General features: G+C 37.5%; 1 protein-coding gene and 1 long non-coding RNA gene across 4 annotated transcripts; one reads left to right on the forward strand and one right to left on the reverse strand.

Moving 5' to 3' along the window:
- Positions 1 to 16,143: 16,143 nt before the first annotated feature.
- KITLG (KIT ligand) lies at positions 16,144 to 71,742 on the reverse strand. Of its 3 annotated transcripts, none has more exons than XM_069858475.1 (10): positions 71,560 to 71,742; positions 46,407 to 46,520; positions 38,003 to 38,065; positions 32,975 to 33,154; positions 31,143 to 31,305; positions 30,146 to 30,241; positions 23,315 to 23,424; positions 22,753 to 22,829; positions 21,208 to 21,291; positions 16,144 to 20,218 (listed from the first exon to the last, which is right to left on the reverse strand). In XM_069858475.1, the coding sequence occupies exons 1-9, from the start codon at positions 71,572 to 71,574 to the stop codon at positions 21,252 to 21,254; spliced, it is 858 nt and encodes a 285-aa protein (XP_069714576.1). In that variant the 5' UTR covers positions 71,575 to 71,742; the 3' UTR covers positions 16,144 to 20,218; positions 21,208 to 21,251. The 3 variants fall into 3 exon arrangements, with proteins under 3 accessions (XP_069714576.1, XP_069714593.1, XP_069714585.1); XM_069858492.1 differs by lacking the exon at positions 71,560 to 71,742 and adding an exon at positions 69,264 to 70,248; XM_069858484.1 differs by lacking the exon at positions 30,146 to 30,241.
- A 1,724-nt stretch (positions 71,743 to 73,466) lies between these two features.
- On the forward strand, positions 73,467 to 81,221 carry LOC138721438 (uncharacterized). Its single transcript, XR_011337549.1, has 3 exons — positions 73,467 to 74,775; positions 77,280 to 77,412; positions 80,513 to 81,221. It is a non-coding gene; the product is annotated as an uncharacterized lncRNA (long non-coding RNA).
- Positions 81,222 to 144,179: the final 62,958 nt, after the last annotated feature.

A 144,179-nucleotide genomic window follows, 5' to 3' on the forward strand; every position in this document is an offset into this window, starting at 1 on the left:
AAGACTAAACAGAGTTGAAAACCCCCTGACCTTTTTCACTATCCAAGTCTGCCCAATAATTATTCATTAAAACCTGTTTTCCTACATAGAAGGAAAACTGGTTTTCGTATTCTCTTTGGGTAATCTCAGAAGACTACTCCTTATGAGAAGTTCTCTCAAGAAAAGCAAAACACTAGGTAGCAGAAGCCTTTCTGCAAAATCTGTTTTTTTATATAAACTTACTATGTTAATAGTAGAAACATAAACAGGAATTGTGACAGATGATGCAGACTGTGTTACACAATGTCAGATTTTGGCAAGGTGAGAGACAGGTATGCAAATCCTCTTTGGAATTCGGAACTGTTACCTCCAGGTCGGAACAAGCAGACAGTCATCATGTAAGATGAGCTGACAGTAACTTTGCCCTGGCTTCTCCTCATGTCTCATCTTTTTCAGCATATAATAAATATGTTAGCTCTTTCTTAAATTCTTGCTTGGCAAAAACTAGTCATCTCTCTCTGTGATGTAGCTCAGGAAGTACTTTTCAGCAGTAATGATTTCTCAAATTTGCTCTGGGCCGGATCGTTAACACTGCCTCAGCAGATTCAGAGTCCTCCACCAACCTTCCTCACCCTTCAGCCCTTACCTCAATGTATGCAATGCCTGCCATCAACATTCTACTATCCCAACGGGTTCTGCAGAATTCTCTGTATTATTTTAGGTAATTTCAACAGAATAATCACAACAAAACGATGCACCTTTCACAGTTCAAGCAGGTAACACATGAGATTCAGAGGGCATTCAGAGGACGGCTTTAGGCCAAGTGTTATTCAATGTGCACGCATCTTTTGTTCTTCAAAGAGCATCTCCATCTGCAGTGAGAACGTGACCCATGCTGCACAACTTGGCCTGGGCTTCAGGGAATGCTCCCATGGGAACACGTCACTGGCAGTGTAGATGTAGTTACAATCTAGTAGAGTAATGAGTGCTTTCAGAGTAAACCACTCAGTAAAAATTTGGGTGCTGTTTCACAGGCAGCTTCAGAGTTTCGGTTGATATGGATTGGGGCTACATTCATGCTATAGTACAGCTCAAAATGCTGAAGTCATAGGTTACAGAAGTCAGTTGCTGCAATTGAGAACAACCACTATGCCTCAAACACAAACATAGATCTTTGAAGGCTGAATGTGGGATAACTAATTTTTATGCCTGCCTAAACTCTAGTAAGCACATATCCTGTATTAAGTGTGGCTAGATTAATTGAGCCAAAGTAGAAAATTCTCCAAAAAGGTCATGTTTTTTTTCTACAAATTTATTAATCTCTTGATCTCACACAAAAAAAAGAGACAGACAGAAAGAGGAGGAAATGTTAGTTCTGACTGAACTAAATAAAGACATGTGAGAGACAATTTTGTTCAGCGAAACACATCCTGTAGGCTTAGGTGAATAATTGCATTTAATACTCCCTTCCTCAGGCATTAATGAAATGGATTTGGGCCAGCCTGTTCTATCTCTCTTTCTCTCTCATTTTCAGTACCACTGATGTGAAATTTAATCTTATAAAACTTCTATGGATGTCTATTTCTTAGATTTAACTCAATGTCTATATGAATACCTAATGAGAGTTCAAGGTTTTCCTAAGATTATGAGGGAATTATTTCCATCTGGCATCCTCAAAATAATTAGCCAATATACTTTATCAGGGAGTACATGTCACATTTCAAATGCAGAATTGCTCAAGTGATGAGTGAAACTCTGCAAACTTCATAGGCTGAGTTCATATCGAATGGTACTCCTGTATGTTTCAATGTTAAGTTTCATTTAGTGAAAGAGGGTGTAATTTTTGATCAGTATGACTTGGAGATTTTTTTAATCAGATAAGACTGAAAGTTAAGATCTTCAACCCAACCCTTATAATCTTTCTGATGAAAATGATCCAATCTAACTTGTTAGCAAGTAGTGCTTGAATAAAAAATAGTTGCTTCTATTTGGGATCAAGTTATTTTTAGTCTGCCTGCACTCCAGTCTAAGTTCACACATCTTCATTCACTCGAGAGAAGTTTTTATAGGTGTTTCTAAGGGGAATGGGAATGAGAGGGTGGGAACATTGTAGTAGTAACTCCTCACTCATTTGTGGGCTTCCTTTTCAACTAAGATATTTATACAGTCTATCTGTAGTTGTTGGTTTAACACATTGAGGATTCACGGCACAATTTTGTTAATTTAAAAAGGATGGGATTATGAAAAATACCAGAATGTTAGTTTTATAAATAAATATACTTCTATTGTATTGACATGCCTAATCTTTGAGTTGAGCAGGGGAAAATAAAGAGTTAACAAGCTAAATATATCTGAAGTGGCTACTGTTGGCTGTTCCTCACAGTATTTCAGAAATGTTCCATATGGAAGGAAGCAGATCTGAAACATTTTTTTCTGGAGGGAACTGAAAAATAAGAAGATGAAAATAGACAGAGAATTTTCTGTCATAGTTAGAAGCATTTGGTCCCTCAGGTCTGAGAACAAAAGTTTGCCAAGAGAAAAAGAATAAGTTTCCTGGAGGGGGACAGGACAGTAGGGACGAAATAGAGATGACTATAATGCTATCAATCTCAGATATGAGAAAAGGCCATCAGTCAGAATAATAAAAAAAATAAACTAAAAATATTAAATCAGTCTTTGGCATTAAGTTTTTTTATGATTAAATACTACTGTGAGATTTTTTTGCCTTCATGGTGTTTTTTTAAAAATTATTTTGTGGTATTTCTTCACTGACAGGATATAGACTTAACACATATATTGAGTTTATAAATAATTGAGTAACTGCATGCATGAACAGTCTCCTACAAACAGTTGTATTCATTTCCATTAACAACATATATTAGTCTAATTTAAATTCCATTGTAAAAAAGTTTAATTTGATTTTGAACAGAGAGCTATGTGTCATGGTCTCAGTAAATGGACCTGGGTATTCCTCTTCCACCTAATATTTTTCTTCCAGGCTCATTTTTCCCCCTGTTGACCCGTTGATGTCACATACTTCTTGAATGTGCCTTGCCAGGAAGCCTTGCAAAAAACCACACACACATCTTATATTTCATTCCCCCCAGGCTGAAGCTGTGTGCCGGCAAGCAGCTGAGTGGACCTAGTGGCCTGAAGAACAGAGGAAGGTCAGTTCCTGCTTCACCCAGCCCACCTACTCATTCCCAGCTCTTCACACCCAGTCCTGACTGGGAAGAGGCAGAGTAAAGAAGAGGAGGGCAAGGGGGAAGAGGAGATGTGCAGGACCATGTGGTTAGGGGTAGTAGGAGATAAAGGTGAGGGGTGAAGGCTGGGCACACCCCACTGAGGACAGGACAGAGGATGGTCACTGAAAGCCTGCCAGAAACTTTGTAAGACTCTATCACTACAGCTTCTGGAGGCTCTTTCTGTATTACTTGTGGAAGGAGCAATGCTGGGAGCCTGAGACATGCTGTGATGCTGCCTGGTGTCACCACCAGCCAAAAGCTGTCCTGGCTCTTCTCCGTTTGCTCCTATGACCTGACTGCCAGGGAAAGGTTTCATTTTCTCCCAGCTTTTACTGAGATCAATGAGAGTCTAAACATCGACTGAATGGATATTTATCTCTTTCTGTTTGAAGTCTGCTAACTGTTAAACTGCCCTGAAATGTACTTTTGATCTTGTAAGCTTAATGAAGGCAGAAGACAGGGCAGGATTACAGAATGGCCTTGATTTTTCTCCTGATAGTTGGGTGTTACCACTCAAGAAGTAGACTGCCAATTTGTAGATTCCCTGGTCTACAACCTATGTCACGTATAAATGTACTGCCATTTCAGAGTTTGTCTTTCTTTGGTGCTTGTTGTGGCTGTTATCAATAGGTGATTTGTACGTATTTTTTATTTCAGTCAAAATACACTTGCCTGAAAAGCTTAAAACTTTAAGTAATAGATGACTTACATGCTTATACATACTATGAAATGGGAATAGAAGGAGTTAAGGTACACAGCTCAAAACCTCTAACCTCTACTTTGTATCAGGGTCTGCTTTTCAGAAGGTATGGAAAAGAATGTTATCTATGGTCTTCAACAGATGTTTTTTATGCTCAGTAACTAAGTGAAGTTTTAAGTGTCTAAAGGATAGGTCTTGTGATCAAGTTATGCAGTTAGTATGTGGCAAGTTTAATCATCTTTTAATCCAGATATTGTGACTTCCTGTGTCTTTATCTATAGATAATGTCTATCTATACACGTGCTTCTAGTTCACTTCAGTACAAAATAAAATAGATTAATTAAATATTTTGTGAAACAGCATTACACCTGAAAATTTTGTTGAAACTTTGATACTAACAGCAAGTTAATATTTTTTAAATATATTTACATTTTAAAGCCCCAAATATGGCCCAGTTATTTCTTTTTCAATTAGGCTGAAATGTTTATTACAAGAAACAGCTATGTTTTTGTATATTTTTTATTCATTATATAAACATAATGTCTTGCTTTCCTAACCAGAGAAATAAAAAAACAACAAGCAAATATTTTTCTTACTCAGCAATATGCAGGTGTGCCTCCTGGGTGTGCTTCTGGCTGAAAAATCTTTGGTTCCTTTCTTTCTTCCTAGCATCATTTTTTTACTCAATTTGCCACTTTACCCTTTTAGAAAACCACAGCTGGTGCTGACACTGTCACCCCATATGCTGGCTCGTAGATCACAATTGGAAAAAGCTCATGGTTAGATACTTGAACAGTAGCCCTTCTTATCTGTGGCTTATTTTATTCTGGTCTTGTTGTTTAGTCATGATGGAATACCAGACTAAATGGAAACTTATGAAAATCCTCATCCCAGTGTTAGTGTCTAACATCTCAGTACTCTGGCATTTCCTTCCAAATTAGTTGTTGTTTTAATATCCAGAAGAGCTTAGTTGATTTTTGTTGAGTCTGATGGCACGTGACTGGGAAACTCACTGGCAGTGTATGAGTTGTTCCTTTTGGTTTAAGACTCATATCATATTACAAACATTTGCTCCCTTCTGCAAAACAAAGTATTGTAAATACACTTAGAAATATTACTGAGAATCTTGTATATCATAGTGAAATTGATCAGAAATTATTTTATGCCTTGGTGCTTATGCAAAAGTGAAAACCCAAGCCCCAGAGAAAACTGACTTCAGATTAAAGCAGATTGTGCATTGGCTTTGAGACTCCCAGCCATTCTTCTGAGGGCAAAACAAAAGTATTTATTTAATGCATCATGTTCCAACAAATTTCTTACTGAACCAGAGGAATGTAACTTCTGAGTGTATTTCATTACCCTGCATTTAACGAAGGGCAAAGGGGCCACACAGTATGAGGCAGAGAGCAACAGTTCCTAGAGGAAAGATATAGTGTGGGTATGGTCCCTTCAGAAAATGGGAGTATTCTCTATTTTTCCTATATCCCATTCCATTTCCAACATCCTTTCTCCACTGTATTTTTCATTTCTTGTTTTTCATATCATTTAGGCGTGCCTTCCCCTTGTGTTTATCCTGTCTAAATAACTCAGGTGCTACACTTAAAACTCCAACTTCCCACATCAAAAAGTACTCTGTCCTTCTCCTAAAGGTTAGAATACCTTCTATCACTTTCATGATAGAGTTGCTAAAATTTGGCAAGTGTTGAACCAGACAATCTCCAGATTTCCCTTCCAACATACTTTCTTATCCTGTGGTTTTGATTTGATACTGTGGCTTTAAGAATGGGCAAAGGAATACATACCAGCAAATTCTCCCACTTTGGAGACTGCATCTCTTACGGATTAACTACTGGCTCTGTGTTTTCATGTGTGTTAACACATACCTGAGAACATAGATGTTACTTCTCTACTTATCTCTCAGCTTTCCTAACATCCTGTAGGAACAATTCAAAAGCAAACTAATCCACATCCCCCAAGCACTCTGTAGTCCCTGCCAACAATGGAGATCTTGTTCTTTCATCCTCTCCTAAGACCCTTTACATGAGACATTTATCTCTGCTTTTTCAGCCTTCAGATGAGACAGTCTGTTTTGTCCAGCTATTGGAAACAGGCATCTGCACAAGAGTGTTTCATAGGGCTGTGCATGGTCAGATGAAATGGGCTCCAGTGTGCTCTGCTGTGCTTGTGGGTCTGGGTGAGCATGTGCTGGGGCAGGAGAAGAGGAGCAGATCACTCACAAAGAGCAAGTTGGCACTTACTTAATGCTGTCTGAATTTTGAACACTGGGAGCTGTATGCATGTGACTGTGGTTATAGGTTTAAGTTTGAGTTTGACTTTGCATAGGCTGGCAACCTACAGTGAACACCTCCTTCTTTCCTGTGTTGACATTCAATTCTGCACTTGCTTGCTCCTTATCGCCTTTCTGCACTGGAGCTACCAACGGCTTCCCAGATATTCTCTGCCGCAATATGAGAAAGGTCTATGGCTTGGGGAATTGTATACCTGGAAAAAAATGGTGAAAAATAATGAAGCCAGAAGGGCATGTTCTGAATCAGACTACAATTCTAAGAGACAGTCTCATTAACGGTTCTTGCTGCCAAAGGCTGTTTCACTTGTCTTCAGAACTGTCTTCATTAATGACTACCTCCACTCGCAGTTATTTACATAAAGTATTGTTCTCGTGTCACTGCTACAGATAGCAGCTCCTCTCTAGGTGAGATAAAAAGAAACAGATAGAGCAGGTTGCAAATGAATTCAGAGAAAGCTGAGTTTAACATAGTGGTGGGAAGGATGAATTATTCCTTTCACAACATCCCCATCAGTGTAGAACTTCATTCAACTAGAGGGGTCACTAGCCTGTCTAACAAGTCTTCTGTTGCCACACCACTCTGACCTGTGTCTTGAATCAGCTTCAGGTGACTTGTGGCAGATAAGTAAATACTAAAAGTACTAAATAGTCCAAAAAAATTCCACCCTCCCCTTGGATTTAAATGATTCCCCAGAGAAAAGGAGACCATTCAAATATGTAACAACACTTAGATGTTATTTAAATTCTGCTCAAAATGGAGTTTCCGTTGTGTTTTTTGTCCTGTGGCACAGAATTGGCCAGAGAGAGTTCAGCTGAAAAGCAAAACTTATCATATACACATCCCTTGGTAATACAAGACCAGCTTTTACAGGCAGTGCTAATACACTTCAGATAGGCTAGTTCTCCAAAGGGTGCTATACTCTGATGCTGTCATTTGATAGTGAGTGACTTTTCATCTAAGCAAGACAGAAACTGAGAGTAGAGCCGATTTCTGAAAACCCAGGTTTCACTGAAGTTGTCTGCTCCTGAAAAGCCAACGCCCACAGAGCTCATTCCAATATGACTCAGAAAGCTCTTTATTGTTTTGATTTTTGCCCAAAAATATAAAACTTGATGACTTGGAATGACCTTAATGACTGGAAACCAAAAGCTGATAGCATTTTTACTTAGATGAACAGATATTTAGAAATATATTTTCTATATCTTATATAATGTGTATTTGTTGAAGGTGGTGGAGTAGTATTTAATAATATTTTGAGAAAGTCTTGTAGTAATCAAATATATTAAAAAGCTGGGTGAATAATCATTTCTTAGATAATGTATGTTTTCCAACATTGTATAACCCATTTGTCAAATGAGTTTTAATGCTTTTCTATTGCTGGCAATTATATTGCACTTGAAATGTGGTTGGGTTCATGATTTGTTCATCAGAAAAACTAATCTCTAGCAAGTTTTAAATTAATTCAAAACCCCCTTTTCCTCTTTATCTCCATTATGCAGTACAATTGTATGTGGTGTTGGATGTCCTGACTGAAAATAAGACTGCTTTTACCAAATGAACTTAATCCTTTTCAAAATGAGTTAACATGTTTGTAAGCAGACAGTGTTAGCTTAGATTTAGAAGGCCCAGCCCTATATTTAATCAGAAGTAGCTACTTTGGAACGACCCCAGTGCAGGCAAATTTTTATCTTCCTTCAGAGACAGTTCTGGAATTTCCTTCTTTAAAAAACCACTGTACTATCTGTAAAATGCTTATTCTTTTAAGTCACGTACAATTACCTTTTTTTCAGAAAGTTTAAGGAAAACATTTCTGTTCAATATGTGTGGTGTGTTCCTAACAGAAAACTTCAGTAGAACATCAACTACACAATATTTAGAGAAGCTGCAGTATGGCTCTGGAAGCTTAAAGTGACTTCTTAGCTGACAATCAAACCTGACATGCTATGTCTAATTTCATGGTAGCACACTCAAAAAAGAGAATCTTTCAATATACAACATCATTTTTTTGATCAAAGCCACCATATGGCTGAACTCACTTGTTGGCTGTTGATTAGAGTACACAGATAGTACTCTGACCCAGAACATATATAAGCAACAGGAGATAACTCATATTTATGTTGTACTAGAGAAAAGTAAAATCATTGAGGGATACTGATTCAGCACCTACTGATCAAGTCCAGAGAAGTAATAAATATTTTAATTTATTTCAAATACGTACTTCTAATTTATAGAAAACCACTTTTTGGATACGCTTAGATAAGTTGAAGAGTCCAGAGTGGACTTTGCAAGAAACATGGCCTGTGAAGACAGACTGAGGCAAGCAGGACTATTTAATCTGGAAAAGACTGAAAAGATGTAAGTTACTAGACTTCAAATGTATAGAGGGCTTCTGAAGAAAGAAGGCAACAGTTAATTCTCTGTTCTGTAGAGAATTAATACAGTGCAGCAAGGTAGCTACAAATGAGACATGAAAGTTTGTATTTTAAGATTAAAGATTGATGTTCAGTTGAGTAGACCCAGGGAGATGATGGGCTCTCCATTACTGTCTTGTGAAAATTACTTTCTTCAGGACTGACAAGGTACCACTGCCTCTGTATCTGTACTGGATAGGAGGATGGGCTCTTCTCCTTGCCTGCTTTCCTAAAATACCAAAATAAGAAACTGATGAATCTTAAAGCTTGACAACATAGTGGGAGCTTCTGATAAAACATTTCAGTTCATATTTCTAGACACATGGGAGGAGAGAGCTTACAGATAGTTGTAAGTAGAGGGAAGAAAAAAGGTGATCTCTAACAAGATTAAATGCCTGTCTTTTATTACTATGAGCCTTATTCATCTTTTGTATCTTTGTTATGCTACCTATTTAATAAAATGAAGTTTATCTTGACCCATCTTAACATGCTAAATCTGAATTATATCCACGTAAGATTAAATACTACCACTTTAAAAAAATAGATTTTTTTTTCTGAAAACACTCCTGCATTTCTTTAAAACTTTCATTTGACAAAATGTTCTAGTCTGTTATTCCTAGAGGTAGGTAGAAAAGGTCAAATAAGAGCTCGAGAGAGAAGCAACCAGAAGTGGCTTAAATTTAAGAAAAAAGATTACAAAATATTGCAAAGAAAAAAACAAAAGAAGAAAAAGTACAATAGTCCTTGGAATAAACAATGCAGATACTATGCTTGGCTGACCTCTAAATGGAATTTTTTTGTAGACGCTAATCAGTTTTGTACATGGTAAAGTAAATATTCCCAATAGATGGATAAAATGTAACTGGTTTTATTTTTCTAGGGCAAAAACTTGAATCTTTGTCCTCAAGGTTATAGTGGGAAGTAGATTCTGCACATCAGTACTTGCAGCAAGCAAACTGAGTAACTGGAATGTTTCAGAAAAATCACTTTAAAACTCCTTTCTCTTCTACATCTGTTCCCAGCTGCAACAGCTAGTGGATTTGGTTATTTTTGCCCCATTGGTGCTCTGAGATCCTGGCTGTCGTTGAGAAACACTGCCTGGAATGAACCCACTGTGCCTTATATAACTGGAAATTAGGCAAGAAGGGAGGTTTTCATCTTCCTGATTATCGTAAGTCTAGTTCCTAGGGAATAACTTAAAAAACGGACCTTATGTTTTGATGTTTCTGAAGATCACATGGTATGACCAAGTATCAGCTTTTGTGTGGCTATACTCAGTCAACATGCTTGTTCTCTGGGAAAGTGATTTGTCAGCTCAGTCTGTTGACATGTTTGTTTCTTTATTTTTAATAGCGGACTGCAGTCAGATAATAGCTACTGGTTATGATGTGATTTTTCACATTTTCAGGTGTCCAGTAGCTGGGCACCGTCTCTCCCTCCAGAGCTGGCAGAACGTGTGAGAGAAGCCCTCAAGCCTTGCAGTGCTGTATTGCTTACCGCATCTGCATGTATTAGACAAGAGCGTGTTTTTAAAGTGTTTCAAGTTGATTTTATATCAAAATGGGCAAGGCAAGAAATGTTTACCTGAGCTGTTCTGACAGATTTTTTTCTGACAGCAGTAAACTCAGGCAGAGAAGCTGTGATCAATGGTGGGAAACTGTAACACACACAATCTCTAGAGAGTTTTCTGCAGATAATGTTTTACTACAGCTGTAGCTTATGTTGATTTCCAGAAGTACTAAGATCCAAAACATGTGTTGAAACAGAAAGAAACTTGTAATGAGTCTGGAAACAATACATGGACAATCAGTCACAAATGAAGTTCAGTTCAGAAACATATTCAGTGGCTTTGAAAGCAAGTTACATACCTCACTGACCAAGCAGAGAAGTATTTAAGGCTATAAAAATGGTTGTGAACAGAAAGGCTATCTTACAGTCTTCAAAGAAAAAAATCTTATGTATTTTTTTGTTTTGCTACTTACTCCTTAAACAGATTTTTACACTTCCAAGTAGAGTAATGTCTTATCAAGTAAAAAACATGCTCTGATAGTTCAAATGCTTTATTTAATTGTCAAAATTATATGATGGCTCTCCCTCTCTCCTGCAGTAGGAATTTACCTTTGTTAGAGCCACACAAAAAATCTGCAGTTGAAATGAGATTAATTTTTTAAATGATGGCAGTTGTTTTTCTGCATAGTAAATTTGCTTTCATATCTCTTTCAGCTCAGCTTAAATGGGTATTTTCAATGTGCAATGTCCATTATAAACTGGCAGATTAAATCAGGAATTCCTGTGTGAAATGTTATGGTTTATCTGGAAGAGTTTCATGTGAATTAATAATTTGCTAAATGTTCCTCTTCTTTTATACTTATCCTGGCCTTCCAAAGAAGAAATCAGAAATCCAGGACCTGGAAATAAGTTTTTCTAAAAAATAAATGGCCTGCTAACTTACAGAACATGATGTCTTAAATGCAGAACTGCTGTACAAGAGAAAAACATTACTTGTTTCTTTAATACTGCTTGGTTATTTTTTTGGTTGTTCACTGTCACTATATACAGAGCTAGGCAGATTTAATATAACTTAACACATCATGACTTCTGTGAAGGCTATTTAACTTTTTGCTACTCTACAGTTTCTCAGAGCTATTTCATTCTTCTAATCTTAAATATATAGAAAAGTAAAATCTTGCAGTTTGTGTTTAAGGTGCTTTCATGATATTTAGACATTATATTTACAAAACCATCAGGAAATTTGACAACAATCTCAGTCTGTGTGCAGTCATACTGACTTCCTGTATTGTTGCTTACCTTTATATTTTCTTAGAAACGTTGCTTTTTTTGGCTTCTTTTTGTTTTAAATACAGGGGATCAGGCATGTGCCTCCTTATCACTGCATGCAAGGAGAGTGATAGATATTCCTCCTGTCACTTAATAGCTTAAGCGTTAAAGCATTCACTTGGGAAGGAGGGAAAACAAAATAAAGGGCTTCTCATCTCCCAGCTCACCAGGCTGGGAGCAAGACCAAGCTCCTCATTCCCTTTGAATCTGGGTTGCTGTGCAAAACATAGTGCAACGTTCCTAGGACCAGGGCAGAGGGAAATTAAAGAGAAGCACTGCGTGCCTTCCCACAGCCTATGGAGAAGCGCTGCTGGTGTGAGGTGAAGAGAAAGTGGACACTTCTTGCCTCTCAAGTCTGTATGCTTCCCTCTTGGAATCTGAGTGGGCAGGGCATGCAAACCTGGTTACTGGATGGCCATAAGAAGGTTCAGGTGGTGCTGGTCTGGGTGTGCTGTGTGTCTCGGGTCAGGAAACACACATTGTTCCTCAGCTTTGGTCAATAGATTAAGGTTTGGTAACAAACATGGAGTAAGGGGTGGGAAGAGCACATGGCTTGAGTCAACGTGTAGTTGGAAAGGTGAGGGTCGCAGGAGGTGGTGGGGATGCAGCAAGATGAAATCCAGCAAAACGAGCTCAGGCTATAATTTGTCTAAGCAAGAAGAGGTTAGTCTTCAGGCAGTTTTATCAGCAGGATCCTATGAGAACTGATTGCACAAGCAAGCATCTGATTAACCTGACCAGCTGTTGCTATCTTAAATCTGACAGGCAGATATTTTTAGAGGAAAACAGGGTTAATGTAGTTACATAGCATAACATTCTTTTATTTTTCCCTCTGAGGAAAAACTCTCAGGGGGCTTCTGCTATCACTTCCAGTGTATGTACAGCTGTGCAGTACACTTTGCAGTTAGACTAGCAATGCCTCAGTTACAGCTCATGTCCACATCTGGTGGTCCCTGTGACCTCACTGTTCATCTGAATTAAAACTACAGCAATTTTTGAGATTAAGCCGTCTGGGACAACTTCAGAAGTCCAATCTTTTGCTAAACAACTTGAAGTATTTTCTTCCTAAATACTAACTCAAATGTTTACCACCTACGTAAATACTCCTAATGGTAGGGCTGCTAAGTACAACTGGAGGCTTTGCTTTCAGAGTGTAACTCAACAAGAGAGCATGGGGAGTCAGCGTGGAGGCTGAAGGAAGGACTGGACAGGAAGAAGACACAAAGATGTATATATGCAAGAAAGGAAACTTGGGGCTTTGGGGAGTTTCCAGGTTGAAATGCAGAAGACCTGTTTGAGTCATGCAACGTGTAGCAAAATTTTGACTCTCAGTGAAATAGCCTTTGTGGCCTATATGGAAATATAAGTGGATTCATTATAGGTGCCCCCAAGGACGCAGTAGGTGCATATGGTTCTGGCATATGCTGCCATAGAGCAGGAAAGCTGATGCTGCTGATACGTGAATGACTGGGGAGTGCACTGAGGTGTCCAACAAGCCTGTTGATCAGCATATGGGACTAGGCAATCCTGAGGCTCACTCTCACCAGGGGGTGGATTTGTGAAAAGATTCTACAATGTGCAGCTATTCCTTCAGGGTGTATGACTGTAGTTCACAGTAGTTACCTGTAAAGTTTGCTAAATCCAAACACTACCTTCTTCTTCCTTCCCTCCCAGCACCTCCTGTCCCCCACTCATGCACAAACTAGATTCAGTGATCCTATTTCAAATGTAGTGAGCACCCAATTATATATGTAAGAGCATTGTTCATTTGCACAACTCCATTTGATCCAAAGGTTAAAGCATTTAAAACAAAATCAAGAAAACACAGTGCTTACTGACTGAGGCAACTGGATTCCTCTGGAACAGTATGAAACACGGCTTAACAAAAAAACGGTGAGCAGTACAGCAGTGTCAATGAGATACTTTCTTCTCAACTTCTGGCAAAGAAGTAATTGCCCCAAAGAACTCATTGCATTATTCTCAGAGATGTGATTCAAAGGGTTTAGATGCTACGTCTCTGTCTTCACTGTTGCTATTAATTGGTTTTGAGACACATCCCCATTTTGTCGTTTCTAAAGGTGAAGGCTGTTCTGTGTTTTGTTAATGATGACAGCATTGCTGTGAAAAAGGATGGTCTAAAATATTTAACTTGAAGAACATGACAGATTAAATAACCTGTGGGGTCCTAATAATCATCAATCACAATGTAGGAGATGACAAGGTGAAATTTCTAAGATGACATTTTGTCACTTGGGGTAGTCACTTAAACTGACAAAAGCTATACATTCTGCTCTGCAGCTTCTTTCTCTAATTGGGCCAATTTTACTATCATGCTATTATCCAGCAGAGCAGAACTGGTGACAAACAAAGAGGCTTTTGTGATCTCAGTTGAATATTTTTCCATGAGCTCAAAAAAATATCTTTTTTTGCCAAAAAAGAATGAAAATTGTCCCTGTATTTTGTGACTGGCCAGAAGCCCAATGCTTATGTCTGTCTGTAAAAAGTCTAATCTATATTATTAGTTCCTGCTTGCTTATCATGGGATCTTGCAGAAAGGGCCACAAGTCAGGGGAACTATAATCACATTTGAGATTTTTCCTGTTGCATGTAGAAATAACTTTCCTCGGGATATGATGGAAAAAAAAAGTGCCATACTTCCATTCCCTCATTGTTCACAATTTTGGCAGTCTACTTTAGACTTATTTTCTACTACGTGCACACAATAACTCCCTTCAAGCATTTAACAACATGAAACTAAATTCTGTTAGTGCATGCTTCAGTGTAGTAATTGGGAAACTTAATTCCTTCTAGAAAAGTTTGAACTTTGGAAGAATGTTTATCATCAATGGGTACATGAAGAGTAGTGAGGAAGTGGTTCTAGAAATTGTTAATGTAGTGTGAAATCCTGAAACAACACAGCTCGTTAAATCTAAAAACATCTTATGTCTTAATATTCAGAATCTTTGGGCAAAAATATGTTTAATAACATACATTTGTTAACATGGAACAAAATTACATTGGAGTGCTTTGTGGAGTATATGTGGAGTGGACATATACCCACTTGACCTAAAATACTGCTGCTTCAGGGAAGTGTTAAGCTGTTCAAAGTATTGCTATTAAGAAACAGCAGTTTATTACAATAAGCATTGGTTTTATGCTCGATAGAAGTAGGAAAATGCCATTATTAATGCTTTCCATGTCTTGGACAAAGATTGCCTTTGTTTTCAGCCTCTGAATTAGATTGTTTATATTCACTGTTTTGGAGACACAGAAATTGGAAAACTGAAGGTAAATATTTCTCTCGATCCTTTAGCACATTTAAATCTCCAGGGTTCTGATGAAATGGTTGTGAGGAGTAGACAGTCACTATTACGTAAGGCACCAAAAACTGAAAGTCACACTACCAAAAATATTATGGTGATGTCTTTTTGGCTGGAGAGTTACACCTCTTTTCCCAGAATTTCACTCTACTCCATCTATACAAGTTACAGTTACCAGCTCCCGACTTCAGCAACAGCTGTTCTGTTAGCTAAGAGCTTTCACATCTCATTTCTAGGTACAATTCTGCCTTCCTAATTTCCAGGTCAAGTCTGCCTTTTTGTTATATTAATGCTTCTTTCCACACAAAGCATGCTCATCTCCAGCCTCTGCAGCTCACCCAGCCCCAGCTGAACTGAGTGTCCATGGAACCTCTGACCCACCTGAGCCACCAGTGCTGCTCCTCAGGACATGACTTCTGCTATACCATCAGTACAGAGTCCCATTGCTCCACGACCTTGAAGCCCATCAGCTCTGCATTTCTTGCTGTGTCCAGAACAACAGCTATAGCTCTCCTCCTTGTCAATGCCTTAAATCCTGCCATCCCCAAAACTTGTTCCTATCTCCTAGCCCATTTATCCTGCTCCTTCTCATATGTCCAGTCTGTATGTCACTCCTATTTATAAACCCCTATACCGGCCTATTGTAGCTTCATCTCACTTTCTTCAAAGTCTTCTTACCGTTCTTAAAGGTAGATTGAAAGTCTCAGAAGGATTATCTCTTCCTCTAAGGCTGGTGTTCTTTCATTCACTCTCAGGAGTGGAGAGATACCAGAATGCCCTGAGCAGGTCAGTTTTTCCTCCTAAACTCCTCCCCTTTCCTTGGGCTTCTTAGTGAAAAACTACAATAAACTATTGAAACCTGAAAGGAAGCATGCCCTACTTACAGCGTAAGATCTTATCTCATTAGAAAAACTCTGTTATTTGTAATAAAGCTTTGAGTTGGTAAATGCCACTTATTGCAAAAGAAGTGCACCAACATTCAAACTTATTAGTAGTAAATTAAATCAAAATCCTAATATGTGGCTAACAGCAAGAATGGGATGTAAAAAACTGCCTAAAGCAGGGCACAGATTTAAGTTCACCAAGGAGCTACTTGAAACCAAAGTTGGAATACTTTTCATAATCACAGATACACCATGGATCAGCACTGAAGGCCAGTAACAAGGATATGTACTTTGATGGTACAAGGCTTCAAAATGCATGATTAAGAATAGAAATATATTATGTAGAAGTCTGCACCTAGTAGCATACATTCCAGCAGAAAATTCTTCCAGGTGATGACAGGACTTAAAAAAGGTCTGAAATGGGAGTGGCACAAAGCAATATACTAATTATTTGGCAGTGCATAATATCTTTATTTAGAACAATAAAGTATATGTATATAATGTAAATTCCGAATTTGAACTGGTATAAAAAAGGATCAGGAAAAACATCTATCTTTAAGAGGACACTTATATACAGACACATCACATTTTATAAACTGTGTTGATTACTTTCAGTCAGAATGTAACTATGCAAGACTGTGTTGACATTTACATCAAAATAAATGAATTTGCCCACGATACAACCAGCAAAGTCTGTCTCTATCACTAGAGAGTCTGAAGTTTCCGCGTTCCATCAATTTGAGAACTTAATAGCAACATGCCACCATTACTGAAGATCTGCATTTAATAGTTGAATCAGATTTCTGAATTAAAGAATGTTGGATAATTCTTAAATGTAAATCTAACACAAAATATCTGTATTTTATCCATACAGTTAATTTTTCAATTTAATAGCTGTATTGTGTGCACTGAACAGTTCCAGCGTATTACAGAGAGCAACAGAGAAAACAGCTGGTAGAGATCAGAATCTAAAAGATGTGCAAATTGTACACATATTCCATTGTATAGCACATTTTATAAGCTTATTTATAAAATGACCTTGTGATGAAATAAGTACCATTAATTTATTCAAGTAAACACACATCTGAAGTAGCACATTGAGTTACTCAGTATAACACTATCTGCTTTTTATTCTCACAAGGCCACTATTAATTGCATGCAAAATTCAACTACGCCAAAGGAAACCTAAAAATGTTAGTTTCTCACAAAACCAGAGATATCTGAAAACAAAATTTGGTTAACTTTCATATAAAAAAAATGCAACACTCACTTTCCCTCAATTTCATTCTAAGAGAAAGGGCAATTTTTTTTGTGTGTGTGTTAATGCATATGTTGTTGTTTACCCAAAGCCAAGGACTGAAAAACTGATCACTTCAGAAGTGAAATAGCTTACGACTACAATAAGAGACTATTTCTGCCACCACTACTCCCACTGAGTAGTAACTTATTCTTCTATTTTCATTGCTTTATAATATGTAGCACAAGTCAGTTGTCTTTCAAAATTTCATTATAACTGAAGTAAGGGACTCCTCAGTGGGTGTACAAATTGGGCACGGAAATTTTCAGGTAATACCTCAATCACATTTCCAAATGCCATGCCACCCACTGTATCCACAGTGTCCTTCTGTCTTGCAAAACGATTGAGAGCACCCAATGTTTTGTTCAGATCTCCCGAAATAGGATGCAAACAAAACCAAGAAATCCATGAACTCCAATTACATTTCTGCCACTTCATGTGTTGTACGACTTTAGTTCATATTCGAAGAATAATGTTTGTGATGTGAAGTTGGAAGGTTTACACATGAATTTTCTCTCTTTTCTCATGCAGCCTTACATTTGCCTTGCTCCATGAAAGAGATTAAAGTATCTGACATTATTTGAAAGTGACCTAGCTACTACTTGAAGATGTTACTCTTGGAAGGTGTGAACATTTGGCAGAAGTCTATATGGGTTTAACGTATGTTTCAATTTACTACCGAGAATTTCTTTATCATAGAATCGTAGAATAACCAGGTTAGAAGAGACCCACTGGATCATCGAGTCCAACCATTCCTATCAAACATCAATCAGTAGACTTAAAAGCCTAAAATACAGTGAATTTTGAATATTAAAGTATAATTCGGGGCACATCAACATGCAATATAATTGTGTATTTGATTTTCTGGAAAAAAAAACGTTTAGAAACTAACACTCTCATGGACAAAGAACATTAATAAATAGAGGATTTGTTTTTAACTGACTTTGAGAAAAAAAACTATAAAACATCAAATCCATAAGCTTGGTTTGAGAACATATTGTATAGCAACATTAAGTATTTAAGGTTTCTGTAAAATGTGTATGGACAAAATTGCTTCAATTTATTATGGATACTCTTCTGCTCTAACAAAAACAATACATACTTATTCCCTGCACGACCAATAAGGTGCGGATTTCCCATCAGTTAGGTCGTTCTGATATTTATTTCAAGCTAAATCTTAAATAAGTTTGAAACACTAAGTCCAGGGGACTTTTGAGGAAGAACTACACAATTGCAAATGAGACTGAGCTGCAGATGGGGAATTCTGTTGTTGCAGAGCTAAAATTTGCAATGCACTTGTTTTTTAGAAGTGATGAGTAACCTTGTTTTTTTTCTTGTTAAGTGGTGAGTGCTCCACTCACAAAGGCCTAATTCTCACATTGAGCTTCTTTTGATCTACTCTAAGAGAAGTTCCCCAAAACTCTGCTAACTTTAATGGAACTATGGTAATTTACACCAGCTAAGAAGGCCTTGAGGACCCTCTTCTGACACCCAGAAAGTGCAAAAAGTATAAATAAAAATAATTCCACATGATCAAGTGCTTGTATTAGTGTATTCACAAAAAGTTTTGACATTGATCTCAGTAGGGTCAAAATTCCACGCAGAATGGCTACATGCACACATAAGCTCTGCCTTCAAACAGTAGGATTTTGAGGGTTTTTATTTTCAGTAAGTATGAAAGATGAGTTTTACCCATAATACACGCACACACACACGCACACACACACGTACGCGCATATATATATATTATATGTATGTCATACGTCATATTCTTTTTATGCATGTTTCTCATAAAATTCAGCAGATGATTAAAAATTAAGTAACAATATACTTTAAAGAGAACAACTTTATGCAAAACATTAAAAGGGTAGTGTTTGGTTTTTTTAAAAAAATTCCAAGTTACTTAAACTAAAACGCTTCCTGACCTGGGGAGTTTGATGACAGACAACAATTTGTCATCTGAAGTGAGCTACCTTTACCTTCTGAAGTACAAATCCCTAATACAGATAAATAATCCATACCCATTACCTGGAAAGAGCCAGGAATAAAAGATGCACAACTACATTTCCAATTTTTACCATGGTATTTTTAGGATTTACTTGAAAATGCATGTCTATATGTGAGTCCTGCACAAGTCCTGTAGATCACAGAACAGCAATAGATGCAAAGACACGTGGGAAATACAGCCTTTCTCTTTTGTTTTGAGAATTAACTTTTAAGAGTGTAGAGAGCCAGGATAACAAAGTCTACTAATCATTTAAAACACAATGCAAATACTAATTGCAGCTGATGTAAGTAAAAGATAAATACACTCTCAAGATCTTTCAGATTTTCTGTGTTATACTTTTAAAGACAAGGTAACAATGGCATGCATTTTCAGCATTCAAAACGCACTTCATGGATTTGTCTTTATTTCGATGTTTGAACGCGATTCAGACTCTTTCACTTCCATTTGCATGGCTGGAAACTTCACCAGTGTTCATATATCCAGCAGTTACTCTTAATGCTTCTAAGGTACCATGAGGTACTTTCACCTCCTGTGTAGTTTGCCTTCATCCAGTATTTGCTTCTCCTGAAGAGAGACCACCAACACTGATGAATTCTTGAGGCTTTCTTGAGTGGGCAACCAGCCACCTGGCACCCGGCAGAGACTACATGTTGCGTTACACGACCTTTGCCAGGCATAAACACAGCTCTTTATAAGTAAAAGACTGGAACACAAGTCGACGGCATGACTTTGTTTTCAAGTTTTATATACAATATTGAAGGGTATGTTATCTGTATCCATTTCTGCATTTTCTGTCAGTTTGGAGAGCCTCATCTGAAGACACAAGGGTAAGGCAGAGGACATAGAATTTAAATTAAGGATGTAAAGGTATTTATGACTTTCCATGATTACACACAGTTGTAGGCATTTGAAAGATGGTTACTGTTCAGGATGTGTACTTTGTTTGCCACAGTCAGCTGTAAGTATTAACATAATAAAAATCACAAAATGCCACACAAGGTAGATATTCACATAAGATACAGTCCTGCTAAGTGCACACTCTTCTTGTTGTTGTTCAATTCAGTGTTGGTTTCACAGTAACGAACACAAATTGTCCTCATTTCTGTATCATGTCTATGGAGTCATGGGCAGCAACAACAGATGCAGACTCAGTCTGTCACTCCAGAAGGAATACGAATGTGCTTAAAGCTGCTTCATTTATGAAGCAAACATGGAACTGTTACCTGCCTGAAGAGAGAAACAGAAATTATGATTTTGCTGATTAGATTTCCTCTCTGTATTACTTAACAGTAGAGCTTTTGACAGATGTATGACAACAAACATCCTTTGAAGTGATCTGGACAAGCCGATACCAAATTCAGATTACATCTTTGAAAAAAATCAAGTGACTTATCCAATGTAGCTCCCTTCTCAGTGAGCAAATGTTAGAACAAAGCAGTTAAGAAGACTGGAAATCTCTCATGTTGTAGCTAACTTGATCACAACAAACACCCTGGAATACACCTGAGAGTGACCACTACAAGACGAACTGCAAAACTTGCACTAGCTGTTACACTCTTAGGCTGCTCTTTCTACTCATGATATAAAACGAAGTACTTGGCACTTCTTGAACCTTCCAGACCCTTGCCAGGGTGCTGTGGGTTAAGTACAGCACAACTCCTGTTGTACCGGTGCACTGCTAGGTTGCACTGTCCTGCGGAGCGCTGCTGGGACTGAGAAAGCTCACTTGCATTTGCTGCTCACTCTTACATACTAAAGCAAGAATGATGGATCTGATAAAGCTACAAAGACTGCGAACTTTGCTGAGTAAACAGTAATTAATAGAAGCTCAGCACTAGTTGACATATGCTCCTGCACTTACCTGCTAGTTTAAGGATTATGTGTTTTAGGTCACACTGCTTTGAATCAGCTGAATGACAAAGGCTAAAGACTCCTCCATACCAGCTCTCATGCCAAAAGGAGATGCTGTAGACGTCCTTCATTTTGGAATTTAAGCATATTTTATTTTGCAATATTCATGTTAAAAGTCAAATGCTTATATTAATGATATATATAGGATTAGTTACATTTGCATCTAAATATCTTCAGTGCAAAGAGTTTAGGGATAACAAGTTTTATTTTATATTTTTTTCTCCAAAACGGACTCCAAATCCTTTATATTTCAGCAGATGGGAGCTATTAAGCAGATGGTAAGACTCTCAGCTGTAACAACTTACCAGTATATGAAAAGGTAACAGTGTTGAGGGAGAAAAAACAACAGCTACACTTGTAGATGCGCTTTTTCTTTTTGCTGCAACATACTGAAAAAGAAAGGTACTTTATTACTACAGTGATAGTTTCTATTTCAAGGAAATAGAACAGCAAGTTTTACCAGTTAGTTACAATAAAAACATGTACCTATAATAAAAGGGAACCAAGAGTATTAGAATTCAAATATTTCAAATCTCACAAGGAGGAGGGAGAAAAAAACATGAACGACACATTTAAGATTTCTGATGGAGAATGTAACCCATTTAAATTTTCTGTTTAGATCTTCTCCTGCATATAATTAATTGTTCTGTTTTCTCTTTTCCTCCTATAAAGTAATAGTTCATATTTCCTGTGAAATTAAAAGGAAGATGCATTTTCCATTTCAGAAGTTTTAATACCTGTGAGGATGAGATGAGGGTGAGGTTTTTTTTTAGCAGCTAACATACTTGGTGAATACAGTTTTCCATTTTATGTGCTGCAGGTGAAGGCAATTTGTTCCAATAATGCATTTTTCTAGAAAGTTCAAAAGCTGAAAATTTCAGCCTCTGTGACCAAAACCTTGCCTATTCCTGCTTTCAAAAGCAGGTAGCATCAGGCATTTCACGCAGCATGAGAAACCTACAGTATAAGATGTATCCTTCTACTCTCTGCATCAGACTTTTCCCTTATCCCTCATAGTTAAAATTTGATTAAATACCCTGAAATATGAGGTTAAATAATGCTCTCAGAACATTTTAGCATGAACTAACTGTCATTCTAAATTAAAATATCTGTAAGTCCTTTTCTGAATTTCACAGACTTCTTGCCCAAGTCATGACCAAGCAACTTGGAATGTCTTCAACTGTTATTTCTAAGGTACATTTGATTAACTGAGTTACACAGATTTTTTTTCTGCTTGAAAATCAGATAAGACAGTGTTTAAATATGAACAGAGTCATGAGTCATTCAGGACAACCTTATGAAGTTATTAGGACTGGAATGAGTTCTCACTACCTTTCTCTAAACAATAAGAAACCTGGAAAAAAAATAGATGTTTATATAAATGCCCTGGAGAATGTAAAAGAGTAAAAGAATATACAAAATATTAATGAAAAAGATATTTAAAAGTATTTAGAAGCACAGCAAGGAAGACACTGTTTTCTATTTATTTGCACTATATCAACCCAGCTTTCTACCACTCAGCAAATGAAAAAATTCACTTTTTACTGTTACTTCTCATATAATTCCCTCTTGGCAATCCTTTCTCACGGTGGGAGTAAGGACATAGAAAGTAAAGGTAATATCCCATTACTAGAATTTTGTATACATAAATCTCCACCGTATCAATTTTTCTATTTAAACTAGGAACTTCTTTAACAGACACACCTTAAGCACACATTTTGCCTCTACAGCAAGACTCTGTGTTTGGGTTTTTTGTGTTTTTCTTAGAGCTAGAGAGAAACCTTCAAGAAGCAGCTCTAAAAGATAAACTTACATTTGTATATATTTGTATATAAAGAGAAACAACATACCTTATCTCATTTTCCTCTTGACAGTTATGATATTGTGTAGTGTCACCACTTTCTGGTCTGGATTTGGGATGTGTTTTCTAGGAAGAAAATGCATTAAATATCAATATGCTAACTCTTTCTTTAACAACTCCCTTAATAATTTTGTTTCAGTTTGCTTCAAATTTTCAATATCAAAGTAATCTCGCAAAATATAGGCCAAATACTGTCAACTAACATACATCTGCTACTGGTATAATGTGACTATCAAAGCCTTTGTATTGTAGGCAGGGGCACAAGAGGCAAAAGCAGAAGAAACCTCTTCTCAAAATATAACACAGGAACTGGGAAATTGGTGAAATCCCATGTTTTCAATTTCCAAATAGATATCTATCACGTTGATAAGACAGAACTTGCACTTTGGTGGTAGAATTCAAGAATTTGCCATTAGTATGTCACACAGTTCAGTGAAGATCAAAAAAGATCTCTCTTGCTTTGAAATGGAGAATGGTTCTGCTCCTCCCACCTCCCCATATCTAAGAAATGTCATATCACTATATAAACAATTAAATGTAATATTTCTTACCTTCCAGTATATGGCTCCCAAAATAAAGCCAATAAGAACAGACAGCAATGATGTCAGAGCTATGCTGATCCCTTGCAGGCTGGAGCTGCTAATGAAGCCGAGTGCCTCTTCTGTAATTACAGATGTTCTCATTAGCGAAGACAGATTTATAGCAGAAAACTATCTTCAGGGCAAGGCTATTAGCAATAGCACTTTTATGTACCACATATATAACAGCATCTTAAACAACAGAACAGATACTTCAAAGTGCTGTGAACATGAGATGCACTTCATACAAAAATCACAGAAAATTTTTGACCACAAGGATGCTCGTCGCATTTCTGAAACAGCTGTGTTGAATAGTTTCAACATTAATTCCCTTTTAGTCATTTGTAGAACATTTTCTCCTTCCTGCATTTCAAAGTTTGGGGTTTATAACTTTTTAAAGGTCTTGATTTTATAATACAAAATAATTCTTTGGAAAATAATATATCCATCATTTTATGGATTTGCTTAAATTCCATAAGACACATCTCACTGATTGCAGATAGACATTTCACCTTGCAGTAATGAACAACCCACATGAGGCCTCTCGAGGGAGGCTAATTTAACAAAATAAGCCTGACTTCAATTCTGTCTGTCTGGAAGGGTCCCATTGACTTCAGTTAGATCAGACACTTGTATCTTGAAGCCTAGATGAGCATTATTTTGTTGTAACTATTTCTTGGTAGCTTTTTACATTTAATATGGAATATCTCCAGTCCTAGTCTTTTATGTACACAAGCAATTCCATTGCCCTCACAGGGAGCTGTACACTTGCTGAGACTAAAATGTGGCCCTCCAGTTATTTAATCAAGAGCAGTATGTGAAGTGTCCAACAGAGGCACCCTGGGATCCACCTTCCAAAATACGAAGTCAGCCACAGGAGACTGCTAGTTTAGACACTATCCACACAGTTTTAGTTCATTTCAAGACTTAGTGTCTGCAGCTTGAATGGTGGGTATGTTGTTCGACTACAGGAAAAGAACCAAACTGTAAGAACTGGAAAAGTCTAGGTGGTTAGATACAGAAATGAAAATGGATCAATAGCACTAGAAATTTATGTGACTCATACAAACAGCAAATATCTACATACATGTGGTATAATATGGAGTCAAGCAATGTGCATTTAGTACATTATTAAACAGCCTCTAAGAAAACACTTCAGTTTAGAAAGGAGCATTCTCATAATTAACTAGCAACACATTTTCAACCCACTGAGATTTTCTGGTTGTCATTTTGCAAGCTTTTACACAAATGTTCTTTTTTATCTCTGAAATTCAGCCGTGTTTTCTGGAGTTATAGTAGACAAGGAAAAACCAATTAAAAAAAAGGTTTGTACCTTATATACTACGTGTACCACTGTCTCTCATACACTGCTTACAAACTCTAGTTTCTGACTACAGAGGCTTGAATTTTACTTACATCCAGCAGACTCAGTACACTAAAGGAAACACTGGGCAAACAGAACCAATGCCATGAAAGAAATCTGCCTACAGAGAAGAAGGGAATCATAGCAAAGTTCTACAGAGGTGTACCACCAAATGAAAAAGTGAAGCTATCAATTAGTTTGCCTCTGTCTACGCGAACATTAAAATGAAATGCAGATATTAACTGGATGGGCACATCTTTTCTCATACTGACTGTCCCAGATTAGGCATAGAGGAGGTTTGCTCGCAGAACTCTGCTTCATGAAATCTGGACAAATTCAAGTGGCGTAGAGCAGGCCTGAACACTTAAAAAATTCTGTCATTACTTTATCTGAATTGTATTTTCAGCTTATTCTCAGCAGAATAAACCTATATTACTCTCGTGCTTTAGTCAAGAAAAATGCAACACTGATTTTGCCTAATACCATTAGCCATTCTTCCCAGTGAGAGGCCACTGTTATACAACTGAATTATGTAAATCCCAAGGGGACTGTCATGTTTTCTGGATTCTGCTCCGCAAACTTCGGAAAGAAAAGGGAAAGTGAAATAAAATCAAAGGAAAAACCCTCCAGGTCATACAGAGCATAATTTATTTGATAACATGTTATGGTAGAGTGTATAACCTCAAAAATCCTCTGCATACTCTGCAATGCTGGGCAGCATGTCATGGCAAGCATGCTCAATTTTTACATGAAATTCTGCAGAAATGTTCTATATGCAGGGCAATCAGCGATAGCCTAGGAACCTTATTTTTACCATTATTTTTTCACAAATTTTATAAAGTCTTAGACAACAGAAGAGCCCCCTTTTAATGAGCTACCTAAAAGTGGAAAAATCTGATTTCTGAAAAGAAATCTCCAGTGCAGATGCTTTCTTCAGTATCTATGGAAAACTGAAAGGAATTAATAATTAGATTTCTATGTGGGAACCTACAATCCAGGGACGGAGCCTAAATACAGTCAAATTGTAACATCCCCCCAGCCTACCTTTTAAAAATGGCAACAGATTTTTTTTCATAACTAGATGTGTGTGAATTAATTTGAAAGTTATAGGTTACATAACTACCTTAAAAAGCAAACAACAGATTATTCAATTTCACTTTTAAGTTCAGAAAAAAAGTCTGAAAGATCTGGAGTGAATGAAATAAATCATGGCAGGTTTCTTCACGTGCCTTTTATTTATAGTAACATCTATATCAGAACACGTTGGAGAATTTTCAGTCTGGGGAACATCCCAAGCACCTGTGTCCTAATGAAGAAAATGGAGATAAGGAAGGCAAACTGGTTGCCAACAGGTTTTTATTAGGGGTCTTTTCCTCTGTTAGAAATTTTAGAGCTCTATACATAAAAAATCCCACTCCCAGCACCCGTAAAGGCAGAATAGGAGAAGGAATAGGAGGAATAAGGTTTATCAGTAACTTTGTGAACTCCTTGGGCTATGCCAGAGCAACTGCTGGCTTTGCAGTTAGTGTATTACTCACTTAAAACAGACTCTATCCAGCAAGGTACAAAAGAGGAGTGGAAGCAGGCCAGCACCTCTCAGAGCTCTTACTCTGCACCTTCTGGAAGAAACCCTTAAGAAGTGAGCACATCTGATGCAGATTTATGTATAGTCTTCATGGACATTGGGATATTAAGCTGCGAAAAAAGTATATTTCCATCAAAAGCCACTTGGCTACACAGTTAAGTTATTGAGCTGCTCTCCACCTTGAGCCATGTGTGTAGGTTTAGCAACCAATTATGATTCAAAGCACTAGCTCAATTTTTTTGCCATATACTTCTCAAAGGAATTTTCAGTTTACCTCTGCTCAGCTCCAACACAATTACCTCAAGATCTTATCTATAAAAATGCAGAGCAGCTCTCACCTGCTCATTAGGGTTTTCCATTAACTATAAAGTTGGAACAAAGGAACAAAGACACAGAAGGCAACACCAACTGCATTAAGCCATAGGTTAACATTTTCAAATTGTTGTGCAATTACTGAATTAAACTATGGTATTCTTTACTTAATTATAAAAGGAGTCCTTCTTCCTAAAATGTTAGAGATCTTTGTGTTTACATGTTCTTTGAGCTGTTCATTACTGAATAATAAAGCTAAATTATTGTGAGGAAATTATAGGTAAAAATGGAAGAAAGCAAAACTGTACTTCCCATGAAAATTTAAATAACATGGCAGTAATTGAGTGAGAAGTGTTAGTAACAGCCAGTAAGCTGATGCTTTAATCAAAGCAACCTGAAACTCATCTGAGGAGGAGAAAAAAGACTAGTATTTACTATTTGGTTCAGCCAGTGAAAGAAGAGATCAGGACTCAAGACTTCTTATCCTAACACTTGTTCTTTACATAGGAAGCATCTTAGTCTGAATTCTCCATACTATATATGGTATAATGATACAAAGAAATATCAATGAGGCTGAGACTTGAATTGTTATTTGGAATTTATACGGGACTGCAGCCATGTAACACAAAGAAAAGAAAACAAATCAGCCTAAGAAAAAGTTGGAGGGGTTAGTGACAGTATCTGAGATTTTATGGGGGAAAAGATGGAGTGGGAACATGCCACAGATCTACATTCAATATTACAAGGATGAAAAGAGGACTATTGACATTCCAGAAAAAATTAGAATGTATAATTGTTCCATTTTACACTTAGCTAGGGTAAGACTCCTGGTGTAGATTTAGTCAAGGTCCTACTCTTATTATAGTATTTTAATTTTATTTTTGTGCAATAACTATGAAGTCATGAAATATGACTCAACAAATGTAGCAACAAAATGAAAAAAAACATACTTTGGCTAATTTGTATTATATACAATTTCTATGATTATTATTTCACAAATTATTTTATTAGATGATGCACTTCAGGTTTGTCTAAGTTGAACCTAGAATTAAGAGCAGATTGAGCAATCTAACTGCACAGACTTTATTAATAGATTCAAAATTTATTATTAATCTGAAGGAATTCTTTTGCAAACAGTGAATGCTACTAAATGGTCTAGAAATTAATTTTAAGTAGTTTAATTTAAAATGTTTAAAATAAAAGAGTGTAATATAAAAAAGAAATTGCAGTAGTTTGTGTCTAGAGATGCTTCTTTTCAGGTTTCTCCTCTTCTCCAAGTTTTTCCCTTTTTGAAATTTGAATCTAGTGGTGCTGTTCTGAAGCCAGCAGGTAAGGTCCCCTGTGCTGACGAGCCTTCACAGTAGAATAAGGGCTATTCATTGTTGTTCCTTCCCAGGCAGGAATTAACTAAAATCAGAAAATTTACTTAGCAATAAAGTCAAGACAGAACTAAAATTACTACTGAAGACTATTTTGGGGGAGTAAGATATAGGGGCCAATAAAGATGCCGCTCCTCCCTCCTCACAAAAAAAACTCCAAACAAATAACTCAAGTGTAACCAGTCAGCATCCAATGTCCAAGTTAATGTAATTTAATCTGATTACGAGTTCAAACTGTCCCCAGCCCCGAGACACGCAGTCCTCATGTCATTTCTACATAAGGGTGTTAACTGATATCCAATTTTCCAATAAATTGCTTAAGAAAACGATAATCAGTTAAAACACACCTGTACAGCATATGGCCAGCCAAGCAGTATCTTTGACTTACTGCATTATTGCATTATTTTAATCAGGCTTTTTTTCCTACTGGATGATCAGTTCCATTTATAAAACAAGATTAATAAACCTGCTTCTGTACTCCCTCCACAGTACAGACACAGGTGCCATCCTTTGCAGTCCTGCCCGACATCCCTCCTGCTACTGTACTGGGTCAGGCTCCTTTCATCTGAACTGCTCCTGTAATCTGTCTTTTTTTTGGCTCCTTGTTCCACTCCCATTCCTTCAGGCTGCAGCTGAATACTCTTCCTCTAGCAGCAACAGCAAAAATTATCACATGTTCAGACCTGAGAGAAACAGATATGCACTCTTTAGCCCCCTCCTGGTGTCTTATAATTGGCCCTGGGCTCATCACGTTATTTGCAGCCAGCTCTGTGACCTCTTGGCAAGGAATTTATGTCAGCAAGACTTCTCTTTTCCAAAGAGACAGGCTGGTAGCCAGCAGTCAAAGGTGGTTTTTGTTCCAACCTTCTACTCGGAGGTTTATGGGAAATGAGGACTTAAGACCTTCTCTTAATTAGAAAGCAATCAGCAAGAGCTTCAAATCTGACAGCAGCTGTGAGCCAACTGAGAGGTAGCATGCAGGGTGCTAAAACCCCAGAGAATAACCAGATTACAATTCCAAAGAGAAGCAGTGTGAGAAGAAATCTGTTCTTAATATCTGTTCCACCATTGGGAGCTACCTTTGTGCCTACCAGGGTACAGTAGCTGCCTCCTTGCCCACGTTTTCTTAAGCAGAAGGAGTAGCAGCCACATACTTACTCATCACACATTTAGATAACACAAATGCATGGGAAGTGAAAAGGGAAATTGTAAAAGATATACAGATTGCCATCCTGATGTGTCTGGGAAACAGGAACAGGGGGAACAACAATATGGTTAATCTTTAATCACTATTACAGGAACGAAAAATCCCCTTCTTTTGTTCACATGGAAAGTTCCAGAGATTATTCACCTTGTTGTACATGATGTCACTAAAAGCACCTGAAATCTTGTTGTTTCTCTTCACCTTAGATTACTACACCCCTTCTGACCTCTTAATAGGTAATGCTGAGGCTATTAAGCAACAATTCACGGCTCTCTTATCTGTCAGTGACCAGTCATGCAAAACACTGACCACAACAGATGAGAAACATGGAGATGGCCATGAAAGAGAGATTTGAGAGAGATTTGAGAAAGAGAGATCTTTGGCAGAGAGAGAGTCTGCCAAAGGTGTAGTGACTTTCTCTTCGATCTGAGCTGAACACATGCTGCCTGCGGAGCTGGCTGAACTGTGACTACAGCAAGTAAACATGGGGGCAGTCTTCAGGTTTGGTGCCAAACCTGGGATTGGCAGTACACTCAAAATGCAATGTACAGGCAACCTCTTCGTCCACATGAGTACCCTGGACCCAATTCAGGACAGCTATTCTGTTTGTTTGGAACAACGTCCTTTTCTGAGAGTGAAAAATGAGGTGTCTGTGACAGCCAAGTTTGCCAAGGCCATATGACTAGTGAGACCTCATGACAGCCAAAATGAAGAGACCTGCCCTCTCCAAGTTGTAGAAAGCTGTCACATCACTGTAACTTGATAACATCTCTAAATTTTGATTAGATAAGTTCATTGCATTTCAGTATGACAGCTGAGAAACACATGGTACACCATCAGGCACAAGTAACTTCCCATTAATTTGCACAATTAATGACATTCTCTTCCTCTGAGCTCTCATAACAACCAGCTACTAGAGCAAAATGGAGACACATATATTAATTCAATCACTTGTACTTACTGTTACTGCTAGTGTTACTGCCAATGCTGTCATTCCTAAGGGAGCTGGCAGCAACAGGAGGAAACAAAAATGTTTTTGTGACAGCGACTCTGGAATCTAAATAGAAAATGAGTGTGTCAGCATTATGTAACTCAAAATACAGTTCCCTCTATATAAGATGATGGGCAACAGGACTACTTCAACGTGGCTATAGGGCTGTTTTAAAAATCTGGCTAAAGGGCTACTTATGAAATGGATTAAGCTAAAAAAAGGCAGTCTTATTAAGAAGCAGATGTATCTACACACTGAGCTGCTGCTTGAATAGCTATTCTGGAAAAGCAATTGCTTTAAACAAGTTCATAGGTTATGACACTGATCTGCCTCTAGTTATTACTGGTGTAACTGTGCAACTGGATACATTGCCCTAATTAAAAAGCTAATAGCTGTCACTGGAGAGAGGAAAAGAAATAAAAATACAAAACCTCCATTTACTGGAAGGATGAAAATGAACTGCAGGAGCCTGTCTTGAGCTTCTTAATTTTTTTATATGAAGTAATCATAGCTCTTTTCAGGAGGGGTGGGATGAATGTGGAGGTGACTCAAGGCTGCTGCAATTTACAACTTGTCTTAGCTTCCTATCCTTTCAGTAGTGCAACCTTAGGCTCCTTTACTGCCTTATAAAAATTAAATAAAGCATTAATAGAAGATAAGAAGAAGAACAATGTGAGAAGATGATCTAGGATATATTGGGGATGAAAAGAAACAGAGCAGAGTATTGTGAGTTTATTTGAATTACATTAAGGAATGATGTCACTAGGAGCGATGGCACTAGTTTTACTGCCAGAATAAACTTGACTTATAACAGAAATACAAGCTTCAGTGTTGGTAGTAATTTTAATTGGCAGTTAAAAGGAGACATGGAGATACAGTACTAGATGCTTAGCATCCCTGAAATAAAATGAAATTTACCCATTTATATCTACTTAGAATCTGTTCCCCAAAATGAGAGCCATCTTACCATTCTCTGGTGTTTCTACTGTTGAAGGCAGAATGCAGTCATTCTTATCCAACGTGTCTGCAAACTCCTTGTAAACCTCAATGGTACTATTAAAGTGTCTAAAAAAATCCTCAGGAATGAAGTGACCTTCTTCATAAAGGTGACCATTTTCTCTTACAAAATCCTAGAGTAAAATATTGAATTAATCATGAAAGAAGGTCAAGAGAAATGCTCATTTCAGCACCTCAACAGATGATAAAAATATCCAAAGATGACACAAAGTAGCTTAAAAGTTTAACCTGCGGAAGACCAGATTTGCTTTATACAGTCTTCATAAAACATACAAGCTCACTGATCTGAGGATCTCAAATCAGCTTTGCAAACAGAAATACATTATTAATCCAGTCCTGCAAAACTCCCAAGAAATGAAAGGCAGCCTCCCATCCTCCACTGAAAAAGAAGAGACTTTTTTTGTTTCCCTCAATAAAAACATAACCTTGATCTTACACTACTTCTCAATGTTCCACATGATCCTTTTAATCTGAACACAGGAACAAAACACAATCATAGCTATTGTCATGAGAGTACAGGGAACAGGATACAATAGCTGGGATACAGTAATGCACAGAAGGAGGCTGAGATCCCTGATAATGTACCTAAAAATAAGAGCAGGACTATAAACAAGGAAGCCAAATCACTCTGGGGTCAAGCAAACAAGTGTGTTATGTCAGACTAAACAAGACTGAAGTCCACGTTAAGATATTTGATGGTTATCTCCTTATAGTCTTTTTTCTTGACTCTAGCTTTCACAACAACTGTTTGTTACATGAGCAGGTCAAATTTGGTTACTCTGTACTCCCAAGAAGGAGGACAGTGGTAAGAACATGAGTTAAGTATGTACTAAAGAAAACTTCCTAGTCTGGGCTCCAAAATTATTATATGTTTAAGGCTGAAAGTACTAGACCTAAGATCACTCTTCTCTGAGGATATCAATAACTAGTTGTTCCTCTGAATTACAAGATATTTACTTCTTCATTCTACAAAAGAAAATACCTCTTCACCAACCACATTCCAGGTGAGTGCTTTGAATCACCAGGACAAGAATAGGGGGGGAAAAAGGATACACTGAAGTCTGCCCAATTTGTTCAGTGGGACAAAACCTTCAACTAACAAATTTATTTTGAATCATCAATCGACTGGTTAGAGCTGGATAAAGGATTAAAAAGTGGGGTTTTTTCCCCTTATCATTTTCAGTCAAGAGAATCAGATATCTCGAGTGGGACTCTTGAAATCCTTCCAGACATGGCTGAGATCCAGAAACGCATGGAAATAGGCCGATATCCTCTAGTCTTTGCTGTGTCTTTGCATAGAAGTTCATTAAACCATGGTGCAGATCTCAGAGCTTCACAAACTGTGATACGTACTAGAAGTATATTAACAGCTTCAACCACATAATCTTTAAATTTACATTAGGATCACTAGTAAAATAATAATTTAAGCTCCATGCACAAGGAAGATTTCTGCCAGTTTCAAACAAACCAGAATAAATTATCTTAAAGATGATGGTTAGATTTTTGACAACTTAAATAACTGTATATAGGTCATTGTATATACTGTAATTCCTTGTAAGCCATTTTCATATTTTCCTTTGAAACAGGAGACATGACTAGCCAATGCTAGCACAGTGTACTCAGTGCATTTCTAAACAAAGTAGAATTTCAGATGTACAGGAATAGAAATGAGAACAACTCTAATGAAGCTTTGGACATTTTTAAACTATTACTGAATACAGTGAAACAGAAAGTTCAAATAAAAATATCCAGCACAAAAGTAGAAAATCTGTATTAGATTACCTTATTTTTATCGAAAGCTAGACATGCCATAAGATCATTAATTATCCTTGTGAGATTATTGATGATTGAATAGTTGCTTAAAACATCAGACATATCTGAAATATCTGAAAACTTCTGGAGAAGATTATGTAGACTCCTTGAAAATTCGGGCACCATCAAATGCAACCAACAATGATTAGGCTGTCAAGGGGAAGAAGGAGAAAAAGAGAGGTAGATTAAATATCAGATTTTTGCAGAAACCGGTTAAGAAACTCTATGTGCAAAAGTAGATTAAACTGTTCCTTCCAATTTAAGTTATCTTGAAAGTCTAAATTAAAATTCATCTTGTTTAGTGTGGCTAACTTTCTCCTCAGCCCTTTTGGTAAAATTTCTATTCTCACTGTTACTGACATATTTATGGTTATCTGTTAAGTGCCATCCCTTCATTAAATTCTTAATGAATGTTACGAATCAGTCTGCTGAGAATTTGAGCCTTGGGACATACTTCCATGCTTTCATTAACCTATTTATTTTTTTAAATAACTACTGAATTAATTTTTTTCTCCAGACTTTCTTTAAAACAATCTGTTTTCACTTTATTATTGTTACCCTACATGACTCAGTTAACCCCAAAGATCCTTGAAATAAACCTCTTCTGAGGAAAGATTCTGTAAACATTTTGAATGAAACCCATCTGTGCTTTTATCCACCTCTAAATTAGTTAGCTCAGTTAACTCCTTCTCTTCAGCTTTTTCACTAAATGACATTCCTGAGAACAATTTCCAGATCTAAATCTTTCCATGCGTTTTTGCTGACAAAAGGGTTCTGCACAGCCTGCTGTGGTATCTGCCACATCTGTACCATTGGAATAGATTACAAATTCTTTCACTGACACCTAAGCAATTAGTTTGCAGATGAAGTTTGTACAGCTATTCATGTGACTGAAACCTGGTCATTCATCTTTCTGCCTTAGAAGGAGTCATTAACTTCTTTAACTTAGATTTCAATAACAGTAGTCAAGCAAATAAAAAAGCCACCCAGCACAGGAAAAACCCTAACTCAACACGGTCAACAAAAATGCAGGAAATGCATTTGTCACACTGCAACACGTACCTGGAAATCTCTTCCCAATAAATATTGAATTTTTAATGGTAAATGTTTGGGAATTTATTCCATGTCTGAAACTAGTTTACAAAATGTTTGAAAATGTCTCAGGCTCATTAAAGCGTGCCATATACCAAGATCTTGGCCCAGCAACCCTTAAGTATGCTGCCCTAGTGGATGGGCAGCATCCATTGAATCCATTCACTCCACCTTCCACAAAGCACAGTAAATGTTTAGCAATGGGTCAGCTTCTAGACTTAATCTCATTCTACTCAATTTCTGCAATAAACACTCACACAGATTCTTTATTTAAAAAAATGTATTTGCTACCATCAATATTATTACTTGGTGACCAACTGTTTTCTTGGTGACACAGGTGGTGTTCTGCCTTGATGTGTAAAATTTTTTGATGAGGCAAAACATAATTCATGCTTTTGAAGACTAGCTGGACTATTAGGTTTCCAGGCTTAGAGAAACAAGTTTTAAATACATTGTTTAGCTTTACATGACTTTTCACTTTTGTGTACAACTCTCTCATACGCTGATAACAAGTTGCAAGTCAGTATTATCATCTTCTGCAATTATCTCAATAATTGCTTAAAAAAATAATGAAACAAAATGCGGAATGGATTGTGTTTGACTTGATTTCAATTCCCTCTTTTCCTTCAAGCAGAAGGATGGGAGGAGAGCGATGGAAGCAAATGTATCAGAGGAAGCTTCTTTGAAATGCACTCTGCTCAAGCAGCATGTGCTGTGCCATGTCCCATTGCCCTCACGAGACAGACAACACATTTTCCTTTGCTTTGGTGCAGGAGCGTGGACACAGAACTTCTGTGCTTCCCTGAACTGCAAACCCAGAAATCCTTTTCCTCTGAGGTCTTGCGGGTGTGCATTCTCTGGCAGGGACTAGTAAAAGCTTGCTGCTTCTCCCAGCGAGCATTTGGTGATTCCAGCAGGGAATCTAATTTGTGGCTCCCGCGGTTTAGCATGTGTGTGGGAGTCTCCTCTGACTGAACTGTTCTGACCTAAAAAGCTGTGTTTAACGAGAGCTTCAAGTTTTCTTTTCAGGAATTTCAAGCTGTTCAATCGCTTGCTTTCTCGATACCTAACAAACACAGGGATGAAACTTTTGAAATTGAGAATAGTAATGTTGGCTACAAGAAAAAAATGGAGGTTTACCTTTGTTTTTTCTTGTGTAAACTTTGATCAAGATTTACATTTTAGGAGAATTGCAAAACTGACTGCCCTTGTATTTTCAGGTAGTCTTCATTTAGCTTTTCATCTATATGTGTACATCTAGCTAAAAGTTTCAAGTTTACCTTCTCTTCGGAGTTCAGCCCCTGCTGCTGTCATCTTTACCTTTTAACCTTCAGGTTAGACTACACAGTTCCCTCTATGTGAGACTACTTTTAAAGCCACTCAGAAGTCTTGAGCTAGTGCATAATGCAACAACCTTCCTGGTTAATGGATCAGGTCAGTCTGTTCCTGTTACATGCACTACATTGGCTTCCCATCTGCTTTGCATTCACTCTCCCTTCCCTCCTTTACTCAACTACATTTGAGACTCGCTAACTTGAGTATGTCTTACTTTACGCACAGACTGAAGACTGAAATCTCTTGAAAAAAATTGTAGAGCATGGTTTCAATCCTTTGAGAGCTGAACAAAGGGCATTTGCCTTATGCAAAGCTGCGGGTTTCCCAGCTTGCAGGGACCTTGCAGAACCCAGAGCAAAACCTACTTACTCAGCCAGCCTTTGCTGTGGTATATATAACACAACCTGAAATCTCCACAGAGGAATTTGGCAAAGTGAGATGTGAATACCACAGAATGCTTCCTCCTGTGAAGGCAGGTGGCCAAGAGCTGCACCTTCCACCACTATGAAAGTGGCATACGAGCAAAGGGAATATGGAAATCCCAGCTCTGAACTTCTCTTCTTTCCATTTATTTTTCAGCTGCTCATCATAAATATAAACTGAATGTAAGCAATGGCATCTTGGCTTGTATCAGAAACGGCGTGACCAGCAGGTCCAGGGAGGTTATTCTCCCTCTGTACTCGGCACTGGTGAGACCGCTCCTTGAATCCTATGTTCAGTTCTGGGCCCCTCACCACAAGAAGGATGTTGAGGCTCTGGAGCGAGTCCAGAGAAGAGCAATGAAGTTGGTGAAAGGGCTGGAGAACAGGCCTTATGAGGAACGGCTGAGAGAGCTGGGGTTGTTTAGCCTGGAGAAGAGGAGGCTGAGGGGAGACCTCATTGCTCTCTACAACTACCTGAAAGGAGGTTGTAGAGAGGAGGGTGATGGCCTCTTCTCCCAAGTGACAGGGGACAGGACAAGAGGGAATGGCCTCAAGCTCTGCCAGGGGAGGTTTAGGCTGGACATTAGGAAAACATTTTTCACAGAAAGGGTCATTGGGCACTGGAACAGGCTGCCCAGGGAGGTGGTTGAGTCACCTTCCCTGGAGGTGTTTAAGGCACGGGTGGACGAGGTGCTAAGGGGCATGGTTTAGTGTTTGATGGGAATGGTTGGACTTGATGATCCAGTGGGTCTCTTCCAACCTGGTCATTCTATGATTCTATGATGCAGTAAGATGACACATTCAAATTATAGAAAAGAAACTGTGTACTGGCAGTCAAAGCTTATCATTGAACGAGGTAAGACTTGGCAGTTAGAACAAGGACCCACAGCTCAAGCATGCTCCCTGGCCTTCTTCATCTGCAGTGCCAGCCTCCCCAGGAGCACACCAGAGGAAACAGCCCCAACCCAGCCCAACTCTCGCTCATCAGCTGTTGCAGTCTGCCATAATATCTCCTAACCTCACATCTCAGAGCCCTTTATCCCACAGCCTCCTTTTCCTCCAGCCTTCTTCTTCTTCTCGTCTGAGACAATGCTGCTTCTGGTATCTTCCTCCAATATCAATAGGCAATAGTTCTAGATTTGCTACAATGTTGTAGGTTATGATGCATTTTTATATGTGCATGGTACCCAAATCGGGGTTTCATACTGAAAACTTTGTACAGACACAAAACCCAGGTCTTAAATCTACCAGATGGTTTCCAGCTACTGATATATGTGTACAATGACTTGTTCTTAAGACAGGCACAATATTGTTCAGTTCAATTGACAAATTAGTCCTTTTCTTACGTTTTTATTTCCTTAAAACTATATAGGACAGTAGAACTATTGGCATAATTTCTACTTTGACCTTATTTCCTTCTCTCCTTTTTCTTGCAGTGTATGGAACAACCAAGCAAACATTTTCAATGAATCATTCTAAAAATGTATTTTTAAATTAAGGAAAAACATAAAAAATATTTTGTAGAATAAGCAATAAGATAATATGAAAAAGCTTTTAATAAGAAATGTTACAAAATTTAAAGAAGGTAGATGATGCTTATTGTAAAGTATCACTATGTATTAACTATGAGATTATGTAGAAAGAATAATACAAGGCATGTTTGAATGAAAGAACATCCTCACTTTCTAACAGTTTGTTCAGTTGCAGATGCTAGCCTTTGCTCAACTTAGAGTTCTCCTTATTGGTCACTCAGTATTTGCTGTGCTTTAAGAGCATTTGCACTGGCTGAAATCAGTAGGACATTCTACAGCATATTCCAAAGTACAATTAGAAAGAAACTACTTTAAGAAAACAACAATTTTCAGTTGATGTGATGTAATAACACCATTGTTTGACTTTTCCCAGAGAAAAAGTTAAAAAATTTAATACAAAGAAATAATTTTTAAAGATTCCTGTAATTAAAAAAGCTTTAAGTGACTGCTAGAACCTCTCTACAATTAATTTAAATGAATACTTGCAAAACATATGTAAAATGAAATCATTATTTAACTGTAACTTACTAAGCTATAGGACTAGATACAAAATGTTATGGTCATCACTGGTTCCAGTGGGCTACTTTATCAGATTAACTTGAAGTGGTTGTACATACCAGACTATCCATCTTCGGGACATATTTAAGGGTTATCATATAATCATTCGGGAGATTTCCAACCTACAATAAACGGATCATAAAAATGTTATGACTGACTACACAAAGTAAGACTTAATTTCCATCATTGTATTCAACAAAATCAGTCAAATATTCAACATAGAGATGTACAGGAACAGAAATGAGAACAAATCTAATGATTTGGAAGATTCAACACAACTTTTCAGTAACTTACCAGGTGCAAAAGCTTACATACTCTTTCCTGTGGAACTGCTACTGATTCTTATTTGCTCACAAGTGAAGTATCCTTCCACATCACCTTGTTAGACCTGATCTGCTCATGTTCAATGCTACCAGTTCTCAGCAGAATTAACTCAGGAATGTGATGAGAAGCAGAAACTCCTCTGCATTTTCATCTTTTATTGGCATGTCTTGAAGTGTTTACATGGCAATTTCTATGTAACCCAAAACACCCCGCAGTCTCTAAGCCTTTTTCTTTCAAATAATTTCCTACTTCAGCAAGCATCTGAACCTAAAGAAGCACTTGCCTGCCTTGTGTTTAGTTAGGTACCAGATCAGAAAAAGACTTGAGCACAACTTTAACTTTGAAGCTGTACCTCTTACTAACGATAAGCAATATAATTACAACAATGTCACGAGGCAGAAGACAGCCTCCATACATGTAAGCTAAGCATGGCTTTGCAGATGTGGGTAAGTAAGGGGGTGTGCTGAAGCAGGGAAAAGGAGTGGAAGAAGGGTTACCACTGAATTAGTCTGCCACAGATGGCATCCAACATTACCCTGAGATGTGGTCGATCATTTGTGGAATGGGCTGAGTAGGGAGATGAAGAGGGAGATGCTACCGTGATCCACAAGTTCTTGAAGAACTTTTATCAAAACGTTTACCATACCATGATGCTTACTGACACAGCAAACCTATTTATGTTGTATCAGTGAAAGATTCAATTGATATTTCTCATCCAAGTCTGAAATTCATTTATTCAAAAGACAATAAGCAGATACATAATTCATTTGGTGAACCTAAATCTACACATTATTCAGCAAAGCATTACTACTCCTTTAGGTTAAAGATGTTATAGCTGCTTTTGATTCTACTGCTATAGCAACCAGCACAGAGACTTTTTCTCTTGTGTATTTTTAGGTAGTATTTTGTTTGACAAACAGAACGTTTTATTTGTTAATTAAAATTTAGTTTCAATAAAAAACTGAAACAGCAGTTTCAAAATTATATGGTTCTAGAAATGATCAAGGACCAATGCACAGTCAGTCAGTAGTAAATTACAAATATTTCTTTTTACTTGCAATGTGGTCTGAGCCACAATCTTTCAGTTCAATGACAGCTAGCTTTCTCCTACAACTTTAAAATCCAATTTTTACAAAAATGTAAATTTCTTTTGACACAAAAATTCTCTATATCAGTTTCTATTTACATGGCATTTTGGGAAATTTTGCAGGTGTCCTACATACTGTAAAGTATTGCAAATTCTTTCTTTAGACCATCTGATTCATTCTAAATCCTCATCCACAATTTTTGGTATATATTTCCTTCTTCTGAAAACATCCTAACGTCACGACACATTAATGAGTAATCCAGTTGCTTTTTCAGCTTCCTTTGCGTGCCTAGAGAGGTAGAAGTAGCAGCACTTCAAGCAGAAAAGATAGTCAAGATGCTACTGTACGTACAAAGTTTGCCATACTCTAGAGGGATTCAATACTTAGCAATGTCAGCAAAAGCACTGTTCTTTAAGAAAGGTCACTGGAAGATTAAATTTGTTCCAAATCAATGAACACTACAAGAACTGATATGCATTATGTATACAATCTACTTTACTGGCATTAGAGCCTGTCAAGCACTTTTCATGCACAGTTAAAAGAAATGTAACTGCTCAAGTGTTCTTACAGCTTCTCAAACAAAGCTGGAGAATACAGCTCAGCCTCAGATATTTTTCTCGACAGACTGTGAATCAGAAAAGATATTTTTGAATTTAGTACTAAAAATGAAGATTACTGGGGGAGAGGGTGTTAAACACAAAATATATGCCCTGCCTCAAGACAAAACAACTCGTTAAAGTTTTATTGATTAAACTCCACATGCCAAATGCTCTGCCAATGGTAAATGATAGAGTTCAGTCAAAGCAAGGGAGTTATTTTTGTGTCCCAGTTGGACTTCCCAACTCATGCATGGAAAATAGGGTAGAGGCTCTGATGTAGGAGTAAGGATATATTTGTATTAAATCTGTGCATTTTATAGCCTCTTGTTTTCCTGAAACAAATCTTGAAATTTCATTGAAGGCTAACCACCAAGACTATGATCCAAAAGCAAGGACTTCATTTTCAACTGCTGAAGTGATCCTGAAAGGAATGAAAGGACTCTGTCTACTTGCTCTGCTCAGGGTGTCTAAGAGTTGTGGCTCCCAACAAGGATTTGCACATAGCAGAGGACAAGAGGGCTTTGAGCTCCTTGAGCAAAGGGGATGGAAAGGGACTGTTCTTTAAAACTCCTCGAGTCCCAGAATGGCTTTTTAGGTTCCTGTACTCACCTCCTTAAGTACAGCGATGAATATGGAGGTAACAAAACACCTGCCTGCATGACTATACTTTTCAGTCAAAAGTAACAGTTTTGAGGATTAGAATATCAACTCATAACCTTGGAAAGTAATGCATAGAGCTAAAATAAACCTGCATTGCAATTAAAATGTTACATAAACTTTCTCTAATAAAGTGGGGGTGTGGTTGTGGAAGTCAGACTCAGAGAAGAAGTGAAGAACAGAGAATCTAGATGTATGTCTTTAGATTCGTATAAAACCAACATTAAGTGCTATATTCCCAGTTGTAACAAAATCTCCAACTGGAAAATATAAGATTCCTTTTGAAATGCAGAGGTTTGAACATTTAATACAGCACTGTTAATGCTGCATAACCCAAACATACTTCCAAAATATGCTCATGGTCACATAGACAGGGAGATGAAAAACGGATGTTTTAAATGCCATTTAGGTTCCATAAACTGCTCTTTCATCACAACAGCAGAACAGAAATGAAATGACCTATCTCTGCAGTCAGCTTGGAAGTGAGAGCTACTGCTCTTGGAAATTCTTTTTTCTGTGACTGTTCAGAAAATTTTAAGGAGACCAGCATAGATATCTTTATTTTTATATACAGATCAAAGATAACATAAGTCCTTGAAGTAATATTTACCATTTACCATTGCCAGTGATTTCTTTTTCACTCTGAGGCATATGATGGAAAAGACATGCTTTCCTTTTGGCTACCATTTCTACCTCCAATTTTCTCTTCCTTATTCCCCTTTCCTATTCTTTAATGCCTCTGCATCTCCCTTCTTTGCATCCTTAGCTCTTCTTTTCCTGCATGAGCTTCCACTTTCTGTCCATCATTTCTGCAATCTACTGTTATCTTTCTCATCTGCTAATGAAGTAGTTAATAAAATCCTCATCATTTGGATCAAGACAACATGCTAACGATTTCAGTTCACACTTCTTACAGCAATAGTGGCAGATTATTTGCAAGATAACAACACTGGATCAGTTTTTTAAACCCGTTCACTCAGGAGAGCTAGACCCATTTAAAATAAATATAAAATGTTGCAGAAAGCATAAAGTACATATTTACAGCAAAGATGCAGTATGAAGGCAAAGTGAAATAGCACGTCTCAAACAAGCACCCTGGTCAGTAAATGATTACTATTGTTTGGGCTCCCAACATTCAAAAGAAAAGCTTTAGAGAAGATGATCATGAAAGAAAAGTTGAATATCTTAGATTCTGTTAACTGACAAAAAAAAAATGTAGGTACATTCTATACATACTATACAGTTCAGTGAAAATACTACTTCTATGTAGGTTTGATGTTCCCATGCACCAAATATATATATAACATTTTCCTAATTCTTATGCAAAATCAGAGTCACAATTACAGCAATGCACTTTTCTACTGATTTATTGTGCTGAAAAGAAAAATAGGGAGAGGTTTTATTGACAGGTGCTGCAATTACAGTTTCATAATATAGAACATTCGTTCATCAAGAAATGTTTCCCTCCAGACACCTTCATTAAAAAAGAAGCAGGAGTTAAGTGATTAGTAAAGCAGAATGAATACTCTCTAAATAATTTCTTTCTCTATAGGCATGAAATTATGCTCTTTTAACATTTTCACCATTAAAAAAAAAACAAACCAAAACCCTTTTGTTCAATTGTTCTTTGCTTCCTAAAATCATTTTACTTAGGTGGTGTTCTTCATATGAAAAATTATATTATAAAGACTTGAATAAATTTAATCTTACAGAAAATACAAGTAATTTTTGTATGAACACATACCAGTCTGGTTTGATCTTATGTTGATTAATGCTTAGGAACTTTGTTGTTATTGAATCTGGTCTTCCTTTCCAATTCTAATTTCTGGTCTGAATCTAGTATGATGCTAGTGAAAATCCAGATTAACACCACTGAAAACAAGTTACATCATACATCTGTCCTCAGTTTATTACTCAACACAAAATGGATTAGGCAAATGACCCACACTTTCAGGCACTGCACAGTGTGCCTTATTTATTCTCCAATAGATTAGGTTTAGTAGACATCCCTAGCCTACATCAGTAGGAACTGCTAAATGAGACATGTTCTCACATTCCTAGAATACAATGCAGTTGAGCAGAACACAGCCAGAATCATGCTCAGGGGTTTTCTGCCAGTGATGCAGGGAGTTTATAGTACTTGGAACAAGAAGCCTGGAATGGGAAAGAGAGTTTGGCAGGGAATTGTGGTACTGTTTTGCTAGCTGTAGGTGAACTGCAGTAGAGGTAGGGAAGAACACAGTAGGAAAAAGAAAGAAGAGAGACATGGATTCATGTTGCAAAGCACTTTAGCATGAGATATGAAGAAAGAATTTGCCTAAAGTTCATCAAGGAGCATCCTTCCCGTGGCCACGGACAGCATAGCAAATAGCATGGAAATAATGAGGAGAAGCTAGGATGAGAGTGCAAATTCAGCATGTGTTAAGATATCACAAGCAATGTTCATAGTTAGTGCCTTTGAAATAAAAAACAGGAAGCTTGCTGTTGATAATGAAAAAAAGAAGGAACAGCTTGAAGGAAATAAGCAGAAGATACAGGGTCAGAGTAGCAAACTAATAGACAGAAGGGCAAAATTATAAAAGTCAAAGCCAGAAAAAGACTTTTCTGAAGAGTGGATTTTTATCCACCAAGCATTTGGAAGAAAAGTGCATCTGTGCGTACAGAGTGCTACAAAAATATTTTTTCCCATTATGACAGGAAAAACAACGTAGATTATACAAGTGAACATACACGGGCCTGTGAAATGGCAAAAGCCAAAATGGACACCTTTGTTATGGACTTGAATGGCTTGGGAGAGATGGTGAAGACTAACATTTTGGGGAGATGAAAAGGTCGTAATACACCTCAATGGAGGGTTCAGGCCATACTGAGTTTAAGCTGATAGCTCAGCATTTGTGATAAGACCAGAGGAAGACAGGTTAATATCCTAAAGTAAATTATGAGACTTTTTTTGGTACTATCGCTGAATGGCTAGTTTATTGCACGCAGATATGGGACTATATTCCCGACTATGAACAAAAGGGTTTAAAGAACATGAGAATGCGGCTGAGAATAAAGCCTTTAGAAATAACTGTCATACCACTCTCAGCACATGTGACAAGAGTCTGTGGATAACGCTACAATAACCATAGGCAATAACTGTATACATAACTGCTTCTGTGAAATTCTTAGCACTACGATCTGTTCTCAGTGTGAAAGGGGAGGACATTTATTAAAGATGCTGTGTCCTGCTGGCACAAACTCTTTGGATCAGCAGAGAAATAAGATTTTAATGGCCAACAGGTTCAATAAAGAACTCAACCACCTATGGGTGCTATATCTATTTTTGAAGATGTAAGTCATCAGAATATTACTCTTTAATTCCATGAGTATATTTTGTTTAAAAAAGTAGAAATGGTACAAAAACATTTATAGTCATTTTCAAGATTTGTAGGGTCTCCTGAACAGTATTTTTAAGCAGCATCACCTTGGAGTCCATATTATATGCAGTAAGAATATAGTACATACAGCATAAAAACATTGCACTTTTTAGCAAAGTAATGTGATCAGTCAATATTCTCTGTCAATTTCTCCCTCCTTATATGCACATTGTCAGCTAATGATATTTTATTTTAAAAGTACTTTAAACATTTTTTTTATTTTGGTCTCAATGTCAAGTCATCATGGTGTAACATTTCAAAAGAGCAAGCACCTTGCAATATAGGCAGTTTCACTGAAACCAAGTGTTCTTATACTAAATTTAAGATCCTAAAACTATTTCCATGTTACCCAGTCAACTCTCAAGTGGCTTTATAGAAATTATTTCTGTGTGAAAAATCTACACAGACAGACAAAAGATGGATACAGACTTTCCTTAAACATCCTCACACACACAACTCAAAAGTGAGAGATTCCAAGTGTCTCAGCTTTGTATTTTCTAAATCTTTCTGTTATTTCTCCAACCCAAAATATCTTTGATCTTGCTAATTTACTCAAATTTTGCATGTGGTAAAGAGATCTGAATGATGTGGGTGTAAGCCAGGCAAATGACCTTGCAGTATCTTCACTGAGGAGTGGCTGGAGTTGCTCAGCCCTACCTGACTCTGCTCAGGCTTGGCAGCAGCAGAAGCACAGTGCAAGCTGGACAGCTGGCAGAAGTTTTCTTCAAGGACAAGCAGCACAGGCACCAGAACAGTTACGACACCAAAAGTCCTTCCTGACCAGCCAGCAGCTCAAGGAAAAGGGGAAATAAATCTGGCAAGAGCTCAAAACACTGCTCAGGTAGGCATTATGCCTAGGTAGCATGGGAAGGAACAAGCAACCATGCTGCACGTGGACAACTAAGGGAAATGGAGAAGGGTGGGGGTATGCAAACATAATGCTGCAGGAATATGTGCAAGAACTGCAGCTGCTGGACTAGTCTGGAGGAAGATGTAGGAATAAGATACGGAAAATCAAAGTCAAATTAAAGACTGACCTAATTTTCATTATATTAGGCTTCTTTCATAATTTATCTCAAAAGCAAAGTATGATTGCACAAGCTTGATGCAAATTTTTGTAACTTGTATTTATACATTCTTGAAGTTTAAATGGTACCAAAGAGAAAGTTAAAGCATTTGTTATGAGAATATGTAACCAACAAAAAGTTATTGCTAACACTGCACCAGACAATTTTACCAGGCCTCAGAGGAGTTCTGTTGTTCTGTCATGCTTTCAACAGGTTTAAATCAAAGCTTAGTAGTCTTTCAAGAGATGAAATACTATCTTGAATAAACACGCCAATACATCAGAATTCTGCCTAAAGGGACTAATGTGAAGCACTAAGCATTTGAATAGGATCCCCACAGATGTATACTATGTGCCAATGTATACAACAATGTCCACAGCAAACAAGTTAACACCACACTGGCAGCAAATGCATGGAATCCAACTTAAGTGTTTGATAATATTAACGCTGGTATTGCAACCATTTTTCTATAATGAAGCCACAACCCTCAGCCGAAGTCCATATGCAGATGAAACTATGCTTGTTGAGTGGTCAGCATATATTATTTCTTAATAAATTTGGTGTTAGATCCTGTACTACTACAAGTTATCATAATTACTGACTTCAGTGGATTTAAATACCAACACAAGAAGATGCAGTTTTTCAGGTTAATGCAGTGTTCAATTAAGTGGCAGTTAAAATGTACTCAAATGAATTCAGCTCTTTTTTGAAGCTGTGAGTCCTTCAGACTTTATTTAAACTTATAGGTACAGGATACAGAGAGAGGAATATGTAATGAGTGCGGCCCAATCACACCTAAAGAGCTGTTCGACTCTCATTACCCTGATTGTTACAACAATGTCTAATATCATGCTACTTTTACATATAGCACAAGTTTCCATATACCTAAGGTAAAAACTACTGGTTTATTTCAGTTGTGTTTGCTGTCAGCCTGCTTCACACAAATCGGTAACCTAAAGACAATAATCTTCCATCTGTACAGAAAACAAGCTGATTATCAGGTAATGTTTGAGGAAATCAAGACTTTTGGCAATTTATGTGGAATTTTGGTAGGAAGAAAACAGATATGTACATACACTGCAGCTTGGTCAAGAAGTTAATTTTTTAATGAATTCTGAAACTATTCTCCAGTCTTTGCAATAAACGCTTTGGTTTTGATCAAGTGACAGATATTGATGGATTTTATTCTAATTTTTTTAATATTCCACTGGTTGCAATACAGATTTGCTAACTTTGCTTAAAAATATAAGTACATTAGCCACTGCTTATTGTTTAACATAGAGAATAATTCAAAATAAAAGCTACTTACCAATTTTGCAATGTCATTCACATCATCTGTCACTGGATTCCCGCAGGAACTCTGGGCTTTGACAAGAGGATTAAGTAGGAGTAGTTGAAGACAAATGCAAGTGATAATCCAAGTCTATTTATTAAAAAAAAAAAAAAAAAAAAAGAGACAAGCAAATCAAATAAGCAATCTCCGAACATGAAGCAGCAAAATATTGTAATGTTTTTCATATACAACATCTAGACGCAACAATAATTCTTCATTTTTCATGAGGACATGCTCATACCACTATAGTATAATCTTTATGGCAGGGTTCCACAGAAATGCACTTAATTGATCTTTTCTGGAAGCAAATATCTTCAGAGTAAAACCTGGTATTGAGCCATCAGATTATTTGTGCAGGATCCAGCTTAGGTGAGTTTCTGCAAAGTTTACACATAGCAAAGAAGAGAAATAGACAAACTTTGCAATATTCTTCCTCATCAACATACAGCTAGTTAAATACTTGCCACTCACCTGAAAAGGTACATGATAAACCTGTGCTTCTAATGTGATAATAGATTACAAGGAACAAAATTAGACTACAGCCTACAGCAAGAAAAAATGAGAAAGTTCATGATCACAGCCATTGCATTTGGGTATTAAAACTGCAAGGTAACCCACAACTAGACTCTGCCCAAATACTGAGATCTCAAGCAACAATACAATACATTTTCTCTAAGTGACATGCCCTGGCCTCTCAGGAGTGGCAGTTTGGTTTTGGCACTACATTCCCCTCCTAAATCCTATGAGGACCAGCAAGTCAATGTACCCACACAGGCTTGTGAGACTTAGCCAGAAAAGCACCAGATAAGTAGCTGTGATGCACCTGGGTGTCTTTGGTACACTGCCTGAACTTCCTCGCCTTCTGTTGTTCCTTGTGCTTTGCTGGTTTCCCACAGAGCCCTGTGCCAAGTTTAAGCTGCAGATCTTTATTTCCAGAATGTTAAAACATTTAAGTTATGGATAATCAAAAGCTGCCTCGGGTTGTGAAGCTTCTTGTGCCAGCTGACTGAAGCTGTCAGCAAGAGCCAACGATGGTGTACATTTACTACAAGTATGGAATTTGCCTGTGCAGGCTCCCAAGCCTTCAAGAGGGTAGGAGTTAGACCAGAATTTTTGCATTAACTAAGATGCATCTCAGCCCTCTTTGTTCCATGTGACAGATAGACAGAGAGATCACTTATCTTAAATCTTACATCTCAAGTAAAGCCTGTCATTTGCTTTCTTAGAATATGGCTTCCTGACTCATTTAAACAAAACCAGTGTGGGTGCTGCTGGAAAAGACAACCTAGCCTCCTCCTCCTGCCTCTTGTACTGGCACTGAGGAGATAGTTTAGCCAGCTGTACCAGCCAGACAATTTTCATTTTTGTTCTCCTGTGCTATTTTTCAGGCAGAACAGCTTTTTGATCCACGTAACTGAGACAGGAGAAATGCTCTATTACAGATGGGGCAAGCCAGGGCTGCCCATTTCAGTAGAGCCTGCACTCTGCTTTCCCTAAACTGTACTTTCAGACACCACAGAATGAGTACCCATTATGATGATGGGTAGACATGCAGACAAAGAAATTGAAAATGTTCTAGGCAAAGTACACATTCAACATGCAGCATGTTGTTTGCAAAGGCCTCTTGATTAAACATAGTTAGCATTTAGAAATACAGTTAATTTAATACCTGCACACAAAATTATTGAGAATAATTACCTATGTGCAGAATTGAGAATAAGTATCTAACTTTTTCTTATAAAATTCCTGTATCTTATGCTATACAAAGTTATAAATATATACATATACAACCAAGTCAAGCACTGGGGAGATGCAAGATGCTGCTGGTCTCTGAAAGGACCTGTGAGAGCTCCTTGCTATGTTGAAGAGCTCAAAGGTGTTCAAGAACTATCATCTCCTTCTCCTCACACAATCTCTAGAATTACAGAGGAAGCCACAGGAGACCTCCAGTTAAAACAAATTACTTCCCTACTGTGACTTTTCAAATAAAATCATTATATGAAAAGGTCAGAGATCAATGACAACCAGCTCCCAAATGGACTAACTATCCCGCTTTCAAGAATTAAAAAAAAAGTAGTTCTACCATCAGAGTTAAACAACACACTTGCAGTTACATGCACTGGGGTTCAAGGATGTTTCCCTGAACATGTTCTTTGGAGATGAAGTCCAAGCCAGAAAGAGCCAATTTCTTTATTGGGTTCCTCAATAATGAGTTGTATGTAAAGGAAGATGGATTTTGTTCACTGACTTGTGCCACGGTCATAGGACAATGTTTAAAAATCTAGCAGTCTAGTAATCAAAAAACTAACAAAACTCTTCAAGTGGAAATACTTTTTTTGCCAGATCAACAGAGTAATATTAATAAAAGCAGCTTCACACTCCAAATAAAATCAGAATTCTGCTGCATCTTGTCAGTTTTCATAATTGTAGATCTATAGACAGCCTATACATGAAGCTCAAAATCACTACATATTTTACAATTATGCAAATCGATAATACACGCTTTTTCCTATGTAAATAATGCAATTTAAACATAGTAATTTTTATAACTGCTATAAAAAGCAAAAACTTTGTAAATTCTGAGATTATTTGAGGTTTTTCTTGCTTATTTGTTCCCTGTGTCATCCTGCAGCAATTTAAAATCTGCAAAATACTGCTAGTCACAACATGCCTATTATCCAAAATCTTTTAATTATTTGCACTTACAAAATATTTATATGACACATGCCTACGGGTACATAGTATGTAAGGACTGTATAGATCAAAGAGCTAAGCTATTTTTATGTTATTTACTAATGACCAAACCTGCTGTTTCAGCAAAGCTTGACTAGACTGAATTAAATCAGGGACAGAATAAAAGGGAAACTTAAACAACAGCTTTATACATAGAGATTCCAGTTTTACACTTTACTAAGCACAAACGAAAGTTACCACACAGCACTCATAACAGATTTCCATATATAATTACATCTAAGCTTAACTGGGATTTTCAAAGCTGGCCACAGTATTCAATCACTCATCATCTACCAGCATAAATTGAAGATACATGACAGACAGGAGGCAAGTTTATATTCCAAAGGGCCTCTTCCTATTCTTTGTTCAAAAGGTATTCAATGGGTTTTATATTCTGAAACCTCTTAAATACTGATTATTCAATTGTTTTTTGTGAAAGGGGGAAAAATATTTAATTTTTAATTTTTTTCCTTTTTGGAAAGGAAAATTCAAATTAAGGATGTAAAGTACACACTTCTGATCAATGTAAATGATTTTTATTATTGCCTCTTTGCCACAATCTATAATTTCAATAAATAGGATTTTAGAGGTTTAGCTAGTGTTCCAATGTGTTGAAGGCTATCCTTTAAGTTGTAAATCAACAACTATTTCATTTATGTTCTTTGTTTATGATCCGGAGCGTTGACAAAGGCTGCTGAATAAAAGCATCCTGCTTTAGCATCCTTTTTACAGAATGTTACCAAAGTTACTCAATCACTGGTTAATGTTCAGCAAACTCCTTAAGTGGAAAGCAGCAAGGGGAATACCACGTTGATAAATAAGCAAAACATTGGAAAGTCTGGATATTTCCAAATACCTTGTTTATACTGACAAATAATTCTAATCTTAAGTTGAAAGAAATCATAAAGAAAAAAGCTCATAATAAAATGCAAAAAAATCATCGAGCATAAAAAGATGTAGTAACTACACAGATAAATGGGTTCTTCATTATAAAATTTCTTGCACTCAAATCATGCTAGCCATGGAATTTTTCAGCTCACTTCCTTGAGCAAATCATCCAATTCACCACAACCAAGCCATGGCTGCAGTAGGGTTAGCTGACAACATGGAACAACATTCACCCTTGGCCAGACTTCTCAAAATTATTTTTCATTTCTGCTAATGCTGGAGTAGGAACATCTCTCAATAGTGGATCCTCAGGCAATGTTTGCACGCTGCTTTGCTGAAGCACAACTTGCAAACTTCTGCCACAGACAGCATTGGTTTATTCATTACAGATAGTTAACTTAATGTTCATACTCATGCCTTAAAAAGCATTTTGTAAGAAGATTTGAGGAAATTCACATAGCAAGAAAAGATCATTCTCAGGTTTGTTTTTTTTAACCTCAAAGTATTCAGAAACATAAAAGTACAATCATTATTGCATATGTCTACTAATCTGTTTAGTTATTTAGCTGTGATAGTAATAATTAAAGTCGTGGAATAAATGTCTTTAAGTAATTAAGAAATTTACTGTAGGCATAGAAAAATCTTGAAGTGAAAGAGAAGCATTATACAGAATATAATCCAATTCCCATTTTCATGGTGTTCAGCGATACCTTCACTCAGGAAAACAACAGCACTAACTTTAGTACTCTAAATTTAGTGCCTAAATGCTGCTTAAGTGCTAAATATTGTGCAAGCCCCCAAACAGTGACCCACGTATGACTACCTGCTCTCAGGTACCCAGGAGAAGGTACTTCAATGGAGTTGGTGAAACCACTGCACGAACAGTGTGTAGTTGAAGTGTTAAATACAGTGTGCAATCACCACTGTCCTTCAGAAGACTGGGTTAAATTTCCTCTAACCAAGATAATTCCAACTCATGGGAGCTGGGATCTGTTCCTCCAATATCTGCCTCCAGAGGCTCTTTCCCACCTGTGATGGCTTCCTAGACAGAAGATGCAAAATGAGAGTACACTGGTATTCCTGACCCTTACTTTTCCGAACTTTTATGCATTTTACACTGTCAAGCTATGATGTAGGGAAAAAAAACCACAACATATTTGCTGCACAGGCATGAGAACATTTATGTGTATCCTCGTGTTGCACATGCTCCTCCATATGGGCACACTAACTTCTGGAAAGTTCCCCAGTTAACACGTGAGCTTTCTTGAACAACCTTTTGGCAGTCCCTCGAACAAAACAGAGCCTAACCCCAGCTCAGTGAGTCACACTGCCAGGATGAGACACCTAAAAATCTCTGGATCACACCCTACATGCTTTGTTATGATTACAAAAAGCAGATGCATACTTTTCTAGTGACAGATACTGTTCTTCATTTTTTTGCAACAATGATGTGTAGTGGGGAGAATGATGGTAAAAGTAAACAAAAATCATCAGGGAGTATTAGAGTGATTTATTTGGACTCTGATTTAAACAGACTACAGAAATGCTGGCCATTCTTTTTCAGAGTAAGTTTTGGAGTGCTTTAGACATGAAATACTTCAACGTGTATTCAGTTATTTACAAAATGGAGAATAATCTTCTACACAGTTGTGCATATAATATATAAAATATGTAATACGAGGGCACTTCATGGGGCAAAGGGGAAGGAAATTCCCCTTATGTTACAAACATAAGCAGAAAAAGGTGTCATTGCCTATGCATTCAAATTGGTTCAACAGGCAACCTCCTTTCACAGCTATTTTATCTTTTAGTGACATTCTGTCTTTGTGTTGCTATGATGTTCTCAATCATAAAAGCTCTTTCCTCTAACTTTCGCACACTCAGTTGCTTTCCCATGAGGGACTTCTGGAATGCCTAATGACAACTGGCAAGAGCAGGATTTTTCAGCTAAATGTTCATTTCGTGGCAGAATGCTGAACTGGCACTTGCTGGATTCCACCAGCCACATGTGCAAAGGAAAAGCCAACTGTTGTATTCAGGTACTTACAGGTCTTGTCGCCTTCTAAGGTACACTGTTAATGAATCAAAAATAATTCTCTTCAGGTCAATAGATAAAAGTAGTTCCAGATCTGTTAAATGCTAATACAGAACTACTTTTTCTTCACTATTTTTTCTTCAGCTGGAAGGAGAAACCATTCTCTAGTTCTGACAAGTTATGCACACCTTTCTCCTGAGACACACCAGTTTAACACACGTAGTCTTACTGTGCTGAGAAAATGATGAATCACACGATTATTTCCCACCATCCAGACCTTGGGAAAACTAGGAAGCTGCTTAGACTATATGCCAACTTCATTTCACGCAACCTCAGGCCAACAACTATCATTCTCTACCCTTCCAGCTCTCCTTGTCAGATGCAGAAGCAGCAGGCTGCTCCAGCCAATGAGCTACTGCTGCACTGAGCAAGGTGCAACCACACTCCTGCTGTGTTTGGTTTGTGTGTTTAAGCAGGAACCAGCACGAACATGATAAGCAAGAGGAAGTGTAAACTGATACACGGTTTGCCTTGCAAATCAGAGTAACCCAGGCATTTGATAATTACAACTACAAAACAGTGGTTTCAATGTGTAAATTAATGTATTTATTTTCCGTTCCTGTAAGGCTACCAATGTAAAATATTTGGCTTTTCTAAAAATGTCTGCTTTGGCTCTTTAAAAATGTTATCTGTTCCATAATAAATTTTGTTCAGTTTTTAAACTCACATGACAATCAGGGATTTAGGCAGTTTCCATGTATCCTAAACCTGTCCTGGATGACAGACGGTTTGTTTAATTCCCAAACACTGGGAAGTGAAGTTACCAAGAAACAGGTAATTATGCATGGGTACTGCCTCTTTAGCTTGTGTTACGGTGTCAAAATAAACATCTACTGATAATCATCCATCAGGTGGCATTCTAGTTCTGCAAAGAACCAGGAGTTCCACCAACAAAAACGTTTCAACTGGAAGAAACGTTAAAAACTATATATATATACACACACACACTTTGAGAGAAATCTTCCTGCCATAATCAGAGGTTATGAGGACCTTCAGAGATCAGTCATTTAGCTCAGGCTTTTAGGCCTATGTACTGGCAAGGGATTTTATTTTTCCTTCCTTATCAAGTTCCATTACAATCATCCAGGTTTGGTAATGAAATCTTACATTTTTCTGTCCCCATTTAGAGTGTAAAAGATCAATATTTACTTGTTCTGTTAACAGAGATACTGAGATCCAAAATATCTACACAATCAAAATAGAAATAAGCAGAAGACCAGACTTCAGTTGACTCAACAAAACCTCCCACAAATTCCAAAGAGGAAGTAATTTTTCTTTTTTTCTACCCCCCCCCCCCCCCCCCGGGAACTTACAAGAGTTTTGTAGCATAAATCCAAAGGCATTTTAATGTAATTGAAAGGGGAAGGCAAAGTTAGATTACCTTGGCAGGGAAAAACTATTCTCACACTTTATGGAGGTGGATGATCTGACTTCCTCAGGGAATGAAAGGACGTTCTCTTAAGTAAAATACTTAATTAAAGATTTCTTTCAAAGATTTATTTCAGATGTCTTGCTTGTTTGCCAAGTTTGTGCAAAAAAATCCACTATCTTGAATATTCTTTTGAATTAGAATGAAAATATATACAGAGCCATCCTTTTTACTCTTAGACTTTCAAGCACCAGTAAAGGAAATAGAAGAAGAGTTCTTACAGGTATTCTGTACTGGATCTTTAATTATAACCATCTGCTACAAAGTATATGGAATTTGAGTTGGGAGAACTATTACACTAACATTTTTTTTTTAAATCCGCTAGTTTGATACGTGGCATACAATGAAACTCATGTACATTATGAAAATGTCTGTCTTCCCTAGTACTTCATTAGTAGTATGAGGTGAAACACTTAAGTGCATTCTTACGCTTTCATGCACAGAAATTTTACTAGAAAGTAAACTGTGCTACAGATCTGCAGAGTTTTCATTTCATGCTTGAGCCTATGGAAACAGAACATTAGGGAAAAAATATTTTTAATAAAAAAGGATATTATGTGTTTTTCTTTACAATGCTTTTATACTTCATTGTACAAGCAGAGGAAGATTTTTGAAATATAAATCACAAGTCTTAAACTAAAGATATGTCCTCAGAAAGACAGCGTTCTGTTCCTGAACTCTGAACTTCTTTGAAAACACCCCCAATAGGCTCCATATCTTTAAAGAGATTTAAATTCAGAACTCATTTCTCTGACCTGCTTGATATAGGAGACCTCATTGCAAAAGGATAATTGCTGAACACAGACTAAAACTAGATGCCAGTACAGTTGAGATGAAATTTGGTTTATCCACCTAACTTAAATGTATTATATCCTTAGAATTACAAGCTTGGATGTGATTAAAAAAACAATATTTGGATCTCTCCTATATACCAACACAGGGATAACATTTGACAACATTGAAGAATATTTTTTTTTCACATCAGAATTGTAATACATATTGTGAGACTATTTCCTGACTTTTTACAGCTGCTGTACATAGCGGTGTTCTACAAAAGCACTCAGGATAAGGTGATAAACAGAGGTTGCATAAATGATGCGGTCTGCATCATGATAAAGACTGTGGGATTGAGCTCCAACAGCTTTCCTCAGACCCTCTGCCTTTGTGAAGATCTCATGACCAACACCAGGCAAACGTGCTACCCCAGCCCATCCCAAAAAGCTCTGGCATCATCTACTACTAAGACAAATGATATCGGTAATCTGAATTCCAACACACGTGTAGGTCTAAGCAGTCCTCCTGAACAGGCAATCAAAAAACTTGTATTCCTGAAGCATAAATCTCTTGACTGCTTTTATTCACTTCGCTCCACAGCGGGCATAGGTTTTCAAAGTCATTGCGGGCTTCAGGTAATATCTAGAACAGGTACGCTCCAGATAACTGCTTTTTTATACCCCACTCTTTAGATGTTATAGATAGCTTACATTTGTAATGTAACTAGATAAAGCAAATGGAAAGAGTGGAGGAGTAAAGTGGAAGCGGAGGGAATAATCATCAAATCACGAAATCATTTAAATGGAAAAGATTCTTAAAATCATTAAGGCCAAGTGTAAAACTAACACTGCCAAGTCCACCACAAAACCATATCCCTAAGCTCTACAACTACAAGTATTTTAAATACCTCCAGGGACAGTAACTAAACCACTTGCCTGTGCAGCCTGTTTCAATGCTTGACAACCCTTTCAGTGAAGGCTTTTTTCCTAATCTCCAATCTAAACCTCTCTTGGCACACCTTGAGGCCCTTTCCTCTTGTCCTATCACTTGCTGCTTTGGAGAAGACAGCGATACCCACCTGGCTACAACCTCCTTTCAGGTAGTTTTAGAAAGCAGCAAGATCTCTCCTCACCCTCTTTATCTCCGACTAAACAACCACAGTTCTCTCTCAGCCACTCCTCATAAGGCTTAGTCTCTAGACCCTTCACCAGTTTCGCTGCCCTTCTTTGCATGCACTCCAGCACCTCAAGGTTTTTCTTGTAGCGAGGGGCCCAAAACTGAACAGAGTATTCAAGGTGAATCTTAGGAAATTGTTCCAGATCTTCACTGTCTTGATGGTTAAAAGTCTTCTTGTACTGTCCAGTTTAAGTATACAGATAGCAGTCAATATCAATGTGTTCTCATGACAACTTGCTCCTTTGCTTATGTAACTATATTCCCATCTTTCTGGTTTACTCTCTTGATGCATTTATCCAAGTCGTAGTTATGCCTAATTAAAAAGCCAATCTGACTTCCAGTGCTCCATGACAGAGAAGCAACATAAAACCTCAAAACTCATCCTTTCTGTTACCTCCATTCAGATTGCAAATTGTATTTATTTACTCCCCATAGTAGGTTAGTTTCACAGGCTTTCCTCTTCAGCAAATGTAAACAGAGGATTGCTCTACCTCTTACTAAACATTGTTGTGGCTATTACAATGGATGCAGTATCCAGCCAGGTGGTTGCTTCTAAAGTAGAGAGAGCAACTTAAATGAATGCTTTAAGTCACGCAACTTCTAAATGAGATTGCTCTTCATTAGTCGGAGCAGTTTCTCCCATTGTCAAAGAACAGCTGACATAAGACATATTCACAATTTATGCACACAAAAGCTAGCTTCACTGGATATATTCCAGACAGTAGCACCTGCATCAACTTAGAAAGGCTTGGAACAGGGAATTTCAATGCACCAGAACTGGGAAATTTTCACTTTGATCCCTAAACACCTCAGTTGATAACTTTTCAAATTATGTTGTAACATGTACTTTTCTCTTGTAACATGCTAGTGAGGAAAGTGATTCTATGTTTTAAAGAGAGTAAAAAACCCCCAAATAATGAGATACATAGCCAAGCATGTGGTTAGAGGTTTCAACACCAACTACAACACTGACGAAAGAAGATCATTCTGCTTTTCAGCTGCTTTAGATCTTGGATCTTTTGGAAAGTACTTAAGGGATAGATTAGGTTTCCTTCCATCATCAATAGTGACACCTAAAATTTTGAATGTAAGTAATAAAAGCTGTTACTCGTCATTTCAGAATTCAAAGGATACTTTTATAAGCACTATTCTAAATCTACAAGATTACTTCTAAGTATGTAACAGGGATGAAAAACATTCTTCACACACTTTTCTACTGCAGGATGAAAGGGTGTCACTGCGCAACTCAGCTGCAGAAACAGAGCTAGGTCATGGTCTTCCATAGTGAAGCTTGAGTTTTTGCTCCTTCTTACTACTTCTCATTTCAAGAAATTTACTACATCGGACATAATGTTTATTAATGATGTGCCTATATACCACTCATAGTTTAGAAATGTGGCTTTAGAGATTTAATGTAGTGTTTTACAGTACCTTACATAAAAAACCCTATCCTGAGTCCACAGAAGACCTAGTATGTACCATAAGTCAATACCCAGAGGAAAATGTAACATAACAGTACCTAGTTTGTTAGAAACAGTGCAAATACACAACCCTTCCCACATCATGTTCCGTTTTCAACAAAACGTATGTAGTTAGGCAATGAAGGCCCTATAAACAATCACTGCAGACATTTTAACAGTAATCTCTAGTCGATTTTTACAAAAACTGCAGGAGGTTTCTGGAAGATAATTTTTCAGGGGAAAAACTGAAAGCATCTATAGGCAAGCTGTTTAAAAGACAGCATACTAAAAGAGAACAAAATTGAAAAGTGAAAGCTGCATCTCCTGGCTTTAGTACTAAGTTTTCATCATCCTTTATAAGGAGATGCAGGAAAAACCCTGAGGACTTTGAGTGTGTTGAACTTACTTGACAGAATAAAAATTCTGTTGTCCTTTGTTCATTTACACAGCATTTATTGACACAGTAATTGGCTTATCAGAAGGCCCGTCATCCCAGGAAACACGTAATTTTAAACTACTGTTAAAAAACTTGCAGCATATGACTGCATTTTTGTCAGTAATCAAAATGTTTCAATGAGCCCACCAGAAGCAACTCTGCTAGGCTTATGTGCTTTCTACACCTACTTAAAACTAGCCCTTCTCAAGAATTCAGTAGATCTTGATTTTGTACTTTTCATAACTGTACCTGACAAGCCGAGCTGTACATCTTACTAGTGCACCAAAAGATGTTTGTGAGAATCAAGTTTATCTCAACTGTTTCCAAAGTACAGAGTAAAACATAACCAGATTTAAATTGCTTTCTTACTACAAAACCCAGAACTTTTTCCAACTCAATTTTCTCGTATTTATTTATGAAAGCTACCCAGTAAACAATTTTACTCCTAAAAAATGCTCTAAGCATTTTATTTCCTACATACTTTTAACCAGATGCTTTCCTATACATACTCAAAACTCAAGCTTTAAGGTAATGATCTCTGAAAGAATAACACAATCGTACATTTACACTGAATAAATGGATGTGAAGAATGAATCTTTTTTTTTTAAAAGAATATTCATCCAAAGTAATAGACTGATGGATGAGATTAATCTCAAATGCCTTGAAGTTACAGCTTGTGGGACTGTAGATAAATCAGGTAACTGACATGTCAAATTAGAAACTAATCTTCAAAACATTTAAGTATGCTTGCAAGACAACATAAGCACTGGGCAGGCAATAAGCCATTTACCTCAGCAAGCTGGAATTACAAATACATTACGCCTTGTGTTAAAGCAATTAATTTGGTATATTAGCAAGAACAAATCAGCTATCTCTTTTAAAGTTTTTGATCTAAATTGAAAACATTTCCGTAAGTCAAAAACACCTATGTAATTACTATTCCAACTTCACATTCTTTAACCACAGAAAATAAACATCAGTTCCTTTTCAACAATTTATTAAATGCATCGTCCCATTGTTATTTCTACAAGTTCTTTCTGAAATTATTTTCAGGAGACATATGCATTTATTCTTTTTAAAGAAAGCAAAATGCCAGAATGGCCATTTCAGGAATTTAAAGATACATAAGGTTGTTCCAGGGCAATGTAATTTGAAGATGGCAAAAATGCAATGGGATAGGACTGATCAAAATGTTTCCTATAACACAAAAAGCCAGTGACTGCATTACTGCATCAGAGATTCAAGTATGTTTTGAATTCCTATGCACCCCTAGAAGGGGCGGACACACTTCTGCTGATACTGAAGTACAGGAAAAGACTGTCTTTCAGGGATGGTCCATGGAAATTCCACTGTCTTTCAGTGGCTAGAGCTATGCAATATGTCAGAACTGCATAAAATTTTGAGTTCTAACCATTCATACTCACATGCTGAAAGAATGATCTTTCAGTATAAATGTCTCAGCTGTCATTACTTTCACGTGTAACTGGAGTTCTGCTACAATACATTTCAAAGGGTTTTCCTCTCCTCAAAACTAAAGGGTGAATTGTTACAGATGGTAATTTTGGCAGATGGTTGTATATGAAATTGGGTTTATAATTAGGCCAAGTCTGACTTGTGCAATTAAGGCAATGAAGATTTGGAAAATAAGAAGTGTCAGATCGATACACGATCAGTCTGGTAGCCACAGAAAAATGAAGAAACCTAATCATTCACACTCACAGAATATTGCCAATTTGAAAATTTCTTCTTAATAGCATGAATTAGAAGATAAGCAACCTTTCATGGTCAGAGTGTGAACTAAACTAAACATGGTTTTTCGCCTACTTAAGCATATAATCCTTTTTTCCTTCAGTCTAGGTTAATGAGATGGTCTGAAGCAATCTAACAGCTCCCTGCTGCTGAGAGAGGGCTTTCAGCATCTCCTTCTTGGCGGCTTCCCTCTATCTGACATTCACTCGACCCCTCAGCAAGTCAGTAAATTCACAGACAGCGACTAGCCAATTCAGCTCAGACACAGAAAACTACTCCCTGAGGAATGAGTGGAGGAGGAGAAGAGAATTGCAAGGATGAGAAGATTCAGACTACCCCTTTTGGTGGAAGTGACCTCTTGGGCTCACTCTAACATATATCAAGCTGTATTTCAAGCCATGATATATCTAGTGTAAAACCCCTTTCTAGACTGCTAATTGTGTGTGGAGGTAGCATTCCCTGTTTTAGCATCTTCTGACTTTCATTGTGTTAAATACTTCTTCGCTCTTGTACCAAGAAAGGATCAGTAATGTTCAGTAACCATTCTCTCTACTACTTCCTGCATATCACTCAGTAGTTTTTTTGCCCTCAGCTTTGTTTCCCTCCATATATGCATTGCTTCCACAGAATGCTTTTGCCTATTTTAGGACCAGTATTTCTGTTACATTCTTTTTTTCCGATGGAGCAATCAGGACTTTATTTCAAGATGGCTTACTTTGACCATCATAAAAGCACACCCATTTTACATTTATTTTTCTGTGCCTACTGCATCCTAGCATGTCAATTGATTTGTCCCTACTGCAGGTACAATACAGGTATTTTTCATCCATTTTTCCTGACCAAGTATTGCTACAATAACAAACTGCTGTTATTAATGTAGTTACAATTAGTTCAAAACATTCCTCCCAAAATGCATCCCTCTGCCTCTTCAATACAATGCACTCCACTTGACATCGTGCCATCTGTTCTCCTATCTTCTCTAAACCTTTACAAAGTTCCTCAGAATCTCTTTTAGTTTCAATTAACATGAGTAACTTCTGTAGCTTGCACATGTAGTCATCAATCTGCGAGTCTTCTTACCAGATTGAACTATATGAGATTGCTGACAATTAGGGAACATTATCTCTTAGGCTTTTGCCATGTTGTTACAAATTAATGGCTTATTCCTACACTTTGCTTTCTGTCCCTCAATATTTTTTTCCTCAAATTATTATGATAAGGGAGATACAATGTGTGACTACTTAGTTTTTTTCTTAGAATTAGTACGTTGAAAGCATATATTTCACAGTAGCTGGGTTTTTCTATTCCTTTCACTGAACTCTATTAATATAGAGTTCCCACCTTCCCTCTACTAACCGATTTAAATAGAGGAAGATCTGCTGCCAACACAACAATAGAGGCAAGGTGTTAAGAAAAATTATTTAAATTCTGGACATATTAATTAACTCTACAGATGAGAACTGAGAGTTAATGTGTTAAGAGTTACTATACGCTTAAGAAAATGGAGGAAACACCATGATCACCTATAATTATCAACCTGTAAACACCTTGCCTTTACTGTAAATTTAACCCAGTTTAGAATTTATATCTTGCCCTGAACTTTAGACCTCTCCACACAGATGGTAATTCTAATATCCTGGTGGCTTGGGGAGAGGTTTAGATGTTTTTTGTTTGGCTTTGATTGGAAATTGTATACCATAACAACTGCCAACTCCATCACAGTGTTTCAAGTACTTCAGTGTTTCCTCACAATTCCCTTATGTATCCAGGAAGAACAGGCACATTCCAATGATATATATCAACATGCAAGTGTTCTCAGCTTAGATTAAAAAGACATAGGCTACATCCTAGCTAACATCATTGTCACAGAACTGTGACTGCAGAAAGAATACAAATACAAATCATTCAAATGCTGCATCAATGTTTTTGCTTGAGTTATGTTAACTAGAGAGAAATGGAAATATCTAAACTTAAACCTGAAGCTCCACTTGCTGATTTCCTTAAACATTTCAGAAATCGTGTGGCAAACATACCGAAAGAAGGAGTCAGTCAGTTTGCAGGTTAGTATGACTATGGAGATGTAGCTAGAACTGGAAGAAAAATAATCTGAGAAAGAAGCTACTTAAGTCTGTATGATTTTGAAGAAGCATGAGTGTGTATTAAAAACAGATGCATATAAAATATAATCCTAAAGACACCAATAATACAGTACTTTGGATTTAATAAATAACGATAAGAAATGTTGGGTGTCCTTACAACATCTGCAATGACAAAACACAATGCAAGCTTTTGACAAAAGCTATCCTACTGATGATGTAAATTCTGTGTGGTGTGTTTACATCTTTTAGAGCTTTACATTTGGTCAAAAGTATTCACGTGAATTAGAAACAACCACAGTTGTCAGTAGTGAAGCTACTTTGATAAGAGTTCAACAGCATCTTTGTTACAGATATGGTAATAAGTTCATGCAAATACTGACACAATGTAAAATTATTTATTAGGATATTTTTATACCTAGTTCTAAAAAGTCTCCTAGGATTGCTCCTCTTAAAGAAGATACACTAAGTCATCCAGCCTATCATGAAATTTCTTTCTAATTCATCTAACAGAAAACATAATTCATCATTGAGAAGACGACTGCAAATCTCTTCAGAGCATGTACTTTTCAATGTCTATACTCCAAAGTTCCAGTAAGACAAGTTAGGTATTCTCATAAGTGAGGCAGCTTCTTAGTAAGTTTACTTAAGTGACACTTGTCAATTTGCATGGGAAAAACTCTTTACAGTTTTGTAGGAATTGTGCTGTTTGCTCTGTGATGGAGAGTGTATGTTAAGAAGAGGAATCTACCACAGTGAATAAAGCCAAAAAGTGCACCACAGTTTGACAATAAGCTCTTTAAACATGTACTAATTCAACAGCAACTGAAATAATGTCCTTGGATGCAAAACAAGAGGGACTTGTTTCAAAAGAAATAAACTAGTAAGCTAAAATCAGATTAACTTCACATATGACTCAGACCATTTGTAAGTGTCAACAACATTCCGTTACAGTGGGAAACAATCAAAAGTAGCGTAAACAATCTGACTATTACTGGCAAATGTCTAGTTGATCCCTAAAACCTGTGTGTGAGAAGAGATCTTTCTGAAACGTGCTGAGGCGAAAGAGAAGGAGGACAGAAATTCAGTCCAGTTGATTTAAAAAGCTTTTTAGGCCAGAGTCTTTCAAAGGCCAAATGAAAATACCAAATTAAATATTTCTAACAGGGTTACATAACAAAGCTGAGAGAGATATATGAGAAAACAATAATAATTACTTCTAAAAGGATTTCCTTTGGTCTCAGTAAGTATCTGACCCTTTAAAAAGGAAAAAAAAAACAAAAAACAAACCAAAAAAACCCACCAAGAATTCTCTTGAAGCATTAAGAAAATTTACTAAAATACAAAGGAAAAGGTATTGTCACTCCTAGAAATGGCAGAGCAATATTTGGGAGAGCTCTTTATAACTGTGTTAATAGCTTATGAGTGCCATCACATAAATAAAAAACATATTCCACAGAACAATGGATTCATTCTAATCTTGAGATGCCTACTTTTTACAGACAAGATGACATACAACAAAACCAAGTTATCCAGAAGATAAATATTTGAAGTGGATCTCAAACAGATTGTGAGAAATAAAAATGGCCACTGGATAGACTACTGTAAAAATTGTAGAAAACATTCAGGAGAGATGAAGCTTAGGTTGTGTGGAAAGAAACAGGATAGTGACAGAGATACTTTCAGTATTCTGAATGCCAGAAGTGCTAAATTTTTATTGTCCAAGGTGAGGATGCTGCCTTACATAAGGCAGAGGGCAGGAAAGGTGCACAAAAAAAAATGACAGTAACACTGTCAGTTTTCCTGCATCCCAGGCAGAAGAAAATTGATAGGGGATTATGAACACCACCATGCTTGGGAAGGGGTATACTTTTTAAACAACACATTTTTCACTGGATTTAGTAGCCTGAAAAGAGAGCTTTCACTACCCAGCTTTACACTGCTAAAGGAACAAATACTAAATAAATTTACAGTTTGGAACAGACTGATTATGGCTGGAATTTTTAAAGGACATTGATTTAGAGAAGGCATGGCAAATCTAGGGCATATTCTGTACCAGGGATTATAATACAAAAGATCAAAGCAGCTTCAGTGACAGTATTTAAAATTAAGGTTTATAAATAAGGTTCATATTTCCTTGAAAATAAAGAATGCAATACCCATCAAAACCACTTAAACTGGTGTCAAATACAGTGCTGATAGGTTTTGCTATCAGAATAGAAAAACAATCCACATGTTTCAGAACCACAGTAATTTGAAAGAGACAGCAATTGTGAATGTTGAAGATACAGTTTTTTTCCTCCTTTTTAAAATAACCACCAAAAAGCTCTGTTTATGCAGGAACATACTTTTTAATCCAAATGAAAGAGGGTGCCAAGCAGTGTTATACAAGCTTCCTAAACTCATTTGGCTGACTAACGTTCCTACTTCTGCATGCTTCAAAGAAGTAGGAGAAAAACAAATCTCAAGAACTGACACTCAGATCTATATCAGTTTAAAGACATACTGCATAATATTGTCTGCTTGCCATTTAATGCAAAACACACATTTTGCTGAGTTCACTTAAAAACAACTAAATGGAAGGTGGAAATTAGAGGGCTGGAACTTAGCACTTCCTTACAATAAAACTTTAGCATGCTTTAATTTCAACCTCCCTAACTTTCTAAGCACTTTTTTTTTTATTTAATGAATTATTTTGCATGTATCCAACATATTATTACTTTAAACGCATCATGCCTGACTCCTTACTGCCTTACTTCAGTTCATTACTTCAGTTAAAACATGGAAGTCAGCACCTTAATACTCTATTCTCATTTTACACAATTATGAAATCTCCATAAACAGAGAGGAATTTTTTTGATCAACATGACATGGAGGAACAAGCCTCCCTACAACCTTTAAAACCTTCACATTTACAGACACAGTTCAAAATCACACTTTTAAATAATGAGTCTTGTACATGCTGAGTGTATTACTCAGAATTTCAGTATGTGCTGTAAACACCATTAAGTTCATTCTTTCGTCCAGGAGCAGCTCTTAGAAAAAGCTGCTATATGATTTGCAGAGTTCATTTTCCTTTTCTAAACAGGAATAGTGTCAGGACATGCACAACTTAGTTTTACAATATGACTGATAGCGCCAGAATAACTTTTTTCCAAAAGTAATTAGAGTTCATGTGTTTCTAAACAGACTGAAGAATCCACCCAGTGACAATGTATCATACTGCAAATATAAATGGAAGACATATATATTGGTCTGCTGCTACCAAGCAGAAACAAAGTAGCAAGGAAAACTTCTTTTCTTTATACTTTCAAATTAAAATAAAATGTATATACCTACCATGTATCATCATAAAACTCCTTTCAAAAAAACAGTTGAGGAATGACGAATTAACTTCACCTGTCACTGAATTCCGAGTTCAACAATAAAGAACAGATATGTGCAAAGAAAAAGATATAGATCCAGCTGACAGGAAGGGTTTAAGATTATTCTGTACAGGACTCAGATAAACCATTATTCTGAAAAGGTTCTATTGTAACTTCCTTCAGTGTAAAGCATTGTGTGAGTTCATACACAGATTATGTCTCTACTGTAAAGGAAATACACACTGTTGGCAGGTACTTTGGCACATATGTTATTCTAGGCTGAAGGAGGACATTCCCTGGGGTTTGGCTGTGTCCACATTACACAGAGATTTTCAAACCTGTCAGGCAGAAGGCTTGCACAACACGCTTAAGACCTTCACTGTAAGCAAGTTTATGCACAGACAGAGGTAGGCATCCAAATAAAGACTATTGAATATGAACAGCTGGTGTGTGTTCCTTTCTGTGCATGTGGACACCAGTTGAGTGGGTTGAGATATTTGGATTTCTTACAAACTTTCACTACTTGCAAGGAACAAACTACAAAAAAAAAAGCAGAGATTCCAGCCACAGCAAATGAATAATACTATCATACTGCAAAGATTGCATATACATCATACATTCCTAAAGATGGATTTAGAGTACTTCTGAAAACTTCTTCGGGTACTTCTTTAGAAGAGATGGTAGAGCAAACTGGAGTACACTTATCCTTGGCCTTAAGTGCCAGTGAACTCTTGTCCCTGGACCTGATGGCAGCAGAACAAAAGAAAGGCAGAAGACCAGATGAAAGAGACAGTGGGTGAGGGTTTATTGTCACGGAGACATTTAACGTGACTGTGTTGAAGCCAGGTTCAGTTATACGGGATGGCCATGCTTAGAAATAGCAAGTTTACATGAACAGATATAACTGGCAGACTGACCTTTTCAGACTCTGATTTGAAAATGCCTACATCTTTCTGAAGGGAGGTTCAGAGGTTGGCATGATTTGCAATCTGTGAATCTGGACTTGTGGCCCGAAATACAATCCACCCTACATTTCTACTTCGTGTGTCGACCACATTCAAGATTGAACAAATAAACCTAGCAGCTCAGTTAATTTGGTCTTAAAGTACAACTTAACTCAGGGGTGTTAAAACCTTAATCTGCATAGAACCAGTTCAGATTTAAAGCAACACTGAAGTTACACTTTGAATCCAGAGTCTGGACTTGATTTTTTTTCTTCCTTCTGGCACAATACATAATTACTTATACAAAGTAGAACAGCTTCAACAAGAAAGTCTGGATGGTTAGACCCTTCTTTGAGACCTAAGTTCTTACTAAAGAAAAGATGTAAACCTGTGTCTCTCTTACTCCATTGAGTATGACCAGGTAAATTCTTTTAGATTAACCTTTTTCTGTCTAAATTGAATCAAGGTCATTTGCAAACCCAGAGGTAATCTCAGTAGACCATACACGCATTGTCTCGTGACAGCCCAGCCTAAACCTGCAGGTTTTGCAGAATATCTCTCTGAGCTGAAGTGCAAAATCCAGAATATCTCTCTGAGCTGAAGTGCAAAATCCACCTCTTTCCCCAGCCCCAAGGCTGCCAGCACGCACCCCTTTCTGACTTCCCAGCCCTGCTGCCCCAAATTCGTGGGAAGTCAGTGAAGGTGAAGTACCAAGATACCCAACCTAACTCTTAGAAATTCTTCATTAAAACATTAAGAAATACCACACAAATGGCTGTTATAAACAGGAGCCAAATGACAGATGTGAGAAGAGGTAGCTTTTGAGGCTTGGGCAAAATATGATCTTGAGGTTCATTCCTGAACCTGATCTTCTCCATCCAGTAGATTTTGCAGCAAAAAAAAAGAAGAAAAATAATCAAATGCTGCAATCCTTGCATGCTTACAAGGGCTTTTTAACAGCAGTAAAGGCGGATTTACAGCAGACCTGTTTGAGAGAGCCTTCTAAGACCCCGACCCCTGTCAATGAGCACTGTTGGCCCTTCAGAGGGTAATCTGCACTCAGCCTCCCAAGACTGAAACACCCAGTCTCACTTCTAGCATCAGTGCAAATGGTGACGCAATAGCTGGAGCCTCAGGACTTACCTACTTTGCAAAACTGCACGGCTGCAAAGCAGTGAGTACCACAAAGGCCTCCTTAAAGCAATACCTGTAGTGAAATCTTAGACTTGATGCTTTTTTTGCCTTGCACCTAAACTTAAGTCTGCTCCACACAGCAATGATAGTACAAAAATATGTATGAAGCCGAAGAAAATTCCTAATTGTATTTAAAATAGTTATCATATCCATCAACATTATATAATTTAAATATTATTTAAACAGGAACAACAATCAATCATTCACCCAGTAGTTATTAGATAACATTAGGAAATTAGAGGATAATTTATTTCCTACATTATTGTGATCCAAAGTGTTCATTAATCTGAACTCCTAAACTGGCTTTTATTTAGACATACAGTAGAAATAATGCCTTCATTAGCGTATCTGCTTTCATTGACCTCAGATATTATGTATGCTACCAGCTTTAATCAAATAAAATAATTAGCATTATTTTTGTTTTTTCTTTAACTGCAACATATTTTCAGTTTTCATTCACATACTAGTAGATGGCTGATACTACTTACATTTCTCAATCACAAAAAACATCCAGCAAAGAAAGCTATATTTTGTGTGCTTCCCAAAGTCACTTATTTCAGCATTTCATTTCAGCATTTCAGTCTTTAAGAATGTCGGTTTTGCAGGTTTACGTACAAGTTGGTACAAAATGAAACCATGGACCAATCAGCAAAAATAAAGAGGACAACTAACCCTCTCTACTCACCTTACATTGATCCATTTCCTTTTTCCAGAAAAGCACAGGAAAAAAACAAAACCAAGTGGATCTGCAGAGTGTTTAAAAGGCTGACTAACCTCAGGTTTGGCATACTGAAGACCAGGGCGAGAACAAACGCTTTCGTTTTCATCTGTCAGCTCCCACACCACTTGAGTGGAATTGCGTAGGGAGATTTTTCCTGCCTTGCTTCAAATAAATGGGTGTTGTGTTTACATACTGCATACTGAGCATTGCCCACACGAAGCCAAGGGCTGCATCTTGCCAACTCTTAACTTTCGTACAATATGGCGATTACATGAGCCAGCATACCATTAAGTCACATAACAAAACTTGGAGAATGGCACTGTCAGCTAGTAGAACTGTACCTGAACAACTGACATGCAATGCACAAAAAGAGAAACTAGATTTCACTGTGATGGCAGAACTAGGTCAGAAGCAGACTGGGTCAGCAGCCTCAGCCTAAGGTACAAAGCCAAGTGTCACATGGTTCGTGGAGATAAAAACTTACAGGTGTGCAACACAAGCAGGAGAATTAAAACAAGAACAAAGAGATCACTGAACATGCCTTACGAAATGCTCCCTCACACTGGAGTCTCCTGGGTGATTTGCTGTTTATTCACCATATGACACGTTAGTCGAGGATATTCCTTCCAGCTGCAGTACTCAGAAAATGGCCTTCCCTCAGCAGGGTTAAAATCCAGAGAAAAGAGAAAGAGCACTTAGTCCATTACTCAATGTGAACAGCACAATTTCTGGCTCCAGCAAGTTCTCTTTTTCTATCTTGAGGAGCAGCAGATCTATACCTACCGTGAACTCCAAATGCCTTCCCGTGCCTAGTGGTTTTTTTTTTCAGAATGAGTAAGAAAGATCAGAGCTCACTATTTCCCACAACATAGTGACTCTGCAAGCTTGAACCAAGGTATCGGATAACTGTTTGGCATTTCTGATTTAGCCTGCCAATATCAGACTGGAGTGGGCAGTTTGTGTATTAACTCTTATTCCAAGTACCATTCCATAGTAATTTCTGCAGAGGCTCCCACTTCAGTGACACAAACATACTACAGATAGAACAACCTAAGAAGGCCATTTAACTACGAGCAATAATGTGCACATTCAGAGGTAAAAAGCTGACTGATCTAAGCCGATCTGAGGCTTTAGAGGTTGTGCACCTAACTCACTGCTGAATATCAAGTGCCTGAACCAAATATCTGCGATTCCTGAATGTCAGCAGCCTTCTGAGCTAGTCCCATAGATGAGCACTCCTTACAACATATTTCTTTGTAACCTAATCCTATTTAGATTGTCTTCAAATCAAACAAAGAACAAGCAAATTGGAAATCTGCTACACATTTTTGCAGGAATGTCTCATACTGCCACCACTTATCCTGTTTTACTCAAAATGTAAAGGCTGTCCAGATGTCAGTGATATTTTATTTGTTGTAATATTAACATGCAAAATGACACGAAGTCACTTCTGATAATAGTTTTAATTACTGAGTATGTAGGCCTGCAAATCCTCTCATACAAATAATCTTTCAATAAGATTAATTCATGAAAACAGTCTCACTTCAAAAACGATTTATTTGACTGGACTCTAAATGTTAAATCACATTTTTAAAGAAATTATTACTTAAAAAAAATATCCACAAGGTGCTGATACTTTTAAAACAAGGGGCTATTTATTTATGAAAATGTATGATTTCAGAAAGTCCTTCTAGTACTGACACAGTTGGGGAACATGCTTCTGCAGTTCCTGTGGTTTCTCAGGTTAAGAACACTTTAAATAAACTGACCAACCTGCTTACTTCTAGTCCAGCATTCAGCACGACTCTTCTCTTGCAGCACTTCCGTTGCACTGACGTATGACTCAGCTACTCCTTCAGCTGCACTAGTTAAATATTATGCCTGTGTAACATTACCTCGAACATCAAAGTCCCTGATTTATTTTAAACATTATCCAGGTATTACTAAGTGTTTTCATGGCTCGGTGATAGAGTGGATCTTACACTCTGCGCTATGTCTATTGCAAAATATTTTATTAAAAGAAATGTTAACTTCTTTCCTTGTTTCTCAGTCCTGTTCTTTTCACTATGACAGTTACCAGTCTAGACAATGGCAAAAATATTGACAGGAGAGCGTAAAGATTAAAATTCACTGTAATGTGCTGAGTGCTCCAGTGTGCTTAAGTCCTCCTCCTTGTATTTACTTCACTTGCTCTCTCTTTGCACAAGGGTCTTCATAGCTTCAGTGAAAAGTCTTTCTTGAAGTATCTCCTGATCTGATCCCCTCAGAATGATTAATTGTTTAGTATCACATTTGTTTGCTAATCCTTAAAATGAAGAAACTGGTCCTTTGGAGAGCTAGGAGTCTGTCACTGCTTCCAAAAAGCAGGAAGCATAACTGCTTGAAGCCTGACAGATGCTTCACCACCATGACAAGAAGCTGTTCCACCGGCTACAGCTCGTGAGTCCCTGAGTCAAGCCATATGGTCCTAAATGCCAAGACTGCCTGTCTTTCCCTGTTTACTGGGAGACAGAGATTGTTCCTGCTTTGCTCTGAATTTGCAAAGTACTCTGTCGGTTTTAGAAGTTTACAGTTCATTTGAAATAAAACTCTTGACCACTTGCATTCAGAAATCCTCATTCGTTTGCTGAACAGTTTTTACTTCTCTAAAGAAACAGCCCTACGTGTACATTTCCATAGGCAAGGATAACATCTCATGAATTTATTGTTACACACTCTGATATTAAGTGAATGAATATAAGTAAGGAAGCATAAATATAGCTCTTACACGTTAAGAGACCCTTTCCAACTAATAATCTATTCAGCGTATTTGACCGAGTTTGTATCTAGGGGCTGAAACAACAGCTTTGAGGTGCAAAGAAGCTTTAGTCATCTAAAAGGAATAACCACAATGAAATACACTGATAATTTCAGATAACACTTGACTGTAGTTCAGCATCACAAAAATTAAGTCTCCAAGTTATAACTCCTTAAGCACGCGTACATTTCCTAGTGCTTTGGCCAGCTGAGATTTAAATATTTCAAAAAGCAAGTATTTCTAGTTCCTGTCATGTCTTGCAAAACTATTTAACTGCCCAAAAGACTTCAGCAAGGACTTTCCTTCTTTAAAAAAAAAATATATTTTGTGTCTTTGCCAATGACTGTACCCTGAAGTGTCTTCAGGCTACTGGCACACGGCGACCCAGCAGTCGCCAAGAAACAGATGAAGGCAAAAAGTATCTTTGCTTCTAAGCAAGAAGGAGAAGGGGAGGCACAAGACCAGCGGTGTTTGTGTCCACGCTTTGTTCTCTCTCCTAGCTGAGTCTCGGCACCGAGCGGTCAGTCAGGATGGTCCCAGCACCTCGCGGAGTCAAAGCCTCCAACTTTTCTCTCTTTAGCGTTTCCTCTTCTTACGGGACGATTTTCCCACTCGTGTCTCTCCCCACGCTTCCATTTAAAAAAACCACAGAGCGCAGCGACCGCGATCCCTACAGAACTTGGAGAAACGCTGGCAGGGACCCCTCAAAGGGCGCGGAGCGGCTGCCCGGGGCGGGCTGAGGCGGGGCGAGGGGGGAGCGCCCGCAGCACCGACCCGGCGCCGCTCGGACCCTCGGAGCGCAGCGGCCGCGGCGCTGCCGCCTGCGCTTATTTCGCCTGTTCGCGCTCAGTTCGTCGGCGCAACGCAACGGATTTATCAAGGCGATTTCATTCAAGCGCCTCCCGCGATCTCCCCACGGCTCGCTGCAACTTTTCCACGGGCTGCGGGCGCCGGGAGCGAAGCCGCCTGGTGATTTCTTTCTCCTCCCCGCTCCCCTAAGTCGCTCATCAGCGGCGGCAGCTCCCACCCCCGCGGCCCCTCGCCCCTCGGGTCGCTGGCAGCCGCCCCCCACCGCGGATGCGAGAGCGCGATGCCGAGCGATGCCCGCACGCTGCGCGATGCCCGCACGGCGGCTGCCCCGACCCCCGCAGCCCGCTCCCCTCCGGCAGCCTCCGCTCCGGATCCGCAGGGAGTCTCCTCCCGCGGTCCATCCCTGCCCGGCAGGTATCCCTCGTAGCGCGCCCCGCGCCCCCTCCGCCCGCTCTCACTCACTTGTGCCTTCTTCATAAGGAACGGCAGCGCTGCAGTCCAGCCCAGCCGGCCGTGCGCAAACTCCCTTCAGCGGAACGGTAGCTCCGGCATAACGCAGCGGCGGATAGTCCACGCATTGGGGTTGCCCGCGGCGAGCCCCACGCTGCCTCCGCCCGCCCCGCTTCCCACGCCGCCGCCGCCGCCGCCTCCTCCTCCTCCTCCTCCTCGCCGCTCCCCACGGCGTGAGCGCCCGCGCCGACTGGAGCCACAGCCAGCGCCCGGCCAGCTCTTTTATACCTCCGAGCTGCCTCCAGCGGCGGCGGCGGCGGCCCAGGCAAGACACGCCTTTCGCCACCCACCCTCCCTCCTCCCTTCCCTCCCTCCGAGAGGACCGGGAGCCCGGGCAGACCCTGCGGGGCGGGGGAAGCCCGGGGAAGCCGAAGGGGGGCGAGCCGGGTGCCGCCGGGGAGGCTGCGGGCGCTGCTGAGCCCGGGGTCGCGGCTCCCGACCCGGCGGGGTCGCCGTCCTCAGGGCAGCCCCGGGGGCGGCTGCGGGTGCGCGGTTCGCGTTCCAGGGCTGCTTTTGCACGGGGGGCGAGTGCGGGAGCACAGCGCTTCGACGAGATCTTGAGAGCTCCTCGTACCTGCTCCAGCCACGGAAAAGTTGTTGAGCAGTGCCTCCTAATGCTTGTGCAAAGGTGATCCCGAAGCTCTGCGGACCCGCTGCTGCGATGTGCTCACTATGTGAATGCGGGGCTAGTGTTGGGTGTGGAAAAACGTGATTTTTACTGCGTGGGGTTTTGCTGGCAAGATCGTCCCTGCGCTAGCGACAGATTTTAAGTCTTCTTCAGAGGAGACAGCTGCCAGGTTAACGCAGAATAAATCTTGAGTGAGCATTGTGTTTGATAGGAATGGTTGGACTCGATGATCCGGTGGGTCTCTTCCAACCTGGTTATTCTATGATTCTATGATTAAACAGAAACAAGTGTTTTGTGGAAATAGCATCTCCTGAGACAGCAGTCTTTGGTGATGATTAAAAAGCACGTTAACATGGAATGAAGAAGTAATAGCCTGCCCAAGTCAATGGTCATTTCCTAAAGATTAGATATGCTCAGAATACACAGTGAGATATTGTCTTAGAAAAGTTTGTCTAGTTTTAACCTGAGTTTCTGCCAGCTGTTCAGGTACAGAAAGATTTTGGACCCATCTCCAGCTCAGCTATATATTTGGCTTTCACTATAGGGCAGATTAACATAGTTTATTTGTGCCTCTGCATCTAATCCAGAAAAACGGGCTGATGTATCCATTACAGGTTATTTTGCATTTCATGGTTATTATCATGCTGAGTTACCTTGGAGTTCTTTTTAACCTTCTGAGGCTTCTCACTACAAGAAGGATGTTGAGGCTCTGGAGCGAGTCCAGAGAAGAGCTACGAAGCTGGTGAAGGAGCTGGAGAACAAGTCTTATGAGGAGCAGCTGAGGGAACTGAGGTTGTTTAGCTTTGAGAAGAGGAGGCTGAGGGGAGACCTTATTGCTCTCTATAACTACCTGAAAGGAGGTTGTAGAGAGGAGGGTGCTGGCCTCATCTCATGAGTGACAGGGGACAGGACAAGAGGAAATGGCCTCAAGCTCGGCCAGGGGAGGTTTAGGCTGGACATCAGAAAAAAATTTTTCACAGGAAGGGTCATTGGGCACTGGAACAGGCTGCCCAGGGAGGTGGTTGAATCCCCTTCCCTGGAGGTGTTTAAGGCACGGGTGGACAAGGTGCTGAGGGACATGGTTTAGTGTTTGACAGGAATGGTTGGACTCGATGATCCGGTGGGTCTTTTCCAACCTAGTGATTCTGTGATCCTGTGATTCTGAGTTTTGCCAGACCATTTTATCTGTGTATTTTAAGAGTCACTTCCTCTAGAACATTATGATTAGACAAGCAGTGAAAGGGAGGAAGCCTGTAACAACAAAGTAATCAAGGCCCACACTCACTGAAAGGAAATTTTGTATATCACCTAGCGGTGATCGACCAATACTGCTTCCACAGTCTTATGCATTTAGCAAGGAGGGACAGGAAATTAAAAAGTTATGGCATATTTCCTCCTTAGAACAGATGACACATTTAGTCTCTTGGGGAGAAGGCCTGGAAAGTGTGAAAGAGCAGTCTGTCAGAGCAGTTACATACATTATGGAAAACACTTGTGGTCTTTCTCTGCCTTGAGATCCATCACAGTCCACTATTAGACATGACAGGAAAGCTTTAGTGTCTACTCTGCACCCGCTTGTCTTACTGATCATCATGCAGATAAGATAAGACTCTTGAGCGTAATCAAGTTTCTTTACCACCCTGGCATCAGGCACCTTTCCTCTACATCCCTGATCTGAGTTCTTGAACCTGCCATTGTGTTTAACCAAGCCCAGCTATAATGGAACAATGCTCTTGTCATCTCTTCCTTTCCACTGGCACTTTGCAAGTCTTTTGCTCCTGACATTGGCTTCAGTATGGTGTTGGAAGTCTTTTCTATGAAATTCAGAGTTTAATATTTTAAATTCATTAATAACTTATGTTCATAACCCGTAAAAAGCATGTTTTTATCAGTCTTGCGCATTTCCAACATAGTACCAACTTTTGATTTACCAGGTGAGAGCTGGTCAGCCGTAAACCGTTAGCATTAGAGCGGTAGGTTTCCAAAGCACAACTACAAACCACATTCACTCCTTTATGGCCTCCCACATTTGCATTTCTAAATGCTCCAGGGTGAACACAGGCTTCTGCCACAGTTCTGTGAAAACATGTTTCTTCACAGGGAAGCTATGGAAAATAGTGTTGGTCATCCCAGCTTTCCACGGGGTTTTGTTCTGCTCATTCAGCAGGATTGCCCTTCACCAGGAGAACTGTTCTGCATATATGCAGATAGGCAACAATTTCAGCATAAATTATGCCTTTCCAGTCTAGTGTGAATGGAAGTGTCTCACCATCTTCTGTACATGAGAAATGACTCTTAAGTGCTATTTATTCTGAAATTTTATGGGATAGCTGCTGCGCTTTCTGTAGCTCCAGCTGTGAGAATGACCCCACTCAACATGTCACTAACTTGGCTGCTGGCTGGAGCAGCTGGAATTCAGGACTATGCAGAAACAAATCCAGCCTCAGCCACTGAGGGTTGAGAACTGCTCTGCACCAGCATGGAAAACTGAAGCATTTCTCCTATGAAACCGTATAAGCTGTGAAGGCAAACACCAGTGTGTACGTATTAGAAAGATAACATACTAATCCCATCTAATCTGTTACAGACACGAGCCTGTAGAGGCTTTTGCTGGCACAGGGGCCCAGTCTGTAGTGTTAGCTTAGTTAACTCTTCTCCTTCTGGACTTTTTTAAGGGCATAGATTAATAGGTACAAGCTTTCTTAACCTGCTAAGCTTTCTTAACCTTCTCTGGGCATGTAGAAATAAAGAATGAGTTGAAATTGAAGTATTTAGAGCCAAGAAACTCAAAAGATGCTAAGTTTCTTTAGGTTTTATTTACAGAAGTACTCAGTCATAGAGGAATCACTTCTCTCCAGAAAGAAAATCCTTGCAAATTTGCAAGATCCACAGAAAATGATACAAATTATTTTGATATTGAGGAAGTACATTGAGGTAACTATTTCCTTGAGAGACCTTCAATACCACAAAATGTACTAGGTGTAATTCCATGACTGAGAACTCATATATTCTAATCACAGAACACAAGGCCAACTGAGTATTAATGCTTCAGTATTGCACCAGAGTACATATTTTTAATTTCTAATTGAACCATTTTATGCTTAACAGTTACCAAAGTGACTATTGTTGTTTTTTTTTTCAGGCACCCTACATCATTTGTGCTTTATACAAATGACAAGGAGAACTTTTCTATTTAATTGATATTACTAATCAGCAAGTAAATTAAGAACTCAATCAAGACTTTGATGAGAGCACCTACACCTACACCTACACCACTATGGAGCCACTTTTATTTCATTAAGCACCATAAAAGCAGAGGATTCAGGTGCATCTTCTTTTTTTTTTCCTTCACATGATCTGGCTCTAGAGATTAATTTGAGGAAAGTGGTTTCTATGTAATTGTTTGATTCTCCATAATTTATTAGTATAGACTGGGATTTTAGAGATAGTGGTGTTATATAGTAAAATCACTAGCTAGCCAGTTCATCTGGCAGAGTGTTTGGAAGTCCAGCTGGGAGTAATGCAATATTCTGGATGAAAAGAGGTATCTCCAAATTAAAAAAAAAAATCTGAAATGATGGCATGAGTAGTTCAGTCACCCTTATGATCCCTCTATAAAAAAAATCTGTGCACTCTGAAAGCCATCTAGATATAGGACAAAGAAGAAGCAATCAGTACAGCATAGAAGTGGAGCTAGGATCCTTGTCTGAAATTCTGATGGAGAGTAGAATGATGAATTTTACTGAAAGCCTAGAACTTCCTCTGTCTGTTCGTGTCTTTGCTGCTTTACTTTGCAGTAAAATGACAGGTTTGTTTCTATTAGCAGTATACAGCAGGATAATTAGCATTCAAACAATACTCTGTTTCACTAAGTAGAGTTTTTGGTAAGTAAGACAAACCCAAAATAAGAAGTTGCAGTGATGCTGTTAAAACTTGATTAGAGCCTGTAAAAATATAGTTATAACTGCTAAAAAGTGTCTGTTTCTTGACTCCCATGAAAGCTTCCTTCGACTATTTTTTCAATATACAACAGCTTTAAAGCAGTCTAAAATGAGCATCTGAAGATCTCATTGCCATGAGGGATTTCTCAGCTAGAAAAAAACTAGTGCAGGGAAAACTTTGCTTGGGATAAACTGATGCTGCTGGAGTTATGTGATCCTTGGCAATCCTCCTTTGGCTTCTCATGACCCTCCAGATGTTAATAGACATTAATAGAAATGGGAGGCTGCTTGAAACTTCTGTAAAGTTTTGCAGCCACCAAGGTTCCAAGAAGATTAGAGGACGGCAGCAGTTTGAAAATTTTTTGGTCTTAATTCACTTTTTTTTTTTTTTTCCCATTTGTGTGCTAAGCATGGTCTGATCCCTCTGGGATTGCACTCAAAAACACTGAATCTGCTTCTGAGGAATTAGTTATATGTGTAGTGTTAAAAGTTATTTAGTTGTCCAGACAAGGGAGACCTGCTCAAGTACACTGTGATTACTCTGATTGCATGCCTCTGTTTTCTTCTATGGTGAGGGAGCCTGCAGGGCTGAATGGTGCCCATCCAACTCTGGTCTTGGCGTTTGGTCAGAAAGAGACCAGAGTATGTATTGGGAGAGACAAATCAGCTGTTTTCCAAGCCTCAAATTTGCATGTAACCACAGTACACCATGCTGTGGCAGCTGCTAGTGGTTATGTTCAACAGTGTTCAGCATGGCTTAGTTTACCAGAGTCCAAACACCTGTGTTCTGCTTCTGAAATAATGAAATACCTAGCCCCCATGGACAACTTACTTTTATTTTCAGAGGTTTCTGTACTGGGTTTGGTTGGAGGATTGGAGAGCAGTGCTCAACTCTGATCAGCAGATGCAGTTGGTGGTCCTAACTCTGAAGAATACTCTTCCTGAAGTCCACCAGCAATTCACTGTGCATTGTTCCCTGGCAGATTGGATGAAAACAGAGTAGCCATTTATCATACAGATACTCATTTCTTCAAGATGCTGTAGTTGATATGACTTCTAGGGATGACATTCTATCCTAACATTTATACTAGTGTATATTTCAGTATCCACAGATCTCCAGTTATGAAGGAATGGGGATGTTTGCCATTACTTCTTAAATAGAAATATCAGAGGTACTAGCATGACTACTCAAAAGTGCTGGAGCTCATGCTTCCAAGGAGCATATTCATGGACAATGTAAGGCACACTTTCTACTGCATTACAAGGAATTATAGTTGCTGCATTAAATAATCAGTATTTCCCCAACATTCATATGATTTTTAACTTTCTGCACATTTTGCACTGTTTTTCAGTTTGTGAGCAAATGAAGACAATTACGTACTACACGCACCAAGCCAGGCAACATTGGAGGTAGACGGACTCAAGCTAATACATCGTCTTGGACATCTACCGTGCAACTAGATGTTTATTACAGGACAAAACAACCTCTGCTTATTATGTCTAAAATGCGGTTGTTTGCCTGTCATGGGATCAGTTTGTGTAGCCTAATGTATTAATTATAGTTATGCAACCTCAAAAAAACCCCCCACCATGTTATTTTGCTTGTATAGTTCTATTTCCAAAGAAAATAACATAGTTTATAATTTTTACCGTACTGAAGTAGCTCCTTGTTATATTCATATTTTCATTCCAGTAATTTAGAGGTGATAAATATATGAGAAATAAATACCTGTGTTCCCAGATTTTTTGCCTGCATGTCTTTCTTTGCATTAGTCTACACCATCCTATTCACAGTAATTACAGCCCTAGGGAGTGTCATGATAAAATGGGTTTATTTGAAAACAAAAAGCTGTGTAAGTAGGATTTGATATAAGCATTCACTATTTATAGGGAAAACTGAGGCTATTCCCATTCAATGAAAAACTGTGATTTTTTTTGTTATTGTTGCGTATAGTGCATTTAGTCTGATGAAAGAGGTACAGTATCAGGTACGGTGACTTCAGAGCCATCACTTTTCTTTTTTTGTTCGATGAAGTCTGACTGCATTAGGAGTGTAGGAAGGACTAAAACATAGGTAGGAGTGAAAAGACTTCCCAAGCTGACCTTCCTGCCATTAAGAGAAACAGTATCATTCAGTGTTTTTGAACGTTTATCCATTTCCAGCACAAAATGAGTTAAATTTCTTGCCCTTGCTCTTCTGTGGGAATGTAGTTTTAGAATTTGACTCACCGTATGGTTGGAAACCTTTAATATGAAGCCTAATATATTCATTGTTAATTTATACATGTTTGTTGTTGGGCCAAAGTTATCCTTTACCATAAATAGCTCTTTCCTTAACCCTACTGCTTTTTGATCCTCCTGCCCAACCTACTGGCAATATGCACACTAATAAAACAAAGATGAAGTGTATGGGCTCAAGTACTGGCATGAAATGATCTCTGGAGTTTAATTTTTAGTGCTCGATTTGGCACAGTTTTGGTCCAGCCAGCCTGTGTACTACAGATCTGAGCTCAGCCAGAGGAAGATAACATGCCAGGATCCGTTTCCAGTAGGCAGTTCCCTCTTGTTTTGGGAAGGAAGAGCCTGAGCTGCATAGGTGCAAGCCATCCTCTGCCACTTACCCTGGAGCCAGAGAATAGGTCCAGGCCTAAAGTTGTGGTTTGGACTGTCTCTATGAATGCACACACCAAAAATAGTATTTGCAAGTTGGAAAAAAAAAAAAAAGTTTGGTAAAACAGGTGTTCAGGAAATCCTCAGCTGCAGCACCTGTGCAGTAAAAGTCAGCCTTAATTTTAGGCTTAATTCTGAAATTTCCTCCCTTTAGAGGTTTGGAAATGCAATCAAAGCATGCTATTAGCATGAAAAAAAAAAGTAGAATGCAAAAATGACCTTATGCTGAAGTATTCTCTCTTTGACTAGAAGGTCGTCTTCTGCCAGAGAATGAGATCTCACTGTGCCAACAGGAGATTCTGGTACAGTGAGAAACTGTCTGCTTTTGTTATCCCGATATATTACTGCAGGTAAACACTCAGTTACAGCTTTTAAACTACCGAAGAAGGGAGGACAGAGAGACCGTGCAGGGAGACCCTGGATTTGCTCACCCCTTTAAAGATGAAGTGAGAGGAAAGGTAGAAAGTTAATGATTTTTCCCCATTTAAAAGGAGTCCATGTGACTGAGTATATTCAGTGCGGCTGTAGAGAGAGGCCCTTTTCAGAACTGGAGTCCCAGTTAGAATAGTGAGACATGTTTGAAATTAGATTTGAGCAATAGTTTAAATTCTCCAAACTAGCTGTTCAGTTTACTGTGTGTTTGCTTGCATAAGAAAACACAGAATTAATCTATTTTGCTTTAATTTTCAGTTTTATTAAGATGACTATGAATCCAAGCACAGATAATCAAGAAATGTGAAGGTGAGATTTTTCACTCTACCTCCCAGTTTTGGAAATAATCAGAAATTGATGATTGTGACATATATGTAAGCCTGAGTCATTCCTTAGACTGGTTTCATGTGTGGTCAATAACTACATTGCTCTTCTACTGGATATGAAAAAAAGTGCCACTTGTGTGGTGGAAGGATGATGTATTTTCCTGTTCCTTTTTCTTAAGATTTTGTAAACAGTGGCAATTTTCATTTAATACATTCAATCTACTAAGTCATTCACTAATTTTAAAGAGTAGTTATAAAAAGGAAATGTAGTTCAGTTGGCTTTCATTTATGAGGTAATATGAATTCAAAGGATTGTTTTTAGAAAGACAGATTCACGTGACAACCCTTTCCCCAGAGTTTCCAGCTCTGGAGGACTGTACTTAATGACCTGCATTTTCTATTGCATCATGCAATATTGTCTAACAGTCATCATCCTCAGCTGTTTCAGAAGGATTATTTACCATACTTTCTCCCTTAGTCTTAGATTTAGTGAATGGCTATTTCAGGAAGCGTTAGGAAAGTGAGTGAGGGAGAGAAAGAGAGAGAAAATGTAATGCAGATATTTTTGTCTTCCATTTAATTTTAGTCAAATTATCTGAAGTTATTCCTCAATTATTGCATTGCTATCAATTTTATAAGCTAACTATGCTTCTTGTAAAATACATTTATTTTTTAATTTTAAAAAATTGCCTTTCAATATCATTTAGTTACCTTGTAGTATTTATTTACTGTAGAATTTACAAAGGACCACTTAGTATATTTTTGGGGCTTCATTAGTTATTGCTTATCTAAAATAAAACATATCTGCTTACCTTTTGTGTATCTAATAACTTAACTTTTTCAGTGCCTTTTTATAGGAAAATCATACCATGACTTAGATAAATTCCACTCTCTATATTTTACCACAGCTTTCCCCGTTAAAAAGAGGCTGAAAGAAGGCATGTTTGTTCTGATGGACAGGAGCTGAACTTGTTCAGGGATGTGAACAGCACGCTTAAGACCAGTTCTGGAAATGATGCTGTTAATCTGAAGGAAAACAGCTGCTAAAAATTACTGTCAAGAAATACTGCTGCCCCTAATGGCAGCTTCTCCCCAGGAGCTTTGGCTCTCTGTGCTGAAATGACTCTTCCTCCTCTTCTCTTAGACTGAGCCCTAGCTGTCCCCCCTTCCCTGTACGTCTGTTCGTCTGCACAGGAGAAGGAGGAACATATCCTTGCCAACTTCTTGCCTCCTGGCCCTGGCCGTGGAATTGGTTGCTGTTCCCTTGGCAGCACAAGATCCTGGAGCTTTACAGACATACACTGCAGCTAGTGACAAATAGTTTTGAGTTGCCTTCTTCATCTTCTGTAACACATTTACTTTCTCAACACATTTATTTTCTCTGTAAAATGAAATATTAAATCCAGTTCTAAAAGACATAAATCACAAACGTGGAAAAAGTGGTTTCTTTTGTGTTTGAAATAACAACTTTTCAGTGCAAAGAAGCTTTGAAAATGAAATAAACCAAGATCTGATGTGCTTTTTAATATTTAAGAGAGTCTTGTAGCTGTGGAAAAGGTAGAGATGGTAGTTGATCCACCATACACCTTGCAGCAATAGAGAAGTGTTGAGGCACAAAGCCCTTCAGTAATTAATGAAGAATTATGAAACTTTGGCTTAAAAAAGGTTTATTAATTTTGAACACCAGTAAAGAAGGCTTATATTGGAGAATGCAAGTTCTGTTTTGTGGAAAAGGGGGAAAAGATCTTTTTTTACTTGATCTGGTAGGCCAAAGGCTAAAACATACTTTTCTGTGGAGGTCAAGGAAAAATAAGGTGGTAGTATTCACACAGGGACATGTAGATATAAACTGGCCAATAGCCATCTTAACCTGTAAACAAGCAAACCACACAGGAATGATATTTTGGATTAGATTTATTCTCACAGTTGCCTGCTTTCCTGGGGTAAGCAGAGTAGTGAAAAAAATTACAAAATTAAATAGGTTAGAGCAAAATGTATTCATCCTCTTGGAGATTCCTTTAGCCAATTGAAGTTCTGTTTTCAAGCAGTTGAGACTCAGTATCAGATTTTCTGTAAAATCCCTTTATGTTCTTGTTCTTTTTCCACTTGCTTTTAAGAGAAATCTAAATGTACAGAGATATAACATTACATATTCTATTCACTGTATGTGTGCTCATGTATTCATTTCTAATTGCTATTCCTGTGGGTGCCACAATAATAAATTAGGTCTTTGGCCAGTTATTCCAACAATTTCATTTTACTCAGTGGAAATATTCTTGATTTATATACATAGTCACATGATCAGAATTTGACCTTCTGTTTAGTTTTTTGTTATGCTGTATGTACAATAACAATATAATGAACTCGTGCCATTTCAATGGCTGCGCTGACATTAACAAACGGTCCTGGAACACAGCAAAGATTCCTCAGCAAGATAAGATACTATAAATTTAGCTACTAGAGCACTGCAAGTGATGATTCCGAGGTTAGATTTTTAAACAGAATAGCTGCGTTAATCCAATCTCCATTGAATGCACAAAGGAAGAATTCATGATAATTAGGAGGAGACAAATGGCAGCATTCACTTCTGGAATTCTGGGGCCACATAAGCATCCAGTAACCACTTTAGGTCTTTAGGTTTCTCACTTTGCAGAAAAGGAATTATATACAAGGGGAACTAGAAGGAGGCTCCACTCTGTCTCCAGACATACAGAACATCTACAGGGTGAGTGGAAGCAGGTTTATAATAATTATACAGGGAGCTGGAAACAGCCTCATTACTTAACATGTTCCATTTTCATTTTACATTTTTCTTGTATCTGAGTTAACTGTCCTAATACCTGCTCTAATGCTGCTACTTATCAGCAATTTAGCCTAGAAAAATGTTTTCCTTTTTTTCATGAAACTCTCTTTGAGTTTCTTTAACTTAGAAACTGAAAAAAAAAAAAAAAAGCAGTTTCTTTAACTTAGAAATGTATTCCCCAGGAAAACTTCAGCAATCTGCTGAAATACCAGCTGAACACAAGCAACTCGAGAGTGAACCTGATCTGCTTTCTAGAGGTACATGCAGAACTGCAAATGCTCTAAAGGTTTCAGAGCCATGATAGTGGAAGCAGAAGGTGAAGGAGAGAGATGGGTACATTGACTCTGCTTTCCAGGTTCAGCAAAGCAAAGCTTCTAATGTTGAGAAAGAAAAGGAAGCAGGGTGGACTTCACTCTCTGGAGGGGTGGTGACAGTGGTGGACCTACTGTAGAACAGAAGCTGGCCTTAGCTTGTGGCTTTTCAAATGAGACTAGCAGCTTAAGCTCAGGTTTGTTTATATGCTGAAGAATTATCTTCAAGGGTTTTCCCTGGACATGTCACCTAATTTACAAATTAGAAAACTCTCCACCCCTCCCCTCTTTAAAAAAGATAGGATATTCTTTACACAAAGTATGACTATTAGACTGCATTTTATGAATATTCCAGAATTTAATAAACGGTACATGTACTGTGCCTGTTGAAACCACACTTATGTGTCTTTGATTAATTAGTTGTACTGGATATCTAATTAAATGTCCATCTACTGTTTCTGCTTTCATTTAATGTGTGGGACAGATGCATAAAGATATAAGATGTCCTGACCAACCAATGCACAACAAAAGTTAATTTGGCATTTCCTCAGATTCTTAGTCCTTGCTTTTACATTCTAAAATATTTTAATAAAAGCAGGATAGCACTGGATTTAGTATTTCATAGGCTGGAAAATGCATACCAAACCCGCTGTAATCTCTTCACATGGTTTAAAAAGATAACTCAAGCTTTGTGATTCTGGAGGCTCCTTTTATAGTGACACATTATATTAGTGTTTCTTGAGGGAGCAGAGATAATAAAGATGCTTCACTCAGAACATAGTTTCCCTCCTTGTGTATGTATTTATAATATTTAATCCAGACTCTAATTATGTATCACTTACTACAAACAAAAAAGTTAAAGTATGTTAATTATCACGCAGATTTATTAGTATTTCTGAACAGAATGAAAACAGAGGATAAGAGGAAAATAATTGTCTTAGAAGAGTAATCCCCAGGAAGCAAAGCTAAACCCTATCATTCTACAAATTTTTAAACAAGCATCATTTTTACCACATTGAGTGTCAAAGAGCAGAATATAACATAAATTCACCAAAAGGAATTAATTGCCTTGTGTGCCAAATGCAGTTTGAAATGCCTCCTGAGCACCAAAAGAGTGCTCTTTTGCAAAAGATCATTAAATCAATGCATTTTAAGTCTTGCTTGTATGTTGATATACTGTCTTGGTTTTTAAATCTTATACTTTCGTCCTGATATGGGAATTATTTGAATTTTTGAAATGCAACATAATAAACCCTGACTTTTTAAAGAATTCTATTGAAGGCTTATATTAAGGTGACCTAAATTCCAGTACTCAGCCACATGCTTATCTTAGAGTGCTTATGTACTAGGAGAGATTCCTTATATGTGGGGTGCAGACCTGCTTAATATTTGGCCTTGCTTGCTATTAAATTTGGAATTAGAAACTCCTCAGCCAGGAACAGAGTATTTGTCCCTATATTTTTCAACTTTTATTAATTGGGATTAATCCTTCTGTAACTCATCTATTACTATTCAGCTTGTATTGAGAGTAAACATAAAAGCATGTATTGGGTTAGATCCTTGGACTGTGCTTACAAGTCGGCTCTGGTATAGAAGTTGAAAACTTACTACAACCTAGCTATTATTTACATGCACTGAAATGGGAAAGAAAAGGTGAAACAAAACATGTTTCTTTAGACTTAAGTCTGTAATACCAGACCTTCTGAGAAGGATTGTGTGTTTCCAGAAATTCACTCAGAAAAATAATCACCCGAACATACCACTTGTCCATATTTAGAAAATAAAGTGTTCTCACATAAATATGCTGTTTAAACTCTGCAGTGATTACAGTACGGGAGTAGAGAGGAAAAGGCATACTCAGAAATTCTTCTCGTAGATCTGCAAATGTCTTCTTGTAAAGCACTGAGAAAATGATCAAAAGCCTAATTTTAATAGCAGAATTTTATAATAAGGAGCTATGCATTTTGTTCCTATTGTCTTTAAAGATGCTTTATTCATGAGGAACTTTAAATTAAATATTACCTACTAAAATTACTTTAAAAGATATTCAGTTAAGGACTGAAAAGAAGTTTAAATATTTCATGCTGTTGCCATTGAAAACTGACTTCCTTGACTTCCATCGAAGCAGGGTTATGTTCATAATATTGATTTTGCTTGCTCTAGTTATCAGGTTTATTGTTGATTTGATTTTCCTTTGGATCAGGTTTTAAGCAGCTTTCAGATCTGCACTAGCTGCAGATCTGGAAGGAGAGCTCTGGAATACCACGGTGCTCTTTTTTCATCAGCATGGCAAGGATCAGTAAAAAGAAGCTTCAGAGGTGAATTATAAACTTTTTATTAAATTGACAAGTCTTTAATATCCCAGAAGAAACACTTTGTATGTGTTGTAATGAAAACGGTGTAATTAGTGTCATAGTCTAAAGTCAGCTTTAGGAAACTCCTGTTTTAGTTATTGTTAACTCCAAGCTGCTGACTTGGTGCTTCTGTCCAAGGGACACCAACAGGGCTTCTAAAGTCTTTAGAGAGGAACTACTGTGTCAGAGGTGTGTGTCATTCTTTTCCAATGACTGTTTAAATAAGGATGATTACTAGAATAAGTGGAATGTCATCCTCTAGCTATGGTGCTGTTTGTGCCTCAGTAGAGAGCTCCAGAATGCAACAGCCTTTTTCTGTTGAAAACATAAAGAAACAGTATACCTGTTGTCACGAGAACTGGACTTTAACTGTCTGTTTACAGTGTTTTGATTTATGGTACTTAGGAGTTCATTCCCTCTAGCAGAGACTTGAACAGGAAAATCTGCCTCTCCTCTTTCAGATGTATTTCTTTAAAAACAATGTAATCTTCTTCTGAAATTTTACAAAACAGCAGCCAGAACCTTAACCAGTGCAAACTGGCCTCCTGTATAGACTGTGACAGAACTTTGCTAATTTACATTTGCTGTTTATCTGGCCTATGGTTTTTGACTTTCAAAAATGCAGAGGGCTTTTTCAGAACCAAAAAAACTTAGCTTGACCTTTAAAATTACTTACACATAAGGGAGATGAGAAATGCATGCGTTTGTTCTTAATCCCTTACTGCTTTAAAATTTAAACAAGTGCTTTGAAAATAGTTTAAGACAATATTAAACACTTTTATGGGGCTAACAACATTCTCAATTTTTTTCTTGTTTTCTAAGACCTTCTCCAATTTCATTTCAGCCAAGGTAAGACCTGTAAGCGCTAAGCTAACTTTGCACTTGGGAACAGAGGAAGACACTTTGCACTGAGAAAGACATTTTGGTGTTTGTCTTATTACTGTCTAAATAGTCTGAGAGTAAAAAAAAAATAGGGCAGGTGCCCTGGAAAAAGATTGTAAGTTTATCTAATCATGGCACTCAACCTGAGAAAAAAACCTGCTGTAAAATCATACTGTCTTTCCCTCCCGTAGCTTCCATTCTATCAGATCTCCCAGTTACAATTATTTTATCACACAGCTGGCCTTTAGCACCTGCCTGTCTTCCTTGACAGTGGCAATGATATGGGTCTGACAATTTTTATTGCCCATTAACACCAATTGAGTTGCCTGACATGAACATTTCAGGCTTTCACTTCATTACCCTATTCAGCATATAAATTGTCCTCCCAGTTTCCAAATCGGCCTTTTTTGGCTATAATCAGATTAATTCTGCCTGTGCCTTGTTTCCACAGCAGAGGTGGCTCTTTGCAGGGTGACTTCTGTAGTCCAAGAAGCATAGACTTATGTCACATAGCAAGTTAAGGAGAACAGGCAACGTCCTTCCAGTTGTTTTAGGGCTAAGTGCCTGGAGCTAACAGAAGAAAAAGTATCGTGACTTAATACAGTGGAGTGATTCCCCAGACATTGTCCACTTTAGACAGGACCACATGACATTTCTTGTTCCAGTAGCAGGCAGACATAGTGCTGCTGCTTGCAGGGATGATCCTGCACTTGTCAGATCACTCACTTCTACTCTATCCTCTCTGTGCTGGAGGGGAGGCGATGCAAATAGTGGAGAGTACCAGCAATGGGAGGAGGAACACAAGGCACGGAAGACCAGATAATTCCATGCCATAAGTCCTCTCCCCTTCTCCTCCCCTACAGATGACTCCATTGCACCCATACCAGCATGGGTTTGCTTTCACTCTCCAGAAGGGCAATAGCAACGGAGTATGTCCGTTTCTCATATGAGGGTAAATTTTGCTGCTCTAAAGGTGAAGGTAGAGTATGATTTCATTTGCACAGTTGAAGTTTTGAGCTACTTTTTTTTACCAACAGACATTTTACTTAATGTACAGTCAGATGAAAAGATCATTGACACTCCTGTACTGAATGTAGGTTTTGTGTGCCTGAGTGTGTTGATGTATTGATGCCATGCAGTAGTGTAGTTTTGAAACTAACTCTCAGTCGTCCCCACTTGATGCATGTTGACTTGGTTTCTAGAAGAAGCTGTTGTTCATGGGTACTAGTTCCCATCTGTGTGAAATAAAATCAGAAGCTTTTCTCCAGGAACTTATAGAGATGCTCTGACTCTTACTGGGAGTTCAAACCACTGACCAGTCCTTGGATCAATCATGAAGATGGCATCGGATCAGATTGAGTCTGAAGGACAAGCCCTCAAGCATACACTATGTGGATGTGAGGGCAACACCAGCTTCAGTGTGCCAATATGCTTTTGTTTTATGAATTACACGTTACTTTAAATATACCCTTAGCTGCCTGCAGAATGAGTTATGGGTTCTCAAGATTTTCCATGGAACTAGCCCAGAGCTAGAATAAGGAAGAGCTAAATAGTCTGTGGTAGGCTATGTCTATGGGAACACCTAGAGGCTTGTATTTTATAGAGTTGTTTGGTGGGAATGCTGCTTCATGCCATCATTTCCTAGGAAGTGAAAAGCACTCCACAAAACAGATGCATTTTTAGATACTCTTCCTTCATTGCACAATTGGAGCTCTAACTTCGATCAGTTCTTGAACTTGCCAGTAGCCATAAAAAGCTAAGGCGTGCAGACTTTGTGTACCTTTTGAATATTGTTTATTGGTTGAGCTCAAAGTGATGAAAGTGAAGAAATCCATGTCATCGAAAAGACAGAGACAGTAATTTATTAGAAAATATTTTTATTGACTGGATAATTAAGCTCAGCTGCTTAATTTCTGAATAGCTCTGGTGCTTCACTCCTAATAGTTAAACAAATAATGCCATTTTTCTGTCCTCATCTAGGAAGTAATTATATTTAGACAAATGTATTAAACATAAGCAGAATAAAAAGTAGATTTTCTCTTACAGTATTTCTTTTAAGATGTAATTATTTTATTAAATTCTTGCTGCATAGACCATATAAGGCCAAAGGAAAAAAACCACCCCCCTCAGAATAAAATGCAGATGGGGTAAGAATAAACTTTCTCTCAACTTTCTAACTTACTTCTGATTTTTTTATTAGTTTTTATTTTCTGTTGTAATCGCTGAACGAATTCCAGCTGTTTTCATAGTCTTCCCGCTTATTTCTCATACTATGCCATGTATTTAAGTAGATGATGTTTTCTGTGTTTTAAAGTTCTTCTCCTTTTGGATGTTTTATGTAATTCATATGAATATGTAAATACACATCATATACATGTTAGATATTACATATTATATGTTTTTTATATATATATATATAGGTTGTATATGTTATAGATTGTACATTATGCATTTCACATGTGTCAAATATAATGTTTTGTGTAATTATCATCATTACAGCCTACACACAGATAAGAAGAGAATCGCGTACTGTAATGTCATGCATCACATATGGCATAAAATTTCAGCCAGTGCCGACTATAGTCCAGCAAATTGTCTTTCCTTTAAATGGATCTTTTTGATGACAACTTCATAGTGATTTGAAAAGCCGAGGATCACGATACTTTTGTAATCTGTTTTGGTGGAAAAATCACACCATGTCCCTAGAACAGTCAATCATTTGGGGAAAAGAGGTATTGCATCTTGCATGCTCAACACTGTTTGAGCATCTTTTTTTTTTTTTTGTAATATGAACAATACGAATGCTATCTCCGAGTACCTTACCCACTGGGCAAGACATGTATTCCAATGTATTATCGCTTTCTCTGTTTCAACTTCACTGTGCAGATTTATCCAGTAACTTTTGAGTTTATGAAGAAACTGGTGAATCAACTAGTATCATTCTCCAGCACTTGACCACTCAGTGTAAGCATGTACCTCAATGTAAACTCCTTACAGATAAGACTTCATTTTTAGGTCATGGTGAGTACTTTCACTTCCTTTTGAAGGGAAGCACTCTTTGATGTTGGTGACGTTAGCAAGGGTGGTACCAGTATCTCCCAGAACTGAATGCACAGTCATAAGGGCCATATTAAGAAGGGAGGTGAAACTATTGGAGTCCTAGTTTCATTCTCAATAGAGTTCTGACTGAGAGCTAAGACAACTCTTTAGTTTTTAAATTATCACTAGACTAATAGAAACACTATGGAGAGATTATATTATAGAAAAAGAACTACAGAGCAGATTTGGTAGATTTTGTAAAGGCTTTGTGTTTTTTAAAAAAGCATTTAAGCAAGATGATTGCTTATAATTAGCATAGAGAAAAAGAGGAAAATGCTACAAACTTGGGACATAAATGTTGACCTGTTTTTGATAAGACACCGATTCCTGCATTTTAAATGTCATTAAGGAGCTTGGAAAGGGCAGGGAGAAAGAACACTATGTTTGCCTGGTGCTGACAAGTCCAGAAGCCTTTCTTTTCCTAAACAAGTGTACACACTACTGCTGTTTACAGTACTGCATATTTTATATTGAAGTGAAACCTGTAAGGCAGAGTAATGACTTTACAGAATATGTTAAGATTTTTCACTTTCAAACATTTTAGTATCTAGTTTCCGGTGTATCAAGGAGGTATTAAAAATTTCAGAAAATACTCAACTTCCTTAAAACAAAAGTGAAGAGACTTGTGTGTGCCCAGGAATGAAGTCACATATCACTGAATCGCATTAATGATCACGACTATCAGTCCACAAAGAAAGTCCCATAATTAATATTACTCTGGGTACAAACAAATTAAACTGTTAGATTTTGCTAGAGTAATTCCTGTGTTGGACTGCAGTAACTCTGCATGCAATACTGCTGCATAACTGTTTTGTGTGGGCTTCCCATAGAAGCCATGCATGTGTACAGAAATGTCTGCTTTTTGATCTGACATGACAGAACATATGTTCTTCAAGGTGTGAGTGTGAATCACATCATCGCCCCTACCCACCCTATCCTTTTGTCATTCCTAGGGACTCCAGCCTTCAGTAAGAAAGGCCCAAAAGGCTCATGAATCAGTGCAATAATTTCTGTGGCAAACATATCCTTCTAAACACTCACCAGCCCAAGCTAATTTGAGCACGTAACTACTCAAGAGAACTCGAGCTGGATTATGTAATTTACTGTGCCCTAGAGTCATCAAGTCTGACTGGACTCTTTTTCTGCACAAAATGACGTAAATCCTGCAATGGCAGAAAAATGTCATATTCTTAATATGTCCCAGGCATGCACTTTCTGCATGGCTCCTGAGTATTTGCCCATCCCAGGTCTTATTCTTCACAGCCAGTTTTCTGTAGGATTGGAAGCTATGGTATTCGAACTCAAATGGTCCTCTGTTGATCTCCCTTTAATGTTGCCCTGCTTTCTCTTTTAGTACTCCTGCTAACTCCCTTCTGTTCTCATCCAGCTCCCTTCACCTGCTACTTCTCAATGTCTTAACAATAGCACTTGATTTACCCCATACATTTCTGCTGTTCCTTTATACTGATTCTTTCTGATGTGCCTTTTGTCATGTTCCATCTCTTGTATGATTCATTTCTGCTTCAGTTGCGCCTAATGAAGCAAAAGCCATTCCTCCTCTCTTCTTTGTGCATCAGACTAATTGTGTGTTTGGTAGGTTTCTTTCAGTAAGTATTTGCTTTACTACTTTCCTTTACCCATTCTGTACCTTCCCAGGAGATCAAAACCACACATTCAAGTGTTAGATTTTATAACATCTGTTTTATTGTCATTATTTTGTTGCTTTCGCTCATTCCATTCATTGATCTTTTTAAAGTGGTACTGCAGTATTTTCTGATCAGTTGCATACAAATGATTGTCCATTTTCATATTCTCAACCACTTCTTCTATAGGTTAGTCTCCTCTAAAGCAGTAGTGCCTCAATAATTCCCTGTACCTCCAAGAAAGAAAAATGAGCCTGAGTGTATTGCAATTACTTACAGCAGAGTCTGGGGAGGATGACTTCTTTCAGATGAAAGTATCTATAGTAGTCTTGTGTCCTGACAATGTACTATATACTCTTATTTTATCTTTTACTTTCATTTGTGGACATTAGTCCATTCAGCCTCCCAGTTCTTCCTCCATATCAGATAATATATTTTATAGATCTAATATTTTGTACATCTGTACAACACATAGCAGTATTAATTTACAATATAGCACCTTCTCTGATTTTTCCTTAATTTTTCTTCCTCAACATGTCACATATTTGGCAGCAATATGCTAGTCCAGAGAATGGCTTGTAAATTGTCCAGCTAGCCTAGTAACTTATGTCTAGCAGTGCTGAAAATTAGTGAATCGTAGAATTACAAAATTAGCTGGGTTGAGGAGACATCAAAGATCTCTACTCCAAATTCCATCCACTCAGTAGCCTTCTCTTCTCCAGGAGAATAAATGCAGAAGCAGAGAGAGCCTACAGTATTACTTCCCCAGAATACTCTCCTGACTTCCAAGAATTTGTGGCTCAGTGCTTAAATTTCTGTTCCATTGATGATGATTTTAATAGCCCATGAACATACTGTCTTTTTTAACTCTTAGAAAATTTTGTTGCAAAATGCTTCATAGCTCAGCTACGTTACCTTGTTTGTTTTGACCCAGCCAATCACTAGTTTTATTTGATGACTCCTACTTCCGTTGGAAGAAAGGAGGGTGCAGTGTATTCAGTGGCATAATGATACTATCTGTTTTCTTCTCAATACTTGTCAACATTGTTTGTTTTTCTTATAGTTACTGAGTACTGAACATAGAAACGTCTACTATAATCCTTGAACTCATTCTTGTGGGGTACTGGCCCATTAGCATTTTTGTTACCTTTTTTTCAGCACTCTACATTTATCTTCACTGATTCTTATCCATCATTTTAACATCCAATCTATGTCTTGTGCTGTTTATTATTATTATAAAGTAATAACACATCATACCTGATGGTTATCTTTACTCTCCTTGACTAATGCAAGAGTCACAGGAAACATTGTCCCCTTGCTATTTTCTAAAATCTTGGGCAGCATGGTCACAGCAGGCTTACATGAATACCTTCTTCCAGGGAATGAAAATTAATCCTACCCAGTGTTTCCTATCTTCATGATGTCTTTAATTAATGAGTAAATGTTTTCTGCTATTCTAAGTCCTCACAAGAGCTTTTGAATAAGTACCTTATTGGATGCCTTTTGGAGATCCAGGTAGACTGCAGCAGCTGTATTGTGGCTTAATCCCAGCTAGCAACTAATCACCATACAGCCACTTGCTCATTTTCCCACTTCATGAGCGTGGAGGAGAAGTGAATTGGAGGGATAAAAGCATTTACTAATTTGTATTTATAATACATTTGCATTTGCTAATCTTTTTTTTGCACTGCTGTTTAGATATGCTGACTTCCTTTTGTTTTTCTCAAATCTTTCATGACAAGGAAATATGCACATCTTTTTACCTTCACTACAGTCTCAGAATTGTGCTTATGCTGCTGGCAGAGATTGAAATCTTTTAGTTAGCTTTAAATCTCAATCTTGTGAGTTGAGATTAAGAACTATTTATTATTTTATAAAGTAATAACAACGACAACAACAATAATAATGTAATTTAAAGAATAACAAAGAGAGAAACAAAACCCAAGACATACTAGTGATGCACATGAAAACAATTACTCACCACCGATCAACCAATGCCCAGCCAGTCCTTGAGTAGTAGCCCCTTGGTCTGCCTTTCCTCTTGTTTTATTGCTGAGCATGATGTCATAGGGCATGGAATACCCCTTTGTTCAGTTGGGATCAGCTGTCTCAGCTGTGTCTTCTCCCACCTTCTTGTGCACCCCAGCCTACTTGCTGGTAGGATGGTATGAAGAGCAGAAAAAGCCTTGACTCTGTTCAAACACTGCTCAGCAACAGCAAAAATATCCCTGTGTTGTCAACACTGTTTCCATTAAAAATACAAAACATAGGCGCATACTAGCTAATACAAAGAAAATTAATTCTACCCCAGCCAAAACCAGCACAAGTTGTATGTTCGCTATGAACAAGCTTGTTGCTTCCTTCAGACAGAGCCACGAGGCTTGTAAAGCAAAGCCTCTCTTCCCAATTATACCTTGAGATCCTCTGTAATGTAGTGTCTGTTTGTGTGTCTGTTGATTCTGTTCTTTGCTGTAATTACCACCAATTTGTTCAGTGCAGATGATAAGCTTACTAGTGCCTTGCTCATCGAGTCTGCCCTGGGACCCACTTTAAATGCTGACATTACGTCTACCCCCTCCTAGTCCACAGACATTAATGCATACACTTCTAATTCAAAGGCTGCACATCACATTTACTAGCTGACATATTTTATCCTTGAGTTTATTGTTGAATGACATCTGCTTCTGGCTGTTATTGTTAATTTTATCTATTTCTTCCTTAGACTTTTCTACCAACTCTTAAATTTGAGTCAAATCTGAAATGAGTTCCCAGTAAAGAAGGCTTCTGGCCTCAGAGGTTTTTCATGTGCATTCACGATGAATACGAAAATAGAGGATGAATTTTGTTTCTTTTTTATGGCTCTATCCTCCCTGAGTTCTTTTTATCTTCTGAATATCTGCTGGATCTTTGGACTCCCTGTCAGACTTCCTGTGCCTGGTATCTTTGAAAAAATATTCATTGTTGTTTTTTATAAACTATCTTCAAATGGTCTTCTGGTTTGCCTTACTGTGTTTTTTTTTATATTTAACCTGCCAAAGTTTCATCCTCTCTAGTTTCCATATTTGGATACCACTTCAACTTTTTCAAACTTGCCTTATTGCATTTACTAATCTTACGCTGTTGTTTAGCTGTGCTGGCTTCCTTTTGCTTTTCTCAAATCTTTCATGACAGGAAGTATGCACATCCTTTTTACCTTCAATACAGTCTCAGAATTAAGCTCATGCTGCTGGCAGAGATTTAACTCTTTTAGTCAGCTTTCAAACATTTTTTAGCTACCCTTTTTAGCATATTTTTAACAAGCTTCATTATTACTAGGTAATTCTTCTTTTTGGAATTGACCACAATCATGATTACTTGTTTACAGGTTTGGGGGGGTTTTTTGTTTGGTTTTTTTTTGTTGTTGTTGTTGCTGCAGCCAATGTTTGAAAGCATATTGTGGTTACTAAGAGCTTTTCTAGAATTCTTCATTTTGGAATTGAACTTTTCTCTAAGCTCCAGGCTGGAGACAAGTAAAATGATTCTGTGTAGTGCAACCTACTGCGTCAGTGTCTGTCTGTTTAAGAGTGTGAGTTAAGTATACAGGCAATTATTTTTAAAATGCTTTAGAATATCTGGTTAGACTCTGTTGCAGAAGCATCCTGCCTATGTCTTGGCACAGTCATATTCTAATAAATGTCAGAAGAACAGAATGAAACAGGCTGCTTGGACCCTAGGGATTCACCTAATGTGGAGGAATCTTCATGAAATTCTTTAAAACACAGTTATAGCCCTTTTGTCTCACTGCATTCAATTTGACTAATTTTATTTAAATGTTATTAGTCACATATTTTCAAAATAGATAAAAAAGAGTGCATACTTTTGAAGTGGATATCCCGTAACTGAGTTGGAGAAACAATCTTCTGACTTTACTGTAGGAAGCATGGTTATATCCACCAAAATATCACTTTTCACCATGGTCTTTTATTAATGTGAGAGCAGTTGTGTTAGTAGTGCTGGCCACTTCTGATTAATTTTATAAATATGGGATGTGATTCACTGGTGACTGAACATACAGTACAGAATACATCACCTTGTTCTGATAATGTTTTTTACAGAATTACTAACCTCTGTTATTTTTCTTTGAAAGGTAAAATGCACAGCTTCATATTTTTCCCAAATATGTTCCAAGTGTATAACGCATAAAAATAAATCCATGTAGGTATGTTAATACTCTCCTGGTCTTATTGCGCTAAGAAGTTTCTTCTTCAGCTAATCAAAATATGACTGAACAATTTTAACAAGTCTTCTTCAGCCTAGCTGGAGCCCTTGCTTAGATAACGCTGTATAGCCCCAGAAAGGGAAAAAAGTGTTTAGTCTAAATTAAACCAGTTTAGACATTTCATCCAGAGGACATCGAGCAGGAGCACAAGACTGCAACATAACTTTTAAGGTAATCTGTACTGACATTGACAGGATCCTACTATTTGTCCTCTCCAGCTCCATACTCCACATCCCTCATGTCAGTACTTGCAGTCATCTGACTGCAAAAAAAGGAGTCAGTTCAAACAGCTACATTGACAAAAAGATAGTTCACATATTTTTTTTATTTTTTTTTTTAAAAAGGGAGTTAGTTTTCTGCTAGGCTGGCTTTCACATCACCATGGAGTTAGAAAATAATGGGAACTGGTGGTAAGGGCAGTGGAGGAAACAGAAAAAGCAGAAGTTTCTGAAGATATATCCCACATATACAGACTTTGACTTCTCTGTTAGCTAGATCTTTGTTACAATGGGCATTAGTAAAACCTTTGAGAGTGCTTGCTGCTACCTTCCAAGGCACCATCTATCCATCCTTAATGGCAGTTATAAAGGAAGAGAAGCTGGAGCAACAAAAAGTAGCTGGCGTAAATAGGAACAATATTTATTGTAGTAACTTGTAGAAAATTGTATTTTGAAAGGTGGAGAAAGAGCCTTTTTTTGGAAAAAAAAGGAGGGAAGTAAGCAAGAGGCTTTTTGCCTTCAGAAACATTTGTTCCTACCTGCTTAGTAAAACTGAAATCTACCCCAATTTCCATATTCTCTCACAGCCTTGCTAGAACTGATATATTCACTGGAATGCCACAGTTATTTTCATTGTATCTGCAGTTGGTGGAAGACATATTTAAATAAAACTGGGTGAAGGGATTGGCACTACTGTGGTTTCCTCTGCATATTATATTTTTAGGAAAGAAAAAATAAAAACATTTTCTTTCAATGAAAGGTCAAGCTATGAGAAAACCACCATAAGTTGTGCAATTTATATGGTTATGAAATCTTCACATTTTTGCCCAGGACGTGAAGTATCTAGCTGTCAAGTCTGGAACTTAAGTCTTTTAGTGTCACAGTAGGCTAATTCTATATTTATCACAGAGACTATCCCACAACTTACTTCAGAAAATGAAGCCAAAGCAGGACTGGATTGTCTACAATTGCTGTTAGCCAAGAAGGGAAGCTCAACTAGAAAATATCAAATTTCTCTTCTTTCCCATCAAGTATCATCTTCATAACTGCATAACTGGACAACTCTCAAGATCTGCTTCTCTGAGGACAAGAGGAGATCTTCTCAGGCAAGGGCGTGGCAAGTAGGATTTATGTAGCAGCCAGGAGAAATTTAGGAAACTGTGGTGATTCTGAGGAAACAGCTTAAGAGGAAGGGAGCTGCACTGCTAATGCGTAGAGTTTCGAGCAGACCTGAGAGGTAGAAGCCTGGTAGATTAGAAGTATGACTCCTGACATTGTGGGGAACCAAAAAAGGAGTGAAAGAGGAAACGCTGGTTTGTGTGAGAAGCCTTTTCATAGTCAGCTAATTGTATAACCAATCTTGCTAGAGAGCTGTGCTGTTTGGGTTTTAGTTTGATGATGTCATATCTCAAGAGGCATCTCCATCTGTGATGTCCGTCATCATAGAAAGAGACACAGTACTGAAAATTTAATTTACAATAAATGATGCTGTGAGCTTAAATAATAATATGTGGCATTAAAAACTGATCATTGTTGGGGTTTTTTTCATTAAGCTTAAAAGATTGTTCTTAAATTTCAGCCCTGGATTTCCTAATATTACTGTAGAATTACACTGATATTCGTTATGTTGGTTTACATAACCATGCTTTAGATAGTGGTAATAATATATTTTATTTTTTTTTTTATAACTCATGGAAGTAGAGTCCTGGAGACTGGTATTGGAGAGAATTGTAATTAACATTACACTGTAAAAATAGCACATTTACTCCATGCATCTGACCTTTTCATATCAGAAACTAATGTTTATTCTAATGTCAAAGCCAATTTTTTACGTATTTTTTGTAACTGTTGCTGTGCAAATTAATTACCAGGTTTGTAAATTCATTGAGGGAAATATGAAGACAAAATCATATAATATATTAATATTTTGTGATTCTTTATGCTCTTCTCATGTTGCTTTTCAATGATTGTAAGCACTTCTACACGGATGCTATGGATTGGATTGCACCCCAGGCTGCCGTGCTGTTTGAGGACAGCCAAGACAGCTCTAAAGAATACCAGCTGCAATCTGGCTCAGCGCTCAGGGTGGTTAAATCTCTGGCATATAAAGCACAGTGGTTTGCACTGGATAGTGTGGCTATGGCTAAGTATGCCCTGATTCTTGTTTACTGCTTGCTCATGTATCACACCAATATACTGTTGTCCGTGTGGCATGTCAGGCTATTTTTCTATGTTTATTCTGCACAGTTGGACAGCTCATTGAGATCTAATTGGGCTCTAAGGGGATACGCGCGCGCACGCACACACACACACACTTTATCTTGCATATTATGGAGAAAAAAACCCTTGATTCACTGTGAAATTGTGAAATTACTCAAACTTTAAATTTTGTCATTGGAATGCCTATGTCTAGTCTTAAGCCTGTTGAATATATGTGGGTATATTTCTACTAACTTCAAATTGTATTTGTGCCAGTTCTTTGACATACACATGAGAAAGCCCACAGTGAGACGCACATGAGAAGGCCCACAGTGTGACATTTCAGAATGAGTATGCAAGGCTGGAACAATTACAAGAACATTTTTTAATTGTATGCTGAAGAGATACAACACAAAAAATTAGAAGCATAATGCCAGCTTCACAATTTTTTTTTTTAAGAACAGAATCATACTTTTAAGACCAAAGGTCCACCTTTGTAAGTAGATTTAGATAGGAATTAAGTAGGTCTTTCCTTTGGGATATATGCGGATGTCTGAGGTGAACTTTAACAGCTTCTGTCCTTACCTTTCTTTTGGGAAGGGTAGACCAAGATTCCTGATGTTGTCAGTGTAGGGAATTACTTCAGTTCCTTCCTCCTAAGACAAGAATGACAAAAATATTATATATAACCTCCAGATATCAGAGAAGGAGGAAGTTACACCTATTAGTTGTGTGAAGAATAGTGTAATCATCCATGGCTTTTCCTCCCTGGAAATGACTTCAGGCACAGAAAGCTGTAAAAGGACTTATGACACTGTGGATGTCTACTTTGGCCATCTGAGAGGTTAAAACAGTGTTTAGTTCTGCTTCTGTTTCCATGCTGCTCACACAGAGTCATGCACTTTGTAGGAAAGCTAAAGGAAACTTTTAAGATGCATACTAGCATTTTTATTGTATAGCCACAGAGTTGTTGCTAGAATTGAACCACTTCCTTATGGGATTTTATTTAACTCTGGCCAAGAGTTTAGCAAAGCAGATTGTGCAACATTCTGTTTGTATGGTTTCTGTATAAACATATTAAATAGATTTTTAATAAGAACTTCATGATACAGTAATTTATTAATAACAAACAGAGAATTCTTACATCTGTTTTGTTAGTGATTTCTAGAAATTCTGATTATGGGAAACTTGCAAGATTAAACCTAAACATTCTAATTCTAAACATTACCAGGATTAAGCTGAGTGAGACTCACACCCTGCCAGCTCCACTGCAGGCTTTCAGAAATGATCTCTCTTGTGAATACATATGTTTCTACCCGTTCATTCAAAGCATGATCTCTTCTTTTTCATGTTCTCTAAACTGAAGCCAGAACCATTTCTATCTCTTTCCCAGCTTCAACTTCTTTTCCCAGTCCCATTTTGCTGTCACAGACAACTCTATTTACTTCTTTCTGGCCACCTTCTCATCTACATGTCTGTTCCCTACAATTAATTTCCACTTATAGTCTTTTTAAACTCTACATCCCTCCTCCTCAGCCCTTCTTGTGTTCTTCAGATGACTTCTCCAGTCAACATCACAACTTGCCTTATCCCCACCGCTTTGAGCTTTCTGTCTCTTACTGCCAGGCTTTCAAACCTTTCCATCTCTCTGTGCCGCTTTCCCCCAGTTACAACTGTAGATCTCAACCTATCCCAGTGCTGGACTAACAACAGCTTCCAGTTTTCCCTGTTTTGCTTACCTAGAGGTTCAGAAAAATTGCCCAAGTACTCTCCCACTCTCCCAGTAGGCACATAACCAGCATCACCTGCTGGTTAAAAATTTGGATATTCATAAACTTTATGTTCTTACATTTTCTCATGTCTCCTGAATTAGATTCCTGGCTACCAGTCCTTTTGAACTGCTGCAGTCTTGACAGGACTGAGTAGCTAATTGCTCTGTTCATCCAATATCTTCTGTCAAATTGCCCCTCCACACTTCTTCCTTGGTGAGTCTAGCTCATTGTGGGTTCACTCACTGCACTTCTTAGATTTAAACCTGCACCCAATGGCACTTCTCCCATCTTCTTGCTCAAGGATGTAATCCAAATTATCTCCCAGGATGTGGGACACTTGGATTCTATTCTCACCTCTTCCCATGGCCCAGACTCTGTGGAGCCCTCTGGAGTAAGGTTTTCCTTACTGCTGAGCCAGTTGGTGTATGCTAGCCTTGAGTCCGTGTTTTGATTCAATGCATAAACAATGTGCACTGTGGGAGAATCTGAACTCAAATGTGAGCTGGAAGTCTACACTGCTTTCATGACAGTATAGAGATAGCCTCATAATCTCTCCTGTTGCATTTTTTTCTGTGTTGTAGGGAACCATTATATTTTATGAGGACAGAGAGGGAAGAAAATGATTGAGTGAAAAACAGAACGTGTTACAAACTTGTGAGTCTGCCAGCTGGAATGGTAGCATATCAAAAAGGAGCATAATACATATGCAAGACAACATAAATTACTAAATGACATGAGAGTCACAATGGGAGAGTGCCTTCCTTTTAGTACATGTCAGAATTCAGATTGTTGCAAATGATAGTGCCACAGCAGAACTCTTCTTACAGGTATCAGACAGTGCTGTCTAGTGAGATTTTGTAATATTTTCATTGTGGTTTTCTAAAGCATGGTCATCTGTTATTGTTTGTATAAATGTCAGAATAATGATTCCAGAGACCACAAATCTGTGGTGTTTATTGCCATCTAAAATTGTGTATAAAAGTAAGAAAAACACATCACAGTCTTAAAATGCTCTAATTCAGTCTTTTAATTTGATCCCACAATTTTAAATAGCAAAAGAAAACGCCACAGTCACATTAATAATAGTCTCTCTCTGTGCCATTAAAGATTGCAATTTGTAGCACTTTCCACTTTCATAGTCATAGTGGTCTCCATTGTTCCAGTTCTTATGAGTCTCCTCTAAAATTTAACTAATCTGTACAGGGGTTTTTTTATTAAACTCTACTAGAATTCTCTTACTAAATCCTCATATCAACTTAAAGTTTTCTTTTATTCTTAGTGCCCTATCCTCCATGAATATAAATCAGCTTAGCTACTCTGCTGTCAAATAAGCTGCACAGATTTATAGTAGATGAGGTTTTGTTTCCAAGTATTTGGACATAAGTAATAGCTATGAATAACAGTCTTTTTCTCTAACCATGTCTTAATAAAGGAAAAAAAAAAACAAACACAACCTCCATTAATTTCTTCTTGAAAGTCTTCTTTCTTAAAGCACTTTAAAAAATTTGGTTGTCTGAACGTTTTCCAGTTTGTCCATGTCATTATTTTTCTGACGTAAATTTTATTCCACATGTAGTGTCACCTCAGTAATGGAAAAAGTAACATTTACTTCTCTGTAGTGTGACTTGATTCTTCTCTGTGTGAAACCTAAAATGTGTTAGCATTTTTGCTGCCAAATCTCTACATGTAATTTGTCGAATATGGTGTCTTTCAGACATAGAGTGTATCTTGACAAGTATCTTGTTTCTATAACTTCTTCTCCAAAGTTTATTGCAGTTATTTGCCTTTGGATCAGATTCTGGTAGTTCTGATAAATCTGGAACAACTGGCATTTTATTTCAGCAAGTTTGATAGTAATATATGACGATATTCAGTGTCAGAAAGTTTAATAGTCTGCTGCTTGATATGCTCTGTCCATGTTTCTACTTTTACTCAGGTCTTTATAACAATGTTATTCTGAAATGTACTGGAATTCATAAGTAAGTATAACCTGTCACTTTTATGTTTTAGCTTTTATATATTACTGATATTCTAGTCAACAATATTTGCAGAAAACTCTAAAGAAGGATGTAACACACAAAAGCTAGAGAACACAAATAAATTAATGGACATATGATTATGTATTTTTATGTGTTATCTTTACATGTGCATGACAACGTGATTATATGACTGCCCTTTAACCAGTTCTGAGTTGTCCAATTCCTTAAAGATATCATGAGAAGTCTTAAGAAAAATGCCAATGGATTCTTTAAAGAATATTTGAGTGTTGTAATGAGTTAATGAATTTTAAAGAACTCAGTTTTAAATGGAAAGACATCTATAATCAAATGTTGCATTTCTGGAAGCGCCAGAAGTGTTTTAAGCTATGGCTGAATAACTTCCAGGACACTAGATTAATAGAGAGGAACTTTTGATGCTGAGAAGAAGCAGCTTGAATTTTGTTCAATGGAGAATTCAGAGTAGGCATAGGAAGGTCAGAATGGTAGAAAAAATATATACTTGTTTGGAGTAGGTTGAGAAACATAGGTGTCAGAAAAAACGGAATGTTTGTTTGCTTGAGTAAATAAGTTGAGAGATGAAGATTTGAACAAATCACTGTGTGTTCAAGAAGAATAAAAACTGTCTTCTCTAAGATACTGCCACTGTGCAGTAAAAAAAAAATGCTTTTTAATAGAGCGGTGATTTCAATTGGACTAAAAAATTCTGTTAAAAAATTTGTTTTAAGAATAGCTAAATTGACAAAATCAGTGCTCAGGAGTTATGGAATTATATATGCAAGTGTTTCTGTGAAATGAAATTCACCCTTCTCTCTCCTTAAGACTGCACATTATGATGTGATAATAGTTTGTAGAATAGCATACCTTTTTATCATCTGCTGCTTATCAGCTAGAGGTAAAAATGTCTGGATTTTTGACAAGAAAGAAAATTCTTTACTGAAGGAATGAAAACCTTAAGTAGTATCAACATTCCTAAAATTTCCTGGACTAGTGTAATAAATTGTAATTGTTGCTGCAAAAGTAGTTGAGGACAAAACAATACTGAAGTGTGTGAGTGATTGGCAGTGCCAGGCTTGCTGCGTGAGTGAGTGTCACAGACTGAGAACAAAAAGATGTAACTGGCTGTACTGTCATCATTGGTATTGCTTACTGGTGATACTTAACAGAAGGACAAAGCTTGGTGCAAGCAAAAAAAAGAGCTTAAAAACTAACAGATTAGCAGATAGTGGTAGATGAACTATGCACAACAAGGGAGCTTTGGGAAGGAGTGTAAAGAAAAGTATGCAGAAATGAAAAAGAAAGTCAACCATATGTTTAATCAACCATTACAGCCAATGATGACAATGATCTTTTTAGCATGAACATTGTATCTACTTAAAGATGCTTTCTCTCTATTTCTCCCTGCCCTCACTCATCCTAGTCTTCCATCTACTTTTGGACACTACAATGAAAGGTTTCTTCTATAAATGAAAACTGGGAATAGAAAAGTGTCTAGCATTCCTCCTACTCAAATCTCTCAGAAAGCAGGGGTAAAAATACCAGCAGCACAAGTTAGATGGGAAGGCATTCAAAGGCATGTGACATAACCAACAAAGTGTAATTGATAGCAAAGCAGCAGCAAGGATAAATGGCTAGAAGGATCATTGCTGCACTACTCAGAAGGTGAACCAGCTTCTTGACAGGGAGGGACTGGTTACCAGTCACCATTTACTGGTCACTGTTCCCAGTGACAGATTAAAAAGGCCCAGGAGCAGACAAACACAACCTAGAATAGTAAAATATAACTTTTTAGCTTATGGTACTGAGTAAGATTTTAATTTTCTCAAATAAGAGTGAAATTCTAAGAAAAGTAGGAAGGAAAGAGGTCATGCCATGAAGAATGTGAGGAACATCTTTGACCACAGATAAGCTAAACTTGTGAGGACAGCTTTAAACTAAGATTAGTGGTTTCCAATAACATGACATTAATCAATATTGGTAGGCAAGTGTGTAAACAAGACCAAAAAGTAGGAGAGCTGTGGATACACATAATAAGGTCATAGAAGACACAAAAAGGAAAACAGTATGACAATCTGAAATATCCTCAGTGTTCAACTAGTACAGGCAGTAAAAAATGAGGTTTTGGAGATCTTGATACCTTAGTCTTTTTATTATTTATTAGACCAAGAAAAAAGGTACTTGGGATGTCTCACATGACTACAATAACAGAAATATTAGTACAGCTTGTTTAAGGACTATTTATGAGGGGAGATGTGTCACTCCTGAACCACTTTGTCTGAGGCATAGAATATAGAATCATGGAATCATAGAATCATTTGGATCAGAAGGGACTTTTAAAGGGCATCGTCTAGCCCTCCTGCAACAAGCATGGACATCTTCAGCTAGGTCAGGTTTCTCAGAGCCCTATCCAACCTGACCATGAATGTTTACAGGGATAAGGAATCTATGACATTTCTGGGCAACCTGTTCCAATGTTTCAACATCCTCATTGTAAAAAATTTCTTCCTTTTATCTAGTCTGAATCTGCCCTCTTTTCCTTTAAAACCATTACCCGTTGTTCTGTTGCAACTGGCTGTACTAAGAAGTCTATCCTCCTCTTATAAGCCCCCTTTAAGTACTGGAAGGCTCATTAAGATCTCCCTGGAGCCTTCTGTTCTCTATGCTAAACAGATCCAACTCTCTCAGCCTATCTGCATAAGAGGTTTTCTAGCACTCTGACCATTTTTGTGGCCCTCTGGACACACTGTAACAGGCCCTTGTCTGTCCTGTACTGAGAACTCCAGAGCTGGACACAGTATTCGAGGTGGATTCTCACCAGAACTGAATAGAAGGTCAGAATCACCTTCTCTAATCTGCTGGCCATGCTTCTTTTGATGAAGCCCAGAATACGATTGGCTTTCTGGGCTGTAAGCGCATATTGCCAGATCATGTCCAGCTTTCTGTGCACCAATATTCCCAACTCCTTCTTGGCAGGACTGCTCTCAATTCCTTCATGCTCTAGTTTGTATTCATACCAGGGTTGCCTTGAACCAGGTGCAGGATCTTGCACTTAGCCTTGTTGAATCTCATGAACTCCACATGGGCCCATTTCTCAAGTTTGTACATACAGTGAAACAGATTGTTGAATATCACTGGGTATTGAACAATGGAGATAAAAGCTTTCATACTTAACTCCCAACTTCTACTACGTGTCCCCTAATTAAAAAGATCTTTGTGTGTCTATGTGTAGAAGTGTTAACGTGTAACTTGAAAACTTTTGTTGTGGAAGGGTTACTTCCTGGAAAATCAACCTACGTTGGTATTAGTAAACGAAGCAGTCCCAGGAGCGCTCTGGGACAAAGGGACCCATTTTCCTCCTCTATGAAGTTAGAAATGTGATGTTGGCAAGTGATGGTGAACATGCAGCCATTCAGGGTTTGTGTCTTGCCTTTTCTAAAAAAGCAGTGATGTTTCCTGCTTCATCTGCACTTCCACTACAAACAGATCATGGTCCTTACTCAATCTCAAAGACCAGCTGGTAGTGTACAAGAATTAAAGAGCAGCAAGTCAGGAAGTAGAAAGATGTGTTAATTTTTAGAAATGTCTAAATAATAAGACTGTTTAGAATCATAGAATAGAATCATAGAATCATAGAATAACCAGGTTGGAAGAGACCCACCGGATCATCGAGTCCAACCATTCCTATCAAACACTAAACCATGCCCCTTAGCACCTCGTCCATCCGTGCCTTAAACACCTCCAGGGAAGGTGACTCAACCACCTCCCTGGGCAGCCTGTTCCAGTGCCCAATGACCCTTTCTGTGAAAAAATGTTTTCCTAATGTCCAGCCTAAATCTCTCCTGGCTGAGCTTGAGGCCATTCCCTCTTGTCCTGTCCCCTGCCACTTGGGAGAAGAGGCCAGCACCCTCCTCTCTACAACCTCCTTTCAGGTAGTTATAGAGAGCAATGAGGTCTCCCTTCAGCCTCCTCTTCTCTAGGCTAAACAACCCCAGCTCTCTCAGCCGCCCCTCATAAGGCCTGTTCTCCAGACCCTTCGCCAGCTTCGCTGCTCTTCTCTGGACACACTCCAGAGCCTCAACATCGTTCTTGTGGTGAGCGGCCCAGAATGGAACACAGGATTCGAGGAGTGGTCTCACCAGTGCCGAGTACAGAGGGAGAATAACCTCCCTGGACCTGCTGGTCACACCGTTTCTGATACAAGCCAAGATGCCATTGGCCTTCTTGGCCACCTGGGCACACTGCTGGCTCATGTTCAGTCGGCTGTCAACCAACACCCCCAGGTCCCTCTCCTCCTGGCAGCTTTCTAGACAGACTTCTCCTAGTCTGTAGCTCTGCACAGGGTTGTTATGCCCCAAGTGCAGGACCCGTCACTTGGCCTTGTTAAACCTCATGCCATTGGACTCTGCCCAGCGGTCCAGCCTGTTAAGATCCCTTTGCAGAGCCTCCCTACCCTCCAGCAGATCGACACTTCCACCCAGCCTAGTGTCGTCCGCAAACTTGCTAAGGGTGCACTCAATGCCTTCATCCAGGTCATTGATAAAGACATTGAACAGGGCTGGACCCAGCACTGAGCCCTGGGGAACCCCACTTGTCACTGGCCTCCAGCTGGATTTCACACCATTTACCACCACTCTCTGGGCCCAGCCATCCAACCAGTTTTCCACCCAGGAGAGTGTGCGCCTGTCCAGGCCAGAGGCTGACAGTTTCCGAAGCAGAATGCTGTGAGAGACTGTGTCAAAGGCTTTACTGAAGTCCAGGAAGACCACATCCACAGCCTTTCCCTCATCCAGCAGCTGAGTCACTTTGTCATAGAAGGCGATCAGGTTAGTTTGGCAAGACCTGCCTTTTGTGAACCCATGTTGACTGGGCCTGATCACCTGGTTCTCTTGCATGTGCTTCATGATAGCACTCAAGATCACCTGTTCCATGACTTTCCCTGGCACTGAGGTCAGACTGACAGGCCTGTAGTTTCCTGGATCCTCCCTGTGACCCTTCTTGTAGATGAGCACAACATCAGCCAGCCTCCAGTCCAGTGGAACTTCCCCAGTCTTCCAGGACTGTTGGAAGATGATGGAAAGGGGTTTGGCCAGCACATCCGCCAGCTCCTTCAATACCCTTGTGTGGATCCCATCTGGCCCCATAGACTTGTGGGTGTCTAGTCAGGCTAGCAAGGCTCTGACCACCTCCTCTTGGATCATGGGAGCCTCATTTTGCTCCTCTAGCTCCTGGGTTTGTACACAGATGGAACGACTTTCTTTACAATTAAAGACTGAGGCAAAGAAGGCATTAAGTACCTCAGCCTTCTCCTCATCCCCTGTCACTGTTGTTCCTTCTGTGTCCAATAGGGACTGTATGGTCTTCCTAGTCCTCCTTTTATTATTTATATATTTATAGAAGGATTTTTTGTTATCTTTCACAGACTTGGCCAATCTGATTTCTAGTTGAGCCTTAGCCCTTCTGATTTTTTCTCTACACAATCTCACTTCCCTCCTGTAGTCCACCCAAGAGGCCTGTCCCCTCTTCCAGAGCCCATAAACATTTCTCTTCTTCTTGATATCACTCAAGATATCTCTGTTCAACCTAGCTGGTTTTCTCCCCTGCCGGCTTTTTTTTCCGGAACGTGGGGATGGCTTTCTCCTGAGCTGCTAGGATTTCCTTTTTGAAGAGCTCCCAGCCCTCATGGGCTCCCTTGCCCTTAAGTACTGTCTCCCATGAGACTTTGCCAACCAGCCTTCTGAAGAGTTCAAAGTCTGCCCTCTGGAAATTTAATGCTACTGTCCTACTAACCACCCTCTTCACTTCACCTAGAACAGAAAACCCTATCATCTCATGATCACTTTGTCCTAGGCGTCCACCTACTGCCACATCCCCCACAAGGCCTTATCTGTTCCCAAACAGCAGGTCCAGGAGGGCACCCTCTCTTGTTGGTTCATTCACCAGCTGTGCGAGGAAGTTGTCTTCCACGCACTCCAGGAACCTCCTAGACTGCTTCCTTTCTGCTCTATTGTACTTCCAGCAGATATCAGGCAGATTGAAGTCTCCCACAAGAACAAGAGGCATTGATCTAGAGATTAACCCAGCTGTTTATAGAAGAGCTCATCAGCTGCCTCTCGTTGGCTGGGTGGTCTGTAACAGACTCCCATCACAAAATCTACCTTCTGGTGGGCTCCTCTGATTTTAACCCACAGGCACTCAATCTCCTCATCGCCACAATTCATCTCAATAGTGTCCAAGTCCTCCCTTACAAAGAGGGCTACGCCGCCTCCTCTCCTGCCCTTCCTATCCCGCCTGAAGAGTTTGTACCCCACCATAGCTGCACTCTAAAGCAAAGGTAAAATTTATATCATTGACAGTTCCCCTAAACAGGTTGGAAGAATATATATCAAGAAATATTTTAAGGATGGTCAGTTTGGCCTTGAGACAGCAGACTGAATTAGACAATACTTCAGGGTTCCTTGCTCTTATTTCTTTGATGTGTTATCTTACTTGAAATACAATGTATGTAAGAAAAAACATCATTTTGGTCTTTATTTTAGCATTTTTTTATTTACACAGCACCAAAACATACTAGCAGAGAGTATTTGCTATCAATAGTAAACAGAGGAAGATATTATGAAACAAAGTTCTAAGTTTTGTTTGCATAATCAAAGTTGGATATCATGTTCAGGATTATTGACTGAGAAAAATCCTTGAAGTATATAACAGCAACACCCTTTTTAAACTAGTTTTTGCAGAACCTTTGAAAAAGAAGTCAATAAGCCTGTATAAGACTCGTTACTCCTACAGTTAGCTAAACTGAAGAAGATGAAATTACTAACAAGCAGCAAAACATTGTAAGTATTTTTATGTGTTTGAAAATTAACTCTGTGTTTATTTAACATATACTTTTGAGATATATATATATATCTCATATATCTATGTATCATATTTCTAACGTACCCAAGAGAAAATATTAAAACACAACAGTATTTATTAGCCTCTGAATGTTGTATCTGGAGTAAGAGGCATATAAACTAAAATGCATTTTTATTTGAAAAACTGTTTTTCAATTTCTTTGGATTTAATAACTGAAGAAGTAGAAAACTTGTAACATAAGTTTCATGGAAGTATGATATGAATAAGCACAACCAGAGCATAATCTCCCTTGTTTAATAAGACACTGTCTCTGCCCTGACTTGCAGCAACCCTGCTTCCATTTTTAACTAATTCTTGCCTATTTGAGGAGAAAAAGTCCATCAATAGAAGCAGAAATACAGCTTTGCAAATTGAACAAAGGTGAACAAAGATGATGTGAAGCAAAAGCAAGGCCTCATTCATGGTACTGAGCAAAGACAGAACTAGGTTTCAGTCACGGACACTGTGAGCCTCAGGTCTACAGCCTGCAAGGTTCTCCCTTTTGCAATTTTTAAAAAATATGTCTGTGTGGGACATGAGGGCATTTCTCAGTCTATAGCTAGCAGCTAGCATATGATAAGCCATATTTAGTTTTCTTCATAGTGATAAGAAATATATTAAAACAAGAAATGTCAGAGGTGAAAAAGGTCTTGTATTTATGGAGCTTATGAACATTGTAGTAAGTGGAATGTTTATATTCTAAGGAAAACTGGATTTAAATTAAAAATATTTTCTGGATGCAAATCTGAACAGCATTCACAAAAATGTACTTTAAATAAGACCCTCTAATATAAATATTAATGCACTCAGCTAATGTGTTTTCTACTGTTCTGCCAAGGAATATTATCACAATGGAAAGTTGATGGTTCTCTTTCTGCTAGGAACAGAGTAAATAAGAATACTCCAAATATGAACACCTGGAGAGACCTGGAGACAGAATGACCTTGAAACTCTGATACATGTGGCTGCTTTCTCATGTCACGCTGGGCACTGTTGGTCTGGGATTCCGTTCTCTTCATCTTCCTCTGTGTGTCTGGACTACAATAAACTCCCCAAAGTGTTGACAGCAATAACTGACCTTTTGGTACTTAATTAAGTCAAGGATCTTTAAGCTAAGGCTACCACAGAAATACTTTTCATTTGCTGGACAGATAGCCCAGGGAAATTAGCCTCTGAATTTGGGTATCAGAATTAGGTATTTAAAGGTCAGCAAAGTAAATATCTCCATTATAAATTGCTGTAAAAAGAAAGCACAAGTAGGTCTGTGATATTAGGAGTGTTTGTGCTTATGAATGAGTATACATAAAGTATAATTCCCATATACTTGGTTTAAAATGCGTTGAACGCATTTCTAGTTACAATAATTACTGAGTCCGGAGCACTGGCATTGTCCATAAGAAAGGAATTCTGAAGTGCAAAGTCATGGCCTATGCTTTAAAGCTAAATCCAACCCAAATATGATTTATGGTTGAGTCCAGCTAATAATCTGCTGTCTTATTGAAGGTGTCAAACAGGAGAGAATGAAGCAAGAAGTGTCACTCATCTTGAAATCTATTTTTCTTGAAAAGCCATTCCTGCTGATCAGCACCTACTCCCCCTGCTTTGCCTCATACAGAATCACTTTTTGTATTTAAACAATTTCATCTAAGAGAAGAACAGCAGATGTTCAGTGAATTACGTTTCCTGTCTATTGATAATTTGATTTTAAAAAGGAAAGAGGAAAGATATTCTTTTTATTAAAAGAAAAATACCGGCTCAACCCCTCCTTCCCATCTTTTTATTCAAATACCATGGATTAGAACTCTCCCCCACAGAAAAAAATCTAAAAATATCGGATGCATATTTTCATTGAATTTTTGTTTGTCTCTCCTTTTATACTAGGACAGTTCCACGCATGTGTTTAAATCCTAAAAAAATGTGCAAAAAAGAAAATGCAAGATTAATACTTAAATATTTTATTAGAAGTTTGTTTTAGAATGACATGAAAGAATTGCAGTAGGACTCTGTAAAGCATCTCTTTATTGTTTTTATAAAATAAAATTTCCCATTCATTATAATGGTTTCCTCTCATTAAATGCTTAGCCTTGTGTTGCAATACTTTAGATGGAGAGAACAAATGACCCAGTCAATTTTGAAATACATTAACGACTGCCAGACTCCCATCCCTGTAGAAAATGATATTTCCAGATAGTTACAATAGAAATCTAAGTACATTGTCAAGTTAATTCTGAGATCATCTTGTAACTACAGAGGCTCTATACTGGCCTGAATTAATAAAGGAATCATGATTAAATGTAAGTTTTAGAAGTAAATAGGTTATAGAAATCACACCAAAACGTAGAATGGTGATAAGCAATGAATTTTAGAAGATTGTCAATGTGATCTTTGAAAAAATTCTACCTGTCTAGTAAGTAACATATTATAAAAAGGTAATTTGTTCTATAGCAAAAAAGTATAATACTGAAAATTTTATTATGGTGGAAATAAGTTAAACTAAGCCAGGGACTTTACTATAGACTTTGCTATGTAAAGTCTACAGTGTGTCTCAACTTGCTGTGCTTAGTGTGATTTTAATGGTGTAGATCAAAAGTATTTTTACAGAAAAATGAAGTGGAAATATCTTTGGTATTTGGGGAGTATGATTTGTATAGTTGTCTTACCTATTTCAACTTACTCAAAAGTATAAGTCTTTGAGTACATAGCAATCTAAGCAATAAAAGTCCTGCCATCAGTCTTCTTCATAAAAATAATGAGTTAAACGCACAAATCCACCTTCTGGGCAATAATATGTTCTCTGTGAGGCAGGAGATCAAATGGGAAGGTATTAATTACTTTGAAGGCTGTCTAATTTTAATTTTATTTTTCAGGTTAAAACTTCTTTTTCACCTTTGACTGCATATTAAGCATGTTGGAAAGCTTAATAACACAGTAGATGAAAGGCTTAATAACTTTGGAGAGACAATAGCATGTATGATGATAGAAGGAGATTGAATTTATTATTAATGTTCCACAACTTTGTCTAACCCTTCACCCTTATTAAAGAGTCATAGTTCATGCTTCACATCTACCTAGCTGACCTTTCCCTGTGAACCCATGAAAGTCTTGCTTAAAGAAGGTGAAGATTCTGACATTTTTCAGCTGTGGAATGGGAAACTGGACAAAGGCCAACGAACTGCTTTGCACAGTCCTCTGATAATACTTGTGTATTCCCCCCCATTCTCTCTTGTCCTCTCTTCTCCCATGCAGAGCTTTGCTAGCATTTGGGTTGTCTTCTACTATCATATTGATAGACCATCTATCAATATGAAGATGGAGAAGAAAGCTATAAATCTATACATTTTATAGCTTTCTTCTCCATCTTCATATTGATAGATGGTTATCAATATGATGTAGAAGACAACCCAAATGCTAGCCAAAGCTCTGCATGGGCTACCCTCACTTTGTCATTCATGTCTTATTTAATCCTGAAAAGCTGGTTCTTCACTTTGATCAGTTTATACCGCCAGCCTCCATTGCACACTTACTCAATTTTTTAAGAAGTACTTCTATTTTTCTTGGCCCATTAAACACTCCTGGGTTATTTCTGAATATCCAACTAATTCTTCCTCTTCTCAATTCTTCTCCAAATTCTCATTTGCCTTTCACACAAAAGGCCAGACAGACATTCTGGAATGAGTTGCCATCATAATGTTAGGGGAAAAATCTATGTCTAGATATAGGGACTAAATAAATACAGCTGTAATGAGTTGAAGAAATTACATTTATGCATAGTTGTGCCCCATAGTGGAGTACCACATATGATCTTGTTATTTATTTTTTAAAAGTAATTTTAAAATATTGTGTGAATTAGAGAATAGAATAGCAGCAAAACACACAAAAAATTTCTAATATCAGAAAACTTCCCTATACTGAGAAGCTCACTCTGTTCACATTATTCAAAATGAGGTCAAGCAATGACTTGATTAGCCTTCCCTGTAGAAGACTGGTTCATGCTATGCCTGTGAATGAAACTTGAAATTATATATCTTCTAAGTAAGAATAAGACTCATGTTTTTAAAAGATGCTGTAATGAACTACTTAAAATTCTTCCAGCTTTTAGAGTTTTTATTGCCGAAACTGAATGCCTTTACCAATTATACCATGGACAAAAGCCAGTTATGATACTTGTAACAGAATGAGTAGTTCTGCAGTCTGTAGGACTCACTGATCTAATAATATTGTATAATTTAGTTAATTTTTGCAGATAAAGTAAATATTTCTGTATAAAGAGTATAATGACCTCAAGGATTTATTGCTGATCGCTGCTGTTTCTTTGTGTCCCAATGTGACAAAATGGTCAAGGTATCATTCTCCTCGAAGACCAACATTAATTCATCTGCAATTGTGTTTTTCTACATTAGCTGCCATACAGTTTTGTTTTGTGTGAAGTCAGAGAGGAAGCTGAAAAAGTTTCTCTGCTTTGAAAAATGTATTTGATATTTTAATTTTTAGAATATGGGTGGGCTTTTTTTTTTATCCTATTGAAGCTATGTACTAATTTACAACAGAGCCTTTCTGCAGAAACAGTCTGCATATTCTCACTCCGTGGAAACATGAGAGAGCATATCCTTCAGAGAAAGAGGAATAATTTCCTTAGCATTTACCAGCATGTGCCTCAGGCTAAGAACATTGCATATGGGAGTTCCTGAAGAGAAACTGATGTGGCAAAGATTCAAACATTGGTGTACCTTGGAATAACTTGTTTGCCTGCTCATGTCTTTAATTTTCTATTTTCAAGAATGTTTTCAAATGCATTTGTTCGCAAGCAATACAATGGCTACTACACTTAAATGAATTTGAAGAGTATGAAAAATAGTTTTGATAAATGAGAGAGCAATTAGTATGCTTTCATGAATTTGTATCAACAAACCTAACTCGAGACTGCAACTTTTTTGTAAAACAGAATAAGGAAAAGAAAGCAACTTTCTCCTTATTCCCATGTGAACTTCATAAAATCAATGCAAAAGTAAGTGTGAGAGCAAGATTTGCTCTTCAGCCTCCTGTTTCTCCTACAGTGTTCCTGTTAAACTGAAGCATCTTCATTTCTATTCACAAATTTTAAAATCATGCTTTTGTCTTGCAGTGTTTCGTTGTGGTGGAACTACAATCAGCTATTCACCTGGAAATCAGAATTGTGTAAATATCCTTGATTTATCAATTTTTTTTTCAACATGTCCTTTGTGTCCACCTGGAGTACTCAATTCATAGACTTCATCTGTCTGCCTATTAACTCCTTTTGATTTGTGATTTTTCGAGGTAGAGTATCTTATATCCTTCTGTTACAGCTAAGTAATTTCCTTCAGGCTTTTTTCCTTTTTTATGGACTTCTGTACTGCAGATTCAGGTTGTTAATTGAATTTTAACTTTAAAAGGATGGTTAGTATTTGCTCACAATTGTGCTTTTATGTAGCATTAAGGTCTTCACTAAAGTTGCTTATATCATTAATTTCAATGTTTTCATTAATTAGTGTCCAGGAGGTATTCTTTCCAGTCCTGTCTGCTGTAGAATTTTTATCTCTAAAATGATGACCCTTAACATAGATTTACTTGCACAGAAGACTTATAGCATAGGAGTTGTAGGCATTTAAGTAGATCACATATTTTAAAAAATATAATTTTTGAAAACATAATTTTTTAAAACTGATTTTAAAACACCACACCAATCGTGCAGTTTTCAGCATAATACAATAACACAGTTGCTATACCTAATGCCAGTGGAACCTGACTAATGTAGCAAAGGTCTAAGTTGGAAGAGCATATTTCTGTGACCTCACTTCCAATTATTTTTGAATGTAATAATGGCCTTTCAAATGTAAAAAATTTCCTTGGCAAATTCTACGAATGTTGCAAGAGTTGAGAGCTCATGGGTTTCTTTGGGTTAGTGGACCTAGTTTTTAACATGGTTGGGGTGGTAAAATGTTTACTAGATTGATAGTTTAAGGGAGGCAATAATATAAGCAGTATCTCTCGTAGGCTACAGGTTTTGCCAAGGCCCCACTAACATCTGGAAATGCATTTGGTAATGAAGTTTTGCTTTAACAATCTGTGTAACTGTATACTGTAAGAAGTATCTATCTGTTACTTTTTTGAAAGTTTGGTGTTTGGTAAAGTGTTTTGTTGGCATTTGAGTTGCTCTTTATAGATAAGGAATGAAAGCACATTGTGATTTTAGCCATTGTTTCACATCAGCAGGAGGGCTTATTGAAAGCCACTGGGAAAATTTTTCTGTGACCTGGAAGGGAACATCTGATTAGTCAAGGTAATCCAAGCCTAGCTTCTCTCATTAAAAAGAAAAACTCTGTTAAGCTCTTATGGACCTTTTTAGAAGTATTATTGTTGAAGCATTATTTGTAGTAATTTAGTCTAAAACTTCACTTGCCTAAATGGATCTTGTCTAATTTGTCTCTATTTTTAATTTACCTTTTTTTATTTAGTTAACATTTCTGTTTTCAAATGTAAGCCTTTTAGAGTTAACTATTTAAACGTCTAAAAATATATAAGCTTCCTTTTATGATGTAAGTTTTCAAGTGATTCATGTGCAAACAGTCTAAAACTTATTGCTGCCACTGCGGTGTGAACAGCATTTTTTTAATATAATAATGGGAAATCAACTGACCTTTAGATAACTGTACAGAGGATTATAATGGCTGAACAGTCAAGGTGTCATGTTTAAGAGCCCTGCCTGTGAATCTCAATGGCCAAATCTATCTCCTGTGATTAAGATGAGTCACTAAAACAACTCCCATACAATCTTGTTTTCTTAGCAGTAGAGAAGAAATGGCTGGATTAGAGATACTTTAGGAAAGACTTGAAGAGAAATGGCTGTTGCATTTGGCATGCTAGTTTTGGCCTGGATGTGAGGTCAGAAAGGGAGCTGAAAGCTTTCTCAAAAGGATCGATCTACTGAGGTCTAATGAGATAGCTGTGGGAAAAGCACTGATACCATAGGGTGGTTAATTTTGCTGTCCCATGCAGGAAAACAACTAGCTTTCAGCCTCATCAGTCTTCAAGGGAAGAGCAAATAGGTTCTGTTATCAGTCCTCATAAACTCATTCATTTCCTGGAGGGGCAGGAAAAGCAATAGCCAGTGCCAAAACTTTTGGGGCATCCTGAAGAGAAAATTAGCTCTCCAGGGTATAAATGCAAAATCTCAGACTGTTTCAACCAAACTAAGAGTGCAGACTAGCAAAGTAATGAGCAGTTGCCTATGATTATGGATAACAAAGTAATCCATTTTGTAGTACAGGGAACTCTCACCCCACATCTTCATTACACATTAGTGTTATTAGTATTTTAAATTAAAAATTTATTTAACTGCTTTTCTTTTTCATTTTGATCAAAGGACATTAAAATATTTCTCTTAGCCAATAGTCCTGTCTGCATTCCCACACATACTGGGAGCACCATCATTACATTCCCATCCAGCAACGCCTCTTCCGCGCTTTTATTTATCTTACATACTATTAGAATCATAGAATCATGGAATGGTTTGGGTTGGAAGGAACCTTAAGTTTATATAGTTCCAACCTCCCTGAGATGGGCACTGTGACATGTCCCACTAGATCAGGCTTCCCAAGGCCCCATCCAACCTGGCCTTGGATACCTCTAGGGATGGTGCATTAGGTACGTATCTGTGAAAGCATTTTGCACACTGCTTTGGAAAGATTTTGGAAACTTCTTCTCTAAATTGTTTTCTGCTGTACTAATAATAAACCTTATGCCTTCCACTGAAATGGGTATCCCACCCTCAGCCCTAGTATGGGAGCACCTGTGGCTAAGAGCTGCAGCCACCAGCTGGTACAAATGAGTTTACACATCTATGAAATGAATACAAACAAAAATGTGAAAAGGTAGTGAATACCTTTAGAAAGTTTAATGAAAAATATATCACACCTATCTAGGCAATATCTTTAAATGACTTTTTGTAATGTATTTATGTAGGCAAATAGAAAGGCAAAAAATCTTTTTTTAAAAAAATGACGTTTATAGTACAATATAATAAGCCAAAGGTAACTTGGAAGGAAATTCTTTCTACTTCAGTATGAAAAACTTCATTAAACATTTTCTTGATTATTGTGGTAATCATATGAGTTTACATGTTAACTAGATCTAGCTCACCAAAGAAAGGGTGTATGTTACCTGTTTTTACCTGAAAATCTACAGGTGGAGAAGTTCAATGTCTATACTAAATAGCATTTTTCATTACAAAACTGACCTCATAGAAGGATGAATCACTAAAAGAATCAATAAAGTGTTTTAAGGGTTAGGCAGGGGAGGTGAGGGGTGGGGAAAGAGAAACTGTTTTGAAAACAAAGCACATTGTCTTGGATTAAAAAAAAAATAATCCGATCAACCAGAAATTAAATTTTCAGTATTTTTAATACGCCAAATTTTTTCTCATTTTTCCTTCCTACTTCAATATGAACACATTATTGAATTCTTCTTTATGGTTCCGTGATCTCTGTTCTATCACTTATAATGCTGATTTCTTTTCATTTTTAATGTCTGCATGCTCAGTTTTAAAGACAGACAGCCAAGGCTAGATAATTATGGGTTTTTTTAAGCTCTTTTTCACTTCTTTTTCTCTGTAGTTGTTGAGAATTCTACTGTTCTTGGATCCACACATGTCTTTAGTTAAGGTGTTTTTTTCACTGACTCAAGAAATAGGTGTACAAACTTTAGAGAAAATCTGGTGACTTTTTCCATTATTTATTTTCAGAGTCCAAAATTACCTGTTGATTTCTCCATAAGCTTTCTCAAAAAGTTGTGTTGCTCTTCCTCACACCAAAGATTATGCACTTTCTTAAGATTATATACTTGTCTGTATCTTAAAAGATACCTTTACAACTGTGTCAAACAAAGTGTATATGTAATGAATCCTTCCATTATTAGGACTTTTTACTGAAAATGTGTTTTGGTAGAAATCTAATTTTGTCTAAAACAAATCCCATAAAACATATTTTGCTTTTTCTAAAAATTTACAGCTTTCCATCAAGAAATGGAACTTTTCCAAATCACCTTGATTCAAGATGAGTATTTCAGAATTTGAATGTCTGCCCATTACAGTCTAAGCAATCATTCTATACATCAAATAAGATACAGAAGGCTCCCAAGCTGGATGCAAAGTTAAGTTGTTTTGACTGTGGTCTATTTGTGTTCTCTTTTCCTCTTCATTGCTGGACAGTGGGCTGCTCTCTTCAGAAGATGACCCCTGCCCACATAATCCTCTTGGCTTTTGGAGATAATCACCAGCTTTTGAGATCAATCTATAGAGGGAAATAACTAAGAAACAGTTATCAGTATTGGAAATTGAATAAGACAGTGTCAAGTAGTCTTTCACTGACCAAGTTGTGTTTAAGAAAAAGAAGGGGAAATTACCAGAAGCAGTAAACGGGATATACGAGTGATACAAGATCAGATCAGGAGTCATGAACAACAGGGGCAGAGATCAAAAACACCCTAGGGGAATCTAATCAGAGATCAAAGAAGTGTTTCAAACTGCTGAGGAAACTGAGTTGAGGGAAAGTATGTAGGTGTTTTATCTAAGTTTGTATGCTTATCTTAATGTAGAAGGTGTAGAGATTTGCTATCCTTATATAGCCTGTAAGGCTGTTTGCTGTAGCTATAATTTGTCCTGAAGAAGTGGACTAACCCTCTTCAGTTTTCTTTTATTTCTTTTTCTCTTTTTTCAAAGGATGGTCAATCCTAGTCTTACAATTACAGTGCTGTGGTGTTGTCTTGTCTTTGCTCTGTGAAGAATAATGATGAAGAATGCATTTCACAATATCCCACGTGAAACAAGGAGTTTGTTTCCTTCATGGAAAAAAGGAGTCATCAGATCTAGCACTGTGGAGAGGACTTTAAACTTTAGTGTGGCAGGACCTAAACAAAGCAGTCTGATGAATATCCTTTTGAGAAAGCAGTATCAAAGCTCCTTTGTTTCTGTATGTTTGTGGTAGTCCTTTACACACAGGTCCCAATCCAGGTGGCTGCTACACTGCTACATTAAGTATAAATACTATACATTTTCTGGGGAGGAAAAAATAAAACACATCGCAAATGATCAAACCTGGGCATTTTGCTGGGCAACTTTTATTTCCCTGATGCATTACTGAAACAATATCCCAGAGGTGATGCAATGCTTTAATTTCCTCTTTTCAAACAGCAGAATGAAAATGTTCATTCAGCATGTCCTCCATTTTATTTGAAAACACATTTTGAAAGAATAAAAAGCCAACAGCTAGATTTAGTTTGTATCCATTCTTTTTACTTGCAGGAAAGATTTACTAGCCTGCAGGAACTTCAACCCTCACTTTAGCAGCGGGTAGATGTGAAAGAGTAAGAAACTTGTCAGAACAGGTGACACAAGGATGAAATTGCATAAATCTGTTTTAACTCGTGGAATCACATTTGGCTTGATAGCAATCTCTCTGTGATTTAGAGAGAGGTTGGAGTCTGTAATACTTCGAGCTCCTATCTACTAGGCATGACCTTTCTACACAGGCTGTAAAACTGACTTGCTGTTATGTCCTATTTAAGCCATTTCTATTTATGTTTCAAGACATGAAGTCCTATACTACCGGTACATTATAAGACACAGATAACATGTATTTGCAAGCTATCCTGAAACTGCAGAAGGGTTTGTATATAATCTCTGTGACTTACGGCGTCAGTCAGCAAGCAGAAACAGCTTGAATAAATGTTTACAAATATTTGGTAAGTTTTGGAACATGCAACTAGAAAAAAATAAGAGCCCCCTTTTCCACTGAAGTAGCAGCATGGCTTTCTGGGAAAGAGATTAATTTTCTTCACTACTGATTTAATTCAAAAGACATTTCTGAAAGAATTGTCTAAAAAGCAACAGCATTATGCATACTAATAATTCAAGAAGGCTTTTCCAAGTGATTTAATTGAGAAGTATGTATTTGGCTAGAAAAAGATCATACATCTAACAATCAGTCCAATGACATTAATGAACTTGCACATTACAGTTTAATATTTCATAAGCAACCAGTATAACTGCAGCATTTCATTTTGGTGTAACACAACACCTTTGCACTTTTAAGGGAACTCTTCAAGCAACATCCAAGAGAAGACTGGAAAATCTTTAAATATTTAAGAAAGACCCATAATGATGCTTTGAAAATGTTTTGTTAACTGCTAAGTTTGTCACCATGCAGATAAGCTTGCACATTTTTTAAAACGTTTTCTCTTCCTTTTTATTTCATTTCTCAACTTGTAATAATATGAAAATTTATAATAGGAATTATAAGTCCTTTCTCTTATGACACCTTTCTTTTTTTTTACATCCCATGGTCCATGTTCCACTGCAACTCTGTGGAGCAAGGTTGTTTATTAGAAATTCCAACCCCACAGAAATATATGTCTTTAATATTGAAGTTTATTATATCAACACTAAGAAAAACAGCATTGAACTGTTTCCAAAACAGTTCTTAACTACAGCCAGAAATATAACTAGTATCCAAAAATTACTGCTACATGTCTGAAAGAATGCAAAAAGCTTTGGAAGTATATATGAAAGTGTTTGATATCATTATTGAATTATTAAATTATCATCATTAAATATATTAAGTGCTGTGAGTAAAACAATTTTCAAAATTATATTGAATAGATGATGGTATGTTGTTTCAAAGATATTCCAGGAGAATTGGGCTGCTTCACACATTTCTAGCAAGCTTCTGGACAAAGATCAAAAGTGAATTTAAGAAGATCAGAGGTTTCCATATTTTAATGCTGTTAAGATATTATCTTCTAGCAATAGATTCAGATCTCTCACGGCATTCTGCAAAGAGATCTCTACAAGTACATCATTATCATATTTAAAGTACTACTGGGTGTACTTACACATGAATTTGATAGTCCTGACGTATTGCAGGCAAGTCAAGTGATTGCTGAATAGGAGAGTATCTGAATTATTGATTGTCTAAATTATCCGATAGCTTGACCATCATTACTGCTCCTTATTCACAAGAATGTATTAGTGCAGAAGCATCAGATTTGGGCCTTCCTTAATGTCTGTACCCCATTCTACAAAAAGAATAAGCAATAGAAATCAACTCTTTAATGATCAAATACTTTGTCTGGTTTGACAGGCTCTTGTTGCAAAATTTTTGTGATGTGTCTATGTGTCTATGAGATGCTATTAATGTTTTAAAAAAATAGAGATTTTTAGTGTGTTAATCATTATCTCTTCCTATTGTAGTTTGCATAAAACATAGTGGGGAACACTGCTGATTACTGAGTTTTCAGTTTAATCCCTGTGGAAGCATGTCATGTTAGTAGGATGAACTTGCATAAATGACTGGACATCTAAATTTGAGTCAGCAAAATATTGCTGAGAAATTGCATGCAGTTGTTCTTTTTAAAAGTTGTTTATTATTATTTTTAGATGACAATGTTAGATTTGTATTATATGTATGTGTTTAAAACAATATACTTACCCTTTGATATCATAAGGATTCTCTTGCTGTGAAAACATTTTTTGTGTCATCATTATAATATATATAATTGAGTGCCATCATAATTATAATTTTCTTCAGTTAGCTATAGAAATAATAAAATATGTAAGCCCAAAATACGATACAAGTTTGTGTGTTACATAAGTAATGTGTTTGCATAAGTTAACATGTGGTTTCATTAATTACCTATCAACTGAAGTGGAGAACAGTAACACCTTTCTTCTTTAACCAAGTCTTAGCACTGTCCTCTTTTTTAATATCTTCTGTTTTAAACTTGCCTGTTTTTCTATTCCTTCTGTTGTACTTTTCTTGTATTTTATTCAAGAGTCTTCCCTTGCTCAGTGCACCATCTCAGCTGCAAGTTCTCATCCTGTTCCTACAATGTCTTCTATAATTTCACTGTTCTTTATTACTTAGAAATCAGGAAGCATCAGATCAAGATACCTAGTCCAAATTTAATTTATCCACCCTTCCTCCTCTATGAATATATATTAGAAGATATACTCTTTAATTAACTGTTTAAATAGTCTTTTTCCATCCTTTTCTCATCTTCATTCAACATACAGGGTGACTGTTACCTCTATAAGTGGCCACCTGGTATTTTATTCAGTATATGCTTTATTACAGTAAATAAGACTTTTTCTAGGCTCACTTCTAGAAAAGAACTCAAGGTTCTAAAACTTGATTTATGTACATGCCTGACATCCTAGAAATCTCCTTCAGGTGCTAAAAATACTCTGGAGCACCAAAAACCTACCTGAGGGAACTCTTTACAGAGCACAGTGGTTTTTTAGGATTCCTGAAGGAACTACTCTGCTCTCATTCTATAAGGCAGCCGTTTCAAGAGACAAGCTCACACTACTCCTGTTCCAAAGAGAGCAAAGCCAGGAGACTGTGTAACTAACTGTACTACCAAACCCAATGAGTCGTGCGGAAGGGTAGAGTTTCTTATCAAAGCTCTGTGTCTTTTTCACAAGCTCACATGGCTCTTGGATAGCTCAAGGTGATTCACTTTGTTTTTGCTGAGAAACAAGATAGCTTTTGAATGCCAGTGCAATATCGTGCAAGTATAAACTTCGAAAGCTGACTCTGCTGCACGAGTTTGGCAATTTGAATTGGTTTGATGTCAATCTGCTCAGTTCCTTCTGATTTGAAAATGTAACATTTTCTCCATCCTGATAAAGAAGTAGATGTAATCTCTTCCATCACATCATTATCCTATAATCCTTTGTCTTCTATTAGTACTCGTTCTGGAGAAGGGAAAAGATTTGGAGTACAGCCTTTAGCTTCAGGTTTTCTGAAGGCTTCTCCTCACTGACTGTACTGTTTTTATAAACCACTTACAAGACTTAATTTTCCCTGTGTATTCTTTGGGGATACTGAACACAAACTGACTTGCATCACAGAAGCTGCAGGTAAAGCATCACATACAGTAAGCAAAAATTTGCAGAGAAACATGTATCCTTCTAAAACTCCCTTCTAACAAAACACAAATAAACTATGTTACTTGATCTGTCCAGCATGCATATTTTTCTGATATTTCTATCCAATAACTTCCTGAAATTGATTAATGTACTGTAAAAGAAATATAATATTTTTTTTGACCCAGCAGAACTGCATGATTTTCAATGAAAATAAGCCTATCATGCTTTGCACATTTAATGAATAGAAATATTTTAGACTATCATGCCTTCATATTGTGTTTGTGAAAAACACTGGTCAGATATGTTATGAAATCCAAATTATAAAATGTTATTTAGATAAAAGAATCTTACTGATTGAGGGAAGATATGGAGAGTGAGGTGCTTTCATTTTACTGGAACACAGAACGCTCACCATTTGCTGGAGAACACTGGATTTTCATTTCAAGAGCTACTTTAAAAGTGTCTATCAAAGGATTTTAGAAGAAAAAACATAGAAATCTTCTCTGAAAGTTTCTGCAAGATGAGCTTTCAGAATGCAAACATCTTAAGTGGACCCACCCTTTGTTTCCACAGGACATGTTCTCATTCAGGAAGTCTGCTGCTAATTACTTTGAATAAAAGAGCCGGACAAGCATATCCTTCCAGTTTGGAAGATATGTGTCTGGTGGGTTTGAGAAGGGATTCTGCTAATGTTCAGGTAACTGATACGTGGGAAAATGTTGCCATTCATTCTTCTGTTTAGCAAAAGTTATTACTCATGCATGAGTCACAAAAAAAATGGGAGAATAAATGGGTAAGACAGGATCATCTTTTAACTCTTCACCTTCTTCCACATCCTTATCTACCAAAATTTTCTAGGATGCTGGATGCTGTAGCATAGGAAGAAAAAAACCCCAGAACTGCAACAAAAAAAGGAAAAAAAATCCCTTTGTTAGTTACGTTTTAGTGTAATTTGAATGAAATTTAGTTACTCTGCCAAATCAAAAAAACATGGTCAGGATCTTGCAGCTAGTCTTTAGAAATTCCACTGTGAGAGGCTGAGCGATAAGTCCTATATTATTATCAGGCTGTCTCTGTGCTTTTATTTTTTGTTCTAAGTCTTCAGATGAACAAAGGAACATTTCATTCTCTGATACTATTAAATGGTTGAAGTTTTTCAAAGAAAACCTTTCCTACATAGCCACAAAGTCAAAAAATGTATAGTTTCACATCAGTTTTATTACGTCATTTTTTTCTGACATTAGCAAATATAAATCTGTGTGTTTGTATAAGTATTGCTTGCATCTATTGGGTGCTGCTGTAAAGATTATGCCCTGCCCACATCACTCATTGCTCTGTAGCCCAAAACCCACTCTTCTTTCCTTCAGCAAAACAACATATTTGGCTTTACCTTCAAAACTACCATCAATTTTACACCATTCTTCGACTTCCATTAGAAGAAAACATAATTTGCCAGTCATTAGTGCAGCTTTTTCTCTGATTTAGAAACACTGAATCATGGAATATCTGAAGTCAGGAGAGACCTGTAAGGATGATCAAGTTCTGATCTTCACAGGACTACCTGAAACTCAATCATATGACTAAGAGCATCATCCAGATGTTCCCTGTACTCTGATAAGCTGGATGCCATGAGCATTTCCCTGGATATCCTCTTCCTGTGACTGACCACCCTCTCAGTGAAGAACCTTTTCCTAATGTCCAATGTGAACTTCCCCGAATGTAGCTTCATTTCATTTCCTTGCATCCCGTTGCTGGTCACCAGAGAGAGGAGATCAGCGCCTTCCCTCTCCACTGCCCTCCTTGAGGAAGTTGTAGGCTGTGATGAGGTCACCCCTCAGCCTTCTCATCTCCAATCTCAACAAATCAAGTGATCTCAGCCTCTCCTCATAAATCTTGTCCTTGAGAATATCTATTATCTTGATTGCCCTCCTCCGGCCACACTGCAATAGTCTGATGTCCTTGTGTTGAGGTGCCCCAACCTGCACACAGTACTCAAGGAGGAGCCACACCACTGCAACGAAGAGTTGGACAATCACCTCCCTTGTACTGTGCTTGATGCACTTTGGGACATGGTTGGTCCTTTTTGCTGCTAGGGCACGATGTTGACTCATATTCAACATGCCATCAACCCAAATCCCCTAGACTCTAACATATCTTTCCAAGAAACTGTTCTCAAGCCTCTCATCCTCCAATTTGTATGTGTATCCAGGATTACTCTGTCCCAGGTGCATAATCCAGCACCTGCTCTTGTTAATTCACTTGGTTCATGATTGCCCAGCTCTCTATTCTATGTAGATCTCTCTGTAAGGCCTCTGTGCCCTCAGGGGAGTCCACAGCACCTCCCATTTCAGTATCATTGGCAAACTTACTTAATGTACATTTGAATTCTTCACCCAGATAATTTATAAAAACATTAAAGAGCACAAGATTTTTACTAGGTGTTAAACAAGAATTCTTGTGGTTTCTCTCGTGGGTAGATCCCCCAGAAATCCCCTAAGAAATTTAATTGTTCTCTTTAATATCTGTTCTTCAAATTCTCATTTGCCATGATGACCTCAAAACTTGGCAGCAGTGGAGACACTATTATACTTACTAATGTTATATGACCTTACAGTCTTATGCTTGTTGTATCCTATTTTTATATGTTATGTTTCTCTCACAAACTCCCTTGAGATAGGGGCCACTGTACATTTGTGAAGCCCCTACTAAACTGAAATGTATTTCTGTGTTACCATAGGTCGTAGAAATTACCATATTATAGTAGCAATAGTTACTTGAATCTTTGTGCTCAAGAAAATGTGTAGTAACTCATGTATTAATGTACAATTTGTCCAAGAGTAGCACTTTCACAAGTTGCTGAATGTCTTAACACAAAGTGTTAGTAAATATGAGGTCTACATCTGTTACGGAGTCTTGAAAACCAAACTCTGGGTAAATTTCCTTCCCCAGTTCCAAAGAGCAAGAAAAATGAATCAAATTTAGGACCTCTTCATTTTGCTACTGCTGCATGCATAATGCCTAAGCAAAATTTGTTATTCGTGTCTTTACACTGACGCTAGACTGGTACTACAGAAAAAGAGCACAGTCTGTTCTCTGTATCCACAGTGAATGGAAGGAAATGTGATGGGCTTAAGCAGCAAGAAAAGGGCTGGTTCAAGTTCAGGGAAATATTTTGTCACTAAGGAGAGTGAAATGCTGGAGAAGTATAAAATCTGCATTCTCAAAACTATGTAAGGAGAAATTAGACAGAGATCAGTTAGAGGTGACAGGAAATGGTCTTTGGCCTCTCAAGAGCCCCTGTTATTCTTAACTGTAAATTTTGCCAATAGGTACACCTATGATATAGTTGGTGCAACATGTTTCCAGATTTCAAAACATCAGGAAAAAAAAGATATTTTTAAAAAGGGGTATTTAAGAAGCAAAATAATAACAAATCAAGCCAACTTCAGAGTCAAGATATACTGTGTAAACAATTATTAATTTGATGTATAATATTTTTGTGATCTTTATTATGTTTAAATTAAAAAGTGTTTTTTTAATGCTATTTTTGTGTTTAGTCATATAGAGAGGTCTGAAAGATTGTATTTTAACAACGTCTTTCTTTTTTTTTCTATATGTCTATCTATTTTCAAGTCAAATCCCCTGTTTTTTATTAGATATTTTTCATTTTCAGAGAAGGTAACTGGAAGTTTTGCAAGCCTTAAGTAAAGCAGTAGAAGTACAGAAAACTATTACATAGATATTTTTGTTTCTGAGACTTTTGTTTTAATAAGCTGTAAGCAAAACAAAAATGAAAGGCTTAGGTTTGTAGACTCATATCTGTTTACTTTGAACTTCTGAAGCTTCACAAAACAGATGGAAAAATGCTTAAAAGGATGAGATTATTTTGATGAGAGTCATGTCAGAAGATGAAGAAATCGCTTCCATTTGTGAAGATCAGTGTAAAAGCTAATATTAAATTCCTGGAACTTTGGCTACATCAACTACGTGCAATAGGCAAAGCAATGTGAAGGAAATTAGTCAATGCAATTAAATGCAGTTACTAGGCTGCTTTACTGTAGGCATTGAGCTGCTTACCTGTGGGCAGCAGTGATTCAGTGGAATGGAAATGTGGTTTTGAAAATTGACCATTCTTTATATTTTCTTAACTAAACTGAGGGCAAACTTGATTTTCTGAATTAAATAATTTCACTGAACGGTATAAAAATATCTTCTGCTTTCTGCTAACTGAATATCAGTCAGCAGATGCTTACTTTCTTAAACACAGCCTTTTGCTCATCTCCTGAATGTTCCTGAATCTGTAAGACTGATTTTTCCAGTGAAAAGGCAAAAGGGAGATAAAATTGGGGGGGTTGAAAATCAAAAAGAAGAAATTTATCACACTTCTATTTGTACCATGTCCATATAACACTCTCTGAGATCCATATTAAACCACTGTAAGCTTGTGCTGAGATCATGGAATAAGAAAATAAAAACTGAGAGAATGTTATGGGGTTTTGTTTGATCTAGAAAGCTTTTACAGTTACAGAATTCCTGTCACCACTTTCTGAATGAATGGTAAATGACAGTGTCAGTATTGCTATTCTGATTTTTTTAGCAGGTTCACGTTAAAAAAAATAACTGTCGAAGCGATAGTTCTGGTAGATTTTTCTACAATTTGTAATATGTTCTTGATTCTATTTCCATCACCACTGGCAACTAAGAGCTTAGATAATGCTACGTCTCACCAGCCTCGTCTGGCTCCATGGTCCATTTGGAGGAAAAAAAAATTGCTTTAGTACAGTGCTGTTTCATTTAACTGTTGACACACCTCACCAAGGCAGTGTGGGCAGAGTCCTTCTGCTGTTGGCTAAGTACCAGTATAATCTTTAGAAGCTGAAATTATCTTTTTTTTATTGCTAGAAAGACAGAAAAGTTGAAAAAAAGTTATTACATACTAACCAAATGTTAGTTTAAATCTTGTCACTGGTATCTTTTTTTTTGATTATTATTTCATAATATCTATTATAATTATTAGAAGAATAAAATACACATAACTTAAATAAATTCTTTCATTAATTTGCCTTATGATGTAATATTACTAAGCAGGTGTTACTGCAAAATTTTTAGTTTCTGCTAGGGAGGTGCCAAACCCAGCAGCCCAGCAGAGGTAAAGCTGCCACAGCTGCATGGTCTCAAGTCCCACCAGTCAGCAAGACTGAGCATATATTCCCAGTAGGCATATGCATAAACATGCAAAGAATCAAAGAATCATTTAGGTTGGAAAAGACCTTTAAGACATGTACAACACCAAAAATCCATACATAAATGCACATAACCACAGACAGACACACTCAACATTCACACAAACAGTACCAATGGCCTCATCCAGCTTCCCTCTCTGACTGAGGAGGATGAGGGTCTGCTATTGGGAATATATGTACAAACTCCTGAGCCTGTAGCCCAACTCCAGTTGCTGTAACAGATACACACATAACAATTATGCACACCCTCCAACTATTCTTCCCCTCTAAGCTCCCCAGACCTTATGCTCCGTTTGACAGCAAGGGTTCCACTGGTCCCTTCTGTTGCCAGATCCACCTGTGGTCTCATCCTTGGTGACACACATAAGCCCCCTTGCTTGCTTGGTGCCTCCAGATCACCCAGACACACGAACCTTTTGTGCATAACATGGTCAGACAAGGTCACTGAACACTCACTGTTTATGCTCTGCCAGTTATTATTTTATCCCTGTATTTTCTCATGCTTTTTCAAATCCTTGGTAACACATGTAATAAATTGAGAGCAAAGTGCTGAAATGCATTGAGCTTCAACAGTAGTGAGCGGCAAGCTGTGGGAGTAGTGTGTCAAGACAGCGGATATTCCCAGTATTGAGTCCACAGAAGGTGATTCCTTATCCTGTAATGTATGATTTAATGGTATAATTTTAAATGTGATATTATATGCTTAAATAAGATCTAGGTGTAGAGGAAGTAAATGGAAAAGGAAATAAAAACTCCTTAGTGAAAAGAGAAGGTAATCTAACTGAGTAATCATTCTAATTTCTTGGAAATTAGTTAATTTTAATCTGCTCACTTAAGTATTTCATTACCTTAGTATTTTCTATAGGGTCTTAGTATCTTTCAAATACTAGTCTACTAGAATAAGTTCATGAGATGAATCAGACATGAATCTCTGTGTCAAAGGAGGCTCATTTTGACTTAAATGAGCCATTTGTTCCAAGAAAATGAGCGTTGAGCAAATCTCACATATTTCAGAATATATTAGCACATCATTATGATATCACGATTATATCTAATGGGACTTCTCCTGACTATTTCTCTACTTTATAACAAAACACACATTGAAAGAAAACCTGAATTTACATGAATGATACTTGCTATGTCAGTTCAAATAATCTTGGTTATTTTTGGTTTAATACATTAGTGCTTCGGAGGTAGGAGTAAGAAAATTTTTTGCAATTAGAGAGCAACAGAATCAACTTCACTATGAACTCAGATATACAACCTAGAGCAGTGGATACTGGAGTGCTTAGTTAATACATTACTTTTATCTTGTATGAGAGAGTGAAGTCCCTGCTTGTGTGTTAGGGAGTACCAACGATATATGAGAATGAGCCCTGCCCAAAATATGGTATTATGGTTAAAATCCTGAATCTTATATTTTATTTAAAATAAATTGAGCCTACATAGCATAAAGTTATATCAGAACGGCTTCTGAACCAGGCTTTTTTTTCCAAAACTCATAGTTCAGTTGAGTGGGATACCCCTATGTTGATCAGATGAAGGCAACAATTTAGTGTAAAACTGTGGTGCTGGTGCCATTGAACAGAGTTTTCATCATGACTAAATGGAACAGTTGCATGAGGTGTCTCTGCAAGGATGGTAAGTATGGTAGTTAGTATTTTCCCAAGAGAATGAACACGGCTAGTCACACACTGCATGTCTGGGACATTAAGCATGATTATTATGCTCTGAATATGATGCATTAGAAGAGAGAGGATCGTTCAAGGAAACTACTGACTACTTACTGGACATGGAATCTGTAGGGCAGGATACAAGATACAGTGGATTTTAGCTCAAGACACCACTAGAGTGACCATTTTGTTTGTATGATAGATACATTGTTGAACCTCTTGTGCCTTCCAACTTTAATGCTCTTGAATCCTTCTCTTCCAGTAAAGTTAATTCTATTTATCCACAAATGCAATACTTTTAAGATTCATGGCTTCCTTAATGATTGAAAGAAGAGGCGTTTGTTTTCCCAGGTTTCGGGTTAAGGCTGTAGCCACTGGTTCTGTTAATTTTAGTCCAGCCCTAGATGTTTAGACTCAGCCTTTGTTACTACCATTAGAGACTGTCAAGGAAAACACAGTTATTAATTTGTGAAAATGAATGAGCAAATCAATGTTAAAACTCCAAAGGCAATTATTACATATCCTCAAGAGGTATGACAAGAATAGTAAAAAGTCCAGTGATGCCATGCTGTTATTATTAGTCTTACATTTATTTCATGTTACCTTAGAAATGAAATGTTTAGGCACTTAACTTTTGTTCAACTAATCATACTCTGTAAAAAATCCATTTTATAATCCAGCCAGACTGCTAAACAATCATTCATCAGAGCTTCATTCAGCAACAGTTTAGTATTTTAGCTATGGCAGTATTGTAAAATAACAAATTATTTTTAAAAGAACCTTGATCTATGTTAAGACTGTTTTATAGTCCATTATTAACTTTTCAACTATAATGAGAAACTGTGGCTGCTCAGTGTATGGACATAGTTCTTGAGACAGCATTGACTCAAAATTAGTCTGACACACCTGTGGTTTAGTTTGTATTTGGAAGAATTGTTTGCTCATTCAGAAAATATGAAATTTGTTTCCATATAAAACATGTCAATAGACGCATAAGAGATTTTCCTCTGGGAAACAAGTAATGACCAGATGCCTAAACTGATGTTTCATGAAATCTGCTGCTGATCTCTTCGTGAGCTTTATGATGAACCTGAAGACCTCACAAAAGCAAACAGAATAATTCTTCATTCTTTTCCTTGAATGAAATCTTAGTTTATAGTCTCTCCCAAGAGAAGTATTGATTCCCATCTTCCTCTTCAGATTGTATTCTCCATTGATAGGGGAATTTTTAGGAGGCAGAGGAAATGGCATTGCCAGTAAGATGCTTGTATGTCATCCTGTGTCTGAGGTTTGGATGTTACAACAAAAGACAGCAATCATCTGTGTGAGCTAAAGATATAGAAGTGAGCGACTTGTCTGATACATAGACGAAGACTAAGTTTGTGATAAAGAGTTATGAAAACAGATTCAGAAAAAGAAAACGGAAGATAAGTGAGAATAGAAGTCTGCCATTGCTTAATAAAATTCATGAAAATGGGAATTTAAGACAATTCTAGGCTTCCTAATTTCTGTCTGTTGATCTTATGAGTTCCCTAGTAAGCTTATTATGATCTGTGCTTTTTTTAGTAAGCTGACATCTTTTGAAAGGAGTTATTTTTGCTATTTTTTTTTATCCTTTTGCTACTTTGAAATTAGACTTTTGCACCGAGCTGATGCAGGCAGTCAGGGGCTGAAAATGATAATAAATGGACCAGTTAATTTAGTGAGCTATTGAACTCTGGAAGACAGGCAGCATCCCATCTTCTAAGATCTGCACTGGTTGCTTAATTGCTTCCAGAGGCTGTTTAGGATGTTATAAATCATGTAAGTCTGCAAAATATTTTATTATCCAGTGTCATATTACCATACTTGATGCCAGCGGAGAATTCACTACTGATGTCTTTGCACTCTCCCCTCCTGTTTTCCTTCTCTTTTCCTTTCTCCATGTACACATGCAGGCAATCAGGTGTGTTCTCTACTCTACTCTAGTACTGTAAACATTACCACTAGTACCACCTGAGTCTGAAACTACCAAAGTACAATAATCTTTATTTTTAGGATGCAAAAAACATCATTTTGAGAAGGCAAAAAAAAAATATTGGAAGCTTTACATCCCAACAAGACGAGAGACTGGAAAGCAATGTCTGTGTATTTCCTGTTTGTTGAGTTTCTAGTTCAGTTAATGATGATGTTATATTATGTATTGTGTTATTAATAGTTAGGCTACCTGGAGCTTTGGATAAGTGTATATCATTACTTATATGAAGTAAATATAGCTAAATTTTAGATATATTTATAACATATAATGTATAATGTCATTAATCCTTAATTATTTACCTTGAGCTCTAGTCCCAGTGGAATGAATTCTAATAGATGAGGAATAAAATAATGCTAAATGTAAGTTTCATAGCTTGTACTAAATTATAATGACCAATCACATACGACTTCTGGAAAAAAGTTACAAAGTATTTTGCATTTGGATTTCCCTAGCTGAATTTAGTAGGTACAAGAACTACACAGATATCATTGCATGTGAAACAAATGGCTTATGTAATGAGAAGTATTCACGGTTTTTCTTTAATAGAAAATATTTTACAGACCATGGAATTATTTAATAATAGGATGCACTATATTTAAAAAACAGAAATAATTATGATAATTACAGCTTAAGACATATCCAAAAGGAGAACAATGGCACTTGACAGAATTTTCATTCTTTTTCTTTCGACACGTTAACATTACCTCACTGTTGTTTGGTGGTATGTATTATCATTTTCTATTTTATAACAATATTATATTAAATTAACGATTAGAAATACAAAAAGATAAAGTTGCTTCTTACAGGTTAACTTATTTCCTGTGTCAATGTTTTTGTAGAATAGAGATGGCATTTTTTACTGTGGAATGCATCTCATCTAGTATTAGCACATAAAAATTAGTGACCTACTCTAACTAAGATGTCTAGGTGTCCTCTACAGTTAATGGAAAGGGGAGAGTAATTTCTGCGTGCTCACTTGAGACATATTTTAACATGAAATTAAGTAGGATGAATTCATATTTCTGTATTGATATTTATGGCTATAAAAATCTTAACATGCGTTAATATATATTACTGTTGCAGCATGCCAACATTGTTATGACTATTCCGCTACCTAATTGAGGAAACCTTTTTGGATTAGGTTGCATTTGGATTGCATTCAAATCTGTCAAAAAGACTATGAAGTCCTTTAGTGAAGTCTTGGGTTTGCATTTTGCTTGTTTTGATGTCCTTATGAGATTTCCACTAGTGTTCCTAATGTGATTTGAAGGGTAAGGATTAAAAGCCAGATTTTTTTTTGTTTTTTTAACAAACAATGACCAGTGAAAGATACTATGTCTGCACAATTTATGGGAAAGTTTGCAGCAATTAGTAGTTCCATAATTTCTGCTTGCCTATAAAATGTTTTTTAAAAGCATCATAATGGAAAGGAATATCCTAATTCCAACTGCAACTGCATACAGCATAAGGGAAATAGATACATGAAGGAACATTGAACATTATATGTGATGGTTTGTCTTTAGTCTGTTGAAATTATTTTCTCCCAATTTTTGTTTAGATATGCTTCACTGCTATCACTCACAGTGGTAACCAAGACTGCAAACTAATGGTAAGGCGCATATATTGTTTTGAGTGTTAAAGACGAGTGATCATAAGCAAATATTTCAAATACATTGGAGTTATTAAACTTCCCAATGCTTAGATATTTTACAAATAGAAGAATAAAATTATAATCATAATATTGAACAACGAGCATGTATAATTTTCTGTGTCTCATTTAGTATGAAAACGTAAAAATGTAGCAGAATATTGGAGGTATCGTATTATACTTACTTTTTGCAGCTGACAGCTTCTCCCCAAAGGACAGTGTGTGCACTTACTGTTGTAACAGTGATGGAAACATGGTATAATGATCCAAAAACATTTTACATTATATCAGAGTTCTGAAGAAAATGGACATAAAAAATTGAATACTTATCTTCAGTGAGTAATGCATCTTTCTATAACATACTTTACTTGCATACAAAACACATAAGCATGAAACGCTATAGTAGACAGAGTACAGGAAATGTCTAAATACCGATTAATGGTAATTAACAATAGGACACTATGCTCTTCTTTTGAATCTACTGCTCAACATTATCTTTTGTAGACTTGTTTAAAAAATTATGGCATGGGAAGAATTTAAGTCCAAATAGGGCATTATAAACATCATGCACTCAGGCTCAATTCTCAGTTTTATAAGCCAACAAACATGTTGACCCAGCTGTTAAATATGGTTATAAATTATACAGCTATGCTCTGGTTTCTACTATTTAGCTATATAACAAAATTCTTATGGAAAGAAACATATATTTGAAATCACACCCTTAAAATGGCTTCCAAATACTACTCCAGATATGAGGTTCTTTGTTGTAGAAACATGCATTTTGCTATGTGCATTGCTGAATATTCTTTAAAAGCCAAATAAAATGGCTGATTTCTTATGTGAGGGTAAAACTTATTTTGAAATTTTAAAAGATATGTCTATGTGTTTGGTAAGTAGTCATGCTTAGAAATCAGACTGTGGCATGGGAAAATACTTTTTACAGTATAGTAGATGCCTTTCAATGTCTTCAGGGGAATTTAGATTTTACTAACATCAAAAGAATGTAATTAAACACCCATGATGGCTAAACAAAATAACAGCAAGTAGAGGCTTCTCCGTGTTACATTAGGTAACTATACTCTCACAAATGGGTTGAACATTTCCTCTGACAGCTCATATATGAAATTTGATTTGAATTAATTAAAATTTGTGGTGGAAACAGCATGTATATTTATTCCACATCAGAAAAATGAAAATAATTAACAATTGATCTCTAAGTGTGGGCTTGTTACTTCGAGCAGATTTCTAGTATAAAAGGTGTTGCCAGCCTCCTAAGAAGTGTACTGTAATTAAAAGTACAAATAAATAGATGGAAAAGAACATGGCTAACCACTACAAAAGTCTGCTAGACAAGAATTCTCAGTATAGGATTTAAGTAAAGAAGAACTTTAGGAGCTAAAATTTGTTTGACTAAATTTTTGAGGCTTGACATTTTGATTCCTCAATGAATAGTAGGTGTAGTTTCCATCTTTAACTGATTTGATCCTCAATACCCATGTTCCATATGTCTTGTTGTTTCTACTTTGTCTCTAAATTTATCCTCATGTGGAGATCCACTCTGGGTACCTAACATATGATGTGGGATGTACAACTTCGCAATACCACTCCCAGCTGTTTCTAGAAAAGGACTATGTGTAAGACAAATTGTTTATGTGCCTATCTCTTAGATGGATGAAGTTACATAAGGCTGACATTGTTTTCATATGATTGAAAAATGTATATCTTGTCTACAACAATTACTTGGTCAGTTGGCAAATGCCACAGGATAAGAGAGACCCCTCTTTTTCTGCATTCGCATGATATCTTCATTGAGGAAGTAAAATTTCCTCTAATACATGAAGTCATTTTCCCCAAAGACTTTTTGATTTTCCAGTGTTTAGACCTCAGATATTATTCCCTTATTAATTCCTCAAGACACTGTAAGAATGTAAGACTTTCACAATTTTCTGCTTCTGCCAATGGACAGGAGGATGTATTAAGAGATAAACTATATATGCACTAGTTGGACTCAAATTCTTTCTCCCTGTCTTCCTTCCCTCCTCCACTTACAAAGCATCTACCAGTAAGTAGATTAGGGATTTCCATTTAGCTGAATCAAAGGGCTCTGATGGTAAAAAAATTAAGTTGCCCTGCATAACGAACAGTATTATTGACAAAATTCAGAATAAAATCAATTCCTTGGTTTTGAATGCTTCATGAACAATGTGAATATGTAGATCTGTATCTACTCTATACTAAAGACAATGTACCCCTTATTTCCCACAAGTGAAAGCAGTGGTTTATATATTTCCATGAAGTAGAAGCAAAGATATGAGGGTGGCTGAAAAAGATCCATATAATGAAACAGAAGGAGGTAACAGTAACCAAGATATTCACGTGCACTTAGAAAGTACTGAGGGTGTGCTTTTGTGCATGCTTTGACTAAAATACACTTTCTTAACTCTTTCTTATTTTACAAGGTAAGTTTTCGGCTAAATGTTATACCGACACCTTCTTCAGTTTATTCCCAGCGTACAAGCAGAAAATATATACTGAATGTGGACTTTGAATAGAAAACCCCAAACCTGGGGAATTAATAACTACTGTAGCAGTGTATTGTGGTCAAAATCTCACAAAACTGGAGACCGAGCCCTGCCAAATGTCTTCTTTTCAGATAGCAGACCACGTAACAGGAAAAAAAATATGCTTCAAGTGTATGCAGCAAGTTCTGTCTGGATTATGATAATAGGGGAACACTATCCTATCGCACTTCTAATACCAACTTTAAAATGAGATTGCTAGCGTGACTGGTTTTATGGGAAGAGTCACAAGCCTACAGGCTTATTATTGAGGTTGTTTATGGCAAGTAGTCATGAATTCTGACACGAACCAAAGGAATCCTCTCTAGCATGAATACTTAAAGTCGGTTTAAGAAGTCAACATTAACATCACATTGAAAACATCAGTATCATGGGAATAATCATCTATAAGGTGTTAGCTTTGTATGATATCAAGAGGTGTGCATGCTCAGACATTTTCTGATCTATAAAAAGAAGACTGAGTAGAAAGCCTGTGGCCAAGCAAAAGTGACCTTTTGGAGAAGAGGCAGTTGTTTTGTCTATTTTAATCATTATTTACTGTCTGAATCCTGAAAACAAAATTCTTTAGTAGCTTGGAGAAGTGAATCTGGACCATCTGGATCCCCATTGTGTCAGCAGAAAAGTTTCGTACATATAGCATTCACCACAAGAGAATACTGTACATGTCACGTTCAGTATTGGCCAGCCTGTGGCTCGCAGGACACAGAAAATAGGCTTCAGTCAAATGACTTAAGTACTGAAGAACTTTCCTATGGCTGGGAAACAAAGCAGTTTATGTCAACAGATTATTCCTCATTCTACCTTTACCTAGCTCCTCTGACAAGGTACACCTGATAAATGTTGCTTTGAGACTCTACCACAGCTTGCTACTGGAAACTCACACATTTTTTAAATGATGGTTTGACAAAGGCCTACTGCATATGCAAAGGTGATTTTCTAATATGAGGGTAACCTATCTGCTATACAAAGATGAAGGCTGGAAAAGGCATTCATATATTTATTGAACTGTTATTATAGGTAATCTACTCATTGTGACAAGAACTAGATGTCTGACATGCTATTTCTGAAACATCCTTGAAATTCTAAAACATTTTTCTTTTCTGAAAATCTAAACCTAAAGCATGATCATAACTGGCCCAGTGGAATGCTAACACAAGCCTCATTCTGAAAGAAAGAGGGAATAGCAAACAGAATTAAAAATAAATACTGGCAGAGTTACGACTGATTTTATCATAGGAATTGAAACAATTCAGGCCAGATGAGACCTCAGGAAGCCTTTAGCCCAACCCCCTACTTAAAGCAGAATCAAATCTGTGATCAGACCAGGCTGCTCAGGCCTTCATGCAGTCAGATAAACCTCCAAGGACAGAGATTACCCAGATTCTCTGGGCACCCTTTTCCAGTGCTTGGTTAGTGTCATAGTGCATTTCTTTTATCTTAGGTAAAGTTGACATTTCAGTTTTCCTGTCACACACCTCAGTAAAGTGTCTAACTTCTTCTTGTTGATAACCTCCCCCTAGGTATTGGAAACTGCTATTAAGTTCCCACAAAGCCTTCTTATCTTCACACCAAGCAAGCTCTTCCCTCAACCTCTTCCCTCACCTGTCATTATATTCCAGAGGATTACATTTACAATGTATATATATAATAGAATACATAAAAGGAAAAAGAGATGCAATGATTTAAAGAGACTATATCATAAAGCCAAAAACCACTTATAACTAAATCAGATATTGGGAAGAATTTAGCAAGACATGAAATACATGTGGATACTACTTATAAGCATTTTACTAGGTGCTGTCAAGCTTGCTCTCACACCATTAGGAAGACTATTTTTTATCAAAAGCAAACAAGGAAATTAAAGTAAGCAAAAGCTCTCAACATGTAGAGAGGAAATGAAGAAATTAACAAAAATATTCATAAGAAGTGGAAGATGGCAGAAGCCAATGCTACTGAACATTAATCAGAAACTGGGAAGTATGGGTAACTGGTAAAGATAAAAGCTACAAAGAGAGGGTCATGGCAGAAAGTATAAAGAAAAATAAGTTTACAGTAGAATAGGAAGAAAGGGCTTGTTCTAAGTTATAATTTGTTTTCTCGTAAATAAATACTGAAAAAATTGGCAGTGAAACATTCAAGAGATTGTTCTTTCTAATAATTATTGAATAGCTAAACGAAATAAACTGTATATTTACAAGCCTACCCAGCCAACTTCAACTAAAGGCAAACCAGAAAGTGCTTAATACTGGTCATTGTTAATAAAGCATTGAAAGGGGTTAACCTAATTAATATCAGTCAGAATCGCTTTATAAAGAATGACAGTCATATTATCTACTTTGATATCTTTTCCTTATGAGATTAAAGCGTAGTTTGTAAAGGTATCAATGCATTTTTTGTAGAAACTTACGAAGAGCTGTGGTATTGCACTATGTTTTCATTAGGTGGATTAATGTTAGAGCAACACCAGGAGTTCAGTGCCTTGCAAATTACAGGCATTTGTAATGAGGTCTTATGTGAGCTTATTTTTAGTTCAACACTGTTAACGTATTTAATCAATAATATGGTATGAAATTACCACTGGCAAAGTTGCAACTGTGACAACAGAAAATGCTTAAAAAGACAAACCAATTATATGTAACAATTGAGATCATTTAACAAGCTGGAAGCTATCACAACATACGCGTGAAATACAACCAAGTGTAAGGTTGAGAGATACCTGGTGAGAGTGTATTCACTCAACACAGAGCACAGAGGCTTAAACTGGTCCAGGTCACAGTGAAAACATATACTCAGACTACTGAAAAGAGTTCAGGCAGCTGCTAGGTATAAAAATAATGGAATGCGTTGTAAAGAGGAGCTTTACTCTGTCCACTACTGCTTTACAGGAACACTAGAGCCCATTAGAAATAGATAGTTCAAAAAGCAACTTGAAAACTCAGAAACTGAGAAAAAGCTGTGACAAATCTAAATAAACATGAATTTTCTCTCCTATTATACAAAACGGAAAGATGATGTGACAGTAGAGTCTTTCCTAAAGATAATAATCTTCATGATAAATAATAAATCTGTGCATTCTTTTCATTCCAACAGAAAAAAACATTATCTGAGAGTGAGGATGGAATAAAAGTAGCAGGCAAGTATCTGTAGTGAAAGTAATTTGCCCATGGAGAAACTTACAAAGGTGTTCTGTGGATTTTTCATCACTGGAAACTTTAAATTTGCTCTAGCTCATCCGTAGGTTTTGGACTGGATACAGTAACTGACTCTGGAAAGTCTCACACCTTGTCATGTGGAATAGGTGGAAGATGAAATTAAGAGTCTATATAGTCTTAAAATCAGTTAAGTATGGTAGTGCAAGGAGATAGCTCTATATGGTCAGTTCATTAAGATGAAAATGTTGATCAGTGTTGTTTGTGGAAGGAGCGCTCTTTACTGTTTCATTAGCAATTGAAGTAGAATGTTGTTGATATTGGTTGCTAAGTGCTATTGCAAGCTTAACAAATAGCAAAGCTGTGAATGCTGTGCCTCTGTTGCTTATCACTAAACTCGGGGTGTGCCTTCTTTCTTACTTGACACCTATTTGCTGTGTCAAGCAGGCTGATAGATGAATATCTGGTTTTGAGGGACTTTTTGGAGGTTAGATTTCATATATACTGATTCGATTGCATAAAACAGTCTTGTGGACAGGTTAAGCACTGTGCTTTTGGTGTGAATGATTAGAAGGCTAAATAATATAGATTTTAAAACTTCCTGTAAAATAAGATTTTTTTAAAAAAAGGACAATATTTGTGATTTCTGGCTTTTTTGATTTTGAAAGATTTCATCAGCTTTTCTTGTATTTATTATTCACCAAGGGCTAACTAATTACATTTTAAAAAGTGGGTTCTTTAAAGTATTTTCTTTGAAGGTGTCATCTGCCTCCCATTGTTTTAGAATGCAGTTAAACGCCTCTTCAAGTAAGATAGTGAGTCCAAAAACATAGAAGTAATTCTTTGTGTGTTTAGCCTAAGGGAATTTAAAAGATGTGTGAATGAAGATGCAAAATAGCATATGACAGAAAATAACAAGAGAGAAGTGGGAGTAGAGAAAACACTTTCTACAGTGGTAAAGTGGAATTATACTAGTTATTTTTTCCAGCAAATTTACATAAATTAAAAAGGTAAAAGGGAACATTGCTTAAGACCAGCTACAACCATCAGTATGCTCCATAGGAAACTGAATTGGTTTAAGAAGATTGAAGTATTAGTCTTTGCTTATAATCAAATAATACCTTGCAGTTCTACAAACATTTTTGCTTTCTGTTGAATTGAGCCAGAGTTGTTCTCTTTTCTTAAGGCAGATTTGTAATTCATTAAATATGGTTTATCAAGCATATTGGGCAACAGACAACAAATGTGCTTTGTAGCCTCAAACCAGTCTGCTTTTTCTTAGAGTCTCTTTGTGTCTGTATTACCCAACTTTGTAAATATTAAGCTTATGGTAAGGAATTATGTATGATTTTGGACTGTTGCCAATGATCTGAAGAAAGACAGGATTTGACTATAGGGAAATGAGATAAAACTCAGGGCATCAAGAGAACTGATATGTTAAAAACAGAAAACAGAACAGAGCATAAGGATTTGGGTTACATGAATAATACCATTCAACAAAAGCCAGTTTAGTGAAATATGGGTTATCAGGAAAATTATTCAATAAGTATTTGTGATTAAGTGCTCCCAAGTAAGAATTCAGACAGTTCAGGGAATGATATGCAATATTTGTGACATGATTTACATTATCATAAGCCTGCATGGCTTCACCAGGGGCAAGTCCTGCCTGACCAACCTAGTGTCTTTCTATGATATGGTGACCACATCAATGGACACAGGAAAGACAATGGATGTAATCTATCTGGATTTCTGCAAAGCCTTTGACATGGTCCCCCATGACATCCTTCTCTCTAAATTAGAGAGATATGGATCTGATAGGTGGATTGTTTGGTGGATAAGGAATTGGTTGGATGGTCACATTCTGAGACTAGTGGTCACTGGCTCGATATCCAGATAGAGATCCGTGTCAAGTGGTGGCCTTCAGGGGTCAGTACTGGGAACAGTGCTGTTTAATAGCTTCATCAATGATATAGACAGAGAGATTGAGTGCACCCTCAACAAGTTTGCAGATGACACCAAGCTGAGTGGTGTAGTTTCCACACCGGAAGGACGGGATGTCATCCAGAGGGACCTGGGCAGGCTGGAGAAGTGGGACTGTGAGAACCTTCTGAGGTTCAACAAGGCCAAGTGCAAGGTCCTGCACCTGGATCAGAGCAATCCCCAATTTCAGTACACAGTGGGGGATGATGTGATTAAGAGCTGCCCTATGGAGAAGGACTTGGGGGTGCTGGCTGATGAGAAGCTCAATATGAGTCGTCAATGTCCGCTGACAGCCCAGAAGGCCAACCGTATCCTGGGATGCATCAAAAGAAGCATCACCAGCAGGTCAAGGGAGGTGATTCTGCCCCTCTGTTCCTCTCTTGTGAGGAGTACTGTGCCCAGTTCTGGAATCCTCAATGCACAAAAGATTTGGAACTGTTGGAACGGGCCCAGGGGAGGGCCACGAAGATGATCAGAGGGCTGGAGCACCTCTTCTATGAGAACAGGCTGAGAGACTTGGGGTTTTTCAGAATGGCTCCAGCGAGACCTTATATCAGCCTTCCAGTACCTGAAGAGGGGCTACAAGAAAGCTGGAGAGGGACTTTTTACAAAGCCTTGTGATGATAGAACAAGGGGGAATGGCTTTAAATTGGGCGGAGGAAGATTTAGGTTAGACATTAGTAAGAAATTCTTCATGATGAGGATGGTGAGGCACTGAAAAGAGGTTGTCCAGGGAAGTTGTGGATGCTCCCTCCCTGAAGGTGTTCAAGGATAGGTTGGATGGGGTCTTGATCAGCTTGGTCTAGTGGGAGGTTTTCCTGCCTGTGGCAGCAGGGTGGGAACTGGATGATATTTAAGTTCCCTTCCAACCAAAATCATTCTATGTTTCTATGATTGCATGATTCTAAGATTACAGCCACTTAAGAAAAGCATGATAAAAAATGTGAAAGAAAGCAGTAACCACCATAATAATGTGTGGAAATAACAAAGTAGTTGCCTGAGGAAGCAGGATGTTTTAATCTTTGTATTCCAGTAGCTGCATGAATCAGACACTGTATTTTAGTGTTTGATAGCCAATACCAGTGTTATGCTTGCTACCTCTCATACGCTCTGGTTAAGAACCTCAGATGATCAAGTCTTGCAAGTAGGCAAGCTTTAACAAGCATGACCCACTGAAGCACAATTAGAGACAGACTTGTTGGCGGTAAATTACTAACTGTACTTCGCAATGCCTAAAGGACACTGGAGGTCCTTGAGTGCCCAATCTGATCAGTGTACAAAGCATATTTGCGGTATATAAAAAAAAAAGGCGTCCTGCCCTTTCCTGGGACTTCTCCACAGGCAACTATACCATTCTCAGGGAAGTGCTTTTCTAGAAGAGCATTTTAAAAACTACTTCTGGTCTAGTTGTGTGAAACACATTCAGTGTTGGTCTAAAATGTGTGGATGATTTTGCGTGTTCGTATGATGATTTTTGAAAGGGTCTAAAACTTGCTCCCCTTACCCAACAACAACTGATTAGCACTTCGAGCTGATGTTGTGTTTAACTGCACTCCAGTTATTCATTCCATGTGTCATATCCTTTGCACGTTGGAGTTGGTCCGTAGAGTATTTTTTGTTTACTTTCTAAAATGTCAGTCGCTGTTTTGTAGCTATATTCCTCTTTAGCTGTGCAAACACTTCTCTTGAAGATAAAAGTTTCTCTGAGATTATAAATATTTGCTTTTATAGCATAATTTCCTCTCTACCAAGAAAGCTCCAAATCAAAATAAATATCCAATATAAAATTTTTTAAAGCCAGTTTAACTTCCTTGAGTGGGGTGGGAGAAAGTGTTTGTATCCAATTAAAAATTATTATCCTGTGATCTGCTACCTATATTGCATATGAATATAACAGACATCTTCTTTATAAATGCTCTCATTATAACAGCACTCAGTGTATCCAAGGATGTATCAGACATACTGGTATTTTGTCTAGAAATTTTCGTACTCCTTACCAAAACTCTACATGAAGAAACGTGTTGTCATTCATCAAAGCACTCACTCCATTTTTTCAATTCTTAGCTACTTACAACTCAGGAAGCCACTGATTTGTGCAATTCCATTCAACAAAGTCACAGCATAGTTTCCAAAAAGCATCATTGAGATGCCTGCTTAGATTAGCTTTTCATTATTTTCTTTCTAAATTCCTATGCACTTCAGGAAGAGTAATCCAAGCAGTTTTAAATGTGGGCCATTATAACCAAAACTAAGAACCTTACCAGTAATTCATCTGAATATTGTGTACAAATATACTGTTCTTTTCAGGAGAGCATCATGGCTGCAACTGATATATATTGTTTTTAAACTATACCTTTTTTCTCCAACTTAGGTATTTTGCCACAGTTGCTGAAATTACAGTAAACAGCATCTGAAAAACTAAGCAAATTAGTTAAGGTACTATATAATATATTTTTGAGTCAATAAACCTCATTTGTCTAAACTGTTATCTTCACTTTATAACTTAGCAGTTGTGATCATTCACAAGCTGTCAGTTTACCCTGTAGTTGCATGCAAAGGAATTTTGTGACATCATATAAATTCTGAAAATTCACTAAGCAGTAAGAAGTCGTTCATTTACGTGTTTGCATACAAAATAGGAATGTAAGTTCCTATCCTCTTTTAGGCATGCATTTAATGAACTTTTAAATTCAATTTTGTATTGATATGTGTGTGAACTGGTGCAATGGATATACAGTAATGATTAGAAACTGCCTATTGTGCATATTGCTACTATACCTATTAATTACAATGGTGCAGTTCTGTGATATTTTGTTTTCACTAGTTAAGTTCTGCAAACCAATCTTACATAGCTTCCAAAAGATATAGGAGTAACTAAAAACACCAAACTACGTTTCATCATCTGGAACCCAGGCCCTAAAAGGGATTAATGTGCCTTCTTTGCCACATTCTTTCTACCTTCTTATTTCAGTGCATGTCATGAGTAATTATTTCAATGTGATTATCGCATTGAAATAAATGTCCTTTAGCAACTGTAGCTTGAGCTCTACTAACCAAAATCATTGTATCTGGAAAATAACATAGGACAGTGTTTTGGGTTGACTGCTAGACACCCACCCAGCTTCTCTCTCACTCCTCTACTCCACAGGACAGGGGAAGAAAATAAGATGGAAAAAGGGTTGAGATAAAGTCAGGGAAATCACTTAGCTGTTATCATCATGAGCATAACAGATTCTACTTGGGGAAAATTAGTTTACATTATTATTTATTAAAAATAGAGTAGGAAAGTGAGAGTAGGAAAGTGAGAAACAAAGGCATAAACTAAAACAACTTCCTCCCTTCCCTCTCCCTTTTTTTCCCCTGGCTTAAGTTCATTCCTTCTTTTCTGACTCCTCTGCTCAGCCTACCCCTGAGCAGCACAGGGGGACAAGGAACAGGGGCTTAGTCAGTCCACAACAGTTCCTTTCCACAGCTTCTTCCTCCTCAAACATTTCCGCTGCTTCGATGTGGATGCTCCATAGGCTGGAGTCCTTCAGGATAAACCTTCTCCAGGCTTGATTCCTCTCCACAGGTCATTATTATTTTGCATGCTCAGTGCTGAAAGTTTTCTTCAGATATCCATCTCTTGCACCTCTAGCCTTCCCCAGGAGACACAGCTGAGTCATTTGTGTCATTTTTAAAGTGGGAAAAGGCCACAGTCCTCTCACATTGTGGTCTGCAGTTTTGGTGTACAGCCATATTAACTATTTTATTGACACAGACAGTGATAAATGAAAAATATAAAAAAATCCCAGCAATATTACTTCTTAAAAGAAATTGGAAACACTTCCCTGAAATTAGGATTGCTTTCAGTTTGCATGAGTCCACACATTCAAAAATTTCTGAGGAGAAAGCACATATTAACATATCCAAAT

Source organism: Phaenicophaeus curvirostris, chromosome 1, assembly GCF_032191515.1.
Source record: "Phaenicophaeus curvirostris isolate KB17595 chromosome 1, BPBGC_Pcur_1.0, whole genome shotgun sequence".
Classification (NCBI taxonomy): Eukaryota; Metazoa; Chordata; class Aves; order Cuculiformes; family Cuculidae; genus Phaenicophaeus; species Phaenicophaeus curvirostris.

Bases quoted from the DNA above. Each gene is read 5' to 3' on its own strand.
- KITLG (XM_069858475.1), bottom strand. The intron at 38,066-46,406 runs GTAAGTAGCTTT...CGTTTATTGTAG, and splicing joins TGAATGACATTGCAAAATTG to GTTGGAAATCTCCCGAATGA. The intron at 33,155-38,002 runs GTATGTACAACC...TCCCCTTGACAG, and splicing joins TCCCGAAGATGGATAGTCTG to CCTAATCATTGTTGGTTGCA.